Source organism: Watersipora subatra, chromosome 7 (assembly GCF_963576615.1).
Source record: "Watersipora subatra chromosome 7, tzWatSuba1.1, whole genome shotgun sequence".
Lineage (NCBI taxonomy): Eukaryota > Metazoa > Bryozoa > Gymnolaemata > Cheilostomatida > Watersiporidae > Watersipora > Watersipora subatra.
Window position 1 is genome coordinate 14,596,677 of NC_088714.1, and position 121,896 is coordinate 14,718,572.

At 36.2% G+C, this 121,896-nt stretch overlaps 5 protein-coding genes across 6 annotated transcripts; 1 reads left to right on the top strand and 4 right to left on the bottom strand.

Annotated features, from left to right (window-relative positions):
* The first annotated feature begins 468 nt into the window (after nucleotides 1-468).
* LOC137400450 (testis-specific serine/threonine-protein kinase 1-like) lies at nucleotides 469-9,980 on the top strand. Its single transcript, XM_068086776.1, has 5 exons — nucleotides 469-753; nucleotides 3,718-3,866; nucleotides 9,094-9,301; nucleotides 9,401-9,552; nucleotides 9,664-9,980. Exons 1-5 carry the CDS (start codon nucleotides 469-471, stop codon nucleotides 9,758-9,760), a joined length of 891 nt encoding a protein of 296 aa, XP_067942877.1. The 3' UTR covers nucleotides 9,761-9,980.
* Nucleotides 9,981-10,426: 446 nt separating this feature from the next.
* On the bottom strand, nucleotides 10,427-32,469 carry LOC137401139 (uncharacterized). Its single transcript, XM_068087513.1, has 9 exons — nucleotides 32,378-32,469; nucleotides 23,986-24,057; nucleotides 22,860-22,945; nucleotides 22,202-22,280; nucleotides 18,982-19,123; nucleotides 18,220-18,276; nucleotides 15,250-15,354; nucleotides 13,088-13,330; nucleotides 10,427-11,002 (listed from the first exon to the last, which is right to left on the bottom strand). The coding sequence occupies exons 1-9, from the start codon at nucleotides 32,408-32,410 to the stop codon at nucleotides 10,743-10,745; spliced, it is 1,077 nt and encodes a 358-aa protein (XP_067943614.1). The 5' UTR covers nucleotides 32,411-32,469; the 3' UTR covers nucleotides 10,427-10,742.
* A 23,202-nt stretch (nucleotides 32,470-55,671) lies between these two features.
* LOC137399869 (galactose-3-O-sulfotransferase 2-like) lies at nucleotides 55,672-76,818 on the bottom strand. Its single transcript, XM_068086121.1, has 9 exons — nucleotides 76,748-76,818; nucleotides 76,270-76,655; nucleotides 72,593-72,744; nucleotides 71,722-71,877; nucleotides 69,381-69,492; nucleotides 62,313-62,460; nucleotides 60,246-60,396; nucleotides 58,478-58,680; nucleotides 55,672-56,444 (listed from the first exon to the last, which is right to left on the bottom strand). The coding sequence occupies exons 2-9, from the start codon at nucleotides 76,497-76,499 to the stop codon at nucleotides 56,136-56,138; spliced, it is 1,461 nt and encodes a 486-aa protein (XP_067942222.1). The 5' UTR covers nucleotides 76,500-76,655; nucleotides 76,748-76,818; the 3' UTR covers nucleotides 55,672-56,135.
* Nucleotides 76,819-77,277: 459 nt separating this feature from the next.
* On the bottom strand, nucleotides 77,278-100,285 carry LOC137400250 (serine/threonine-protein phosphatase 4 regulatory subunit 3A-like). Of its 2 annotated transcripts, none has more exons than XM_068086579.1 (14): nucleotides 100,117-100,285; nucleotides 98,611-98,728; nucleotides 98,009-98,160; nucleotides 97,680-97,888; nucleotides 96,045-96,285; nucleotides 94,451-94,636; nucleotides 89,868-90,017; nucleotides 88,750-88,908; nucleotides 83,206-83,461; nucleotides 80,455-80,613; nucleotides 79,046-79,215; nucleotides 78,664-78,821; nucleotides 78,269-78,480; nucleotides 77,278-77,859 (listed from the first exon to the last, which is right to left on the bottom strand). In XM_068086579.1, exons 1-14 carry the CDS (start codon nucleotides 100,192-100,194, stop codon nucleotides 77,552-77,554), a joined length of 2,556 nt encoding a protein of 851 aa, XP_067942680.1. In that variant the 5' UTR covers nucleotides 100,195-100,285; the 3' UTR covers nucleotides 77,278-77,551. The 2 variants fall into 2 exon arrangements, with proteins under 2 accessions (XP_067942680.1, XP_067942679.1); XM_068086578.1 differs by having other exon boundaries at nucleotides 88,750-88,911.
* Nucleotides 100,286-103,893: 3,608 nt separating this feature from the next.
* On the bottom strand, nucleotides 103,894-121,658 carry LOC137399947 (platelet binding protein GspB-like). The gene is made up of 17 exons (XM_068086216.1): nucleotides 121,460-121,658; nucleotides 121,211-121,373; nucleotides 120,231-120,404; nucleotides 119,227-119,449; nucleotides 117,904-118,096; nucleotides 116,628-116,747; nucleotides 114,783-114,975; nucleotides 114,284-114,565; nucleotides 113,388-113,503; nucleotides 111,103-111,219; nucleotides 110,460-110,596; nucleotides 110,078-110,203; nucleotides 109,270-109,415; nucleotides 108,572-108,663; nucleotides 108,412-108,481; nucleotides 107,317-107,502; nucleotides 103,894-104,415 (listed from the first exon to the last, which is right to left on the bottom strand). The coding sequence occupies exons 1-17, from the start codon at nucleotides 121,589-121,591 to the stop codon at nucleotides 104,201-104,203; spliced, it is 2,685 nt and encodes an 894-aa protein (XP_067942317.1). The 5' UTR covers nucleotides 121,592-121,658; the 3' UTR covers nucleotides 103,894-104,200.
* Nucleotides 121,659-121,896: the final 238 nt, after the last annotated feature.

Below are 121,896 nucleotides of genomic sequence, written 5' to 3' on the forward strand. Positions count from 1 at the left end.
AAACTACGTATTTAGTTTTTTGAAGTTTTAAAAACCGCTATATGTTTGAACCTTTTTGCTTCTTAACATGTTTTGAAAATTAGTTTTAAAGTCAGCTAGAGCACATTGAAACTCCCTAAAAAACATCATATTTTTGTAATAAAATAAGTTAGGAATGACTATCAAATGGTGCTGGCTATCAAGCTAAAAATTTTTTTAGAATAATTGGAATACCTAAAAAACATCTGAAATTCTCTTGCTAAATGCACCTTTATTCAGTTAAGTAAGTACAGCACAGTCTCAGAAACAAAGAACACATTCTTGCTGGCAAGACATGAGCAACACATGGAAGCTGAGTTGAGGGTGAATAAATCTTTTAAAGAAAACCGTAAAACTATTCACTTCACAGTAACTTCAACAGTACTACATCTAAGGCAGCATTAAACTCTGGCTTCAATTTGACAGTTTAAAATTTCAATTTTTATGAAGATGGCGAGCGCTGCAGCGGAAAGACTGATTGTAACAACGGAAGAGGCTGAATTGCGTAAGAAAGGTTATACATTAGGTTCAACGCTAGGTGAAGGCTCTTACGCTAAGGTCAAATCCGCTCATTCAGATAAAGAAAAAAAGAATGTGGCCATAAAGATTATCAATCAACGTCGAGCTCCAAAAGATTTCCGAGAGCGCTTTCTTCCGAGGGAATTAGAGATTCTTCAGAGCATTCATCATGAGAACTTAGTGAACCTGTATGAAATATTTAAAATGAACGGAAAGGTAAATTCATGGATAACAATTTTCTGTCTAGGCATTATGTAGTTACTAAAACTTTTTATTTGACCTGATCAACTTTGCGATCAATATTTAGCTTAACGTTGAGCATGCATTCTCTCGCTTATGAGTCCTTCATGTAAAAAGCTTGGCCTAAGAGCAACTAGTTTGTTATCTTTTTCAAAAAGTTTGGGCTGCAGTGAGTAGATCTGACTCTTGCTCAGTGAACCACATGTAGATTAGCAGTGCTGCCTTAGGGCTACCTCTAATAATTCAAGACAATCCTCGTATTAACTAGATATGTAAAACCGGCACTGGTATACGTACCTCTATGTTACCTTAGCCAATGAAAAGACCGTATTGGGGATTCAATTGAAAAGGAATTTCAGGCATTAATAGATTTGTCATAAGCACATCAAGAGCTTGCAATGTATGTACCATTTTCTTTGCTTTAAATGTCGCATGTATCAACGAGTTACTGCCATACCCATTTTTAAGTGTTTGTATTACTTGGCAGAGATTCAACCATGTAGTGATGCAATGCTTTTTTCACTTTTCATTTGCAAGATAAGGCTGATTATAATTATGTGAAAAGTTTGCAATTTGTAGTGTGACAAATTTGGTAGCATTTTAATTCAATAGAAATTATGCCTGACATAAACCAAGTGAGGCTATATGAACCTGCTGCCAGTAACACATGTAATCCGGTACTATCTGTACATGGGTCCAGCCAGCGGCCACCAAATGGTCAACATCCATGTAAATGGGTAGTTTGAACTCGACACCCTTACAGAACCAAAAACACCATCTGTAAATGCACCACAATATACTAGTGATGCACCATGGCAGCATTTAGAGAGCAAGGATAAGCCTATTTATTGGCCAGCCTCCGCAACAGGATAAAAATGCTGGTATGCCCCAACCTGTTCTTGCCTGCTGAATACCATATTCTTTCTGTTGAAAGAGTAAATTTTGTCTAGCGAAAGCCAGAATTCACTTCAACATTTGCGTGCGGCTGAAGAATAAAATGACATATGAAGTAGCCACACCATAAGCAGTCTTAGTTGCCTTGACTGCAGGCAATGGCGAGAGAAAAACTCTATTATGCAGACATTTTGGAGAGAGAGTTTGTGGCACTAAAAATATTAAAAGCAGCACAAGTTCTGCAATACAGCTTCATCAAGCATTGAGTTAAATATAAACTAAAGCCCTCACTCTGTAAACATAGCCCTAGTTCATTGCCACAAATCTTTAATGGGTAGAGAGCCAAATAATACTATTTATATTTAAAATAATTAAAATAATAATACTATTAGTCTTTACTATAATAAGAGCAGCACCTGTCCAAAGCTGTCACACTGTCCAAGCACCTGTCACACTAACAGCATTAGGAAAAGGGGGTTGCACCTGTATCCAGTTGGTTGGTATCCAGTTAAACTCCTTGCGCAGGGATTTAACTAGATACTCCTGGTTACAGACCGGTGCACTAGCCACTATGCCACTCGGCTGCCATGCCACATCGGCAATTAATTATGCACCTACTGATTAATCATTGCGATATTTTGCGATGCGCAGGACGGCCAAGTGTAGTAGTGATAATATTCAGTATCTTTGGAATTATCCTTTCCTTGTTATGCTGGAAATAAATCTGTTATTTACAACGATCCAATAGGGAGTTTGGTAAGTGCATAGACACTAAGGAATGTCTTAGAGAAGGAGTAATTTGAAAGAGAAAAATGTTTTTGTGACCTTTGACCTAAAAATAGTTTTGGTCTGCCACAATTACTTGCTCTATGATCGCAATTTAATAATAATAATAGTAATAATAATAGCAATAATAAGACAGAGGAAAACTCTTGAGTAGAAGCCCAAAAGTGGAAATCGTTAGACAGTGTTTGGGTCTCACATACAGGCTTTGGTAAAAACATCTAAAGTAATAATGGTAGATAGCCAAACTAAAACTATATTCAAAGGATATATTTTCTACCAAAATTCATCATTGTAGTGTTTTTGTATTTTCATTATTCAAAGATCATTGACTTATGAAAAGGAATTGCATTGCTTTCCATGAATTAAAGTTTGTGAATTGTTAAAGATTGAATCAGAAAGATGGGGCGGGGCGTACACCCTTTTGTAAAACATTTTACTCCTTACCTTAGAACTTAGGGAATGGAGTGGAAGCTTCTGTTACTTTCATAACCATAGACAATCTCTGACACACCAATAGAGAACAATAATTGTGAGTAATGTTTAAATCATAGCAGGTAAATCAGCATTTTAGCAGTTATATGCTACACTCAAGGTCATTAAGTGTTAAGACAAATTAATTCCTAGCAAAGGCCTGTTTTGAAAAATTAACTAAATGACAATAAAGTTCCATTCAGAATCACTCTATGGCACAGAAAATTTCAAAAGCAGCTGATTTAGGAGAGCTGCTATTTTGAGATTTGTAGAACAGCTAGCAAACCTAACGCTACTTTCCAGTGTCTCCTCGAAGCACACAATTATCTGAAAGGTTATAAATTATACATCACTTTTAAGTATTTTTGGTTCTCTAAAACCCTCAGATCTTGAAGCACAGTGAGACCAGCAATGAGCTATTCTCACGTATTCTTCGTTCTTTAATCACGCCATTATATTAAGAGAAACTTGGTCATTTTGAAATATTTCCAGTTTTCGGCTCTGTTTAAAGTAATTAGCAAACATTAAGTCATTTCAGACTGCAAGTGAAATTTATTGCAACTTCAGTTTGCAACCCTTAAAAACAGATTCCCTCACAAATTATAAAACCATTATTTTATGTAGCGAAGTCAAGCAGTGATCATGACTGATAACTGCCATGTTCCTCATAGACATAAACATTGTCAGGCTGGATACTTGAACACCACAACAAACCTTCAAGAAAGTGTTTTCTCCTCTGTTATACCATATCCAACAATTTGTTATAATACCAAAGATTTCTCTTTTTAGGTCTACATATGCATGGAAATAGCGGGCCACGGAGACCTGCTAGAGTACATCAAGTTGCGAGGCTCCATTCCAGACCGTCGAAGCTGTACATTTTTTAGGAACCTGCTGGACGGAGTGGAATACTTACACAGCCATAACATAGTGCACAGGTAACTCATTGTCAAGTAGATGTCAATGTTTATGTTAGAGTAATTTATAAAGTGAGTAGCAGACAAATGAGAATGAATGGAACCAATACGGTGCCCTTATACTTCCAGTGACCTTACTTTCTCAGTACCTTGCTCGCAGAGACTGGAGTAAAGTATAACAATAACAAAATATCCATTTTTATTAAACTAAAAAGAAAAGTATATTGTTAAGACCGGTTTTTAAGCTGTCTCCAAATAATTTGTCTTTGAGCAGCCGACTAACTGTTCGTTTTGAGCTTTTAAAAGCTTGTAATCATATTCCCACATATTATGCACCTACAACACAACAGAGTAAGACATGGTGAATCTGTTGATACCAAATAAATGTAATGTGAATTTTGTTGCAAGTCAACCTTTAAGACCAGTTTATAAGCTAACTCAAAATAATTTGTCTTTGAGCAGCCACCTTAACAGAGTGTTTCTTGCTCACACAAGGTTTGTGTCAGAGGAAAGTATGGAAAGAGCGATGCCGCCTGAATTATAAGGGCACCACATTGGTTTCATTTGGGCTCTCTTAGTGACATTACTCTAGTTTACAGTTCTTATAACCTAATAGGAAATATAGTGTGTTAGATGCATGGGTTTAGCGAACTTCTCATGTGCTATATGCATATAAGTGCCTCTGAGCCTGCCCAAAGATGCCAGTTTACTCTATGATTTCCTGTGTCAAACTGTGTATACCAAGATAATTATGTGGTATATGTTGAGTTCACCCACAGTTGATCCGATGTATCATGAAGTACATTCTTGCAGCACTCATATTTTCATAGCGTGTAACTGACCAAATTTTATTTTATTGGCAACAATAACATAAAAGAAGTTTTCATGTAAGAACCTTGTTGAAAAAAAAATTATTTTAAGTTTAAGGATAGAATGAACTATTAAATTGATTCAAAGTGCAGTAAAAACTTAAATTAAATTTTGCTAAAATGTTGTAAATTTTCAAGACTGTTAGATCTCCTTTACGTTTGTTTGATAAGAAGCGTTGCAATGTTCAAGAATTAAACCTCATTTAGTTTTACTATAAGACTCAATTTAGTTTTCACGTTCTCAACACACTATGCCTGAACGCAAACATAATATACTGAGCATTTGCATAGCTACTGTAAGCGCCTTCTTACAGTAGCTATATGTGATAAACATTTATACATAAATGTTTGCTGTTTAAAATAATCTAATTGTGCATGTATCTCCAATCTACCTGACGATCCATTACATTCCAATTTCCCCAAAAAACTACTACACATACGTGTATGCCTAATAACAACATCTTGCCAATTTATATTATAGACCAGCGTTTTAAAAAAGAGCTTTTTATTTTTATCTCATGGTCTTATTTACTCAAAACAGCATCGATGTAAATAAATTTAATGTCTATCATGTTATGTATGTGAGTTTATAAATGTTCAGAGTATTATAATAATAGCACAACTTGATGTTTTTAATTGAATTTTATATTCTCATCATTTAAGGCAATTACTAAGAAATAAGCTATTAAAAACCATTAATGAAGACTCCGTGTGCTCGGTAGCTTAGCTAATCAAGGTGCAGAGCCCGACTGGTGATGAGCAGGGTGTAGCTCACATGATGAACAGTCAATGCAGTTTTAAGAAAAAAGAAAAAAGACAGCCCATCGACGACTCGCAAACTACTCTAACCGCGACAGCAGGTGCTGTTTAAGGACCATCATAGATTAGTGTCTCCAATGCTCTAGATGTCAGCAGGCAGCTGATTCCATGCTTCTAAGGCTTGCTATGAAGGATGACAATGTTCAGATGCTGAAGTACATGCTGGACGTAGTAGTAGATCAAAAGGGGACTTGCGAGTAGAGTAAGCGTGTTTGGTTTTAGGGAGAGAACACCTGGTATAGTACAGGTTGTGAGCAAGCATACAGATATGAGGGTAGTTTTAGGGAGAGAACACCTGGTATAGTACAGGTTGTGAGCAAGCATACAGATATGAGGGTAGTTTTAGGGAGAGAACACCTGGTATAGTACAGGTTGTGAGCAAGCATACAGATATGAGGGTAGTTTTAGGGAGAGAACACCTGGTATAGTACAGGTTGTGAGCAAGCATACAGATATGAGGGTAATATAGGTCAGAGATAAGAAGAATTTTAGCAGTTTTAAGCAATGAGGCTGAATGGATACGAGTAAATTTCTTAAAAGTTGTGCATCATCGTTATGGGATGATTATTGCTTCCTGGAAATGCAATTTGTACTAGCAGCGCCACAAGGAACTTAAATCTTTTATCTAATAATTAATAATAATTTCTTAAATCTTAAATCTGACCAATAGTTGGTGGCAATGATTTCAGTAACATAACAGTAGAATGTCACTGTAGATGGTAGATGTAGATGGTCACTGCTTGATTGATAACAAATACTGATAACAAGATAATTATTTTACTGTTTTAAATAAGAATATGGCGGAGAGGGAGTAACTCCCATCAATTTGAAGTACCTCTGAGTTGACGGTGTGGACCTCTCACTAGGCGAGGCTTTGCTTAGAAGGAGATGGCCAGGTCAGTTGGGAGGAGACATTCGATAGTAGCAGTCACTTGAGTAATAGTTGATCTCTTCCAATGCTTGGTCTGGCTGGGCAGTATAGACCAGCAGACTGATTCTTTCAAAGTTCTTAAATCAAGAGTTTGTTTGCTGCCACACTAATGGCTACAGTCTCAGCAATTGGTTTCTGTGTCTTTGGTGTCTAATCAAACTGTAAAAAACAGTTTTGGGTTACAATTAGTTAGTTTATGGTAAACAAACATGATAAACGTGATTGGGACTGGTGAAAAGAAGAAACACAAATCACGGCTTATGAAAAGCAGCTCGTGGTGAGATTCCATTGAAGATGCACAAGGAGCGATGTGTGCAATACCACAGTTGAAGCTAAGTCCTACCTTTTAAAAGCAGAAGAGGAGGTTTTATGCCACAAGAGTGGGTATAGCAAAATACTAAATAGTATTGAAAAATGATAGTTGAGTTGCAAGCAATCCAAAGTTATCAGCTATTAAAACTCACAGCTACCGACAAAAAAATTACATAAAAGGACTATAAACAGTATAGATATACCCAGAATGACATTAAAATTTATGTGTTAGTATGCAGCAATATGTATTATTGTTTGCATTATACGTTGTCTTTCATCAGAGAATAGGTTGCAGCAAGATGCATTTTACACATGGACCAACAAAAAACGTGTATATAGACCAATCAGAAAAGTTCATTTTGAGGATAAGTAACTTTCATTGTTTCAACCAGCAGAGAACTGTAGATTTGTGCCCTCAACCAACAGAGAACTGTAGACTTATACCCTCAACCAGCAGAAAACTGTAGACCTTTGCCCTCAACCAGCAGAGAACTGTGGACTTATGCCGTCAACCAGCAGAAAACTGTAGACCTATGCCCTCAACCAGCAAAGAACTGTAGACTTATGTCTTCAACCAGAATTATTTATCACTGTTTTCGTTGTGCGAATGATATGGATTGGGAGTTGTGCACTTTCAGTTACCCTGCGATAATTTTTTCAATAGGCATTCACATGTTGTGGATTAACATGGTCCCTTAGTTAAAAAAGATAAGGAAATCTATACCAGATCTGATAGTGCACCATTCTCATATCGCTTTTTAGCACGCTTTTGAAATAGGAATGACTGAAGCATCGAACATAATTAAAATAGAATAGCGACATTGTCTAGCGTATCATTCACAAGAGCAGTTTCCATCTTTTCTAAGCTTGGGACATTCGGTGAAAATTGGCGAGTGATAAAACTCGCTTGATTTGTGAGTTTCCGCTATTTCTATCTTGCAGATGTCGCAAGGTCGTCAAGTCGTCAAGTAACCAAGTCATGGAAACATAGTGTATGCTAACTATCATGCTAGCTATCAGACCTTGTCTGCTTTAGAGCTCAATCATCTCTACAAAAGTAATAAATTACTAAGTGATCTGACTATATCAGTTCTCCCAAATGCATTGCTTATATATTCTCACACTAGTGGAACGGCCGGCGCTGCACAGGTATTAAAACTTAGCTAATAAGCAATGAGAGGTGATGTAGTTGCTTGCCGCTTGCCAATAACCTGGCGCATTGCCAATGGCTAATTTTAGTAAGCTACTGTAACTAATAACAGCTAAATACTTGCTCTCACAAGAGAGCAAGCACAAAGTTATGTTGTGCCGTAATGGAGAGTAGTAGCGTATTTTCACCCACCTAGCAACATACATGGCCCAACGAATTCATCAACCTCGCATAGTTGAATTGGTAGGGTATTTGCCTGACAAACGGGAGGTTCCGAGATCAAGTCCTCTGCAAGATGGATTCTTTATTAGCTATAGCTGGACATACTGAATTACACAAAGGCTTTGAGAGTTATATATAAATTTACATATAACAGATAAATTGTTGTCCTCCATAAGTTCATCATAAAACAGAGACTACTTACTACCTCTGATGCAACAATCCTTAGTACAATAGGGCTGTGTCTATCCAAAAGTGCACTGACAGTGTTAGGGCAAAAATTTGCACCGTGTATGGTTCAAACCTGGATAGTCACACTCTCAGTCGGGCTCTCTACCATCTGCTCCACTCAACCACCTTTTCGCAGCTGGGAATAATTGTGCACACAGTTATTACACATGACAATCTCTCACGGCATGCATGACTGATAATGATTACACTCATTTGTAAGGATTCATTTATTATTTTATTCCATATATGTAACTATAATTAACTTTTTTCTAAATGACATAGCAATAAAAGGAACGTGGAATAAATATACTATTAATATCACTTTGCTATTCTCGCTACGCTGTAGTTTCAGGAAAGTTATCTGCTCTTAACCTAAACTTATGCAGACCCCAGTGTTTCTTAAAAGTGCAATTACCTCGAGGAACAATTTAGTGAGCAGATAACTTTGAAACAAAACTGAAACAACAAACTAACTATTACTGAAACAGCAAAACTAACGACTGAAACATTACTTTGTGAAATACTTTTTTCACCATTGTGTGACTTTCGCAGCTGTTGCTTTTCTGTTAATTGTGGTACATTTTTATGCATGCAAGGTGTGTGTGGTTTGTTTAAACTATGTGTATGAGAATAAACTGGCCAAAGCTCAATGGGACAGGACTGAAGTGAAGCGAAGACGGGTTCTATGCCACTCGTACCATTTGCAGATTGTTTTAGAGATCTTAAGTGTGAGAATCTCCTCCTAGATGTTCACAACAACATCAAGATCTCTGACTTTGGATTTGCTCGGCGGTTCGAAAACTCGGAAACATGTAGGACATTTTGTGGCAGCGCTGCCTATGCTGCTCCAGAAATACTGCAAGGTGTGCCATATGAACCCCGAGGCTACGATGTTTGGAGCATGGGTGTCATTCTCTACATAATGGTGAGAGCTAATAGGTCAAATACCTTTGCTCGCATAAGTAATGCGCTGACTTGTTATAATTTTAAATAGTTTTTGTCAAGTCGTGACACTATCTAACAGGTGTGTGGTTCAATGCCATTTGATGACTCCAATATTCGGCGCATGATCAGAGACCAAACGGAGAGAAGAGTAGGATTCCGACATTCAAAGCATGTAACAGAAAGCGCTAGAAATTTGATACACAGTATCTTGGAAGCAGATGTCAGCAGACGGTGAGAGGTGTTTTTACCATCTTGCTTATTGCTTTTTGTTGATTTATTCTTTTTTTACCAAAACACTGGCAAATAGCTTGCATCATTTTTGTAAACTGAATATTGTTGTAGATACAAAATAACTGAAATAAGAGCTCATGCCTGGATGCACCTGAAGGATGACAAAGATGCCAAAGAAGGGAAGGACAAAGATAGCAAAGAGAAATAACTTGTCACAATTTTTTTAGCTGGCTGAAGATCAATACCGACTATATTGCAACCAGACCTATTTCAAACTACCTTCACAAGCCCTGCACTTTCTTGTAGTACTGATGCGCGGTGAAGATTGAAGTGATAAGAGTTATTCTCTCTTAGAAAGATAACTCTTGCTTTCACAACCTAACTGCTATGATGCATTTAGCAATACACTAAAAGAATAACAAGCAAGTTCAAGCAATCATATAGCTGGGTGTTTATCTTTCTTTCTTCTCTTCAGCTCAATTTTTTTTCCAGTTCTACTGCCCACCAGCTCCTCTGCAATTCCATTTTGAAATCTTGTGAAACATCATTGAATTTAATTCATTTCATGTTACACAGGTGAGCTTTAGTTTTTATTGATATCTTCAAATCATGTGACACAATGCTCGTCTCACGGCTTATTGTGAAGCGGTTATAGACAATGGCAATGATCAGGTGCTGAAGCAATGATATAATAAATGGTGCATGTATTGAATCGCACTATAAAATTGCAGTCATAAACTTTTGTAAAGCAGCCAAAAAGATTTATGCTCTACATTTGCTTGCTGTAGTCTCTACATTTATGTGTAGCAGCCTCTACGTCTGTGCATGGTAGGTGCTATCTAGATTTATGTTTAGCACTTTCTATGTCTATGGGTAACACTCGTTAAATTTGTGCTACAACATATTTGAGTGACTTTGTATTCTACAAAAAAAACATTGGAAAGTTTTTCTGATTTCCAAAAGCTAAAAAATAAAAAAGGATTTAGCAGAAACCGCAGGTAAAAACTGATGGTAAGGACACACAACTCCTGTTTTTGCTTAACAATTTTCGGCCCAAAACTTCACATAATAAATATTAAAAACATTAAGTTGCTTTAAAGCCAAATAGCTCAAGTCGATCTGCACAAAATTGTACATAAGTAACAATTAATCTTCATAATAAAAATGGCAGTTTTTAGCTAGTAAATCTGCTACGTCATTCCACAGAACGCTTCGTAGCACTCTGTTTTATATGGATCTGTGTACTTGTATATATAGTCATGATCGGTGTCCCATGAACATCGAATTACTAACATAGAAATAGTACGCCCTCTGCAATTGTTATTAACTACTCCGTAGGCTTTAATGTACGAGACAACCATTATTTCACTGGGCATTGTTGCATCAGTCCAGTAAGGTTGTTGGGTTCCACAACTTCGTGGTAATGGACATCTGTCTAGCATGTGCGTTCCTACAACAGATAGGTTGGTAGTATGTGAGTTTCTATATGGGAAAAGATGATGGCACCTGAGTTGGTATGTCAGACAAGATGGTAGAATCAGAGTTAATATGTCAGACAAGTTGCTGGCTTGTGAGTTTTTATGCCGGACAAGGTGGCGGTATGTGGGTTACTATGTCAGACAAGATGGCGATATATGAGTTACTATGTCAGACAAGATGGCGGTATATGAGTTACTATGTCAGACAAGATGGCGATATATGAGTTACTATGTCAGACAAGATGGCGGTATGTGGGTTACTATGTCAGACAAGATGGCGGTATGTGGGTTACTATGTCAGACAAGATGGTGGTATGTGAGTTACTATGCCAGACAAGATGGTGGTATGTGAGTTACTATGCCAGACAAGATGGCGGTATGTGGGTTACTATGTCAGACAAGATGGCGGTATGTGGGTTACTATGTCAGACAAGATGGTGGTATGTGAGTTACTATGCCAGACAAGATGGTGGTATGTGAGTTACTATGCCAGACAAGATGGCGGTATGTGGGTTACTATGCCAGACAAGATGGTTGTATGTGGGTTACTATGCCAGACAAGATGGCGGTATGTGAGTTACTATGTCAGACAAGATGGTGGTATGTGGGTTACTATGCCAGACAAGATGGTGGTATGTGAGTTACTATGCCAGACAAGATGGCGGTATGTGGGTTACTATGCCAGACAAGATGGTTGTATGTGGGTTACTATGCCAGACAAGATGGCGGTATGTGAGTTACTATGCCAGACAAGATGGTTGTATGTGGGTTACTATGTCAGACAAGATGGCGGTATGTGGGTTACTATGCCAGACAAGATGGCGGTATGTGGGTTACTATGCCAGACAAGATGGTTGTATGTGGGTTACTATGCCAGACAAGATGGTTGTATGTGGGTTACTATGTCAGACAAGATGGCGGTATGTGAGTTACTATGCCAGACAAGATGGTTGTATGTGGGTTACTATGTCAGACAAGATGGCGGTATGTGAGTTACTATGTCAGACAAGATGGTGGTATGTGGGCTCGTATGTCAGGCAAGGTGTAGTAGGGTGCAAGTTTCTACATCAGAGAAACTGATATTGTGTGAGTTCTTATACTAAACAAGATGGTGGCCTGTGAGTGCCAATATCAGGGAAGATGGTATCATGGGAGTTGCTGTATCAGACAATATAGTAACACTATATGTTCCTACATCAGATAAGATGGTGGATTACTGAGATATTGTGAGCAATAAAAATAGATCTAGTCAAAAAAGAATTATTTAAAATTTAATGAGTATTATTATAATGCTCAATATTTAACAACTTAGCAAAGATTTCCCTAAATAAAATTTCTGTAAGGGCTGTTTAAAATTCAGTGGCTTATATAACGTTTCAGGAGATGATATAGTTAGCTTTTAATTATTTTATTTCTTTATTTTTTAAATAAAATATGTTACACATAAATAATCTTAAAGAAATTTTTATATTTTGTACAGATTGAAATTTCACAAGTTTCCACTTCTGCAGTTTGACTTTTATGAAAGGAAATTGAAAGCATTTTCCAAAAACATTGGAGTGAAAGCTAACGAAAGTTCTGTTAATTAATTTTGAAGTAAACAAAGTAAGCCTTTGGTGTCAAAAGCCATCATTAGCAAATGCTCATAGTGTAAGTCAACTGTTATAATAATAAACTGAAAGACAATTTGTTGCTGATTTTATCGCTGACTTAAGGTGACACCACGCCCTTAAATAGAGCAACAGCTTGCTGTTCAAGTTTTCAATTTTTTAGTTACCATGAATTGAAGACTGACCTACTAAACTAGATAGTTTGACTTGAAGGAAATAATCTAAAAACACAGACAATCTTTTCAGACTGATAGCAAGCTGGCAAGGTAGTCAGTCCTATCTAACAGAAAATTCTGCGTTAGTAAGGCAATATTTCCGCATTAGTAAGGCAGACTTTCTCTGTATTCTACAAAAAACTAGGTAGTGCATCAGAAAAATTTAAACACTGTTTTTACAATTTTTCTATGCCTAAGACTACTTGTTTTACTAAAACTCTCCAAGTCGCACCTGCATCTTCAGTGAATCTAAACCATTGTAATTCTTCATGAAGATCGCAGGCGTAACCGTCGATGGATTGTTTGCCAACGCCTGGCCGGATATCGCTGTCATTGTAGGCAAGCCTCCAGCTACTGCTCAGATTAAAGGCATTCATGCATTCTAATTTGGGGTTTATAGTAGTTGTTATATAGGTTGTTGCAGGTAAAGTAGAGGTAGTTGTAGAGTTGGAGTTATCTGCTTCTTGTTTCCTACCTACAATAGAAATAACAAACTGGTATAAAAAACAACTAAATAATAAATATACAATAATTTAATTATCACTAATGGGGAAACTGACACACAGTCAACAGTGACGCAACACTGCTACGTTATATACACATGTTTTCTTGGTCTTACAGCGATGGGCAGCCAACGATGTCGCATTGATACGTTACATGTATATACACATGTTTGCAGTGATGTCACAGAGATATGTCACAGGTATATATGCATGTTGCAGTGATGTCACATTGATATGTTACACGTATATACACATGTTTGTAGTAATGTAACATTGATATGTTACTTGTATATACACATGTTTGCAGTGATGTCACAGTGATATGTTACAGGTACATGTATATATGCATGTTTGCAGTGATGTGACAGTGATATGTTACATATACATTATATATGCATGTTTACCTTTAATTTATGAAATCTAAATTTCAGGATCAAAGTGTTTGCTCTCTAACTTTAAGCAAAACGGAAACAACATGAAATATGAGAGCATTCATCTGTCTGGCAATAAGCCCACTGTGATGAACATTTACCAGGTCTTCAAGAGATGAGTTTATGTCTTCATAATAAATAATCATGTGGGTGAAGGACATCTTAACATGAGGTACATTGTATACTTTATGGTACTGAGTTTATAATACAGGTGGGTGAAGGACATCTTAACATCAGGTACATCATATAGTCTATGGTACTTAGTTTATAATACATGTGGGTGAAGGAAATCTTAGCATGAGGTACATCATATACTCTATGATACTGAGTTAACAATATATGTGGGTGAAGGACATCTTAACATGAGGTACATCATATACTCTATGGTATTGAGTTTATAATACATGTAGGTGAAGGACATCTTAACATCAGGTACATCATATACTATATAATACTGAGTTTATAATACATGTGGGTGAAGGACATCTTTACATGAGGTGCATCGTATACTATATGATACTGAGTTTACAATATATGTGGGTGAAGGACATCTTAACATCAGGTACATCATATACTCTATGATACTGAGTTTATAATACATGTGGGTGAAGGCCATATTAACATGAAGTACATCATATACTCTATGATACTGAGTTTATAATACATGTGGGTGAAGGACATCTTAACATGAGGTACATCATATACTCTATGATACTGAGTTTATAATACATGTGGGTGAAGGACATCTTAACATGAGGTACATCATATACTCTATGGTACGGAGTTTATAATACATGTGGGTGAAGGACATATTAACATGAAGTACATCATATACTCTATGATACTGAGTTTATAATACATGTGGGTGAAGGACATCTTAACATCAGGTACATCATATACTCTATGATACTGAGTTTATAATACATGTGGGTGAAGGACATCTTAACATCAGGTACATCATATACTCTTTGGTACTGAGTTTATAATACATGTGGGTGAAGGACATCTTTACATGAGGTACATCATATACTCTATGATACTGAGTTTATAATACATGTGGGTGAAGGACATCTTAACATCAGGTACATCATATACTCTATGGTACTGAGTTTATAATACATGTGAGTGAAGGACATATTAACATGAAGTACATCATATACTCTATGATACTGAGTTTACAATATATGTGGGTGAAGGACATCTTAACATGAGGTACATCATATACTCTATGGTACTGAGTTTATAATACATGTGGAAAAAGGACATCTTAACATCAGGTACATCATATACTCTATGATACTGAGTTTATAATATAAGGAGTTATTAGACTAAGTTACAATCTGTAAGCATTATTTTAAGTTATTTCATTTAGTCATGTTTGATTTGAAGTAAAGAGGTAAAATGCAAAAAGCTAATCAGTGGCTGAGTAAAAATTGAGAGTTTCATGAAAGAAAACTTACCGATATCAGTAGTTGTCATGATATATAATAATACGAATATACCGAGCACGCTAAAACATATGAGGACCATTGTGACCAGCACCTTGTTCCTTCCACACTCTATCTCTAAAAGATATAAAATTATTTGTAAATGCTTGTATTTGTTTCACTTGACGATTGGTTTTAAGGCCAAAGGTAGCCCAGCCTCCAACCATAATACTGCCTATGATAGAGCTATTAAAATTTGGAATTTCAAATTTCAATAGTCTTTAAAGGTTGACTTACAACAAAATTTACATTACAGTTATTTGGTACCATAATATTCACCATGTTTGACGTCTCCGTGTTGTAGGTTCAAAAGATGTAGAAATGTTATTACAAGCTCTTAAAAGCTCAAAAAGGAACAGTTGACCGCAGCCATCCAGAAAACGCCGTAGATCGGTATCCCTTTCCAAAACGGCTCAAATGGGACGTAGCTGAAGACGATGGCTTCTGTTTACACTTTCATGCAACCTCATTAGTCAAAATATTTTCACAAATATACTTCATGCATTCAATAAAACTATGTCTATTGTCATTACGCGTCTATTTCATCATTATCGTAATGCTGTCACTTTGAACACTGACATCTCAAAACCTACCCTAAAAATTCGTTTAATTTTTTAACTTCAACTCGAAGGAGGGCATATCCTCATCTAATGAACATGACGAACCTGTTGATCACCTGTGATAGTCGAAAAATGCTGCAGAAATTATCCGCGCTGTTTGGCAGGAAGTATGGAGCACATGATCAGATCACGACTAGACGATTAGATAAAGCCGAAACGAATCTGTAAAGTAGCGAGCATCTATATTTGATTGGGACTTTTAGGTAAAACTCGAAGTGTTTGTCATAAACTAGTGCTATGAGACGTTTTATATTGAGCCTATTCATTTATTATATTTATTGGCTTTTGAATTCACGTAATAACATCACGTGTCAAAACAATAATCAAAATGTTTGAGAACGTCATCCAAATAAAGAGATACCAAACTACCGCATTTTCGTAATAGCTGTGATTAACTGTTCGTTTTTGAGCTTTTAAGAGCCTGTAATCACATTCCTACATATTTTGCACCTACAACACAGCAGAGTAGGACATGGTGAACCTTTTGATACCAAATAACTGTAATGTGAATTTTGTTGCAAGTAAACCTTTAAGAGAATCACTTTGTGAGTAAATTCTTAGTCCAAAATGGTGCTCTTCAAAAACTAAGTAAGCTGTTTTCAGTTTGTTGCCAGAGTGGCAAGTCGGCAGCAGTACTTTAAGGCTAACATGATTGGCAATGAGAATCATGCCAATACTTAAGTAGACTTATAGGCTGATCGTGCTGCTATTGTTTTATAGAAATAGAGTTGCAATGTGCTAAAAATTCTCAGGCTGATGATTTTGCCTAATAATAGGGATATATTAAAGTTCTCCACGCATAGCTGGTATACAATAGAATACACATTACTCGTAATGTGTACTCTATTGTATACTCCCTAGACATAGGGAGTACACAATAGAGTACATATTTGAAGTCTGGTTACAATCGCATACCTATCTCTCACAATCACAGAAGAACTATAGTGGTCATGGCCTTGACCTTGATTAGGGTACATAATAGTGAGAAGGCAGGTTTTGCAGACAGCGAATAAACACATGAGTGTCAACATGTCATTAACAGAGCCATGGTGCAAGCCCTTTACAAGTACATAGTTCATCTCTGTTGAGGAAGATAACCAAACGCTTGCAATGTAACAACCGCATTTGGTAAATAATAATTTTCAAGGGATTCATTTGGTGGGTGTCCTTTAACCAACAGAATAATTGTCATGCTCATCATATATTGCTGAAAACAGCATGTGGAAGATAACTCTGTGTTTATGGATTTGCGTAGGTCTAAACAAATGCCTATTCGATACTCCCATTCAACAGTAATTGTTTTAAACATTTTATCATGAGAACAAAATTGACCTGAAATTATGAGCAGAAAGTTGATTTCAATTATCTTTTCCCACTTATATTATTTGTAGCAAGAATTATTGAAATGATAAACTAATTAAAGAGATTTTTCAAAATAGAAAAAGTGTGTTCACTACTAGCAAATGTAATGTTAGCACTCGAAAGTCAAGCGAAACAATCTCTAGAGACTATGGCGAACGCATCTGGCAACAGCTTGGCAAACCACTTTTATTCATGCAGAAACTAGCAAAATTGCAAATTCCCGGTGTTGCTCAGGTATTAAAACCAGCTTATAAACAGTCATAGATAATGTAGTGCTTGCCATTAGCCTGGCATATTGCCAATGACTAATTTGAGTAAGCTAGTTAGTAAGCTTATTAGTAAACTTACTAATAAGAGCCGTGAGAGCAATCTTTAATGACTTGCGTAACGCAGAGCGGTCTGCGTATTTGCACTCACATAGCAACATATATCGCCCAATGAATTCATCAATCTCATGTAGTTTAGTTGGTAAGATATTTGCTTAGCGTATGGGAGGTTTCGAGATCAAATTCAGCATGAAATGAATATTTGATTCCTAAATTTTAATAGCTACGGCTGGACACACAGAATCGCGTACAAACTTTGAAACTTGTATATATAGATTATGGCTGTTCAATTAGATGACACTCTAAGCTCAAGCTTGTCATAAAATCCAGTTGACTTAGTCGATATAGCAGCTACATGTACTTTGTAGTTCTAGCTGCGAGCAGACTCATGGGTTTTCTCGTGATTAACTTGAGGAGCTGTTCTCATTAAGTATTCACTTAATAAGAAGATACAGTAAGGTAATGATGTTTAATAATTAAAACAGTAGTGGAAATTTTATTAGCTCTACTACCATATTGCAATGTTAGGTGTGTAAAGCAGTTCTCCTAGGATGTACAATTTTTCAAACGATCATTATTATCTAATAGAATGAAAGCACTCTATTCTCTTATAGTAGTTGGCCTGTTCTACTCACTTGCATTGCTATCTGAGGGAACCTTTTCATCTTCTGTTTCACTGTTATAGCTGGTTCCTGTAAGAAGATTAGTAACACACTAGCAAACTGGTCATCAGCTAAATACCATGACATTGTATTTATAACAAATAGGTTTGTTATGTATCGTAGAGGTAGAAAGGTCCTTCGCATATGTCGAAATTTGTCATTGAAATCTCCTTATTACTATTATTATTATATAATTATAGTATTCTTATTATTATGGTCATTATTGTTATTATCATTATTGTTATTATTATTGTTATTATTATTATATTATTATTGTTATTGGTGTAATACTACTGTTATTGATATTACTATTACTAGTCTTGCAACTGTTAGTTATTGCAAATAGTGATGAAAACCAGACCCCAATATCACACACTCATTAACTGAGTGAACAGGAGGAGAATTAAATAGTCCAAATAAAAACGTATATAAAAAATAAACTCAAAAATGTTTTATTCTTAGTCGCAAATTATTCACCCAATGACAGCTATAGTTTTGCCAAGTTCTTGTCAACAGAACGAGACAAGAAGATAAACATTTTGTGAGCATGAGTGGTGGATGCTTAAATATCGATGTACCAAATCAGCAACAAAAATCATAAGTATTGAAGTTTTCAACTGCTAATAGGCATTTCTACATATATCAATTCTAAATATAGCAAAACATTCTCATTGTTTTTTCTGAGTTCAAACACAGAAAGACACCAAACATGATGCATAAACACTGTTGACTTACCTGTCATTGCTCTGAACATGCTCTCTACTTCACTGACATCATTTGCGCATTGATTATTGTTGGATACAGTGAAGACGTTTGGACTAGAGTATTCAGAGCTCTGATAACCATTATTGTGTGTACCATTTTCTAAATCTGGAATCTGAAATTTTAAATAATACAATTATTTTATAATCACCATTTGGTAAAAATAGGAAAAAGTGATTTGAACATAGCCATATTTCTGTTTGACGTAAACAGAAATAGGGCAAAAGATAAAATATTAGGTTGTATTTTTAATCAATTATTTATCATAGCTTTAAGCTATAGCTTTCATCTCTAACTACAGCAAATTCCATCGTGTATAGACAACCATCAACACTTAAGACTTTTTCTGGTTAACTTTTGCAGCATTGCTGCGAGATACGAGTAATGAACCAAAGGTAAAAACAAAACGTGAGGGAATTTCTTCAAGGACAAATAGAGCATTGTCAGGTGGGGCTTAAATATTTTTATGTAAGTTTAGTTATATTGATAGTAAACTTTTTAATTATACAAGTTTTGCCCTATTTTAATTTGAAGATGAAGTTGGATTTTATTTTAACAAAGTTTAAGAGTTGTATTCTCCTAGACCTGTACATGAATACCACGCGCTTTATGCATGACTAACAGCAAGCCTGGCATTGCGTGAGATTTCTTTGATGTTTAATCAGATAGCCTGCAGCATGCGTGTATACTTTCCACACAACTTGCTACACTGTTTTTATAACAATCCATAGATGCATTCATTACGTGCATCTATGGATTGTGTCTATGAATATTGAGTGTATCTATGGATATGAGAGCATACATCCTTAATGCTTGCTAAGGAGCATGTATGAGTTTTTAATCTTATGGGTGTTTAAAAGGCTGGTATTCAGGAAATAAATTGAGTTCTGAAACCAAATATTTTTGCGGACCTCTAATATTACACTAGTTCTAACATCCACTAATATTACACTAGTTCTAACATCCACTAATATTCCACTAGTTCTAACATCCACTAATATTACACTAGTTCTAACATCCACTAATATTACACTAGTTCTAACATCCACTAATATTACACTGGTTCTAACATCCACTAATATTACACTAATTCTAACATCCACTAATATTCCACTAGTTCTAACATCCATTAATATTACACTAGTTCTAACATCCACTAATATTACACTAGTTCTAACATCCACTACTATTACACTAATTCTAGCATCTACTAATATTACACTAATTCTAACAGCCACTAATATTACACTAGTTCTAACATCCACTAATATTACACTAATTCTAGCATCTACTAATATTACACTAATTCTAACAGCCACTAATATTACACTAGTTCTAACATCCACCAATATTACACTAATTCTAACATCCACTAATATTATTAACATTCTTTATTATCAACAACTTTTCTAAACTTTTTTAACTTTCTAACAATCTAACTTTATGCGTAACTAACAGTAAGCTTGGCACTGCCTGAGAATTTTTTCATTTCTAATCAGATAGCTCCCAGCACAAGTGTAGGTTTTTTACACAAACTGTTCCTCGCTTTCACAACAATTCAAGGATGCATTCTTGAGGACAATTATCCTTAATGCATGCATAGGTGAATGCTTGATTGTCTAAGAGGCCGGTTTTTAGAAACCAAAGTTTTAAAATCAAATATTTTTGGGAACTTGGTCAAAGACACGGAGCAAATGCGTAAAAAATTTGAACATCATGTATCAAAATGTGGAAACGAATAACGTTAACACAGACTAACAGACAGACACAATGACAAAGTGGAATCTATAAATATAGATTCGCAAAAAGCTTGATTCACAGCTTGATTCATTGAAAGACACTTGATTCAAAGCTGTGTGTTTACATTTGATAACAATAGAAATAAACTTTTATTGTTGTAAGTTTATTAGTACAAACTACTTCATCTTGTTACTGCAATATATCTGACCATTGAAAAAACTGGTAATGATTATAATTAAAAATCTGTCCACTGTTTTTTAATAAAATTAGTTAAAATAATGCTCATTTATTTAATCAAGGGCATTACAGACATACATGTAGATACGGGCTTAAAAATGACACTCGCTCACAGCTGTCAATGCTAAAGATGAGAGTTTAAGCAAGCCAGCTGTTTTGATGAGCTGGCAAAATGCCTTTTTTTATGTCCTGTTTTGTGTGTGAGGCATTAGATAAGTGCAGAGTCTTTATGATATTACTACATAATCAACACTGTTTATTGCTTGTTCTTTCTAAAAACATAAGATTAGCCAAACCATAACCTTTTAAGTTTTTTGAAGGAGAAGCCGCAATCCGGAAGTAAATAGTGTTTCTTTTAATTTATTGGTATTTATTTCTTGGTTATTATTTTTAACTAACACCTTGAAATATATTTCAGCTTATAGCAATGTTTTAGACTAACAAGTGCCAATTAATATTATTATATACATTTTGATTTAAAACTTAAACAGTCTACATGTATGTTGCAGACGCTAGCGAGTTTGATTCAAAATAGATCTACAGCAAAGTCATTTTCTTGAAACAAAAGTATGTTTCAGAAGTAATTTAAGCAAAACAACTTACAGATATAGTTTCAACTATTTGTCTAAAAAATGATCTTTCACTTTCTTATCTTGCACTTTCACTTTCCTATCTTTCACTTTCACTTTTTTAGTTGAAAGCTACTGTTTGCCTTTCACTAAGTAAAAAAATTTTAACCAGAAAAAGATGTCACCATTATTAATTAAATAATAATTGAAGAATAAAGCTGGCCCTTGGAACTTTAAAACAATAAAGACATGTTATGCTGATATGCGATTTTATTCCTGCTTTTAAGATTTTAAAATGTATTATCTTTGTTTTTCAAGGTTTGACTAAAAAGAGTCAATGACTACAAGCGCTGGCAAGAACTGTTGTTATAAACACTACCCATCTTTACTATAATAAGCGATGTGTTTGTTTGTCTCTCTGTTTGAGACCATGGTTGGAAGTTTCGAAAAAAGATTACATTTTATAGCATTTGTAATCTCAACGCTCAGCCTGGTATACAGACACACCTGTGCCAATCGACCCCCGCCCTGCATTAGGAAATATTAAAGTGAACTTATTTTATGTGCTTTATCAGCACACCTGACAATCTCTCACAGCACACTAGTCTGGTAGGTTACCAATTAATATTATCAGGGTATAGTCCTACCTTTGATTCAAGGTCTGATGCGCTAACTAGAGTCCCCAGCTCTGTAGATTCTGTATTGATTGTATCGAGTTCTGGATCACTGAAAAAATATGAAAACAAAACACTCAGCAAAGCTGTTATCAGAACTGGATGAGACATTTGGTTGCTTTCGAAGAGACCAAACTAGCGAAGTTCTATTTATTTAGTATAAAACTCCTTTGCCATCAGACTCCAAAGCATTTGAATGTAAAGTGCAACGAAGCTCTCACCACATAAAATTTCTGTTTTAATACGCATTTGAAGTTGTTTTATTCTGTAAATTTAAAGATAGTAGAACACAAAAAGTCAATCAACATGAGATGTTAAGTTGAGGGTTCAACTCTGAGCTCGGAGCAATGTTTTTCTAAATTTCAACCAAGTATGGTACTCTGTGTATTAACAATTTTGAAATGCATAAATTGAGATTTTGGATTTTTTTTCAGTCTTTATACTATATGAATAAATTGGAAGTCTTTTGTAGTAAAATAATGACCGGGTTGTCTCATTCCAATTCAAAGCTTAAATAAAATTAACCAGATCTTTGTTCAGAGATGCGTATATATTCTATATATTCTTCTTCCCTTTCATTGCCATTTACAAAATGGTCACCACCTATTTATGGGTTATTAAATACACTTACTGTCTTTTATCACCGGCTGTAGATGAAGTGTCGAGTTCATTTATGGTAGTATAAACATCTATAGGTAAATATCGTGTTCTAGATACCTACAAATATATTTCTCATTATATATCATGCACAATATGTAAACGTCTACAAAGGGCCTTCATTTATTTAAATAGGTTCTAGTTCAACAGTGAAAGCGAATTAAAGCATTTGACAAATTCCTTGTAAAGAAGTGGTCTGAAGACTTTTAGATACACTTTATTTTTATGCAAGTGTAGCTGCCCAGCAGTACAAATATTCATGGAAAAAATATTGATGTTGGTCAAGATTTTGCGGAATACTCAAAAGCTGTTTATTGTCTGATCAAGAAAATGCTTCTTAAAAAGTAGGTTCTCACAATAATAAAATTGTCCCAAAAATCTCGTATATTTCAGGATTAACTTACACAACATTTTTGTAGATTTTATCAGAAAGTATCGGTATTTTTCTATCATTTGCGATTGTTTTTGATGTTTGAAGTGATCTGACCGCCAGGACATTCCAAGATTAAAATCGATAAAATGTGATCATAATTAAAAGGCTCAGAAAAAAACCGTGTGAAACAACATACATGTAATTAGTGGTTATTGTTGCTGTAAGTCATATCAGCTATTGTATTCAAGTCACAGCATTATATGTCTCCATTCTGTTGGTCTCTTTGCAACTATAAACATCGCAGTCACACTTTTGCTTGATCTGAGCGTTTTAATTACGTACAAGTTATACCAATTCTAATCTTTAAACATCTCGGCCATAAGATCACCTCAAACGTCAAAAACAATTGCTAATGATAAAAAACACCAATAATAATTTTTGATAAAATTTGCTAAAAATTGTGTGCAAGTTTATCTTTTATCTAAACTTAATTTGGAGATTTTAATTTTCTTGAAATGTTTTTTAACGGTTAGCTGCTACCTTTAAATACTTTTGCCAGCAAATAACTGCGCAATAGATTTTTTTTTAATGCGCAGAAAATAATTAAATATATTTATGTATCTAGTTTAATTTCTTATAGAGGTATTTTACAATGAGTAGTGATCTGTCTTGACTACTTTCAAGTTTCGTTTGCTGTTCTCGTATGATTCCCAAGCAGTCTCCTTACCTGTGTGATTTTGTCAAGACAGTTGTCAGCATCCATATCTTCATTACTCATAGTTACATTTCCATTCAGCGCCTAAATGAACAATCACGTCGAATTTACAATCAATATGGTGGGTGTCTTTCTTTAATCACTCACTTGTGTTTTATATTTTATCAAGTCTAAATATTACTCCAGCATGAAGAGATAGATATCATGAGTTTGGCTATCGCAAACCATGACAAACTTTTAGTACCAGCTTCTTCAAGTTGGTTGTACAATGCTCCAATAAATAATCACTCATTCATGATGCACATGGAAAGTCTACTAGTAAAAACCTATTTATATAGTTGCTAACCTAAAGAAGTTGTGGTATACCGTGCGTGATTCTAACAAACATCCGTTAAGAGGTGCTAATATTGCCTCACCCGTCATATCAAGATTCATTAGTGGTGATGAAATCTTTGTTTTGATTTTCACGCACTCCGTGACTGGTATTTGAGCAAATAAGACTTGTGAGTGCTTAGCTCTCAACTTAAGTTTTAGAACATGGAATGCATTACAATCAAGTATTCTTTTACTAATTTAACCTAAACCCATGCAACACACCTGATTGTTATAAAACTTAAATTCAAACCGAAATCAAGGTCACAACAGTTTCCAATTTTTAGTTTTCGTTATATACCTCCAGATGAGTTCCTAGTGTCATAGCTAATGACAAAAAATGACTTTCATAATATCAACTTTGACACATCCAAACCTCTAACCAGTTGTGAAAAACTAAAACAGAGGCATTTGTAACCAAACATTAATATAGAGCTTCTTCGAATAACAACTGGAAATAAGTTGGTGAACGCTAGAGCACATATCCTGACCTGTGATTTTGTAGCAAACCAGAAGTTACCGCTGCACCTGGTCGCTACTAATCTTGAAAAATGGCCTAGCCAAGAAAAATACTGTGAGATTCGGAGAATTTGATAACTTAAAAGCAAATGTTGACTTAACAGCCAATAAATGATAAAATTGGAACAAAATTTGAGTAAGTGGGTGAATGAATATGGCAGACTGCGACAATAAGCAAAAAGAGGAAGATTCGGCGAGCTGGGAAAAGTTGATAGCAAGCCCATACCTTACCAGCTTTTATAGTAAAGCACTGCAAAAACGCATGAATTAATTTAACGCGGTTTATATGACAGCTAACCTAGTTTATAATCAAACGCATATCTGAGGCGAATAAGTGCACCAGCTAGTAAATCGTCTACCATCTCTTCTTCATAAATCCCTTTTAAGCTCTCACTGTCATAACACTGCGTTCTCATCATCTACTACTTTGTCACAATTGCAGATGACATGACAAATCTCACTAGTAGAATGTAAAGTTGCTCAATATGATCTCTCGTTCTTCGAAGGAAACTTAAACTTTGGTTGAAATTAATGCAGTTTAGATTCCGAACAGCTAGGAAATTAAAAACAAAAGTTTAGATATATGCTTTAAGTGATAAACAACATAAATTTGTTACACGCAATACTTTAAATATAAATTTCAACAGGAATGTTCACACGATGTTGTTTTTTAATGGCTAGGCTAATTAAAGGTTGTGGCAAGAGCTATAACATGTGGAGACAAAAAACTTTGTGTGCTGATAGCTTTCTAAAACTTCAGTGCCATTTGAATATTTGCAATCAAACTACTTCAGTACAAATTCAGTACATAAATCTGGTGAATGCTCTTTTAGGCTGTCTGCCACTAGTTAACTTTGGATCAATGTTTTTGGTGACTGACGGGTAAAATCTATTTGTGTAACCTATATAGTGGCTATATAGAGGAGCCTACACTCAGAATAATCCTTACATAGAATTAGTTTTACAGAAAGGTTCCTATTTTAATCGGTCAACTTTCATTTTTAACTTTAGATTTTGATAGCATATATTCTTAAAATTAAGTAAAAGTTGGCAGCTTTTGCTTGAGCTGATTTTAAAGATGGATTTGTTTCAAGGTCAACTTTATAAATCCTGAATTCAATTTTGGAATAAGTTTTGTTTAGATCTTTTTAAGTTTTCCCCATCATTACTGCCAAAGTAAGACACCACTGGTAAAATAGAAAGTCTTCGGGTTCAGCATGAAACCTCTCACAAATAACTTACTCCAGCATCTTGGTTCATGTATTCTTTTTAATTTTATACCTCTGTCAACCATTGCATTAATATTAATGCAAATTATGTATATCGTAAAACCTTTATTTAAGCGCCACCTTTATTTGAACGCCACCTCAACTTGACTGTCACTTTGACATTTTTGTCCACAATATGGTACTAATAATGACTTGGTTACAGCAATAACAACTTATTTTTTCATTGCTGCTGTTTGTATAAAAGTCTATTTGCTAGCTTCTAAGCTTTACAGTTTTTTGTTAAAACTTTGAAAACAACACCAAAAAAATAATTAATAACTGTATCAGGCTGATACAGTAGTAATAGCAGTTACTTGTTTAACGCAGTCCTGATACTTCGACGTACTGTGTAAAACATTTTAGCACTTACAATGGCAATGGAATTTGTACTACTATTTTGAGGTTACAACTTCTATTTAGCATGCATGTCCAAGATTTCATGTGTTTTTTTTACTTTCGTGACGAGTTTATTCTAAATAGCAGCGCATAAAAGTTTCGCTGTGCTAAAAAAATGTGTGGACATTATGTATCGACAAGTTCATCAATGCAGAAAAAGAGTTGAGGTCAGAAAACTCTGTAAAAGATATTGAACAGCCAGAAGAAGTGGAGATGGTTCAAAATGAAAACAACAATCAGAAAGCCACTGGCTGAGCAAAGGAAGGGTACAATTGAAAAATGTAATCACTTTTGTGTTATTCTATTATCACACAAAAAAGTTTTATGAATGATTTACAAAAATTTAACCTTATACATATATTAAAGCAAACATTTCTTATCTATTAATTTCAACTCTTTAACTTTAGCCGAGCCATTTTTAGCAACTCAATATTTACCTGCATGGACTATTTACCTGCATGAAGTTTTTTATACAAATAATAAAGTTTTTAGAGTGGTTCTTGCCAAAAAAACTTTAATATACAGTAATATTAATTTAGTCCAATTTTACATGGTGTGCTTTTTGTTCACTTTCCAAGATATGCTAGACTTGTACCATTATGGAAGCTTTCAAAACATAGCCTTGTAACGCAAGGAAAGCAAGGGTAAGGTTAGCTCAAACTAACTGTTATCATGTCACTTACCTTCAATCAACACACCTCATCCACACTGAGCCATGTGGTGAGGCCAGTTAAAAAGTGCAGAGAAGATATTACATGTTTTGGCAATATATGAATATATGACTAGGTTATAAAGTTACTAACTTGGTTATTTAATTTGAGATAAGGAGTTGTTCTAAAACTAGACGCCATAGCCGTAAAATCATTCAGACTCTATTAAGGAAACACAAATGTGCTGGTAGAGCTAGAGTTAGCCTGACACAGGGAGAAGCTTATGACGGATTCTTTGTGTGAATTCTTACTCGCCTCACACGACACTCACCATTGCCCTATCCCCATTAATCATGATCACTCATCTTCAACTCATTAAATATATTTATTACTTTTACCCTATGCTCAAATATTCCTTGTCTTTGCTATCGCCACAAGCTTACAGTCATCCCTCCTAGTTGGACCTGCTGATCAAGTAGTTTTACATGTATTATGTCTGATCATATGCTTGCCAATTGCGATTCATTGTATGACCACCCATAATTACAAACAAGCTTATTTTGGCAGGTGTTTTGGTACTTCCTACCAATCTTCCATGGCCTCTTTGCTCCTTCCCTTATAAAATCAAGCAGACACATACTAGCATATTTTACTTGACAATCATAAAAACTTTTTTCTTTTGCGCTTTTTTAAAAAGTTTTTTATGAGCGTTAATTTTATCTTCTTTGTACTAGAATGCTTTTGGCTGATACTGTTAACATGCGTAATTGCAGATATCATTCCATCTTCACATCAATGTTTGTGCTTGTTTGGTTCTCTAAGTCAATGATGTATTATTATTAGGCACATAAAACATCTTAACAAATTAGAAACATACCTGTCATAGGTCTATAGAATATTTCATGTAGACCTATAACATATCATATATAGTTCTATAGCATATCATTTGTAGACCTATAACATATCATATATAGTTCTATAGCATACCTTTTGTAGACCTATAACATATCAGCTGACAGCCTATAACGAGTCTTATGTAACTTATAGTCATTCTACTCAATTTTCTTGCCTTGAATCATTTTACATATTCAGAAGTTCACCCCAAGAAACTGATAACTTACATGTGGTCAGAGTTGAGTTATATAATTAGCAGTATATCTAATTAGCTGTGGTCATTTAGTCATCGTTAACAACTAGAATTCAGCATTGCTTTATACCAAGGGTAGAGTGTACTTATATCCAACATCTTTCATATATCTAGAGCTGACAACAAATTACAATATTTTGTCATGATACTAGGCAGCGGTTTGCTTAATTGCTTTCGCTTTTATGGATATAAGCCTAAAGAAAAGTTTCATGAATGACTTCTTGTTGTACTTCTTTCTGTCAAACAAATGCAACAACAAGAACTTTGGTAAGTACTGCTTTTCTTACGAGACATACTATGTGAACTCAATATGTGCAGCTCAATGATGTTTATATCTATTATTATAGAATAAGGTCAGGAAATTTCTATTTAACCAAGTTAAAGCTAGAAGCAGTCATTGTATCGAGCTTCATATCTTGCTATTATATGACAGTTTGGTTACGTTACTTTGAGTATAAAGTAATGTATTGTTCAACATACTGTAGATCAGTGGTTCCCAACTACCTTGGAGCCATGGACCCCCTGAGCTCCTTATCTAAAAGTCACGGACCCCTTCATAAACATTATAATATATTGTGTTTATAATAATGCATTGTAAATTGAAATGTTTTATTTTTCATGGATATTAGTATATCGCTGAAATTGAAGAGGGAGAAAGAGAATTACTTGTTTGCTGGTTAGAGGTTTTGTTGTTTTGTACTACTAGCCGGAAATCAGGTACTCTCCAGCGATTGATGCACATAAGTGATAAAAGTCTGGACTCAAAAAATCTAAAAAAACCACGCGACCACCCCGCGGGAACTGCATTAGCCCCGAAACCCAGGCTAGCACAATCCCAACAGAGCTCGATCATTAAACCTCGCCCATATGATAGCCATCGCCTATCCTTTTAGGGTTTTATATCATTGATCCAACCACTATAAGACAGAAATAGCTGTAAATAGCTAGCTAGGAAAACCAAGGCTGGCACCAGCCTGTGGACCTCCTCAAAACCTCCTGTGGACCCCTAGGGGTCCATGAACCACCAGTTGGGAACCACTGCTGTAGATGGTGTAGAGTATTGCTCTAAGTGTAAACATAGCCGCTACGCAAAAGTAGTTCAAGTCCCAATTGAAAGTCTCACTTTTCAAGTTCTTATGATACTTGAAAAATTTATAAATAAAATTTATACAATTATAATATAATTTGTAAAACAAAATTTATACATTTTATCAAGTTATTGATATTTTAGAAAGCTATAAACAAAACCTCAAAAATATGCTTATATATAACCAACATAGAACAAACCTTTTAACACTTTACCTCTTTTATTTTCAGTAAATCTAATAACGCTTTTATGTCATTATGCTTGAGAAAAAAAAACAATAAATTAGCAAAAGAAAGTCTTAAATCAAATAAACTAGTATTGGAGCAGACATTGTTATCTGAAGTTAGGTTTTATATGAGTTATGTACACTGTCGTAGATTTTACAGCTAAATATTAGATGTCATTAATGAGTTAGCAAAAGACTAAAATGATAGTCTGACTACCAATAGAGGAAAATGCTTTCATTAAGTGATTCATTAAAAGTGGTGGGGGAGCATCGTTTGAAAATCTGTTTCAATGGATTTTTGATTAAGAATTTCAAGTTTTTGAAATATCATGTACATATAAGCCCAGATGGAGCTATCTGATAATTTTTTGCAATTTGCATATGTACACACCAAAGCGCATATATGTTGTAAAAATGAATTATACTCTCAAGCAGTAAGAGTAATAAGAGTGATAAGAGTAATAAGAGTAATTAGAGTAATAAAAGTGATAAGAGTGATAAAAGTGATAAAAGTGATAAAAGTGATAAAAGTGATAAGAGTGATAAGAGTGATAAGAGTGATAAGAGTGATAAGAGTAATAAGAGCGATAAGAGTAATTAGAGTAATAAGAGTGATAAGAGTGATAAGAATGATAAGATTAATAAAAGTAATACGAGTTATAAGAGTATTCCGAGCAATAACAGCAATAGGGAAGTTAAAAAATGTCGCCAAGAAATAAAAGTTGCCAGCTTTGATTGCGAAAGAATGAATTATCCTATAAATTTTCCTTAGGCTTTCTTGCATCACACAAAATATATAAAAACTTCATATATGATTAGCTAAGCACTGCTTCAATTGTCTGATGGCTTATAGCTAAAAATGTAACACTTTATAGACTCATGGAGACCACTCTTGGGTGGCTACTAGCCTTTCCTACTTTTTCGCCTTTTTATTTGTTTTTTGCCTCTTCCCATTTTGAAACAGAAATAGTTTTCATGGTCATTTCTTTAGCTGGCAAGTCTTCATAATTTTAGCGTATCTGTCTGTACCAATGAACTTATTTACTTGTTTTAGATGTTTCTAGTTGGCTGTTTAGCATTTGTCTATTTACTCATTTAGTTGTCTATTATACCTGTCTAATATAATAGTTGTCTATCATATACTATATTATTTTATTTACTAAAATACAGCCCAAGTTTTTTGGTAGTAGCTATTATATTCTTCACCCACCGTATTGTTTATTTCACTACTTTTTTTCTGATGACCTATCTACTGATTTATCTGCCGATTGAACTGCCTACATCAATTAGACTATCTATCTTTTTTTATGAATATACAAACTCACCTAGTCATACATCATTCACCTCATTATTCATTTGTGGTTCTCAAACTTTACTGCTCTGTTAGTTTGTCTGCCAACCATTCGGTCAGTCTAGGCACATGTGCGACTTTTTGCATGATTGTATTTTGCGGCTCTATGGAGCACCACTTTTATTTTCTAATCTCTAGTATACTGTTTCTATTACTTTGTCAACTTTCCTTATATCAATCTGTTGATCATTTACTCAATCATCTGTCTACTTACCTCCTTATCTATCTATCTGGTTCTTCATCTATCTCTTTATGTACAAATCTTAGTTTACCTACCTCTTCATTAATTTCTGCCTGTGTTAGTTCTAGAATACATTGTTGTTGAAGATCAGATTGATAGAATGAGCGCTACTCAACTAGTTAGTAACTGTTATAATGGCATTTTTCATACAAGCTACCGACAGGTTTAAACCTAATGCAAGATAAGTGACATTTAATAAAACCAACTCATGGATGTTTGAAACAAGCCATGAGTTGACTTTATTGTATATTAGGTGTAAATATTTTGCACAGATGTTAACTTATTTTAGAGTAATACGCAGCACCCGTCAATCAAAGTATTCTTGTAAGCCGCCAGAACCTGCTCTAACAAATAATTAGCAAAGAACGTTCTTGAGACCTTCTGACGCTTTATCTGTTCATCAAGCAGAATTTAGCGTATTTACAAATGTTGTTAGTCCAGTTTGGTCTATTTCTGTCTTCCTTGATTCGTATATGAGGTATATATTATCACGACTGTTCATGAAGGTGATCAGATGAGAATAATCATGTTCCATGTTTCATCATTGTTAATAAGCCGATGATTTCGGAACGTATGATAGGTACTCTAATATTTCCGCAAGTAGGAGCTGAGATCATTCAGAACCGTATCATATTAAAATAGTTTCCTTTAGTTTGTTCCACTATACGCTGTAAGAGCTCTCTGAACGCCTGCGTATGGATGTACGGTGCTGATCTGTAGGTAGTGATCATTTGCTGCCAAATAGTCCTCAGCTATTCCCATTAGAATGTCCCATTCATAATCGTATCATATTAAAATAGTTTCCTTTAGTTTGTTCCACTATACGCTGTAAGAGCTCCCTGAACGCATGCGTATGGATGTACGGCGTTGATCTGTAGGTAGTGATCATTTGCTGCCAAGTAGTCCTCAGCTATTCTCATTAGGATGTCATTTGTTTGTTGCATCACTGTTGCAGGTGTTAGTATAGCAAAGACTTAACAAGCTCAAATCATTTATGTTACTAGAGACATATATGTAACATTAATACAACAAACTTACAGACCAGCATCTAAATGTTAGCTAGTTTAATTTAAAAGGCATAAGTTAAAGTAGGTAAGTCATATTAGAGAATAGAAATATGCTGGCTGGCAGCTCACACTTTACTCACCCGATCGTGGTGGCTTTGTCTCTCATCATCCATACTGATGCGCAGTTATCGTTACACAGTCATAGTGCTTGCTTCTAAACCACGCAAGAAAGTTGTCAGATTAATCGAGATAATTAGCGTGTTGCTGAGAAGAGGGCGGGTTGCTCAAGAGTTATTCACTGATGCATGAAGACGCTTGGCACACGAGCGAGAGCGATCATGTCAGAAAAGAGAATCATGTGTGTTATGCTCCTTCATTGCGCCTGTTAGACTTTTGGAGTATTCCAATGTATAGATGATAAATACTCACCACCTTAGTTAAATTTATGTATATATAGAATATGTGGTAGTATATAGCATGTCCAAATGCCTGTTATATACTTACAAAACAATAGCATATCCAAACGTGTGTTATATACTTAAAAAACAGAATGAAATTAATAAAAAAAATGTGTGGAGTTGAGTAGCAAGCAGCCAAGCATACTGAAGTTTGACATAATTTTTTACAAACAATAAAGTTCTTGCTAATCCAGAGTCTACTAAAACCATTTACATATCATTTGCTAGAATCCGAGCTCAAATTGTGATAACATTGAAACAGGAAGTGCGCATGACTTGCACATTCGAACCATTTTTTACCTTGAACTGTATTTATCATTCTGTAAGAACTGTGTGAGTAGACAAAAATCTTTTTTAGTAGATGTAGAGGGTATAGATTGAAGAAAATTGTAGATGCTTTTGTCAGTTGCTTTGTAGGGTATAGCTCTATGAATGTAACTCTAGGAATATTGTTTTATGCTTATTACTCTAAATCTACAACTCTGTCTTTTTTTCTATCACTATTATTCTACAGGGATTACTATTCAGCTATTACTGTATAGGTCTTATTCCACTATTATAACTTTATATGCAGTGCTCTATAGCTGTGATTCTATGGGTCACACCAATGATATACAGCTCCCCAAGGATAGCCGACGGCTCTCATATAGGCGGGGTTTAATGATGGAGCTCTGTTGAGATGAACCCGAACATGGCACCCGAACAAACATATATGCTGAATAAAGCCCCTTGTAAATTTACAAATATCATGAATTATAGTAGTTGTTTTACTTATCTGTTGAATTCATTTTGTTGTCAAATAAATATAGTATCCCAATATTGTCACCATTATGATCAGTCAGTTGCCATTCGCAAGCATTCGTGATATTAAGAGTCACAATCGTAAATTAGCCCAAATTTGGTTTTGTATTTAGATTTTGAGTATGAAAACTACACTGCACAGTTTTGCCTGCTGTCCCATCTTATTAGCCAGGTCAAACAATGTGACAATAATGAAAGACTTTATCATTTTATATTAGGGGTGGCGGAATATTAATCAAAAACTAGGAAAAAAAGGCCATTGTTCGGGTAATTTCGGGTGAATTTCAACTTTAAGCATATACTACGACCTCTACCAATTTTAAAATTACTAAAAGTAGATAATTTGAAATGTTTTATTTTGCATGGATCCATTATTTTAGTTAGGTATCACCCCTACATTGTAGAAATTCAAGGTTTGCTATTGTGAACCGCGGGTCTACTGACTGAATGAGCTAATGAAACGATAACAGTGAGTCGTGTTTTCCAAAACCTAACAAGGCAACGCGACCATTCCGCGAGAGTTGTGTTTGCTCCGAAACCCAGGCTAACACAATCCTAACAGAGCTCCATCATTCAACCCCGCCCATATGATAGGCTATCCTTGGGGGGCTGTATATCATTGGTCACACCATGACTATAACTCTATGGGCACTCATTTATGGCTATTACCTAATGGGAATTTCTACATCATGGCATTTGTTCTATAGGTGTTGTCTTCTTTATGACTACCACTCAGTGTATTACTCTATGGCTTTTACTCTATGGTTATAACTCTATGTTTACTATCTATTGAGAATAAATCTATAACTACTTCGCATTTGTAACTCAAAGGTTATTTCTGCATGGCTTTTACTTTATGGTTATTACCCTACATTTGTTATGCTGTAGTAAGTGCTGAATCACGGCACTCCAAATAAATATGGCTGATCATGTCTGTAGATTTTAAATTTCAAGTCCTGTGTTGACTCTAGCTTTTACTGGTTCTTTGGCAACAGGCCAACATGTGCGCATCTAACAAGATAGCTTTAATATAAAGATTCACTGAGAGGCTTGATATGGCTGTTGCCAAGGCTACCAGATGTCACGCTTTCAAGTTTGCCCAAGTGCAAACCCATTTTCTAGAATCCGGTCAACTGTATATGTCGCTTTGGCTGTTTCATGAAAATGATCGTGTTAATTTAAATCACGCTACTAAGTTCATTCATGCCTAACAGGAAGTCATTCAGACTCGCTCTACAACAGGCCTTTTTAACAGCTTTTATACAGTATGTCACATCATCTTGTGCAGTCAAAGACTATAACTACTTCTGGCTTTCTTGTCCTAGCTAAGTGTTCATCTTATAGCTCGTATCACAAGATATACTGCACAATATATATCTCAGCATGTATCACAAGGCAAATATGTATCGTGACTGTACTATGTACCGTAGCTATTATAGCTCGTATCACAAGATATACTGCACAATATATATCTCAGCAGGTATCACAAGGCAAATATGTATCGTGACTGTACTATGTACCGTAGCTATTATAGCTCGTATTACAAGATATACTGCACAATATATATCTCAGCAGGTATCACAAGGCAAATATGTATCGTGACTGTACTATGTACCGTAGCTATTATAGCTCGTATCACAAGATATACTGCACAATATATATCTCAGCAGGTATCACAAGGCAAATATGTATCGTGACTGTACTATGTACCGTAGCTATTATAGCTCGTATTACAAGATATACTGCACAATATATATCTCAGCAGGTATCACAAGGCAAATATGTATCGTGACTGTACTATGTACCGTAGCTATTATAGCTCGTATCACAAGATATACTGCACAATATATATCTCAGCATGTATCACAAGGCAAATATGTATCGTGACTGTACTATGTACCGTAGCTATTATAGCTCGTATCACAAGATATACTGCACAATATATATCTCAGCATGTATCACAAGGCAAATATGTATCGTGACTGTTCTATGTACCGTAGCTATTATAGCTCGTATCACAAGATATACTGCACAATATATATCTCAGCATGTATCACAAGGCAAATATGTATCGTGACTGTTCTATGTACCGTAGCTATTATAGCTCGTATCACAAGATATACTGCACAATATATATCTCAGCATGTATCACAAGGCAAATATGTATCGTGACTGTACTATGTACCGTAGCTATTATAGCTCGTATCACAAGATATACTGCACAATATATATCTCAGCACGTATCACAAGGCAAATATGTATCGTGACTGTACTATGTACCGTAGCTATTATAGCTCGTATCACAAGATATACTGCACAATATATATCTCAGCACGTATCACAAGGCAAATATGTATCGTGACTGTACTATGTACCGTAGCTATTATAGCTCGTATCACAAGATATACTGCACAATATATATCTCAGCATGTATCACAAGGCAAATATGTATCGTGACTGTACTATGTACCGTAGCTATTATAGCTCGTATCACAAGATATACTGCACAATATATATCTCAGCATGTATCACAAGGCAAATATGTATCGTGACTGTACTATGTACCGTAGCTATTATAGCTCGTATCACAAGATATGCTGCACAATATATATCTCAGCAGGTATCACAAGGCAAATATGTATCGTGATTGTACTATGTACCGTAGCTATTATAGCTCGTATCACAAGATATACTGCACAATATATATCTCAGCAGGTATCACAAGGCAAATATGTATCGTGACTGTACTATGTACCGTAGCTATTATAGCTCGTATCACAAGATATACTGCACAATATATATCTCAGCAGGTATCACAAGGCAAATATGTATCGTGACTGTACTATGAACCGTAGCTATTATAGCTCGTATCACAAGATATACTGCACAATATATATCTCAGCATGTATCACACGGCAAATATGTATCGTGACTGTACTATGTACCGTAGCTATTATAGCTCGTATCACAAGATATACTGCACAATATATATCTCAGCAGGTATCACAAGGCAAATTGTACTATGTATCGTGACTGTACTATGTACCGTAGCTATTACAGCTCGTATCACAAGATATACTGCACAATATATATCTCAGCAGGTATCACAAGGCAAATTGTACTATGTATCGTGATTGTACTATGTACCGTAGCTATTACAGCTCGTATCACAAGATATACTGCACAATATATATCTCAGCATGTATCACAAGGCAAATTGTACTATGTATCGTGACTGTACTATGTACCGTAGCTATTATAGCTCGTATCACAAGATATACTGCACAATATATATCTCAGCATGTATCACAATGTGTGCTGTAAAATATATATTCTAGCATGTATCACTAGGCATACTGTACTATGTATATTCCACCTCGTATCACAAGATATACTTCACTAGGTGCTGCATATCAAGTAATGCATCACGAGGTATACTGTATTTTCTATGTTTCAATGTGTATCACTAGGCTGACTTCACTGTCTATATTCTAACACGTATTACAAAGTATACTATGTATAATCCAGCGTGTATCACAAGGTATACTATACTATGTGTATATTCTACTATATATTGCAGTGTGTGGTGTGCTATGTATATTCAAGCATGTTTAACAAGGTGCACTGTACAAGGTGTACTCCACCATGTATTCCAATGTGTAATGTGTTTTATATGTTCGAGTATGTATCGCAAGGAGATACATTATACTGGACTTTGTATATTTCACCATGTATCATAAGGTGAAGTGCTCTATATATATTCAAACATGTATCACAAAGCATACTGTAACATGTATATTGTAGCATATATTACAATGTATACTATACCACGTATTTTTCGCATGTATCGCAGGGTGTAATGTACTGTGTATATTTTTAAAAACTTTCAAGGTATATTATGCAAGATATATCAAAAGTTTTGGGCAGCTGACCATAGATATTGTTGAACATACTACATTACACTTGATGTAGAAGGTTTAGAGAATGAGCTATAAGTTATACAGTGATAGAGCCGCTGCTAGTCTCCTTAAATAACATAAAAAAGGGGCTGAGACTACTACTAGTAGCTGGTAGCTAGCTAGGGTGTCATGACTCATTGGATTTATCAGTTTCATTGCTTTTTTAATAGAATAGTCACATTAGTTTTTTGTTATTGCACAATTGTATTGTCCTCACTATCATCTGGTAGTCTTTCCTAAGACTACAGACTGTCTTAGGGTAATCCTACTGGTAGTCTTTCCTAAGACTACAGACTGTCTTAGGGTAAGTCTACTGGTAGTTTTTCCTGAGACTACAGACCGCCTTAGAGTAAGTCTACCTGATACTTACCTTAAGACTGGTAAAAAGAGTGTTGATACATGAAATAGTCGTATCATTTTAATGGCATGTACTTTCTGGAACTGTCACTCAGCAGACCTAAGCAAACTAGTATCACTGAGCTACTTCGAGACTGCTACATGTAGCTATGAATCATTACCATGTTAGGCGGATAGAAATATTTTCACAAGCACCACTTATAATCTACTGATACAGGTTCTCCGCCTCATGTTTCTAGTTTTAAAATTTTTGATATATACTTGTGGTTAGTGTGTCCAAGGCCAAAAGGTCATACTGTGCCAGTAGAGCATTAAATGTACATGTAAGCTATATGATTGTACACCCATTGCGAGTGGCTTCCAGTTAACCACTTTGTGGGTTTTGAAAAAAAGTTTTGTTAGGTGAAGTGCATTTGGTGGGTGTAGAAAGTGTTGTGCAATTGTAATATAAATGAATTTTGCCGGCTTACATGAAATTTCATAAATTTTAGGAAATTAATAAATATTTAGAATTTCTTTTAGTTTCAACTTAAAGTAACTTTGGTAACCAAATTTTTATTCATAAAAAAAGTTATCATAGTATATTAGTAATTAAATATAACTTATATAGAGTATAAACTACATGTATATTTTGTTGGTATTCTGTTATCTGTTTAGTAAAATCTCTTTTGCTAGTGAAATATGACTAATTGGGCAGTGGTCTAGTGTGATTCATTTACACATGTATATAGTACATGTAGCTAGTATATGAGGTTTCATTAGCCCACCTGGTGCGGTCACCCTCACCCCCTTCTCCCTAATATGGTCTTACGGCAAGGCTGAAACTCTTTGGTTGTATTTGACACTGCTAAGGAAAACAAGTGTCCTTATGTAACATATGATTCTTGGTTGCACAACAATGTTTTATTTAGTAAAAACTTAGCTGTAGAAATAATGTGATATTTATCATCATATTGTGAAACTATTACGCCGAGAGAAACAACAAAGGAACAATAAGGATAATGAGGAAATGCGTAAAAAGCTGTAAAATGGCAACTCGGACTGTATTAGGAACTCGGACTATATTAGGCTGATGTTTGTATATAAGAATTACTCAAGACTAGTAAATAGACAATAAGCTTGAAAGGGAGAGAACTTCTAGTTAGTAAAAAAGTAGCAGCCGTCAGCGATGTCTAGGCACTCCATCTTATGGAAAAGACAATAATGCAAAGCGGCTGTTAAAGCAATTAGTAAAAACTGTTAGGAAAGAAAGATTAAGTTCTTAAGGCGACGCATCTGCTTTTCTGACACTTTTTTCAAGGATGAAAAATATGACAAGCTTGAGTCTAATTCAGGCGCATTTGACAATTTCTAGAAAAAGCAGGAAGTGGTTTTTGAGAAAATGAGAGCTTAAATAACATCAAGTGTCTTCTAATGGTATGTATATATATATATATATATATATATATATATATATATATATATATATATATATATATATATATATATATATATATATATATATATATAAAATATATATATATATATATGTAACTATGGTGGTCAGTCAAAAGATGTACGTAACATGAGATCTAATAGTAAGATATCAGGTCATTTCTACTCTTATATTAACTTAATAAACCCAAATTGTTTCAGCTCACATGTTAGAAACATAAATCAGCTCCAAAAAGTACTTTATACGCCCGCTTTATGCTGTCATAATTCAATCAGATGTCTCGACTAGTGATGGAGAAAATGAAAGGGATGGAGGAATTTGGCTCCATTAAATCAACATGCTGGTGAAGTTAGAACAGAAGACTATTCAATCCTTTGGTGACTACAAGCTATATAGACTACAGGCTATAAGGCAAACTTTCCGCTCAGACAAAAACACAAACAGTTTCTAGTGACTCTTACATTATTTTTAAAAAACTGGCCTTGCATATTATTTTTAGTAGGTGAATTTTAATTATCGCTTTGTACGCTTGGGCAACTTCTGTTCTCAAGATTTCAAAATCACAGTTTTTGGGCTATATTAGTAGAGATCTGATTCGTAGAAAGTTAACCGCTGAAAAAACCAAACATTCATACAAACTCTTAAGATAATACAAAACAACAGGCTGGAGGAAATTGCATTGGGCAGTTTGACAAAACACTCAACAGCAAACCCGGGTTTTTGTTTTTGAGCTTAAGCCGTTCTACTAATCGAGCAAAACCAGCTATTCAGCTATTCGCTAATTCAGCTATTCGCTATTCAGCTAATTGAGCTATTCAGCTGCTTCTCAAGACTGACACTCTGTACTTCTCGTATTATGAGGTTGTGAACACTACAGAGGTTAGATGTGATCTGAAAATAGGTCATCTTTATTCCAGAGCAGGCTTTGCATTGTTGATAGATCTCCAACAAGATTCAAAAGCTTTCCATAACACTCTGACTCACTTATAAACTGTTCATATAACAAAAGTATCTGTCAATTAATCGGTAATACCAAAAATTCTTAGTTTAGTAAACAACAAAAACTGCATAGAGAACATATCAGAGACATTGGTTGAAGGAAGTAAGATGGGCTGAGAACCCATGGATTCAGTTTGTTGGGTTTTTAGATAGTGCCAGCCATGAACATGCAGCAAGCATTTTATAAGTCAACCTATGAAAAAATAAAAAAAGTTGACCCGTGGCTTCAAGGAACTAGGTTAATGTGCAAAAAGTCTTTCAGTCCTCTCTTCCTAAGAAATAAGTGACAGTTCAGGGAACATCAGTAGCACTCTGTCATCATGCTGTGAAGCAGTTAGCATTCTGGTGTCGGTGAATAGTTAGACACACGCAATAGAGCTGACTGTTATTCAGTTAAAACTTCTGAAATGAATGTTTGTGTGTTCGTTAGAAATAGTTCACTCGAGAAGTTGATTATACATCCAGTTTATATGCATTCATAAAGTCAAATACCTGTTTTGGGCTTAATTTCAGCTTTACAAATTTCACTAACCAATTTCTAGCAGAATTTATCGATGATTCAGTTTAATAATTTAGTTTTTAAAGTTTGGTAAAAGTTTTTTATTCACTTGTTAAAATAGTGTCCGAGTTAAACTAGTCAAGTTTAAGCTGTTGGCAATATATAAATTGTAGCTTATGGTACCGGTTCCCAAGTGCCTTGACAAATCTAAATATAAGTGAACTTGGCTTAATTGTAGTTTTGATAACGTGAAAATACTAGCATTCACATGTAAAAAGATTTTGGGAAGCGGCATAACTTGACTGTTATTAAAAGGGCTGATATTCAACTTTCTATGTATTTCAATGCAAAATATATTTGTATGTATATGGTAATCAGGTGTGTGATATATGCCAAGTGTTAATTTGGTCAACAAAGGATTAATTTGCTTAGATTATCAGTTGCATATTTAAATTTATATATCTTTAGATTTAAACAAAATTTTTTATTGATAATGTAACTCTAGTCACCATAGGATTTGACCAGGAAACTCATAAGTCATAACAGTGTAAAACAATGAAAATGGTAACCAACTAATTGCAAAATTCAGAAACTTCTTTGAGAGTAGCAAGTACAGAGAGCAAACGGAAGAAGAGTTATATGCTAAGGAAATAAGAACAATTTGTTAGGTTAAGTGTAATTAACAATAGTAAGTGCAGTCAAAGTAAGTGAAGCCAATTTTTGTTAACGCGTTAAAAATATTTTTAGTGTCGTTACGGAAGAATCTGAGAGCAATCTCAGTTTGAGAGAAGTAAATACTTTAAAATGAACACAGTTGATAACAGCAAATAAGTTCAAAGTAATTGAAGCAGTTAAAATTTAATAGCTTTAGAAGTTCAGTTAATAGTAATGAAAACAGACAAGAGATAACCATTTCTTAGAAAGCACCAGTATATAATAGCGCTGAGTAGTCTCAGAGAATGTAAAGGTGAATGAGTTCAGTAATTTATACATGTAGGTAAGTAGAACTTACATTAGTCAACACTCTCATGTTGATATCTTATTTGGTGACAAGTAGGTTTAATATGCTGATACTAAGAAGTAAGATAGAACAGACCCGTAAAGTAATAGCTCATGCAAAAACCTTAATAGCACTTATGAGCAGCCGTAATGGTCGGGATCTTACTGATTGGGTGCAAACTCATTACGGCCGCTCGGGTCTGCTTCTTTCATCGACTTTGCCTAGAACCGTAAACAGACATGTAGGACCATTATCTGGCTGTTTTAGACTGCTTCTAGTTGGTTTAAATAATCAACCGTTAAAAACAATTTTAGCAGCTTTACTTTTGGCTGACTTAGATGATATGAAATGTTGTTTTGACAATTTATTTTTAGTGTCAATTGGTAGGAAATCTCACAATAATTGTAGCGGTTTCTTGTGCCGAGAGTTGTAATTTACTGTAGATGTAACCAATAAACAGTAGTCTCCTCACTTTTTCCTTTTTAACATCCCAACCCAACTTTTGCAAACATATATGTAATAAGAGGCCTAGAAGGAAGGAGGGAGGACTGAATGCTAACACATACTTTTCCTCACCTCCATGAGTTTCTCTACTCAATGCGTTTAGTTTGTGGACAAACTTCAGTTTAGGTTATTAAATCGAATTAAATTAAATCAGTTTATAAACAAGATTGTTGCATTATGGTTATAATTTGTAGCAAGTGTAAGCAAGTGGTAGCTTGGGTCATACCTCAATCATGAGTTATCTTACCAGTTTTAAAAACATGGTACGTAAGTCACTTTTGTGACACCAACTATATACTTTATATTTGTAACTACACCATGACACAACTTTTATTAGTCAGAACATGCTACAGCATGACTGATGTTTAGAGCAGAGGATATGGCTCATGTTTGGAGCAGAGGATATGACTCATGTTTGGAGCAGAGGATAGGGATCATGTTTGGTGCAGAGGATATGATTCATGTTTGGAGCAGAGGATTTCACTCATGTTTAGAGCAGGGGATATGACTCATGTTTGGTCCAGAGGATATGACTCATGTTTAGAGCAGGGGATATGGCTCATGTTTGAGCCAGAGGATATGACTCATCTTTAGAGCAGGAGATATGACTCATGTTTAGAGCAGAGGATATGACTCATGTTTGGAGCAAAGGATAGGACTCATGTTTAGAGCAGAGGATATGACTCATGTTTGGAGCAGAGGATAGGACTCATGTTTGGCCCAGAAAATATGACTCATGTTTGGAGCAGAGGATTTGACTCATGTTTAGAGCAAAGGATATGACTCATGTTTAGAGCAGAGGATATGACTCATGTTTAGAGCAGGGGATATGGCTCATGTTTGGGCCAGAGGATATGACTCATCTTTAGAGCAGGAGATATGACTCATGGTTGGAGCAGAGGATACGACTCATTTTTGGAGCAGAGGATAGGACTCATGTTTGGGCCAGAGGATATGACTCATCTTTAGAGCAGAGGATATGACTAATGTTTGAAGCAGAGGATATGACTCATGTTTAGAGCAGAGGATATGACTCATGTTTGGAGCAGAGGATAGGACTCATGTTTAGAGCAGAGGATATGACTCATGTTTGGAGCAGAGGATAGGACTTATGTTTGGCCCAGAAAATATGACTCATGTTTGGAGCAGAGGATATGACTCATGTTTGGAGCAGAGGATATGACTCTTGTTTAGAGCAGAGGATATGACTCATGTTTGGGCCAGAGGATATGACTCATCTTTAGAGCAGAGGATATGACTAATGTTTGGAGCAGAGGATATGACTCATGTTTAGAGCAGAGGATATGACTCATGTTTAGAGCAGGGGATATGACTCATGTTTAGAGCAGAGGATATGACTCATGTTTGGAGCAGAGGATATGACTCATGTTTGGAGCAGAGGATAGGACTCATGTTTAGAGCAGAGGATATGACTCATGTTTAGAGCAGAGGATATGACTCATGTTTAGAGCAGAGGATATGACTCATGTTTGGCCCAGAGGATATGACTCATGTTTGGAGCAGAGGATATGACTCATGTTTAGAGCAGGGGATATGGCTCATGTTTGGGCCAGAGGATATGACTCATGTTTAGAGCAGAGGATATGACTCATGTTTGGAGCAGAGGATACGACTCATGTTTGGAGCAGAGGATATGACTCATGTTTAGAGCAGGGGATATGACTCATGTTTGGAGCAGAGGATATGACTCATGTTTAGAGCAGAGGATATGACTAATGTTTGGAACAGAAGATATGACTCATGTTTGGAGCAGAGGATATGACTCATCTTTAGAGCAGGAGATATGACTCATGGTTGGAGCAGAGGATACGACTCATTTTTGGAGCAGAGGATATGACTCATGTTTAGAGCAGAGAATATTACTCATGTTTAGAGCAGAGGATATGACTCATGTTTAGAGCAGGGGATATGACTCATGTTTGGAGCAGAGGATATGACTCATGTTTAGAGCAGAGGATATGACTAATGTTTGGAACAGAAGATATGACTCATGTTTGGAGCAGAGGATATGACTCATCTTTAGAGCAGGGGATATGACTCATGTTTAGAGCAGAGGATATGACTCATGTTTGGAGCAGAGGATATGACTCATGTTTGGAGCAGAGTATACGACTCATCTTTAGAGCAGAGGATATGACTAATGTTTAGAGCAGAGGATATGACTCATGTTCGGCCCAGAGGATATGACCTATGTTTGGAGCAGAGGATATGACTCATGTTCAGAGCAGAGGATATGACTAATGTTTGGAGCAGAGGATAGGACTCATGTTTGGGCCAGAGGATATGACTCATCTTTAGAGCAGAGGATATGACTAATGTTTAGAGCAGGGGATATGACTCATCTTTAGAGCAGGGGATATGACTCATCTTTAGAGCAGAGGATATGACTCATGTTTGGAGCAGAGAATAGGACTCATGTTTGGAGCAGAGGATAGGACTCATGTTTGGGCCAGAGGATATGACTCATCTTTAGAGCAGAGGATATGACTAATGTTTGGAGCAGAGGATATGACTCATGTTTGGAGCAGATGATACGACTCATGTTTGGGCCAGAGGATATGACTCATCTTTAGAGCAGAGGATATGACTCATGGTTGGAGCAGAGGGTATGACTCATGTTTAGAGCAGAGGATATGACTCATGTTTAGAGCAGAGGATATGACTCATGTTTAGAGCAGAGGATATGACTCATGGTTGGAGCAGAGGGTATGACTCATGTTTAGAGCAGAGGATATGACTCATGTTTGGAGCAGAAGATAGGACTCATGTTTGGGCCAGAGGATATGTCTCATGTTTAGAGCAGAGGATATGACTCATCTTTAGAGCAGAGGATATGACTAATGTTTGGAGCAGAGGGTATGACTCATCTTTAGAGCAGAGGATATGACTAATGTTTGGAGCAGAGGGTATGACTCATCTTTAGAGCAGAGGATATGACTAATGTTTGGAGCAGAGGTATGACCCATGTATAGACCAAAGGATATGACTCATGTTCAGAGCACAGGATATGACTTATGTTTGGAGCAGAGGATAGGGCTCATGTTTGGAGCAGAAGTGCCATAATATTCTGGTATTAATTGCATAGTAATGTCTCATTATGACTATCTTCTGGCGGTGTGATCTAGACCATTAGTGTTTGTGGTTGGTAAGCATACCTTTTACGTCAACTCGGTCTAATTTCTTTCCTCATATTAAAGGCAATAAATTACTTTCAAAGCTCAGTAACGGTTCCATTAGTAGCGTACGTGTGTAGGCCGCAGCAGGTGATATATAGCATCATATATCATGAATTAACCTCAATATATTGCAAATTGTTTTCCTCTACTTGCCAGTTCGTTTGTGCCTTTCTTGTGCCTCATTGCTGATGATTATAGTCTAACCTTATTACTAACCGTTTCTCATACTCAACACACTACAATATACACTTATAGTACCTTACATGTACCTACCTAAAACACTACAAAGATGAACTCTTTGCAAAAGGTATTTCTCTGAACTAACAATCGACGAGACTCGAACTCCAAATCAGATGTCTTATTTCTCCTAATTATTTTTGACAGTTAATGAATTTCTTATTTTCTCCCCTTTTCTAATGTCTCATTACAATTTTCAACCTATTTTTGTTTTATATACGAATATTTTTGTAATCTACTTCTAAGGAGAATAGATTATAGAAAAAACTCTCACAAAGGTAACACATTTTTTATTTACCACCACTGCATGACGCATTTTCCCTTCTCTCCTAACTCTTTCTATCTCATAGGCCTTAAATCATTGAAGTTAAATCAATCATCATATATTGTGCAGTTTTTTGTGTTTTGAAATGCATTGTTTAGCCAAATATTAGCTATGAAATGATTTAAAATGTCTCATATAATTTCCATTAGTGGCAAAATAGTTGATAGCCTTCCTGTGCACCGTTATAAATAAATTATTATCTAGCGTTAGTTGGTATCCGTAAAATAATACTGACCAATAACAATGCCAAGAAACTAGACAATATTCATTTCTGGAAGTAAGGAAGATCTCATCCAAGAAAATCAAACACATGACTATACAGCAAAAACTCAATAGTATTGCAAAATCATTTGCCACAAAAAATAGCCATTTGCTATGCAAAGGTTTTTTTTAGTATTTATTATAAAATTGCACTAGATATTATAAAAAAGAAGCCTGTCTGTTAGATGTATTCGCTGCTGAGAGTGTTCTGGCTCCAGCAGTCACTCTCAGTCTGATCAGACACTCACTGTTGTCACAAAGCAAGCCCAGTGGCTGAGCCAACAAGCAGATTACAGTCGAATCTCACTTCTTCAGACTTCTCTGGACTTTTAACAGTCCAGCAGACATCCAGTGTTTAGCAGATTGTTCGGTGTGACTCTGTTTGTCAAAAAAATGACAATTTTTGCTGATAGGTGAACTTGCAACAGAAGACACAAGCAGCATGTGCGCATAAGTTTTTTGTTGGTTTTCTATCCATCTTGCAAGTATCTACAAGTAATACTAAAAGAATTTGCGTCAATATTGTGCTGCACTGTGAAGTACTCAATTTTTAATGTACGTACATGTACCTTTTCAATGTCCGGACATGGCCATGGTTTGGTTATGCCAAGCAAACGAGGTTTGTCTGTACTTGCGAAGCTACTAGCTAGAACATTCCAACTAAGCATCGACTGCTGGTAAATTTGAAGCAATTCTTTTTTATGTAATAGAATTATTTTGGCTGTAAAAGTATGATATTGTGAATTAATTATAGATTCTAGCTTATTTTTTATAAAAATATTGTAGAATTACTACTGTTTTTTTCTTGATTACTAGAAATTAAGTTTTTTTATAATGATTACAAAATAATTCCAATTTGTCATCAAAAAATTGTTTTTTAAACTAAAGAACAATGGAGTATCCTACCTTTTGTCCCACATAAAGCAATCCATTACTGATAAACCTATTCTGACACATACTAGACCCTGGTGACCTGGTTTTGTTCACACACAGTACGCTTCGTGGAAAAATATCTCCTTGACTGGCTCAAAAAATTAATGTTTTTTTATTGCTAAAGTTTTTCAAGAAGAATCGGTTAATATTACGGAGACTACTAGCTTCATAGTTTTATACAGACTAGGTTTAACCCAAATCCTCAAATATTTGTTTGCAAAAAAATGAAATCTATTGCTTGCTGCTGTCTTTAGATATGTTTAACATTATATTATATTACAGTTTTGCAAATTTTGACATCAGCTGAATATTTATTCTGTTTTTCACAAACTTATTGAATAAGAACATCCAATGCAAAATCATTCATCTTTAGCTTCACTAAAAATTAAGGATTTTGGCTTTGGCATTATCCCTGGCTTCAGACAGATAGATGGACAGACAGACAGACACCGCTGTTATTATAGTTAAGACTAGCAGAATGTCAGGTGTTGCATGGGTATAAAAAATCAGCTTATAAATAGTGACAGGTAATGCAGTTGCCTGCCACTTGCCATTAGCCTGGCACATTGCCAATGACTCACTTGAGTGCGCTAGTAATTTGAGTAACTTAATAATAAGAACTGTGAGAGCAAGCATAAAATGACGTTGCACCGTAACGGAGAGCAGTATGCGGATTTTCACCCACATAGCGACATACATTGCTCATTGAATCCATATATCTCGCATAGCTCAATGGTTTAGCATATCATCTAGGAAATGGGAGGTTCCAAGATCAAACCTTCTGCGATAAGGATTCTTCAATCTAAGATTTTAATAGCTATAGCTGGACAAACCAAATCACGCAAACACGTGTTCATGCACGCACACCCGCAAGCACGCACATGCACTTTAATGTCTGTCTGTTGTATAGTTAAGCTTTGCATCAGCTCAACATGTATATGGCTATAGAGTGATTCGACATGCTAACTACACTAGTAGGAGTACTTGAAATACTTCCTTACAAGTATTTCAGTTGAATGATGATATTTTATTACTAGAGGGTTCCACTACTTAGTGAGCCAGCTTCTCGCTGGTAAACTGTTTAATGTCTGCTATTAGCTAGCAGATTAAAGTCTACTAACCACCAATAAACAGATCTTCTGAGTTTCCTGATAATTAATACGATGATGATGATTGGATAGCTTTATTTAATCTGGCTCGTTCGGAAGACCTTTAAAATTGCAGAAGGCCGTGGGTTAGGCATATCCGCATTAACTTATAAATTTTTTTTAGTCTCATTGATAAAAGAAGAGAAACAGCTGTCATCATTTGTGTTCCATGAAATAAATTTTTTGAAACTATTGTAAGAGGAATTTTAAGCTTTTCTGATTTTCGTTCTGCATTCCTGCAGTAAAGTGTTTTATCATGACACTGCTATAAATATTTCTTTCGTCTGAGGATCAATTTTACATTAGACTGATATTGCATAGCTTAAGTAAATTTAAAAAGATTTTTCATTTATAGCTGTCGCAATATGAAGTCATCGAGTGGCTCATGGAAGAATTTTAACCACTTGGTACAGTAATAACTTCTTCTGGATAGTATTTATGCCAATCTAATTATTTATTCACTTTTCTTACTCTGCCCTTTGCGCAATAGACTGCTGAAGTGTGGTAGCTAAGCAATTTAATGGCTGATTACACAATACTTCACATGAGCGTTTAAATGGAAAATCGAAAAATTTGGCTGTTTTTGTATTTTCAGTGAAGCTAAAACTTAAAGGTTGACTTGCAACAAATTTCACATTCCAGTTGTTTGATATCAAAAGATTCACAATGTCTTACTCTGTTATGTTGTAGGTGCAAAATATGTGGAAATGTGATTACAAGCTCTTAAAAGCTAAAAAACGAACAGTTAATCGCAGCCACACGAGACCGCCGTAGTTTGGATTCTCTTTCCAAAACGGCTCAAATGTGACGTAGTTGTGGCAGATGGTTTCTGTTTAGACTTTCATGCAACCTTATTCATCAAAATATTTTCACAAATATACTTCACGCATTCAATAAAACTATGTCTATTGTTCTTACGCGTCTGCTTTATCGTCATTGTAATGCTGTCTCTTTAAGCAGTGATATCTTATAACTTACTGTAAAAATTTATTTAAATTTTTAATCTTACATTGAAGGAGTACATATCATTGTCTGATAATCATGACGAGCCTGTTGGTCAACTGTGATAATGGAAAAGTGCTGCAAAAATTATTGGCGAAGAATTGGGTCACATGATCAGATTACAACTTGACGATTAGTTCAAGCCGAAACAAAACTGTAAAGTAGCGAGCATCTATATTTGATACGGGGTCTTCGGTAAAACCCGAAGTGTTTGTCATAAACTAGTGCTACGATAAGTTTTATATTGAGCTTTTTATTGGCCTTTTAACTCACGTGAGAACATCACGTGACAAGACAATAACCAAACTGTCATGGCTATGTCAGAGAAATAAACGGATTCCAATCTTCGGCGGCTTTTCGTTTTTGAGCTTTTAAGAGCTTTTAATCACATTCCCACATATTTGGCACCTACAACACAGCAGAGTAAGACATGGTGAATCTTTTGATACCAAATAACTGTAATGTGAATTTTGTTGCAAGTCAACCTTTAAGGATTTTGCATTTGGTGTTTTTAATAACCGAGTTTATTAAAAACAACACAAATATTCAACTAATCTCAAAATTTGCTGCTTTTTAAACAGTAATATAACATAATGTAGGGCATATCCATAAAAAACAGCAAGCAATAGATGTCAACCTTTTGCCAACTGATATTTGAGGAATTGGGCAGTTCGAAAGCTCACACATCAATTTTAAGAAGAAAAATTTGTTTTGTGGCAAATATTGAGCTATCTGTATTTTAAATAAGATTTCTCGAAGAACTCTAGCAATAAGAGAATTAATGTGTTTAACTAGTTTAGTAGATAGTTCACCACATAACTATAGCAACAAAACTATACATTGTCAATGCCCTGGTGTGTTGATTGTGCATAAGTGTGTTGAATTGTCATAAATTGGCCCTCTAGGAAATTATCATTGATGACAGTAGATTTGGCTGCTTTGTGAGACATTTGCCAACTGCAGACTTACTCGCTGTCGCTGTCTGCTTAAAGGTTAACTGACAGCTCAAAATATTATTGAATTTACAGTAACAGATAACCTCACAGATTGGGGTGTTCAATGAAATTTTTGTATAATTTTGTATATTTTCGATCAAACACCCGGCTGTACCAAGATTTTCAAATAGTGAAAATGGACAGAAAGATTTACGATCATTTCCAATTATTGACCGGAAATTTTGTGATAGTATATAAATGTATTAAAATCACTCAGTTTTTAACTAAGAATAGAGTTTGTTCATAGACATACACAAGTGTTTTATAACATCACTAACATCACTTATATAAAATGTGTCTATAAATGGAAAAAAGATTACGATGCATGTTTGATGGTGAGATGCAAACTCAAAAGTAGGCCTATGTCTCAGCTAAGGTCAAGGCTATAAAAAAACCTTTAGTACTCGTTTAACCGTGCTACCTGATATGCTATATTAGAACAACCTCAAAGTCAAGGTGACAAACTTATTCATGCTGTCTTTGTCTCAGACATTCAAGTTAAGAACAGCTCAACGATGTGATTATATTTTGGAACAAGAAATACATAAAACTTGAACAATTATATGCCTTTACCACTAGTCTTCTCACACAAATCATAGTTGATAGTTGACAAAGACTGGCAACCACCACATCAGCATCATTATGAGCTACCATTTTGTAATATTCCATAGAATAGCAGCATTTGGCAACAAGAGGGAGTCTGTCTGATTCATCTGTCACAAGCTGCGGGCCAGCTTTTTGTCAAAAGCCATTGGTGGTTCTAACACCTTGCTAAATTATCTTCCTTTCTCCTTCGCCTTCCATAGCTGACAATAGCGAATAAACACAAAAAAATGAAACTTTTCATTATTCCATTATGGCGTACATAATCCTAGATATAAGTCCCATGGATTTAATCCTCTAGCATAGTTGCGTTGAAATAATAGCAAAAAAGAAAAGTTTTGAAATCTAATATTCTTCCATCAGGAAGATAACGAATCAAGCGCTAAGACTGATCTCCCTCAATTTATTAATTATTACAAAATAATGACTTCTTACATACTTCTGCCACGTCTTTATTATTTGCATTTGACAGTTCTGACAGCTCATGGAACGGAGAGTGCGGAACATCGATAGTTGAATCGGTGCAAAGCTTTGTAAGAAAAAGTAATAAAGTCAATAGAGTTGTATAATGGACAATAGAATCATTTTGGCTAAAGTTTAATGAGTATGTTACACAGGTCTTGAAACTGTAAATTTAAAGGTTTTACTTTTCTCTAAATTCTGCTGCCAAGGACAAAAATACAGCGACACCAGATAAAAAACTGTAATAGGTAATTCTTTTTACTAAAACATTTATTTGTTAAGTTACTTTCTAGACTCTAGTTTTTTTGCTGATTATTGAACTTTTATTATTGAATTATTGAATTATGTAAAGTTTTTTAAAAATGTGAAAGATTTTATCTTTCTGCCATTTTAAGAGTAGGCTTTTGTCTCCACCAGAATAATGCTAACACGCTAGCAACTCCATAATGCTAATGAAGGTCAACTCATTGAACACTTATTGGCTTATGTTTTTGACCAAAGTGGATTAGAACAGCATCAGGGCTAATAGCCTGAGGTGAAGAGAAGAGCAATACCTGTAAAGGGAGAACATCAACAAACAAACTATATGATTAATGTTAGACTAAAGCAGGAATGAGGAAAACTGGAAGACTGTGGCTTCTATTTAAGCCCTATTAGTCAAAATTGTGGCAGACGGTTAGGCTGGTATGATACCAGAACCAGTGGTGAGTAATTTAAATTGTAGTACACTGATTGGCCAAGCAGTCAGACAAAACTTGCAAGGCTTTATAAGACACCGTTATGACAAGCCCTGATCTAAGTAGTGCCGACAAAATTATGCACAAACAAGAAGCTCAAAGTAGTTAGCTTGTGTTTGAATTGATCTTGAGATCTGGGAAGTTTCTGATCTTGCATGGTCAGTTCTCAACCCAGTTCATTGAGAAGAAGCTGGTGGTGTTTTGGAGTCTTGAAAGCTGTGGCGCCAGATGATTGACAACTGTTCCGTTATTAGGTTTATTAAGTTAAACTGCCACTTACTAGCAATCTTGGAAGGAAAAACTGTTGCACTAACGAATGCACCAAAAGCCCTAAAAAGGAATGGAAATAATTCAAATATTATTAATATTTTATATAGCTTTAAACTTGTTTTATTTGTATGTTAAACGAAAAGAGACGGGAAATAATTATCAACATTTTATGTTACTATTAAACTTAATTTTGATTTGATTCAATCTTAACTTTATTTCACTGGCCAATGCCAACAAACGCGAATCAAGCTACTGAGAAAATCTATAACGTGAGAATTCAATAGTATTCTTTTAAAAGTTTTATGATATAACGATGTTCTAGATATAGGACAGGCCAAACGTTCATATCTTTATATCTGGTGTGCTTGGTGATTTTCGTTTGTAGAATGGAGCTATGATATGATTGGTTGGAAGATTCATCAGATATACATGATGTTGAGATAGGAGGAGATAATTCAGGTGCTATTACATTTATTAGTACCTTATCAGTATCAGTGTTTGAAGCAGTCATTTTTATTGAGCATTCTATGTTTATATTTTTCTCTTCAAAAGTTCTAATTTTGAAGAATTCTACTTTTGAGTCTTGCATGGCGGTTAAATTCTACTTCACATAAAAATAATTTTATAGCCCGAGTGGTAATAAAAACTTTTAGATTATCTAATTATATCACTCTATTCCTCTGATATCCTGACAACAATGCAAACCTATATACTTCCAACAGTTCTTGTGGCTGAGGCAAAGCCTGTTTGAAAACTAGTCAGGTACTTTTTACTTATAGAACTGGTCATTAGTATTTAGGTTATATTTCTAAAAATGAGACTTGTATTTGGCTTAAGTACTTACATGTGTTGAAATACATCTGGATTCTGAGGTAACGCGTATTGTTCAAAAACTTTTCGGCTACAAGTCATGTCATGATGAGATGTTACGTGAGGTTCTTAAAGTTTATGAGTATGATTTTTGCTCATCTGTGGTGATTGAGAGCTCCCTTGGTTAATTACTCTATTGAATGATAGTTACTAATAACTGTACTCATTATTGCTTCCAATAATCATTAGTTTTTGTTAAAAAAAAACTACTATCAGAATAATCTATAGATCTTGTGAGTGGTTAAACCAAACGATTGATTGTGTTGGTACATAAATAGTAATGCAGGTGCTAGAGTTCAAAGTGTCACATTTTCTATATTAATGATAGCATAAGTTCTCTCTGTCCCATCAATTTTCTTATTAGCATTGTTTCCCACGCTAACCATTGTGAGGTAAAACCTCATTGGAATGTTTATTTATACATAAAAACAAACTGGTGCAACGCTAAAGGACTGGCTGAAGATAAGTAATTAGATTGTATTACACCGTGAATTGTTGTATTGCTCGTGAGGCCGCCAGCAAAACCTTTGATAAAATTCTGTCGGAGCTGATTTGTCAGTTTCTACATTTTGTCATAGGAGTCACACGGGTTCATCACCGTTGTAACATTTGCTGAAGGGGTGGGCCCTAAGTGATGCGGGACATTGAGCCGGCTGTGTGAAACAACATTTTTCTAGAATCATGTTTGAAGGTGCTGTCTGCTGCCTTGTGCTGAAATAAGCATACCATTTGTGAACCATCCTTATTGAGAAAATATAATTTATGCAGTGTTCTTTTGTGTTCCGTAGACCGCAAGCCAGTTTCTCTACAACTACTGTGTGAACAAATTAGAGCAAAGCTAATCAACAACTTTCGATGTCTAAATTTTGTAATAAGAATGTTTTTCTATCACTAACATGGCTAGCATAATATTACGTAGTGGGCAGCGCTAAGCAAAGCGTTCTTGACTAGTGAAATTGTCGAAGGCCTTCTAGCTACCATGTTCTTGAGAATTCTTGGTAACGTCGGAAACACCTTGAGCTGCAGATTTTTCGCAATAGTATTTAAACATAGATAGAATTCTAGCATCATTTTTGCTTGGTCTGTTGAGCAGACATTAATAACCTGTTCAAAGTTGTGTCTTTAAGCGCAAGAACTTTTTTCATTGTAGAAAGTATAACCTTTACAACCAATAGGCTGGTATCACACTGCTGTTTCATTGTAGAAAGTATAACCTTTCCAACCAATAGGCTGGTATCACACTATTGTTTCATTGTAGGCAGTATAACCTCTACATCCAATAAGCTGGTATCACATTGTTTCATTGTAGGCAGTATAACCTTTACAACCAGTAGGCTGGTATAACACTGTTGTTTCATTGTAGAAAGTATAACCTTTCCAACCAGTAGGCTGGTATCACACTGTTGTTTCATTGTAGGCAGTATAACCTTCACAACCAATAGGCTAGTATCACACTGTTGTTTCATTGTAAAAAGTACAACCTTTACCACCAATAGGCTGGTATCACACTGTTGTTTCATTGTAGAAAGTATAACCTTTCCAACCAATAGGCTGGTATCACACTATTGTTTCATTGTAGGCAGTATAACCTCTACATCCAATAAGCTGGTATCACATTGTTTCATTGTAGGCAGTATAACCTTTACAACCAGTAGGCTGGTATAACACTGTTGTTTCATTGTAGAAAGTATAACCTTTCCAACCAGTAGGCTGGTATCACACTGTTGTTTCATTGTAGGCAGTATAACCTTCACAACCAATAGGCTAGTATCACACTGTTGTTTCATTGTAAAAAGTACAACCTTTACCACCAATAGGCTGGTATCACACTGTTGTTTCATTGTAGAAAGTATAACCTTTCCAACCAGTAGGCTGGTATAACACTGTTGTTTCATTGTAGAAAGTATAACCTTTACAACCAATAGGCTGGTATCACACTGTTGTTTCATTGTAGGCAGTATAACCTTTACAACCAATAGGCTGGTATCACACTGTTGTTTCATTGTAGAAAGTATAACCTTTCCAACCAATAGGCTGGTATCACACTATTGTTTCATTGTAGAAAGTACAACCTTTACCACCAATAGGCTGGTATCACACTGTTGTTTCATTGTAGAAAGTATAACCTTTCCAACCAGTAGGCTGGTATAACACTGTTGTTTCATTGTAGAAAGTATAACCTTTACAACCAAAAGGCTGGTATCACACTGTTGTTTCATTGTAGAAAGTATAACCTTTACAACCAATAGGCTGGTATCACACTGTTGTTTCATTATAAACAACATAATCTTTACATCCAATAAGCTACATGTAGCTGTTCTATGTTATGAATCAACAACATACATGTATCCATGTTTACTTGGCACTCCTTTAATCTTGCACTCAATATCTTTATGTGCACTTCTACTATAAATAATATTATTATGTGATTCATCCATGAAAAACTAACCTCAAATATCTGTTACTAAACTGCAATCATGTTTCGTAAAGCTTTTGAAAATCAGGGAATATTGAGTGAGACAGCCATCACAAACTACTGCTCATGCCAGCTTCAATGCAAGTTCACAGAGAAACTCAATAATTTACAGATTTCGTCTACTACATACACTTATTACAATTAGACAAAATTATACATAATGTTGTTTTTTAGGTTAAAACAAACCTCAGATCTGTTTTAGATATTCGCGCAACCACAATTCCGGCTCGAAACTATTTCTTGCTTTGAGTTAAAACTATTTTTTACAAAAGGTGTTATAAATGTACCCAATTGTCACGCAGTTAAAATTAAATACAATACATAATAAATATGCAGTGAAGTGAACAACAATATTTAGCAAGTTGGGCTTTTAATTTTTTCTTGGTGGCACGTTGGCAGGTGGCATGTTTTTAAGTCCTTTCACTGCAGAAAACTTTGATCTAACCGGGGTAGCAGGCTTCATGGGTTCCTTAAACTTTAATATACCGTCAGCTCCCTTATAGTAGTAGTCTTCATTGAAAAGATCTGGACGCTGTGCTATCTGTAGCATTCGTGTAAAGGCCATCTCAAATCGCATCAGGTCTTTACAGTCCTCGAGCTCTACTGTGAGTGGCGCCATCCACTTGGAGGCAGCGATCTCTAGCGGAGGGATTTTAAACTTTCCATCAGGTCCTTGTTGCTATTGGATAATAAGAACATTGAGCCAGTGTACTTTTATCGGTATCAGTATTTCAACGTTTATAAAAACAAAAGTCAAACTGCTATACTTGATGCTGCTAATATTACAAGAGGGAAGTCGGCATCATAATGGCCGTTGAATAATGTTTTATGAAACGTCTGTAATGAAAAAATTTTTGTAAAATTTTAGATTGAACAGCCTTGTCTATTAAAGTATATAACATCTTGGTTAAAGCTGGGGTCGCGTTCATAGAGCTACACATGATGGTCATAAAGTAAGAGTTCATAGAGCTACATATGATGGTCATAAAGTAAGAATTCATAGAGCTACATATGATGGTCATAAAGTAAGAATTCATAGAGCTACATATGATGGTCATAAAGTAAGAATTCATAGAGCTACATATGATGGTCATAAAGTAAGAATTCATAGAGCTACACATGATGGTCATAAAGTAAGAGTTCATAGAGCTACATATGATGGTCATAAAGTAAGAATTCATAGAGCTACATATGATGGTCATAAAGTAAGAATTCATAGAGCTACATATGATGGTCATAAAGTAAGAATTCATAGAGCTACATATGATGGTCATAAAGTAAGAATTCATAGAGCTACATATGATGGTCATAAAGTAAGAATTCATAGAGCTACATATGATGGCCATAAAGTAAGAATTCATAGAGCTACACATGATGGTCATGAAGTAAGAGTTCATAGAGCTACATATGATGGTCATAAAGTAAGAGTTCATAGAGCTACACATGATGGTCATAAAGTAAGAATTCATAGAGCTACATATGATGGTCATAAAGTAAGAATTCATAGAGCTACATATGATGGTCATAAAGTAAGAATTCATAGAGCTACATATGATGGCCATAAAGTAAGAATTCATAGAGCTACACATGATGGTCATGAAGTAAGAGTTCATAGAGCTACATATGATGGTCATAAAGTAAGAGTTCATAGAGCTACACATGATGGTCATAAAGTAAGAATTCATAGAGCTACATATGATGGCCATAAAGTAAGAATTCATAGAGCTACATATGATGGTCATAAAGTTAGAATTCATAGAGCTACATATGATGGTCATAAAGTAAGAATTCATAGAGCTACATATGATGGTGATTAAGTAAGAGAGTTTGGTTATACACCAAGTTTAGCAAATCAACAATAACCAGGTATTCCACAGAGCCTAGGTTCCACAGAGCCTAGGTTCCACAGAACCAGGTATTCCACAGAGGCCACTCTGCCAACCCAAAAGTTTTTGTACTTCAATAAACTAAATATTCCCACTTCACTTGTTCTCTTAAGAATGTCTCAACTCATACAGTCATACAGTAAACAAAAGCACATCTATTAGGAGACAATGGATCTGTAAAAACACAAACTATTTGAGATATTTTACTTTCATAGTTCTAGAGAGTATTATGGCTTTTACTGTTGATTTCATTGGAAAGGACTTTGAACTGCATTTAGCCCAAGTGCACCAGCTTATGAAGGAGGGACCGAGACGGATGGCGCCTTCGCAGTTGTACAAAAGGATTTATTGAGCAAAAACTGGCTATAGATTAGCATGAGAGTGGTGCAGCGCAGCTCAACCACAAACCATAATATTTTGAGTTATTTTTAGCCTGTGCCCCACATAGACTAATCACCAATTACTAAATTTATTAATCAGCTGTAAATGATGATAGAAGGTCAGAGGCAATTAGAAAAGAGATAATCATGCCCTTTAACCAGGTAATTGAAGGTGAATCATTTTAAAAAATAACAAGATTAAATCCAATGGCACTACAAAAACATGGCGACTTTCACTAGATCTGAAGATGGCTGATTGAAAACTAACTACATTTTAGCTACTAATTCTACGGTTTCACATGTCAATGACTCAAATATTTCTGTAGCAGTTTTCTGTTTGAGTAAGAAGGCATGAACAAGAATTCTATGAGTGGCAACTATGAGCAGGTATTTATGTGTAAATACAAACAAGCATCGGGGTTCTATAAATACATGTATCTACTTACTCTCAGTAAAAACACATCAGCTTTACAGAAGGCTCCGACCAAGTTATTAATAGATTTATAATAGGAGAGTTCTTCTTCGAAGTTCTCTTCTTTGGCAATTTCCTTCCAGAGAGTAGCATTCGACCAATGGTAGAGCTGAACATCAATACTCATCCAATCAAGAAGCTTATTAGCAGTCTGTGTCGGAATCGGATCGGCCTTGTCTAGAATTGCAGTGAGCAGGCATGCAGCTATTTTAAGTGGACCACTGCTTGGTCTAGCCATTTAAACATACCAAATTACCTTCATGATTTAGCAATTGGAGTACAAGAAGTTACAGGTGCAGACAGATTAGGCTCAGATTAGACATATACAGGTTAAAATATATTTTAAAAAGTGCAGCTGCATCTCATAAATCGAACCGGTTTTGCTGACACTAGCCAGAACAGCCAACACAGCCAGAAGAGAAGCGAAAGGCAATAGTTGAGAAAAGGAAGGTGTCAATCAAACAAAACACAAAAGAGTAGTGAAGACTTTTGGTATATTCGTGTGTGAGCCATTCCTCAAAGATCGAGTAGGATGCCTGCAGAGGCTGTGCAGGTTTTAGAGCATTGTTTCACAAACATTGGCTCTGTGATCTTAGCTGGACATGTCGGAGTCCAGTGGTAAGGAAACTTCGATGACTGGAGACATGCTCAGTTGCGGAAAGCGATTTAAAGGTTGACTTGCAACAAAATTTACATAACAGTTATTTGGTATCAAAAGATTCAGCATGTCTTACTCTGCTGTGTTGTAGGTGCAAAATACATGTATGTAGAAATGTGATTACAAGCTCTTAAAAGCTCAAAAACAAACAGTTAAAAAAACAGCCGTTGGTTGGAATCTCCTTATTTTGATGATGTACTCAACTTGACATGGTTATTGTTTTAACACGTGATGTTATCACATGAAATGAAAGGCCAATAAAAGACTCAATATAACACTTTTCGTAGCACTAGTTTATGACAAAAACTTCGGGTTTTACCGGAAAGCCCGCATCAAATATAGATGCACGCTACTTTACAGTTTCGTTTCAGTTTGGTCTAATCATCTAGTCATAATCTAATCATGTGATCCATATTTTCTGCCAAATGGTGCGAACAACTTCTGCAGCATTTTTCGACTATCACAGGTGACCAACAAGCTCGTCATGTTTATCAGAAGATGATATGCACAGCCTCGAGCTAAGGCTAAAAAATTCAACTAGTTTTTTGGCTAGGTCTTGAAATATCAGTGCTCAAAGTGGCAGCACTACAATAATAATGAAATAGGCGCGTAAAAACAATAGAAATGGTTTTATTGAATCCGTGAAGTTTATTTGTAAAAATATTTCAACGAATAAGGTTGCATGAAAGTATAAACAAAGAGCACATCGTAATCAACTACGTCGCATTTGAGCCGTTTTGAGAAAGATTCCAATCTACGGCGGTTTCATGATGGCGGCGGTTAACTGTTCGTTTTTGAGCCTTTAAGAATTTGTAATCACATTTTCACATATTTTACACTTACAACACAGCAGAGTAAGACATGGTGAATCATTTGATACCAAATAACTGTAATGTAAATTTTGTTGCAAGTCAATCTTTAAGAAGGAGCAAAGTAACAATATGGTCATGCTTAGAAATATTTACAACAAATTTAAAATGGAAGAAAGAGCCTTCGAGCACAACTCTGTTGGCAGAAGTTACTTACAACTTAAGATAAGCTGCTTCAACTGTAAGACAAAAATCACCGAATCAGTCATACTTACTTTGGTATTTGAAAACATTTTTCTGTAGGAACATGATGTCTGCAAGCTCCCAGCACCACCTTCTCTTGAGCAGAAGAAGGCTTTCATGCATGTACTCCATGACAAGAAGGAAAGGAAACGTCTCATGTAGATCGTCCATGAACAATTTTACCTAAATTTTAAATGATTTTATGAATCAAGTTGCTACACTATAATATGTCACACATATTTCTAGCTTTTCTTACAAATCTAAGTATTTGTGTTTTTGTAAATACATGTACAGGATCCGCATGTTTAATTTCATATCCTAGTACCTTACTTTTACTTCAAGCACAAATATGCCGCAATGATGCAGCATATTTGTGCTTGAGCCAGTGGTTATTGCATGAACTCATATAAGATCATTTATATAGGTTATGAGCTATATTAATTTTTGTATTTATGCTAGCCTAATAAATTACTATTTCTGTATACTTATATCTATGTGGTAGACTACTTGATGTTTACACAGGAAGTATCAATTTGTATATTGGTTTGGTTTGTACTAAGCATCAAGGCTTAATATGCTATACATAATTAGACCAACATAACATCAGTTTGTAACTGAACCATTGAACAGTTACGAATATATTAATAAAATTAAAAGTGTAGCGATCATGTTTACAGATTAAAAATAATAGACACAAATATCTGGTAAAATGAGAATGTATCTGAAACCAAATCTGTCAGAGAACTTGCTGAAAAACGTCTCGGAAGCTTTGGAATGATGAGCGAATATAAAAGTAATTGATTTATGCAGTATATAGGCCTACAATTTATAAGTAATGCTATACTATATATTAGCTATTTATAAGCAATAAGTTATATATAGCTAATATAAATAAGCTATACTATTATTAAGCAATCGGGAATACTATACTATATATTAGCTATATATAAGCAATGAGTTATATATAGCTAATATAAATAAGCTATACTATATATAAGCAATCAGGAATACTATACTATATATTAGCTATATATTTAACCAATAAGAAGCAGTATTTAGTAGTCGTGTTAACAAATGCAAAAAATTTGATCAAATAAGAAAGTTTATCAGATGCATTGTGGTAACTAAAATTGGCATCGCTGGTTAGACTAAATTATATGTACATGTAGCACTATTATTAGATTCGTCAACTTTAAACTCATCAAAAACTTCAACATACAGTAAACTTTCTACCTTAAGATTTGTGGATTTGTTATCCGCAACTTCGTGCTGTTTGCAAAACTGTTGAGCTCTTACAAGATCATCAGTTAACACACAGAATAAACACAGACAGACAGACATAGTTGACAGACGTAAGTTGCAGGAAGCAATGCTACTCACTAGTCCAAAATAATTCGTAAACGGATCTTACGACAATTATCTTTGCCACTTGCCTGGTTGCAAAAAATTATAAATTAATGTTCTTTAGAATTTTTTGCGATAGCTGAAACTCTGTAACCAACTCGCCACTTTTAAGCAAACACAGTTATAAATATACATTTATCTCAGACATTTATATATTTATCTTATAACTGTGTTGACTAAAAAATAGCAAGTTAGTTATGAAGCTTCAGTTATCCCAACAAAAATATTAATGAATGAGTTAATTTATATGAATTTACATATATTTTCATTATGCATATATATGCATAAAAAATGGTTTACTCACCCCAGTTAACCCAAGGTGGCGGTAATGACTATATTTTCTCCTGTAGTAAATAATTATCTAAACGATAATTACATAAGTAAAGCCAATAATGAGTTCTCAACAGGAAGTATGGAGCTAAATATGTGAATAGCTTAAAGAAGTGTTTTTACTTGGCTTTCAATTACTGTCAGTTCCAAGGATATGGCAATCGTCTCTTTTTATCAAGCTGTTTTGAGTACATTTGTGGATTCAAAACGAATACTTTTTATATATTTGGAGCTAACTGCCAAATTGTATAGAGTTCTCAAGAACATACTCATCCACAACTTCTATGAGTCACACTGAATTTAGTATATATATCACTCAAACATCTCTTGTTAAGCGTTTTGAAAGAATCAACTTTCTAACTAACCTTCTCTGGGTCCGCCATATCGGCACTTTTTAAGCCAAAGTCGGCAGACTGGAAATTTCTGGTCACTGATCTAACATGGAACAATGGATCTGTGCTGTTCTTCATTTTATCATTGTAGCCATCGTAGTAATTGGGGTTGTCAGCAAATCTACAGGAAAAGCCGGTTATTGTGTACTTAGGGCAAGCTAAGAGTCACAAAGCATTGTGCAGTCACAAACTCTCAGGACATGAACAAGTGTTCCTCTCACTTACAGCCATTGCATGTTTAATAAAGAGTGCACTCTGCTGTCTAAAACTCTCAGGATGTGAACAGGTGCGCCTCTCATATACAACCGTTGCATGTTATATATAGGCATAGCTTTGTTTTATCTTGTAACACTGCTTGACCATCATTACATTTTGTTTTTTAAATGTTTCTCAAGCAACAATATATCACTCTAATATAGTTTTAATGTGTATTGAAGTTTACTTTGATGCACTTTAGAAGTACGTATATCAACTAACCATCTTTCATCAATCTCAGTATAAAACCCAACAAAAGATAATTTTGTTATAATGAAAATGTAAGTTATAATGAAGCTAGGAGGTTTGGTAGTGGAGTATCTTGCCAGTGTCAACCAACGCAACAAAATTATTTCTACAAGTTTTATCATATGTTGAAGATTTGTCAAGTTTGGTTTTTCATTTATCTGTTGGTTATGTCAGGGCACAATGCTCCAAAGAGAACACACTCAATGAACCAATGAGAACATACTCAATGTTCCAATGAGAACATACTCAATGAACGTGTTTTCATTCAGACACCGATATTATCCAGGTTTGTTTTAGAAGATATTAGTATTATAGAAGTATTGAATTTGAAGGCAGTCAAATTAAACAGCCAAAACAGTCTCTGGTGCCACACAACTGGTTTGAATAGTAAAAAATCGGTGTGTAAAAAGCATTATAAAGATTGGAGAGTTATTCATCCATGTTTGTATATAGCTATTATGGCGGTCATTTTCCCTTTGATTAGTCAGTTTGAATTTGCTTTCTATTAGATGCTAGCTTGAAAATTTGAACTGCAAAACCATCCTTGAAGGGGTTTCAGCGCTATGAACTAAACTTAGCATCAACTATCTCTACAAGTAAATTTATTGCTAGCCAGTATTTGAAACAAACAAACTCTTACGGCAATAAATCTTCGCGTCACTCTGTCACACGCATCTCTGGGTTATTACTAGTTGAGTGAAATACTGTACAAGCAGGTTACTCTACTTTATAAAAAACTTCAATATGTGACTTTACCTTCTGATCAAGGCTTTGGGTAGGTGTATATAACTCTTTATACCGCAAATGATGACTATTACCTTTCAATTAAATACATATCATTTATATTATAGTGCTCTTAGATAGAATTGAGCATCATTGTATCACAAGGTTCAAGACTGTATATAACATCCTTCAAGCCTAGGAGCTTGCTTCCTTTGATCGGAGTAGTTGTCTGCTATGCATTTAATGGTACATTTTTGCATGTCAACACATACCATGGCGTGTCATCACCTGCCAATGCGTGTCTTTGCATGCAATCAAATCTCTCTGATCACCCTACATGTCACAGCTTCATGATTTAAGAGTGCAAGACTGCTACAAGTCAGGGCATCTCATGGAACTTGAGCCCGTGGAATAATACTATTGTCTACATTACAGTTATATGATAGCTGTTGTTACTTTGTGTTGGTGTGACACGAGGGAATTTTTTTGTTTGTCGCATGTTGTTTTTTTGAGATATAGGAGTTTGCGAACAGAGATTAAAGCTACTTAGTATCTGATAGCAATAAAGTGCAGGTAGAGCACAGTCTGATAGCAATAAAGTGCAGGTAGAGCACAGTCTGATAGCAATAAAGTGCAGGTAGAGCACAGTCTGATAGCAATAAAGTGCAGGTAGAGCACAGTCTGATAGCAATAAAGTGCAGGTAGAGCCCAGTCTGATAGCAATAAAGTGCAGGTAGAGCACAGTCTGATAGCAATAAAGTGCAGGTAGAGCCCAGTCTGATAGCAATAAAGTGCAGGTAGAGCACAGTCTGATAGCAATAAAGTGCAGGTAGAGCACAGTCTGATAGCAATAAAGTGCAGGTAGAGCACAGTCTGATAGCAATAAAGTGCAGGTAGAGCCCAGTCTGATAGCAATAAAGTGCAGGTAGAGCACAGTCTGATAGCAATAAAGTGCAGGTAGAGCCCAGTCTGATAGCAATAAAGTGCAGGTAGAGCACAGTCTGATAGCAATAAAGTGCAGGTAGAGCACAGTCTGATAGCAATAAAGTGCAGGTAGAGCACAGTCTGATAGCAATAAAGTGCAGGTAGAGCACAGTCTGATAGCAATAAAGTGCAGGTAGAGCCCAGTCTGATAGCAATAAAGTGCAGGTAGAGCACAGTCTGATAGCAATAAAGTGCAGGTAGAGCACAGTCTGATAGCAATAAAGTGCAGGTAGAGCACAGTCTGATAGCAATAAAGTGCAGGTAGAGCACAGTCTGATAGCAATAAAGTGCAGGTAGAGCACAGTCTGATAGCAATAAAGTGCAGGTAGAGCACAGTCTGATAGCAATAAAGTGCAGGTAGAGCACAGTCTGATAGCAATAAAGTGCAGGTAGAGCACAGTCTGATAGCAATAAAGTGCAGGTAGAGCACAGTTTAACAAAAAGCTGGGCTGCGAGCAAAATTCTTTAGAAATATAAATTAGAAATAGAAAGTTATTGAGCAAGTGAACTCTCAGAGCTTTTGGACTAGATTTCTTTTTTAATTGCTGATTGGCTATCTTGATTGGTATTAAAATTGCTCGAGTGAACATTCTAACGACATAGGGCTATACAAATACAAACAGGGAGCTCATAAAGACAATCTGTAACTGATGACTGAGTTAATATTTGCAGGTTCTAAAAGGCTTCGTCTTCCATTTCCTATTTATTTGATACTCGTTACATTTTGGAATGAAACGGACTGAACCTTGTCATTGAAAAATCCAATCGATAGCATAAAAAGTAAAGCTATAGGTAGGTCAAAATTCATCATTATGTAATTTAAAGTTATTGCTAAAACTTTTCAATAAATAAGCTAATCTCTGATCTGTCATATAAACTAACTTTCTTTATCGCTGGTTGCCATGGCAACTTAAAATCTATAAACCCTTCAGAGAGGCTGTACAGCTGTACAGCATCAACTGAGCCATAATCTGCTCATGTTCAAATCTATACCAACATCTTACCAGCTGACAGCCAATTAACAGACACCAATTAGCTGACAGACTATTAGCTGACAGACTAATATCTGACAGTCTATCAGCCGACAGACTGCTAGCTGACAGACTATTAGCTGACAGACTATTAGCTGACAGACTACTAGCTGACAGACTATTAACTGACAGACTATTAACTGACAGACTATTAACTGACAGACTATTAGCTGACAGACTATTAGCTGACAGACTATTAGCTGACAGACTGCTAGCTGATAGACTATTAGCTGACAGACTATTAGCTGACAGACTATTAGCTGACAGACTATCAGCTGACAGACTATCAGCTGACAGACTATCAGCTGACAGACTATTAGCTGACAGACTATCAGCTGACAGACTATGAGCTGACAGACTATTAGCTGACAGACTATTAGCTGACAGACTATTAAATGACAGACTATTAGCTGACAGACTATTAGCTGACAGACTATTAGCTGACAGACTATTAGCTGACAGACTACTAGCTGATAGACTATTAGCTGACAGACTATTAGCTGACAGACTATTAGCTGACAGACTATCAGCTGACAGACTATCAGCTGACAGACTATTAGCTGACAGACTATTAGCTGACAGACTATTAGCTGACAGACTATTAGCTGACAGACTATTAGCTGACAGACTATTAGCTGACAGACTACTAGCTGATAGACTATTAGCTGACAGACTATTAGCTGACAGACTATTAACTGACAGACTATTAACTGACAGACTATTAACTGACAGACTATCAGCTGACTGACTATTACCTGACAGACTATTAGCTGACTGACTATTAGCTGACAGACTATTAGCTGAAAGACTATTAGCTGACAGTCTGTTAGCTGACAGACTATTAGCTGATAGACTATTAGCTGACAGACTATCAACTGACAGACTATCAACTGACAGACTACTAGCTGACAGTCTATTAGCTGATAGACTATTAGCTGACAGACTATTAGCTGACAGACTATTAGCTGACAGACTATTAGCTGATAGACTATTAGCTGACAGACTATTAGCCGACAGTCTATTAGCTGATAGAATATTAGCTGACAGATATTAGCTGACAGACTATTAGCTGACAGACTATTAGCTGACAGACTATTAGCTGATAGACTATTAGCTGACAGACTATCAACTGACAGACTATCAACTGACAGACTACTAGCTGACAGTCTATTAGCTGACAGACTACTAGCTGGCAGACTATTAGCTGACAGACTATCAACTGACAGACTATTAGTTGACGGACTATCAGCCGACAGACTATTAGCCGACAGACTATTAGCCGACAGACTATTAGCCGACAGACTATTAGCCGACAGACTATTAGCTGACAGACTATTAGCTGACAGACTACTAGCTGACAGACTATTAACTGACAGACTATTAACTGACAGACTATTAACTGACAGACTATTAGCTGACAGACTATTAGCTGACAGACTATTAGCTGACAGACTACTAGCTGATAGACTATTAGCTGACAGACTATTAGCTGACAGACTATTAGCTGACAGACTATCAGCTGACAGACTATCAGCTGACAGACTATCAGCTGACAGACTATTAGCTGACAGACTATCAGCTGACAGACTATGAGCTGACAGACTATTAGCTGACAGACTATTAGCTGACAGACTATTAAATGACAGACTATTAGCTGACAGACTATTAGCTGACAGACTATTAGCTGACAGACTATTAGCTGACAGACTACTAGCTGATAGACTATTAGCTGACAGACTATTAGCTGACAGACTATTAGCTGACAGACTATCAGCTGACAGACTATCAGCTGACAGACTATTAGCTGACAGACTATTAGCTGACAGACTATTAGCTGACAGACTATTAGCTGACAGACTATTAGCTGACAGACTATTAGCTGACAGACTACTAGCTGATAGACTATTAGCTGACAGACTATTAGCTGACAGACTATTAACTGACAGACTATTAACTGACAGACTATTAACTGACAGACTATCAGCTGACTGACTATTACCTGACAGACTATTAGCTGACTGACTATTAGCTGACAGACTATTAGCTGAAAGACTATTAGCTGACAGTCTGTTAGCTGACAGACTATTAGCTGATAGACTATTAGCTGACAGACTATCAACTGACAGACTATCAACTGACAGACTACTAGCTGACAGTCTATTAGCTGATAGACTATTAGCTGACAGACTATTAGCTGACAGACTATTAGCTGACAGACTATTAGCTGATAGACTATTAGCTGACAGACTATTAGCCGACAGTCTATTAGCTGATAGACTATTAGCTGACAGATATTAGCTGACAGACTATTAGCTGACAGACTATTAGCTGACAGACTATTAGCTGATAGACTATTAGCTGACAGACTATCAACTGACAGACTATCAACTGACAGACTACTAGCTGACAGTCTATTAGCTGACAGACTACTAGCTGGCAGACTATTAGCTGACAGACTATCAACTGACAGACTATTAGTTGACGGACTATCAGCCGACAGACTATTAGCCGACAGACTATTAGCCGACAGACTATTAGCCGACAGACTATTAGCTGACAGACTATTAGCTGACAGATTATTACCTGACAGACTATTAAATGACAGTGTTAATTTATCGGAGTTGAAAACTCGTGAGCGATTGTCACATTGTTAATTGCTCATCTGCACATGTGAACTAGTAGAACAACATAATGGAGGTAAAAATAAGAACACCGACACCTTTGCATCTATAGTATATCACAATACAGTACAGTGCGACACAATACAAAATATGACAATACATGACAGTGTGGTAGAGTATGGTACAGTACAATACTGTAAAATGTGATACAGTACGGTATGGTACAGTATGGTACAGTACAATACAGTGCAGTATGGTACTGTACCGTGCTATACAGCATGGTACAATGCAGTAGGGCCTAGTAAAGTATGGTACAGTACAGTGTGATACATTATGACATCGTATGGTACAGTACAGGGCAATAGCATATTGTATAGTACAGTGAGGCAGAGTATAGTATCGGCGCAGTTATGTAAGCCTAATTGCCGCTAAGCTAGGTTACCGCCAGCGTACTTAACAAAAGACTAAGTATTTACATTGCTTGTTTTAAAAGTACATACCAGTATGTCGTACTTCTAGAAACAAATATGAAATGCACAAAACCTGTGAGTTGCAGAATTACAGTAATTCTATTTTTTAAGCAATAGTCTGGCATTACAATTTAAACCTTTTATCCAATATGGTATGTCTAACAATATATATGAAAAGTATAAAAGTCAGAGAGAAGATAATTCCTACATGCTTGTGACCTAATCTCACCGCGGAGAGTTACGGTGATTTTAATATTAGTTATTAGTTTAATATTATTAACAACATAGTAGACTTGTTATTCAAAAAATAAACTTTGTAGAAATACTGCTCAAAGGAATTATTCTAGCAAACAAAATATGACAATGACAATTTTCTCTAGGAATGGGTCTACATTTAAAAAAACTAGCCCTCATTTTTATTTGCTTTAGTAGTTAGTTCTAAGACTACACAGCTGACATTTGTCTTGTTAAAGAAACGCCCCTAGCCATGTAGTTGACTACAAATGTCATTTGTTCATAGATTACAATTAGACGCATGACTTGTATCAGCCACAGCTACCCATATACATACACACACACGCACGCACACACACACACACACATCTCAACACAATGCAAGATAATATTAGCAACCAATATTCTAAAGTAATCAACTAATTCGCTACTAAGTGAAAATCATCAAATTAAATGGGAGTTTGCTGCACTTACCTGACGATCCGTTCCATCATGCTGTACATGTCTTTCTCATCAGGAGGAATCAGCATTTTTTGGAAATAGTTCATCACGGATTTGAAATGCGTCAGTGGATACCGCACAACTCCTATGGTATAAATTTATAAGTAGGCCTGTGATATTACTTAATAATAAGGGATATAAAATCTCTAATTATTAATATAATCAGAGATTTTATAATAATAAAATCATCTAATACGCTAAATAATTCAATATAATTAAGAATGAAGCGAAATGCTAATGTATTGTAATAGTCTTTACTATAATAATAGCAGTATCCGTCCATTTGTCTGAAGCCACACTGGGAACATTAAAAAAAAAATTGCCTCGCATAAGAATCGAACTCGTACGTCACAATCACATGTGAACAAGCTATCACTTACACCACTGGTGCGGTTTACCACTACACGGGATAATTCTCTATATACCGCTTACTCATGATGATCTCTCACAGTGCAAAGGACAGGCAAGTGTACCAGTATAGGATAGATTATACAAATGTAAAATTGCATGCGAAGTGTAGTGAAATTATCCAATTATGTGTAATTACTTTTCGTTAAAATCCTTATAAATCGGTATGGTAGGTACAAACAAACAAAATTATGTGAAAAAGATTACTTTCGACACTTTCTAACTTGTAAAAGCCAACAATGGAAAATGGTTCTATTGGTAATCTATACAAATAAAAAAATTTCAAAGTCCAACATTCGGTCTGTTCAGCTAGAGCTAGAGCTATAGCTGAACAGAAACTAGGAATGAAAGATCCGCTCCGCGCTGGATTAAATCTCAAAGCCTCCTGTTCACCAGGCAATAGCCTAACCAATTAAGCTACGCTAGATACAATGATATCATGAGGTAATATGAGCCGTTATCTTGGTTAAAATACGCATAGTACTCCGCGTTACGCAACGTCACTAAAGCTTGCTCTCACATCTCTCAGCAGTAAGTTTAGCAATACAGATACGAGCTTCCTCAAATTAGTCATTGGCAATGTGCCAGGCTAATGGCAAGTGGCAGGCAGCTACATTACCTGCCACTGTTTATAAGCTGTTCTTTAATACTTGTGCAATGCAGGGCATTTGCTTGGTTATCACAAAAAATAGATCAATTATATTTTAGTAATACTTAGGAACTTCTAGCGCAATACATGTACCGTAACATAAAATCGTAATAAAATTTTTACAATAATATTGTAAAAATATTACGAATATTATAGACTGTAGTAATATAACAAGCATAACATTGTGCATCAGAAAATATTTTACAGTGTCAAACAACACGCTACAGTTAAAATAAAACAAAGTAATATAGCCTAATACAACATAATGCAATACATTACAATAAACAGTGCCATATAATGTGGTACTAAAACATTGTGATAAATTTTAAAGCACTACATATAAAATCACACACAGTAAAACGGTATAGAAAAGTTCGGGATTTAAATAATATGCAAAACAGTTACCCGCCATACCGTGTAATGCGCAACTACATCTACAAGCTTATGGTAAAACTCAATTGACAAATCTTGTCGACTTATATTAGTACGTAATTTGACATCTTTGACACTTTGAAGGCTGGGCCAAGATAATTTGGAGAAGTATTTCCCCATCTGATCCTATGTCTGAGTAAACTTGCTGTAACTGCCTAGTTTTGCTTTGTTGTTGCGCTTTTGGCCAGTTTTTGTATAATATATTTATAAAATATTTGTATATATATAATATATTTCTAGTTTTATTCCAATGTTGCAAGTTGATTAGACTATTGGATCTTAAAATATCGTCAAAATACTGAGCGAACTTCTAACCAATCAAATGAAAAATGGCAGCTGACAGAAAATAAGTTTTTAAATTTAACACGCTTATTGAAATTCTTGGTAATGAAAGATCAAAATGAAAAAAGCTAGAAAGTTTCTTGTCTTCAGCACCAAAAGCTTTGCACTAAAACTAGATGTTTTTCTATTCATAATAAATATACGCATTATTTCCAATCGGAGTACTACGATCATTATGTTATATCAGTTATTTCTAAAACATAACATCACATCTTTAAAAGTGTGTCAAAAGAAACTATTTATGATATTTGATTTTTGTTTTTCTATTTAGTTTACATGTTTAAAGTTTTAATATGATATTTAGTTGACAAGGAACTCAGCCGCTTTAATTGTTTTCACAGTCGATGGAAAGTTATGAATATGGTCTAGGATGAGGGAACCCGCTACTCTATACAAAGTGTTACACACAGTCTTGCAGCTACTAGTAATTCAGCAATTCATCCCTCAGGTTTAGGCTACATAAATCACACACACTGTACGTACCTATAAACTTGGGGTTATCAGGGATAATGCTTGAGACAACATTTTTATTGAAGACAGCGTGATTGACGAGTACATTGAACTTCATCGTACCGTCTTGAAGAGGGAGGACATGCTTTCCTGGCTGAAGAGCGTATGGCCAGCCAAGAAACACATCTCCTGAGTAACAAAAGGAAAATGGTAAGAAGTAGATTCAATAAGGCATTGAATGCCTCAGCAGGAACAAAAGTGTATGCCTCTAAAACCCGCCATAACAAATTTATTTATCTAGCCTGCATATGAAATCAAGCCATGACATGGCCCAGCACAAACAAGGTAGAAGTTTGTAACTCGACAAATAAAAACAAGAGATATATGAAATCTGCACATAAAATAAAAAGAACTATCCTGAAGTCACATTCTTCTATCAGATGTTTAGTTTGCGAAGATAGCGGTAGAGTATCCCAGGTTAAACCTATTCTAAAACTAAACAAAAACAAACTATGAAATAATAGTAAGAAAATGTTTAGGAAGATATCATTGTGGTTGTATAAAGGTGCAGGTTTAACCCTTCTATATATGTTAGAGCTGGTAGAGGTTAAAGATTTGCGCATGACTTCTAGGGAGCCAAACCGTTTGCTAAAACCAAAGCTTTTTTATGGCACTGTGAATCATAGGATACTTAACAGCCGTCTAGGCGAGACTTGTTTGGTTGAAGCATAAAATAAAAGGTACATATACTTTACGATTATAGGAAAAAGTAGTTCCAGACTTCAAGGGGCTCATAATCAAAAACCTGCAGCATGTAAAGAGAAGACAATAACAAATTCATCTCTTATGAGAACAAATTGAACTAGATAAGCTATGGTTGAAATGAAAACAATAGCAGTCATACCTCGTTTAGGGAGAGCAAAAAGGAGGTTGTGGGTGTATCCAAACCGTTGCAGAATTGAGATCAAAGTAGTTGAACCTGCCTTGTGCGTTTTGACGAAAGCGAAATTTAAGATTGGCTGACAGGTTCGTACTGGCGCTGCTCCATGGTTCTGACTGAAACGGAAGAGATGGGATCACACACATCAACACTTAACCAGGCCACCTAACAGTCAGCCACACCTGCTCAGCGTGCTCAATGTAATTGATTGGAAAAACATCTAACCAGTTTTTTGGGCTGAAAAAAAGTATTTGAGATACAAAAAGTTTCATAAATTGTCGAGTTGGCAAGAGCACACATTCAGTAAAGTGCTAATAAAACTGTGACATGAAAAAAAGACTATGAGACCATCATTTACTTAGGTTTAATAATTCGGTTTAGTGGTTAGCAGAGCTGTCTACAAAACACCGCAATTACCTTACCATAACTAATGGTACTAACGAGGGGAGATTATCGGAAGATTATTCTCACCGTAGAAGTGAATATAGCTAGAATAGAGCGGGAATGAATATATGCGCAGGTAAATATAAATAGAGTAGAGGAGAGTATAGATAGAGTTGAATATAAGTACATTAAAAGTAAATATTTGAAAATTAAAAGCAAAATTAGGTAGAGTAGAGGTGAATTTAGGTAGAGCAGGAATGCCACGGTACGTTATTTTTCAATCCTTCCCCTATAGTAGCGTTCTATTAAAGATGACGTTCAAATAAAGGGTTGCGCTCTATTTTTCAACCCCTCGCCCATAGTGACGTTCTATTAGAGGTGGCATTCAAATAAGGGTAGTTTTCAAATAGAGGTTTTACGATAGGTAGAGTATAGGTGAATTGAGGTAGAGGAGAAATGAATGTCACCATAATAGAGAAGAGGTAAGTATAAAGCTGGAAGGCAGAACTGTAAGTTGACCTTCAGTCAATGAATTAACCACCAATTCATTTTGTTAATAAAATTGAATAAAGTTTTGCCTTTTTAATCTTCCTTAACCTTTCTAATCATTATTAATAGCATTTGAGCAACTAAATATGCTGAAAAACTTAGGACAAGTCCCCATTCTGTGAGGTGTAGCTCAGTTTGTTTGTGCTTGACAAAAATGCTAGTCGAAGAAATAAGACCAGGAAACCTTCAAAGGAAACACTAAGGGAGAAATTAGGCTATCAGATGGTCTAAAAGCATGCATGCTTTCTCAATTATTGTTTGCTAACATATTCCAGTTTCTCAACGACTCTAACATCGTAAGAAAACATAGGATTTCAATGAAGAGCATTATACAAAATAGGAACTTTCCAGAATAGTTGAGCAGCTCCTTTAGCTGACTGAAGCTAGCTGAACACGCATTATAGCAAATTTCTAAGGTGACAACTATTTTAGGTTGCAATGAAGTATGAACCAGCAAAAGCACAGGTTTTTATGACTTTTGCTGCAGTTTTGCAAAAAAGCTCAAACGCCACCCGTTGTTATAAAAATAGAAAAATAAATAGTAAATATTTCAGCAAGTATATAGAACAAAACAATGACTATAATCACATTGTTGCTACTTATATACAAAACTCTGATGAACATTTCTATACTTGATTACTTGCGCATCGCTATAACTTCAAGCAACTTGAAAAAAGATCTATTCTATAATGCCACTGTACAGTTTCAAAGTTTGAGTAAATTTTGTTAACCATAAAAGTATATAAATGCTAGTACCCTAGCAGTCTAGGGTGCTGTGAGAGACCATTAGATGTGGTAACTATGTGTACACGTACAGTTTTTTTTGGACTTTGAGGAAGCGGTCGGCTTGCGCAGCTGTTAGGTTGTTCAGCTGACCCAAGCTGTAAGTTGCAAGTTCGAATCTCGTAAGATACAACCTTTTTCTTTGCCTCAAATTTTGGCTTCAGACAGGTGGACGCGATTCTTTCATAGCAAAGATTGGCTACTTTCCCGCTTATTTTAATTTAGATGTAATAAAATTGCATTTAAACTTGAAATCATTTTGTACAAAAAAATTTTTTATCAGAAGTCGTTTCTCTAAAATGAAAACACAACACCGCATAGAAAACTTTAACTCCACTCTTCGATAATGGTTACAAACTTTGCCAATCGCACTTGTCCAAACAGTACACTTGCACATATGCCACACTTGCACATGCAGTACACGAGCACATGCAGTACACGAGCACATGCAGTACACGAGCACATGCAGTACACGAGCACATGCAGTACACGAGCATATGCAGTACACGAGCACATGCAGTACACGAGCACATGCAGTACACGAGCACATGCAGTACACGAGCACATGCAGTATGATGAAGAAGCTCAAATCAGCACTGCTCAGAATTAGATTTTTGAAAATTCTCAACATGAAATTAACACATAAAAAAACCGTAAATGCTCATATCTCGTAGAGAAATTATGTAATGACATTGGTCAGACAACTTTTGATTGACTCACTGAGTATTCATAAGACTAAAAGTGTTAATAGACCTTTTGAACCCTTAGCATACCAGTATGATAACCACTTTTAATAACAGCCTCTTTCAAGACTCTAACAAATGAGAACTGAGAAGAACTAAAGCTCATCTGTATCATGAGTGCCCAGTTTTAGTTTTGGGAAAATTCGTTACAATCGTTAGACTATGATATCACACTCAGAACTGTTAGCCATAAAAACTGCCTGCAGATTACGCAATGCCGGTCTGGATATCCTTAATACCCAAACTGAAAATCACTGTTTTAGTACAATTAAAAAAAGTAATGCGATAATAATTCCGCTGTGACACTAAAGCATTCTAAAACAATTTTAGACTAGTGATGAACCAGTCATTTATCACATAGAGGCATTACTACATATTCGAAGAGATGCTCATTTACATGAGACAGAGAACGCGACTACCTACTCAATTCAGTAAGGCTCATTACAAAGGTTGGTAAGATTTATCTCAGCGGTTTAATATTCAGCAGATATGCAAGTCAAGTGAAGTTATTTATGAGCAGGAGAGATCTGAATGCTAAGTTATGACTACAGATGTAGACTGAGTTCTCACAATAAAACAGTTGAGCTCATCATGGTTTGCTAGCGACCCTTTCGACAATTGCATCGAGTTAGGTCATTGCGGAGCTGATGAGCAGACTATGGGGTGGACATGAAAAAGATTGTGTGAGACATCGCATAGTACTATCCACAGATACACAGCACTATGCTCTGAGACAGCCAGGAAAATACAGTCATATATAGTAGAACACACAATCGTAGGGAGTAAAAGTATCAGATGAGGTCATTAGAACAATTGATGAAAAACTAATATAGCACTTGATACCAATAAGATCAACCAATGATAGCTTGACTATACCAACTTTTTGTAGCTTTTGTAGACCTTGTACACAAAACAGCGTTCAATAAACAACCATATAGAGGTTAGCCGGGACACATGGGTGTCTGGGTATATGTTCAGCGCTATACTGAACATTGGCTGCAATAGCTAACATGGCATTTTATTACATACCCAGTTAGAGCTGATTTACAGTATGTTATGCTATAGATGAACAGGAACTAGTTGTAGTCGACTAAACATTTCGGTAAAAGCTGTGCAACTCTGTAGAGAGAACAGAACGTCTAGTAAAAGCTAAATTTTATGCCATATACCATTCATACTTACTCAGCTTTGAATATATTATTTTCACTCATACTTGTGTCAGACGATAGACCCAATCCGAATGGATCCCATTTCTTCCGTTCATCTGTACCAATAAACGATTTGATATTTTTCATGACCTTCCCACCCTGAGGGATTACAATGTCATCATCGCTGCTGAAGAGTGCGAGAAATCCCAGCAGAACTATCAGTGCCACAAACACTTGTAGGATTCGGCTTGGCCGCCACCTCATTATGGCTTGAAATCCAAGATGATGACTAGAGCAGAGCTAAGTGATTGCAAACCGCATGCAAAAAATCTTGTTTAAATTTCAGCGAGGCATCTAATTTCTGATTCTTCTGTTTCTCACTAGCTGATGCAGTTTGGTGCGCAGTTGGTAACTTTGAATCTAAAGTAAAACAGTTGGGTAGAGTTTAGCAATCAAGTGTGATACAACTGACAAATTAAATGATTAAAATGTTAAGATAAAAAACAACTTACCCGCTAGTTAGAACCGTCTACTAACCATGACAACTCATCTACGTGGTAGCCGCAAGCGTATTACCTTTTTCTGGCCACAGGAATCATCTGTGATTAATCATACGTTACAAAGCTTCATCCGAAATCGTCATAAATGATTTGCCAAGTTGTCATGGCAACAATGGTTAAAATTTTACTAAGATGAATCTGGTGCCCGGCTATTAGATGGTGTATAAGCCTAAGGCCTAGAGCCTTAAGCTGGTCTCTTACCAGATAATAAGCGTAAACAAGTGAAGGGTGTGTACCATGCACCAACAGACTGCTAAAAATAAGATACTTTGTACAAAGACACGCAGATTTGAATTTTTGCTCGCTATGTCACACTATTCATTGTAAAAGATATGAACATAAAATAGCATAGCTCTAAGCCAGCAATCATACTTGCAAAAATATCTTGCTCTGGTTTGTGAAAGGAGAGCCAATGGCAGGATATCACTAAATCACAAAAACAGGTATGACTTGTACAAATGACAAGAGCCCGAGTATGGAGAGAGGGTGCTCATATGAATGCTTGTATTTATGACTTGCACTAGAAATATTGCAATTGTCACTTTACAAAACGAATGAAATTGGTAAAAGTGCTGGGCTATGCTCACTTCTCACTTCATAAGAATTGCATAAGCAAGTAGTAAAAATAGTACAACAGATCCATAACAAATCCAAGCTATAATTGCAGGAGTTTGTGTTTGATTATATTCATTGCTAAGTTGTTTATAGGACACAGTCAGTCTAGAACCTAGGCTACGGCGCATAGAGCCAATTTCTCTAACTATTGCTCGCCTCTATGCGAGATCGTTTGCTCGCAGTCAGTCCATCTCCATCACCTTCTTCGTCAGAATCCTCATCGGGATAATCAACTAAAGCCACCTTACTAGCTGGAAGGGCTGTAGATGGAGCTGAGTCTATGATCTGCGCAACTGCAGCTGGAGTAGTATGAGAACTGTCGGGCAATGAGTAGGTAGCTGAGGGTGGACTTCTGGGAGGACTATCCGTGGCGCTGATAAGTGATTTGAGGTTGATGCTGATAGCTCTTGCTAGTTTGGGACCGGCTGTGAAGGCCCCCTCATCCTCATCTACAAAACAGACAGGAATATTTGCTATGACATGAGCTCAATGACATCCGTGACACTGACACATCACAAGTCATTCCTCACTGCCAACAGAGCTTTGTCGCTGATAGAAATGATTGATTATTATTCCATCGCATAAGCCTGAAATGTATGGCTAAGGGAAGACAACAACTTGTAGGAGATGGTATAACGCAGCATATTCCACGGATGCATCTCTATAAGCTGCTATAATAGCTAGTCATGCTAGAGTGGATACCATATAATATTCAATTTAGTATTGTAAACTTAGCATTTAAATTGAGAGATGTACTTATTTTTATGGGCAGTAGATGACCGGACATTTGGAGGCAGCAGAATGAGTCCATGTAACATAAGTTCACCACAGGCCAATATTAAGAGATAGATGGTAAACCTTTAGCAGGATGTTTAGGCAAGGACAAGGTGAATGTAGGATCTGTATCTACATGGCCGACCCTGTCATCGGGGTCAGGAGATGATCGGTAGGGAGGGGTTACATCGCCTCCTCCTCCCTCTTCTTCCTCATCATCTTTATCAAACCACATCTCTTCCTCCTCTTCTAAGGCATTATTATCCCTCCGACACCGCCTTGTCTTCGCTAGCATGCTGCAAATACAAACAAATCAAATCCCCTGCTTACAAACGAGTAAAATCCCCTGTTTACAAACAATACTTGCTGGTTGCGAACACGACTTGCTGATAGCGCACATAAAAAACAAACACCAGTAAACGCTTGCTACATAACATAAAGCCCCTTTCAGATGAGAACTGCAAGAAACAAGGACTTACTTGTCAAAGCTGTCTGGATCTTCCAGGCCAGAGCTAGAAGCTGGCCTCGGACTGAATGTTTCCTTCAGCTGCTGAAATGTTTTTACATAAGTAATATCCTGGAACCCAGAGTTGTAGTGAACTTCAACAAAATGCGTAGCTATCATCCCTATAGATTCCTGTAAAAAAAAACAACCAAAGCTTGAAGTACGCTGACATAAAAAAGCTATTGCTAGCGAGGAAAGTAAAAACAAAAAGGCATAAGACGAACAGGGGCTAGACATTACAATTTGACTAACATTGCGTGTACGGCCCTCACACATGAAAGTAATGTTCTCGTCAAGGATGTCGCAAAGGTAATTTGCAGTTGGTAGTCAGAGATGAGAGAGGGTGCTATACTAACCGTCTTGAGGTATTCAAAGAGTTCAATACAGGCTGAATTGAAGAGGTTATATTTTTCTCCATTAGCCAAGAAGGCATCACAAACTGCCTTCAAATGGTTTCCCTGTACAATATGTCTATTGTATGTGTCATCTTTAAGGTTGATGAGCTTGCGAAGAAACCTGATGGCACCTGTAAGAGAGCCCACAAAACTGCTGCAAGTCCTCATACAAATATTTCAACTGAAATTTGCAAAAAATCTAGTGAATGTATGTATACTGATATGCGCATGGGTTGCAGGAGGGTGACAACTACACATGAAGTGATTGGGAACATAAATGATAGGATTGTGGATTACTTAAGTTTAAGAGATAGTGACAGGATAAAAGCGATAAAAGGTAGGTGAGATGAAGTAGGTGAGAAGGATAGAGGATGAACTGGGAGTTATGTGGTATAGTCAAGGTGTTAAATGACAAATACTATTGAGTGAGTGTGAGTGAAGGTAAAAGATGAGAACGTAAGACAGAATTAATAGAATGGTATAAGGTGCAGAGGGTGGATAAAGAAGACAGCATATATTAATAGAATGGTATAAGGTGCAGAGAATGAATAAAGAAGACAGCATATATTAATAGAATGGTATAAGGTGCAGAGAGTGGATAAAGAAGACAGCATATATTAATAGAATGGTATAAGGTGCAGAGAGTGGATAAAGAAGACAGCATATATTAATAGAATGGTATAAGGTGCAGAGGGTGGATAAAGAAGAGGATAAGAGATGAAGAGAGTAAAGAGAGTAGATAAAGGAAAAAGAAAATGTCAGAAGAAGATAGGAGTAAATGAAAGAATATGAACGGATGAGAGACTGAGAGGACAGGAAGCAAAGAAAAATAAGTGAGGAGTGTGAGAGGGTATAGGGCAAAAGATAGAATGAGGGGCGAGCGGAAATGGTGAGGGTACAGGGTGTATGGGAAAATATGCGATAGATGAGAGAGGGAGGGTGTGGACAGAGAACAGGGGCTATAGAGAGAATATGTGATGAAGGAGAGGGTGTGGACATGGAACAGGGGCTAAGTGTAGACAGAGAACAGGGGCTAAGTGTGGACACAGGATAGGAGCTAGTGAGAGAATATGTGATGAAGGAGAGGGTGTGGACAGAGAACAGGGGCTAAGTGTGAACAGAGAACATGGGCTAAGCGTGAACAGAGAACATGGGCTAAGTGTGAACAACGAACAGGGGCTAAGTGTGAACAAAGAAAAGGGGCCAAGTGTGAACAGAGAAGAGGGGCTAAGTGTGAACAGAGAACAGGGGCTAAGTGTGAACAGAGAACAGGGGATAAGTGTGAGCAGAATACAGGGGCTAAGTGTGAACAGAGAACAGGAGCTAAGTGTAAACGGCGAACAGAGGCTAGTGAGAGATAATATACTCACAGAGAGCAAGAAACATATGCTTTGACTTGAGCAAGCATAAGACTTTCTTTAGGATCTCATGTTTAATCATGTGCACACGAAACTGGTAAGAGTGGTGCTCTGAACAGAAAGAGAGCAACTCCACAGTCAGGTTGAGCAGCTGTGCGGTGTAGTAGTCACCTATGAGCAGTAAGGAAGGAAACTTCTTATCTATTCGTACAGGTGTGACAGATTTAAGAGACTACTTTATTAGGACACAAATGTAATCAACATCAACTTGGAAAACAATTACATCACAGAATTTACACTGGCGATTCCAACCTTCTCATCATGCGTGGTTAGTAATATACGAGATACCTACATGTAATACACAATTCATAAAAGCATCGACTCTCTGTGCGTCGAGTGTTAAAGATGAATATACACAAAACTTTAGTAAATTTTATCAGAAAGTATCAGTATTTTTCTATCATTTGCTAATGTTTCTGATGTTCGAGATGGTATGCCAGGATGTTTCAAGATGAAAATCACTGCCAGGATGTTTCAAGATGAAAATTGACAAAACTTTATAGCGGTTAAAAAGCGCAGACCAAGCGAAAGTGTGATTATGACATCTATAGTTGCAAAGAGACTGACAGAGTAGAGACTGTAGCACTGCAACTTAAAAGCAATAGCTGATACCAACTATCGCCATAATAACAACTAGTAACTTCATTTTGCATGTATTTTTCTTCTGAGCATTTTAATTGAGATAAAGTTTTGTCAGCTTTATTCTAGACACATCCTGGCAGTCAGATCCCCTCAAACATCTAATATACTGATACCTGGCAGTCAGGTCACCTCAAACATCTAATATACTGATACCTGGCAGTCAGATCACCTCAAACATCTAATATACTGATACCTGGCAGTCAGATCCCCTCAAACATCTAATATACTGATACCTGGCAGTCAGATCCCCTCAAACATCTAATATACTGATACCTGGCAGTCAGATCCCCTCAAACATCTAATAAACTGATACCTGGCAGTCAGATCCCCTCAAACATCTAATATACTGATACCTGGCAGTCAGATCACCTCAAACATCTAATATACTGATACCTGGCAGTCAGATCCCCTCAAACATCTAATATACTGATACCTGGCAGTCAGATCCCCTCAAACATCTAATATACTGATACCTGGCAGTCAGATCCCCTCAAACATCTAATATACTGATACCTGGCAGTCAGATCACCTCAAACATCTAATATACTGATACCTGGCAGTCAGATCCCCTCAAACATCTAATATACTGATACCTGGCAGTCAGATCCCCTCAAACATCTAATATACTGATACCTGGCAGTCAGATCACCTCAAACATCTAATATACTGATACCTGGCAGTCAGATCCCCTCAAACATCTAATATACTGATACCTGGCAGTCAGATCCCCTCAAACATCTAATATACTGATACCTGGCAGTCAGATCACCTCAAACATCTAATATACTGATACCTGGCAGTCAGATCCCCTCAAACATCTAATATACTGATACCTGGCAGTCAGATCCCCTCAAACATCTAATATACTGATACCTGGCAGTCAGATCCCCTCAAACATCTAATATACTGATACCTGGCAGTCAGATCCCCTCAAACATCTAATATACTGATACCTGGCAGTCAGATCACCTCAAACATCTAATATACTGATACCTGGCAGTCAGGTCCCCTCAAACATCTAATATACTGATACCTGGCAGTCAGATCACCTCAAACATCTAATATACTGATACCTGGCAGTCAGGTCCCCTCAAACATCTAATATACTGATACCTGGCAGTCAGATCACCTCAAACATCTAATATACTGATACCTGGCAGTCAGATCCCCTCAAACATCTAATATACTGATACCTGGCAGTCAGGTCCCCTCACACATCTAATATACTGATACCTGGCAGTCAGATCACCTCAAACATCTAATATACTGATACCTGGCAGTCAGATCACCTCACACATCTAATATACTGATACCTGGCAGTCAGATCACCTCAAACATCTAATATACTGATACCTGGCAGTCAGATCACCTCAAACATCTAATATACTGATACCTGGCAGTCAGATCACCTCAAACATCTAATATACTGATACCTGGCAGTCAGATCCCCTCAAACATCTAATATACTGATACCTGGCAGTCAGATCCCCTCAAACATCTAATATACTGATACCTGGCAGTCAGGTCCCCTCACACATCTAATATACTGATACCTGGCAGTCAGATCACCTCAAACATCTAATATACTGATACCTGGCAGTCAGATCACCTCACACATCTAATATACTGATACCTGGCAGTCAGATCACCTCAAACATCTAATATACTGATACCTGGCAGTCAGATCACCTCAAACATCTAATATACTGATACCTGGCAGTCAGATCACCTCAAACATCTAATATACTGATACCTGGCAGTCAGATCCCCTCAAACATCTAATATACTGATACCTGGCAGTCAGATCACCTCAAACATCTAATATACTGATACCTGGCAGTCAGATCACCTCACACATCTAATATACTGATACCTGGCAGTCAGATCACCTCAAACATCTAATATACTGATACCTGGCAGTCAGATCACCTCAAACATCTAATATACTGATACCTGGCAGTCAGATCCCCTCAAACATCTAATATACTGATACTTTCTGATAAAATCTACTAAAGTTTGGGGAAGTTCATCTCCAAGTAATATTATGCATACACGCCTTACCTGTTAGAGAGTCTGGATTCTTGGTGATGGCGCGGAATGGCGTTATTAGTACTGGCATGCAGTGTAAGTAAAAATAGTTAAGAAACTCAGTCTTTTCTGTTCTCATGGATGGTGCTCCATTCGCTGTCGTGTTGGCTAGCATATTTTCTGGGTCTATGAGGAGACGTATGGTGACAGAAAGTAAGACAGCACCTCCTAGCTCCGGATCAGGGTCATGTTGCATCTGCTCTATAGCTTTTGTCAGCAGAAGATCATCCTAATTTATAAATAGAGACAAATAAACAACTTCTAGAGATTTAACACACAGAAAATATGGAATGGAGATGAAAGCGGAAGGCCAGAAAGTAGAGTGACTTGTTGGAGTGATGCAAGAGGCACATGGGTGACCACTGACAAAAATAACTTTGAGTACCTAACTTTGCCATCAGCTGGAGTGCACCATCAGCGCCCACTGAGTCATATTATGTAACCATAAGTTTGGAGTTACCCTCTACATGTCATTTTCAACAACAGGTGATCAGCACATTAACTACTCCAGTGACCATAAAAAAGATTTGATCGGATATGTTTGCTATACATCAGGCAGTCAGCTATGACAACCTACAGATATTAAAGATTGATCAAGATGCCTATCAGGTTATATACCCTATAATACATCGTAAAGAGTGATGAATACTGTCTACAAGGCTTCCACGACTCAACGCTCATCGCCCGCCAACCTTCACAAAATCTACTGCGAATCTTTAATACAGTAAGAGCCATGTCCGACTGAAACCACGCCAAGAGCTTTAGGGAAAAAAAACATTGCACCGCATGGATTTCAAACCCGGATATTTCGGTTTGAAGCCAAGCGCTCTGCCACTACGCCACTTGACCCCCTTCCCATATTTAAGAATAATTGTGTACATAGTTATTACACACGATGATCTCCCACGGCGCACAGAACTGCAGGCGGACGAGATTCTAATAATTGTGAGGGCTATTAAAACCAGAAAACCCACATTTCCGTTACACCTAAGGAATTGAAAATCACCGGTGACCATTACAAAGCCTTACATATTTTATGAAAATGGTTACAGAACAGACAGCTTACTTCATCCAGGATAACTACACTTCTAAAGCAATTTATATATAATCATTCAGCACGTTGGCAGATAACCAACGAAGCAGGTCAATGACTAATGAAAAGCCTTGTTCTTATAGTTATGTAGAAAGTTGTCTGCTCGGCTAACTAAACAATTTAATGTGTTGGGCAATCCCTTTTTATGATTACTATGCCATTTGAGCAGCACTAAGGATTTTGAAGACTTAATTAATGATATCCCTGATTACAAAAAATGTTTTATTACCGGTTAATTATGGGTACCTTGTCATTTCATCTGATGGAAATGCTCCGAGAAAGGATTAAATTCTATTGTGTACCACAACAGAATTGTACACAATTTTATTGGTTGTTAATATGAGCAATATTATACTGCCACCAAAAACAGGTTGAAACGGCCTTGGTTCGGTGGTTAGAGCGCTGACTTATGGTCAATATTTCAGTGGTTCGAGCGTTGACTTCTGGTCAATAGTTCAGTGGTTCGAGCCCCACAAGGACTATTGGTGGTGTTAGGAAAGTTAACCAACCCCAATTGCTGGCATCTCCAAAGTCTGTGCACCCGCTCAAAAAGCCACAGGTAGCTTTTTGACTGGGGTATCAGACTAGAATTAACTTGTGAGTTTTTATAGTAATAGGTCAAAGGTCAGCAAAGTTGAATATTAGTTAAAGCATTTGTTTCTATAGAACCTATTTAAATATTATAAAAGCAGCAGAAGCAAAATCTCCTACCTTCAGCCAAATATGATATCATGTCAGGTTTTAAATTCCAAAGCTTATGAAGTACCTACTGCATGATTATTGGCACTTCAACAGCTATCACATAAGGGTCAGACCAAGGGAGGCAAATCTATAATCAGTTTTGGCATAAATCCAGACATGAAAGTTATTAACATATGAAGACATTGAAATTCTTGTGTTATGCCTTCTGAAACGCGTGAAACAAAGGCTATGTATACATTCGCTGGGATAGTGTACTATAATCACTTTAAAATCGCACCCATTGAAATTCCACAACATTGACCAAATTTTAAAGTAAATTTTACGACAGTCGCATAGAGTTGGCGTAGCGCAGTAACGTTTAGAACAGTTTTTATCATAATCAACCCACAGCCACCTAAGACACCATACAAATGTGTGGTGTCTTAGGTGACACCATAGAAACAGCTATCAAGGTGGTGAAATTGCTTATTCTGGACATCCACAAGATTAAATAGAAATATTCTCTACGAATGGGCTAAACTACATTGAAGTTGTCTGCCCACAAGTTTTTCGATTTTAATCTTCAAATATCTTGACGATGAGATCGCCTAACACAACAAACAACATATCAACTGATAGACAAAGAAAAATACTTTCTTTTAAAATCAACTCAAGTTTGACGCAACCACATCTTTAACCCACCGCAGCTGCTTATCCCTCAACAAGCCTAAAGACTGATTCACTCTATATCACAGTATGTCGGCCTCAATACCGCAATACATCCATAATTGTCTGTGATGACATTGTTCACACTATCACCAACCTATCCGTGTTTACATCAGTGACTAGTTCGTGACATAGCTGCGTTCTGATTATACAATGCGACCACGGAAATGATCAAATACTAGTCTCGCAGGAATTATTATGAAAATATAAATCAAGTAATCGGCAACAGCCAATCAGCATGGCCGAAGTGGTGAACACTGCACAGACTGTCGTGGATGCTCAGTGAAATATCGGGAAAGTTTGACAGCTACATATGTTTCTTGACATCCTTGTTGTCCGGCAATGCCATTGGTCTACGGTGCACATAGTCGACGAATAATCTCCAACAAGACAACCTCGACATATGGTGGTACAGTGTGCAACTATCCTTTATCAAACTAACCTCGACATCTGGTGGTACAGTGTGCAACTATCCTTTATTAAACTAACCTCGACATATGGTGGTACAGTGTGCGACTATCCTTTAGTAAACTAAGATTATGATAAAATTTTAAAATAGTCATAAAAGACCCTGTATTTTAAATCAGCAGGCATCCAATTAGGTGAGGATAACCATCTAACTAACATCCAGTCCTTTTTTTAAAGAAAATGCAAGCCGTTGGCAAAAGCCTGCCTATTATATTTTGAAACATAAAATGTCGACTGAGATTTAGGGTCTATAATAAAGAGCCAACATCCACATCAAATCTTTTCATCTCAGCAGTATTTTTAAAATGCTTGCTATAACGCCAATATTTGCCAACACGCATTGACGTATATAAAATTTTGGCAATCGGCGGGTGATTTCCTGTTCAAATTTCATTAAATAAACAACTGTACTCAAAAGTTACTTTTACTTTTATCAGCATACCAGCCGAATGCCCGCCATTGCAAGAGTAATAAAATAATAATTACCCATTGACTTTGAGTAACTTACCTAGAAAGCCAGTAAAGGTACGCATACCTTTACTAAAACAATTGCCGTGTTTGCAGACAACTTAATAATTGCTCCATACATCTAGCTATCAACCAACCTAGTTAATGACCCCAAGCTAAGCGTGAGTATTTAAAGTGATGTAACAAATATCATAACAGTCATTCACAGCTTCGGGATTGTAGTTTAGTGTACAGTGGTGGATTAATTTGCTGACTGGAGGTTCTGAGATCAAATCCTCTGCGATGCGGGTTTTTTCATTCCTAGAACTTAATCGCTATGGCTGGAAATGCACAGAACAGACTGAGATTTACATAAATGTAGATTTGTGTATATATATATACTAGATGAATGTCCAGCGTTGCGTGAGTAATAAAAAAGCTTTTGTACAGAAAATTTACTTTTAATCAAAATATTTAACATCAAAATTTACCATTCTAACTTTTAAACGAAGGCGTCTGTTTATTTCTGTGTGCTGTGCTATTTATATTTACTGTGTTTATTTCTGTGTCATTCATACTGTATTGGCTGCAGTGCCTGCTATAGATTTACAGTATGCTGACTGCAATAGTTTTGTTGGCTATATGAGTTTATGCATTTTTCTTCGCTTATGGGCTTGTATTTTTCTTTTGGTAATGCTGCACGCATAAAGCTAGCTGCGGTGTTTAATGTGAAGCCATGAAAGATTGGCATGTATTCCAAGTATGTCCCCAGGTTATTCCATGGTATAGCCAGTTGGACAATGTAGTGCATTGGATAAACGAATGTCTGCAGCAATGGAGGTTGTAAGTGCAAATCCAGTTCGCAGCGGATATCTTGTTCTTAAAACTTTATCGCTATAGCTGGACAGATAGAAGTATGGAAGTACAAACTGACAAACATTAGGATTTATATATAGATGTAAATATTTATGTTTGTCTCTGTGTTTGTCTGTTGTTTACCATTCGTCTATCCTGTGATAAAGTTTTAGCAACGAAAAATCACCTTTGTAATGGATTGGAACTCACGAAATTCAAATTGCCAATCAACTAACGACCGCACTTAACCACGAGGCCAAGCCATTCTTATCACACCCATCGCTCTTATTTACTAAATCATTTTTCATTGTTATCGTAGCAAAACTGACTTTGTTTAGCCATTATTTGCTAATTATTTCACATTTACATTTAGACACCTTCACAGCTGTGTAATTTTTTCTCTCAATATATTTCAACAAAACATTTTTTATATGAAATTTAAAAGTTACAGTTGTGTGAGAAAGCTTGAAAACCTTTATAGTTGTTTTATTTTTTATCCTAATTCATTTAAACTGTACAAAACGCTTTGCTCATGATATGAAATTTGAAAGTTAGAATGGTAACTGCTGTTATATGTTAAATAAAAATAAGTTTTCTGTGCAAAGACTGATTAACTGTGCATTCATGTAGTATATATAAATGTGAGTGTTCATCTGTCCAGCTATAGCGATAAAGTTTTGGTAATGAAAAATTCACTTTGCAGAGGATTTGATCTTGGAACTTCTAGTTCAGGAGTGTCTAGTTCTGGAGTAACATGCCTATCCATTGGACTACGACATTAAACATAGTATAACTATCAATACTGGTGAAGATATTCATCACAACGGTCAAAATATACACACCGACGGTGCATCACGTGAAACAATTACCAACTGGCCTCACTAGCTGAATGCTCAGCGTTGCACTGGTAATAAAAGCAACTGACAAACAGTTGCAGGTAATGCAGTAGGAAAGGTAATGCAGTAGGAAAGGTAATGCAGTAGGAAAGGTAATGTTTATAAGCTGTTTGTTTATTACCCGCGCAACGCAGGGCATTCATCTAGTCTATACATATAAATCTCAAAGACCGTCTGTCCAGTTATAACTATTAAAATCTAGCAATGAAAAATCCACTTCACAGAGGATTTGATCCAGGAAACTCTGGGAATATTGAAGACTTTTATGCAGCTAGTCAATAACAGAGCTAGCCCTGAAAGTACTAAACACGCTAGTATAATAATGTCTCGAAGTAAGATTATCGTACAGACCTGTCCGAGTTTAGCCTCAGATAGACAAAACTCGCGCACCATAGAGGGATTGGCTTCTACTATGTAGGCAAAGATATCATTAGTGGTAGACAGAATGTCGGCATCTTCGAGGTTCCACAGAGTTTCTATGGCATCCAAAAGCCTCATCTCTGCCAACATCTGCTGGTAGATAAAATGGCAGAACGACTTGAGGATTAGTCATGTGTTGGGACTAGAAGACCTACTTATGAAAGACAGTAAGCCACACAGAATTAAATAAAGTGGTGAGTCCCTTGTCTCCATCGTAGAAAACAAAAAAGGATGCGATAATTAGTACGAAATCGATTTTCGATAATATATCGTTTTACAAGACAAGCGGATTGTTCAAATTCCAAAAGAAAATTTTTCCACTATAAGTAATGCAAATAGTATTAATTATTCCAAGAGCATAAAACAATTTTTGTAACTATTTCAAAAATAACATTATTTTACACTATAAACTGTACCTTAATAGAATGGGTAACATGTAAAATGCACTAATTTTCTCATAAATACTGTGTTAATAGAAAAAGGATAGACCGGTAATGTATAATTGCTACATCTCTACAATGAGTGTACATTGCTACAATGAGTGTACTCCAGCCCTGTTTTCTTAGATTTTTGTGTCAAAGAAAAACGTGTAGGAATATCTTGTGCTTCAGTTCAATAAAAAATTAAACAGTACACTAAAGGCCTATGCAGAACACCAACTAAAGGCCTATGCAGAACACCAATTAAAGTCAATATCTCATAAGCCACAATAAATGTGTCTACATACGATTGAATACTAACATTAATAGTGAGAGTGCATCAGTTGACAACTGAGGCACATTGTCAGATTTTTTTAGTTATCTCAGAGGTGTCGAAGTAGCAAATTTTTGTTTGATATTCAAAGCAAACAAGTCTCAAGAGTTTTTGATTACCAAATTGTTGTCCAGCAACAAAAATAAGTCTCAAAGTTTGTCCTTAAACTTAGATTTGTTTGAGATCTGCGAGTGAAAACTGAGGCTTCCCTGCACATGGCTGCCCCAGCAGGTTTTACACAGTGCAATGAATTACCCGCACATATGACCTGGCAGCAAAAGTATTACAGGACTGACCTGAAAGAAGGCCTCCCGATCAGGGGCCTGCAACGTAGCTGAAAAGGTACACATCTCCTTGAGGAATTTTACCAAGTCTCGCCTGGCAGCGTCATCTGTCTCATCGTCTGTCAGCTGCTGGAACATGACCTTTATCATCTTCTCATCATCCTGAATAATGAACGAGAGGATTTTAGCGACAGTTATAGTATTTACATGAGTGATGATAACAACAATTTTGTTTCATCAAACACTGCTAAACAGCAATGCTCTACCTTCTTTAGTTTGATAGTAGCTGGCTATAATACCAAAAGCATTATTAGACGAAGGTGAAGAGAGATACAAACCGGACCAATGAATTCTAGTTCAGAGAATGAAACAAATGGCGCTGCTAGAAATAAGATGTAGTACTTAAGCAACCAGATTACACACTCTGTTAGATGATGAGCTGCACGTTTATTCTAGATGTCAGGGCAAAGATTTAGCTATGGAAATGAAGAGAATTAAATAGAAATTCCCCTGTCATACAGCCCATGACCAAAGTGATAATGGAAAAAAGAAAGGGTACTGATGGTTGTTGAAAAAGTAGTTACAAAAGGTCAGAATTCTACAAAAGTACAATTCTTTAGTAGATGTTGTAGGCGAAGCCTACAACATCTACTAAAGTATTCTTTGAATCAGATGAGTTGTTGTTATTATTTTGAGTAGCGTGTCGTTGATCATTAGCATTTGATGTTAAAGGTTGCTGTGAGGACCTTCTATTTCTTCTCCTCCATAATAATTGAAAAACACGTGGACGGCCACTGCGACGACGTGGTGTTCTGGGAGGTTGTATGTCCATGGTAGTTGTCAAGTTGGTTTGAAATGAAATTCAAAAGGTCAATTATGCAAAACAAAAAGTTGTATAAAAATCAAACCTAATCTACTACTATCTCAAACCTATGCTTTACAACAATAAAATAAATATTAATTCAAGTTGTAGGCTTAACCTACTGTAGGTAATTTAACTAACAACAACAATAATGAAATATGTTTATTATATCTCTGAAATGCAATATTAAAAGTAAAATAGCAAGCTGCCATGTAATATACACAGTTTGAAAGTTGTGTTGGAAAGTTGAAAGTTGGTTGTGTTGAATGTAGAATGGTTTTGACAGCGATATGTAACAGAAAGCAGGCATTAGCATTAACGTGTCTGGAAGTTTTCTGCAAACTGGAGTGAAATAAAGAAATATTCTTGTCACAAAGGGGCATTGTAGTTCGGCCCTAGCTTGTAGATAAGATGTAAAGAAATCTGGCTAATGTTCTAGATAATTCAATGAAACCTTCGGTAATTGGACAAAATACATAGGCTGATAAACTGTGTACCACATTTTCGTACCTGTAAATCGGTCTACGCCTCAAACGGTCTACGTCAATTAAAGGAACCTTCGGCAATCGAACAATGCCATAGACTGGTAAAATGTGCACGTTGTTCTCATGAAATTTGGACGACTTAATAATTATACTATCTGTCTCACGGCCTTATTGGCATTTAGTTGGCCGGTCTTAATTTTGATTAACAAAGGCTTCTAAAGTTTCTATTTCGATTTTAGGCTGAATTAATCTGTCTATTTATGTATCATCCAATCAGATGGGTTAATTTTAGAATATTGCGGTAACCTTTCAAATACTTGGTAACATATTTATTTAGGTTTATATGTGTTTTGTATCATTATTATACTTGAACGACTTTACACAAAAATGGTTAAATTTGTTGAAGAGATTTCGGTACAAGGGTTTGGTCACGGCCGTAAACGGATAGTTTTTCAGGAGTTTTGTGCACATGTGCATTTATCATACATGTAAATCTCCCAAACAATCGATTTGCTCGTGGGACAAGAATACTGAAAGTTTTCATTCCACTTGAATGCAACAAACACAGCCAAAAATCATTAATCGAATATAATTTAACCTCAACTTATGATCGTCTCAACACAGGAACTTTAGCAAATATTTGACTCAATTTCCAACAAACCAGCTGAATTTTATAAATTAGTGCATATGTATGAACATACAGTAGATCGGCTCTCCTGTGGTAGTCCCTATGCGACCCTCTTACCGAATCGGCCCTAGAGAAGGCACAGGCCGACCGACGACTTGGCCCAGCTGGACCGAGAAAACAAACGGTGGCTAAACCAAGGCAGCCAAAGATTAGAAGTAAGACCAGCCGATGCCTGAGCTGAAGGGATGGACCCCTCATGTATAAAAAGGGAAGCCAGAGCTCAACCCTATGCACTTCAACAGGAGCCCTCACATGCTATTGTACTACAGATAGTCGTCAACTTATGACCGCGTTTGGTTCTGGCCGGCGGGTCGTAAATCGATTTGGATGTAAGTCAATTCCGTATGTTCTGATCGAATTTAAATGAATTAAGCTTACTAAACAGTCTTGAAGTTTCAGCATGTATTTTAGAACATAAAAACAAGAAATATACATATAGCTTATAATTATTTAAAGTTCACGTAGTGTAAGTTAGAAAACTCTGTATTTCTAGGACTATCCCGACCTACGCAATGCAATCCCTATTTCTTCTATAGCTAAAGTACACCTCAACTCATGTGTTTTCAATGTAAAGGTGACAAGAAAAATTGATCTTCATTGACGATTACTTTATTAGTTTAGTTTCTTGCTTATAATTTAGTTTTTTACGTGGTTATACATAATACATTTGCTTTAATACTAAATTTAATCACCTGAAGAATTCAAAGTTAGGTTTTGGATTTGTAGAGTGGACAAAACCTCACTCTGTATTCCCATAAGCATATTTGCTCCCACAAAAACGTTGTAGTCATGAGAAGCACATCTCATAAAGGAGTATTTGCACAAGTTACGATTTGACTGCATAAGGTGAGCATATGATTATGCATTTTCTTGTGTAATCAACAATCTTTTATTACTTTGCATAAGAGTGCAGCACAAACTAACTTTTTGAGTGTAATATTGCCAGACAGCATCAACCCACTGCCACCAAGTTTATGATGCACCAAAATGTTTAGTCTTTGGAAATTTGGCAGCTAAACAATTTTGCAAAAATGACTGGCTTAAAGGTTGACTTGCAACAAAATTCACATTACTGTTATTTGATATCAAAAGATTTACCATGTCTTATTCTGTTGTGTTGTAGGTGCAAAATATGTGGAAATGTGATTACAAGCTCTTAAAAGCTCAAAAACAATCAGTTAATCGCAGCCACACGAGACCGCCGTAGTTTGGATTCTCTTTCCAAAACAGTTCAGATGTGACGTAGTTGTGGGAGATGGTTTCTGTTTACACTTTCATGCAACCTTAATCATCGAAATATTTTCACAAATATACTTCACGCATTCAATAAAACCATGTCTATTGTTCTTACGCGTCTGTTTTATTGTCATTGCAATGCGGTCACCTTTAGCACTGATAACTTATAACTTACTGTAAATATTCATTTTTTAATTTTTAACAAATTTTTTTAGCCTTACCTCGAAGGAGTAAATATTATTGTCTATCAAGACGAGTCTGTTGGTCACCTGTGATAATTGAAAAGTGCTGCAAAAATTATTTGCGAAGAATTGGGTCACATGATCAGATTACGACTTGACGATTAGATCAAGCCGAAACAAACTGTGAAGTAGCGAGCTTCTATATTTGATACGGGGTCTTCGATAAAACCCGAAGTGTTTGTCATAAACTAGTGTTACGATAGGTTTTATATTGAGCTTTTTATTGGCCTTTCAATTCACGTGAGAACATCACGTGACAAGACAATAACCAAACTGTCATGACTACGTAAGAGAAATAAACAGATTCCAATCTACGGCGGCTTTTCGTTTTTGAGCTTTTAAGAGCTTGTAAACACATTTCCACATATTTTGCACCTACAACACAACAGAGTAAGACATGGTGAATCTTTTGATACCAAATAACTGTAATGTGAATTTTGTTGCAAGTCAACCTTTAATATACTTAAAAATTCATATATCAACTCCACTAACAAATGATATCTGATAGACTGGCAAACATCGCACGTGCATTCATCCTTTATGGCAATCACACTTGGTGTGCTAGGAAAGTATTTTAGTGTAGTTCACTTTAAGTGAAAGTGATCCACAACAAATCAAAGAAAATAACTAAATAAAATTGACTGTCACTACAACCAGGCAGCACTATGCTCTTAGTGATTTTAACCAGTCAGCGGCCCTCGAAGGTTTTAATGTTTGCAAGCGGAATGAGCAAAGATTGCAAGAGTGTAAATGCCTCTTTATAGTTTGGTATTGCTGCCGCACTACAGGCAGCAGATGAACCCTGACATGTTAAGATATTGCAGTGCTAATCTTTTAAACATTCAATCATTAAACCATACAGACTAGTGTCATAAAATGAAACACCGGTTACAAAATGAAACGGATGATACTGACCACACTGGCCTAAAATCAAAACATAATAGAAATGACAGAGCCATGATTCTTTTGACTATTCTTAAACACTGAATAATGTTCAAATATGTTTTTGACTATTATTGCTAATGAAGAATCCCTTTTAGTTTAAGCCAACTTTCAATACCGGAACAGCCACATGAACATACCTGCAACATCTTGACGATTTCACATTTGTTGAAAAAAACAAAAGAATTAAGCGCTGAGAGTAGATTCTCATCGAAGACACTGGGAGTAGGAAGGATTACATCTTGAATGTACTGAACTCTGTATGTCTGATGAATCTTGTCAAGGAGAAGTTCATTTGTGAGGGCAAGTACTGGATGGAATATGGCCTGAAGTATATATGATACAGAGTCTATAGTGTGCATGAAGCATAATATATAGCATTGTCAGTAGTGTATATATAATATAGTCTGTAGTGTAGATACAATATAGTATGTAGTGTACATACAATATAGTCTGTAGTGTATATATAATATAGTCTGCAGTGTATATATAATATATTCTGCAGTGTATATATAACATAGTGTGCAGTGTATATATAATATAGTCTCTAGTGTATGCATAATACAGCCTGTAGTGTATGTATAAGATAGTATGTAGTGTATATCTATTAAAGTCTGTGGTGTCGATACAATATAGTATGTAGTGTACATACAATATTATCTGTAGTGTATATATAATATAGTCTGTAGTGTATATATAATATAGTCTGTAGTATATGTATAATATAGTATGTAGTGTATATACAATACAGTATGTAGTGTGTGTATAATATAAGCTTTAATGTATTTAGACTATTGACACTAAGCACGTAGCAGTAAATATAAATATTTACCAAACAAAACGAACAAATATGAAAAAACCCTAAGAGGGGTTCAACAAAACTTAAGAAAATAAATGATACAACTATGGTTATTCGCGCATATGGAGCCATGTTTTGCTGCATAATTCAAATGTCAATGTCATGTCATCTTGTCCAGCTATTGCTGTGTGCATCAAAGCCTCAACATTTATACATGTGTTGATAAACTTTTAGCCGCAACCGCATTCAGCACAGCATTTAGCCTATAACTAGACACTCATATACCCTCGTAAATGTAACACATGGACATATTTAAAATTTCGCATTTTATCTTGATTTTAAAATAATGGATTAAAGATGTTTATGGGAGTATTCACTAATTAACATTTTTTCCACTTTTTATCACAAAACACAAAAATATGGTTGAAACATTTGTTTCACATGGTTTATAGCATAGCAATTTATCTAACAATAAATAAGTAGACATACATAAAAACAAGGAAACGAAACCGCCCTCAATTGAGGACGGTTTCGGTTGTCAAAAACTATGGATTGAAAATTGAAAATGGTAATCACCTAGAGATATTGTCACCATATACTGGTCCATCCAGGTACTATTGACAATAGACAGAGTGACTGAGTGACAACACTGAGTGACAACGCAAAGTGATCGTTGTGCTAATCACGCTGATTATTAACGGCTTTATTTGACAAAAAGCATCACAATGTTTTCATAAGGGAGATGCTATTTGGTGCATGCTGCAATATACTGTTCCCAACATAAAAGCGGACCATGTTCAGCCTTTAGCCCTAGTTTAAAGATTAATGCCACACATAGACACAGTAACAATAATTAGATATACGATGCAGGCAGGCGAAGCACACAAGCAAACGCTGAACTTTAAAATAATGTAAAGGAAACTGCAACAACGAACTTTTTTTTCGAGGAATTCTCTGTGAGGTACGACTGACTTTTTGCATGGGTCATTCTCCAGTACTCCGACTACCTTCATCAGGTTGTCTGTCGAGAAAAGAATTTCAAATAAAGAGTTTCTATTTAACATGAAAATGGTCTTAAATATAGAATAGAGTTGATGCAGTGCCTCGGTGTTCTCTAGGTCATCACACATTGAGTAGAGATCGAGTAACTTGCTGATGTATCCCTCTGACTCGATGCTGCAACAGATGTAGAAATGTAATTGTAATGCAGCAGAGATGTCAAGACATACCAAATGCGTATTGAACAGGTTTTCTGGTCGCCATTTTAATTGTCATAAAATATGACCACCAACCAGCGTATTACACTAAATGATTGGCCTTGAATATTTGTCGAAAATATTGAAAAAGTAACTCTGACTGGATTGAACAGGTAGATAGAGACACTGTAGCTGTATAGCAGCGTTTATAAAACATGCCGAGAAATTTTTATTACTTTTGAAAAAAATAAAACGTTTGAGAGACCATGCCACTTTCAATTTGTTTTAGTGTTGCCATTCTGCTCATCAAACTCAAGTTCAGCAGTGGTGCAGGCTGGTGGAAGTGTGTGAAAGTAGACATTCTTTTTGTCACCGCCAGATGCTTTCATGGAATTGAACATCAACCAGGCCACAGCTGTTTCCTTCTTGTTTAAATATTATTTCAGACGTTATTTGTATAACTTTAAGGTATCTATTAAGCAAAAGGTTGTCCTTGACTGATCCTCCTTGAAGTACTTCCCTTTAACAAGCTTTTATTGATATCTAGCTTATTTATTTGGCAAAAGAGCACCTGTTGAACATGTCTAGACAAGTCCTCGAGGTAACTAATAATTTTTTTTGTTTATTTTGGCTCCAGTTAATCTATACCGACTGATTAGGAGTGTGATGAAATCTTATAATGAAACGACTATTTGACAAGTGGATAACTCTTGCTATTATCAGACGCTCTGTGAATACTCCGTGATACATGTAGCATTGATAGTGGACACCAGTCATGTAGCTAATACTCTGTGATAGATGTAGCATTGATAGTGGACACCAGTCATGTAGCTAATACTCTGTGATAGATGTAGCATTGATAGTGGACACCAGTCGTGTAGCTAATACTAGATGTGATAGATGTAGCATTAATAGTGGAAACCAGTCATGTAGCTAATACTCTGTGATAGATGTAGCATTGATAGAGAACACCAGTCAGGTAGCTAATACTCTGTGATAGATGTAGCACTGATAGTGGACACCAGTCATGTAGCTAATACTATGTGATAGATGTAGCATTAATAGTGGACACCAGTCGTGTAGTTATCTAGTGAGAAGCATACCGACAAGTGCCCTTAGCTGATCGTAAGCATAAAACCAAGGAGAGAACTTTGTAGTACAAAATGTAAGTACTCAAAGAAATACCATGACAGTTTTACGAATATGTGTAAAAGTGTTAGTAATAATAATGCAATAAGTACTAATGTTATCATATGTAGTGATTCTAAAAGTGGTTATATGACAATCAGCACGGCAATTGATATACAATGAAGGCGGGTTTAGCACAAAGACAACCTATACTACTACAAGCAGGGTTAGTGTAGAGCAACCTACCTGGCGCTTAGCTTATCTACCCTCCATTGTACAGCTCCACCTTGAATATATTCATTGAAGAGAGCTTGTATGTCAGGCAGATGCCGGAGGTCAGGGGTCGGCAGCTCCACCATACTGTTGGCAGCATACGGGTCTTCAGGATGATCATCATCGCGAGAGTCTTGCAAAGAGTCATCGGGTCCGCTGTCACCAGGGTCACGACCTTGCACCTGTGTCCCAGGTAATACAATTTGCCTACTCATGTTACTTTTACCTCTTGGGCTTATACAAATCTTATTTAGTAAAAATATGTTACATTATAGCCTCAAAAAGGTCTATCCATCACTTACATCACAAATTTTCTCCCAAATTTCGGAGCAGCTGTCCACTAGCTGGAAGCTGAGCGCTAATTCTTGTTCTTTTTCTGACCAACAGATGAGTGTTTCCTGTTGCTTTTGGTAGGTTGTATCAGGACAGACTTTGGACTCTAATATCACAGAATCTGCACAGAATACATGTAAAAGTCAAGGAAGTGTTCAAGTAGAATAATCTACTGTGGGGTAGGTATAATCCACAATTCGGTAAGGGTAATCTACAGGTGGGGTAAAGGCAATCTACAGGTGAAACAGGGGTAGCCTACACACGATATAAGGACTGCGACTGATGGAAAAAGCCAATCTATAAATCAGATATGGGCACTCTACAGAAGGTTATGGGTTATCTGCAGACATTTTAGGGATAACTTATAGGCAGTGTAAAAGGTAATCTCAGAAACTACAAGGATAATCGACAAGTGAGTTGGGGATTATATACACACCAACAAAAACCTTTGAGTGATTTGTCTTCTCCTGTTCATGATTTGAGAAACATCCTCCAAACTTTACCTATTAATAACAAACTGCTGGGTCTAAAACGTTTAATGCATTAGCTAGAACGCTTCAGTACAACTTACTCTCATCGTCTTCAGAGCGTACGATGAGTGCCATCCCAGAGAGACGGTCGATATAGGCGCAGCTGACATGTCCAGTGCCTTTGTCATCCCACGCCCTTTCAATGTTCAGCATGTACACCTAAAGAACAGGCCATGTTAGTAATACTTTTGGAATCGCATAAAACAACTCATAGCAAGCGATGGCAGCGTACTTCTGAGACACTGTAGTACTAATAAACACCACCTGCCTATAATAGATTATAGACTATGGAACCGGCTATCTTTGATGATTCACTAATATACCAGGTGTTCAAAAAACACTGAGTAGTCGACAAACATGAATATATATATGAGCGGTTTGTACACGAGGTTACAGTTTCATCGAGTCATTCACCATGCCGCCTGAAATTCCTGACACTCTTCATATTACCATAACAATCTAGATGAGAGTAGAATGGATGAACAGATTCTCAAATAAGGTAGTAGTGATAATACTTTATATGTTAGGTGAGGTTACTGGCAAATCAAGGATTAGTGTAGAGTTTTAGGAACATCCATAGCCTAATGCGCTACACCAGCCGAACACCTTCGTCGAAGATGTGCCAGAAAATGTGAGCAACCTTGAAGCAAAAAACAATTTGTATTATGATTTGCGCTAAACTAACCATAAATCGGTAGACTTTTTGAAACCATAGACTTGTAGAACGGAAAACTAATGCCTAGGCATATTTATAGTAGTCTATGTCAAAGTTCATACAAACTAATACAAAAGAAAATAGTTTCGCCATTTCATATAGTTATGTAATATCTCCAAAAGGTTGTAAATAATAATCAAAGATCACACTTTATAAGGCCTAAGCGTTGCAGACTGTTAAAATGTAGCAATAACATAGTTTGCACAAATGGCAACATGTGCAATTTACCAAAATTATCAGCAAGTCACAGAGTAGCGATGTGTATAGATTTAAGGGAAGCAAATTTGCAGATCCAAGACGCAGTTCCATAGAAACATTTACTTATAGAAGTGGTAGAACTGGATTAATTAAAAAATTCTATAGAGTTAACTAAACTACCTTAGCGTTGTCTTTCCACGATAGTTGTTGTAATTGCGCAGCGCTTGATACAGTCACCAATCTTTCAGCAAGAATTAGCAAACTAAGACTATAATCATCTATTAATGTTCACACAGCCCACAACCAAAAATTCTTGTCTTGCAGACACCTAATCTGAATAAAGCGAGGATAACTATCTGATTAGCATCCAATTAAGTTAAAACAACAAACTGCCGGAGGATATCTGTGACGAGTCAACTATTCATGCAATTTGTCACAAACTTGTCTGATATTGTTATGAGCGATGTACAATTCCCCATAAATCGCCTAGCAACTCATTACACAATATTTCTAAACACACCAAATCAAATTTAGAAAGTGACAAGGCTTCAAAGTCTGGACTAGACATCTAGCAACTTCCTCAATGTGGAGTTGCGTATATATTAAATATTTCTGTATTAATATTATTACTAACCTTGACCCGTCGATGTGGATTCTTTGTTGGAGGCGAGGTGTCATTGCCTGTCGAGGAGTCGACCGCGTTTGAGTCCATCTATTATGGACGAGTGTCGCGAGTCAAGAAGAATACATTTTTTGTTTCAGTAAATGATTGAAGACATCATTCATTTGTTGTATACTTGAATAGAGCTGAAATATAAATAACTACTTCATACTATAAGAAATAACGTCAAATGAACGCTATAACAATTAAAGTGATAAGCTAAACATCTGTAGTGAAAAAATTTCAATTGTCAACATGATCTTAAGGAATTAATAGCAATTAACTAAATCATATTTGACATAATAGCCTAGCTGTAAAAATTGATTTATAAAGTTGGGCGCAAGCTTAGAGCACATATTGGCCACATATTTGAAACTTGAATAGCATTATCATTGTATTATGGAAGCATTCAAAGCATGGCTAATCAAAGTTTTCATTTTTAGGAAGCCGACCAGCCTTTGTTTAGCAAGGCTTGGAAGCCAGGAAAAGTATTACTTATGAGGGACATGACAGGTTACAGATATTCTCAAGTACTGTATTACTGTCACAACACTATTAAGCTTTTATGATTAGGCAATTCTTTGAAACTGATATGATGTGTATCAAACAGAACAACATAACCACTTGCCTGCAATGCCCACTTAACTAAAATATCGCCAACTATTGACCATGCCTTCTATGGGGAATACTTAAACATTCAGTAGTTTTTAATCTGAAAGACACTTCCCATAAAAAGAACGTGATAAAAAAATCAGTAATCATAAGCTGCTATACTACATCGTTGCACTCACTAAAACCAATCGCTAGCTTTGCATTTTAATCCACGACGAGGTTAAAAGCTGGGCTATTTGATCGCGCCATGGCGGTGTAAAGGTTTATAGGCGACATAAGTCAGACATAGTACAAAACCGTAAATAAGCTTTACAAAAACGCGTCAATTGACTGACATGGCGTATATATTTAACGGATAACAAAGAAAATCTTTTAAGCTCATGTGGGCGGCAAATATTTGAGAAGGAACTTTCTGAACGGGCATTACTCACCTATGACCTTGGCGCCATATTGAAATAAAGCTAGCTAGACGCTAGAGCAGAAGCGGTATACGTGAAAGACAACTCCTTATTTGATCGCAGAATTACAATGCAGAAAGAGGACAACTCGGTAACACCAATTTCAACCTGTTAGTTTTTGTGCTTAGAAGTCACGTTACAAGACGTTACGTAAACGTCACGTTACGTCTTACAAGTCACGTTCGCTGAATACCGTACGTACTCATGAATCCGCATAGAGTGGATAGTATAGACTCGAGACCGGTATACATCGTAGACCTATTAACTATACAATAGGTAAGTATAGTTAATAGGTCTATGGTATACATATACTAGAAATTCCACTGTCATACAGCCCACGACCAAAGAGATGGCCAGAGATATTGGCAAAAAAATAAAGGGTACTGATGGTTGAGAAATGCATTATTAGCAATCAAATGGCTCTGCAGTGCAATAGGATAACTGCAATGGTAGCTGTAATGTACTGGGTGTGGGTGTTATTATATACAACAATAAGCAATAATGAATGGAAAAGATGTTTATATTTTCCCCCTGCAATAGGAGAAATGCAATATTGGCCAATATTAGAAGTAAAATGCACTGATATTCTTAGAATAATCAATTTTATTAATATAGTAATAATAGAAAACCAATACACAAGTTTGTTTACATTTCAAAACTTTATAGGTAACAATATCGAAAAGTTGGGGTATTTATATAGGTTTTTAGAAAACTTATTTAAAAAGTGTTTGGTCATGACAAACAACAACAATGAAAGGAAAATATTACACGTTTATGTCTCTCCCTTGCAATAGGAGAAATGCAATGTTGGCCAATATTATAAGTAAAATGCACTGATATTATTAAAATAACCAATATTGTTAATATAGTAATACAGCAATAATAGAAAACCTATAAGCGTTCATGCGTCTCGAAGATTTCTGCTAACTGCAGCAAAATAAAAGCTGTTATAAAAGTGTTATAAAGCTGTAGGCCTAATTTACTGTAATGTATGTAATTCAACAACAATAAAGAAATATGTTTATTATAACTCTGAAATGCAAAATTAGAAGTAAAATGGCAAGCTACTGTGTACTGTACACAGTTTGAAAGTTGGTTGCGTTGAATGTAGAATGGTTTTGATAAGCGATCTTTAACAGAAAGCGGGTAGGAGCATTCACGCGTATAAAAATGTAGCAAAATAAAAAATGTTCTCGTCATGAAGGGGCGTTGTAGTTCGGCCCTAGCTTGTACATAAGTTGTAAAGAATTTCGGCTAACGTTTCAAATAATGAAACCTTCGGTGATTGGACAAAAAACACAGGCTGATAAACTGTGTACCACAATTTCGTACCTGTAAATCGGTCTACGCCTCAAACGGTCTATGTTTATTACAGAAACCTTCGAATAAATTCGAATACAAGTAAAAAAGGCCATAGACTGATGAAATGAGCACGGTTTTCTCGTGAAATGCGCACTGCTAAATAGTTCTACAATCGGTCACACGGCTTTATTGGCGTTTCAATTTTCGGTCTTAACTTTTATTAAACCGAGCTTTTCAAGCTTTTTGTGGCAGTTTTCGTTCAAATTAATCTGTCTATTTGTGTATAATCCGATCAGATGGGTAAGTTTTAAAATAATACCGATGGTTTACAAAGACTTGGTAACATATTTAAACCTATTTAAATGTGTTTTGTATCGTTATTATACTTTAACGACTTTACATTCCGATGCTTAAATTTTTTGATGAAATTTCTTGACGAGGGTTCGTCTCATTGTTGATGAATAATTTTCGTAAGTTGTGTGCACATGCATTTATCATAAAAACTCCCACACTTCCGCTCCGCTCGTGTGGTCGCGGGATTACACGAGCTGCGCTACCCGGCGTTGTCCGGGTAATAGAAAATTGATTGATCTGGACAGAAAATGGATTTGTATTTAACATATAACAACATTTACCATTCTAACTTTCAAACTACATATCATGAGAGAAGTTTTGTGTGTAGTTAAAATAAATTAAGAGAAAAAAACAAAAAACAACTGTAAAGGTTTTAAAACTTTGTCAAACAACCGTAACTTGCAAGCTATTAGACTGCCACATTGCCAATGGAAAATTGCAGTAAGCTGCTAGGCTTCTAATGACGGTACTCCATGACAATGCGTCAGCATTGTTGTCAATCTGTAGTTATTCTAATAATAGCTATAGCTGGAATGCAGGCAGACATACGACACACGGACGACATACTTTGAGAAATATATATATATATATAGATTAAATATTATTACACAATATCGAAAATAATTATGATTAGAGCATCACTAAATTTTATGGAAAGCCTAAAATAAAATGTGTACAAATAATTGGTTAGTTAAAAGTAAGTTTTGATTATATGTGTATGTAATGCGTTATTTGATCTCAAGCGGTGGCACTAACCATGCTTTATCTGTATCGACTGAAGCATATATGATTTACCTGAAAAAAATGTGGGTTGTTTATTAATATTATCATTGGACTTGAGTGAATTTTGTTAGCATATTAATAAGCAACATTGGTTACAACTACAAATCGCGCATATATATAAACAGACAATGAAAAGATTTCGTAAACTGTTCTTTCCGTGATGAAACAAGTTATATAAGTCTTTGCCTGCAAAAGCATTCACTTTGATAGTCGATGATAAAACTCTTAAAGCATCTTTACTGCATAAGAACAATTTTATTATATATTAGAAAAAATAATGAGCTATGCAATGGGCAGCTGACATAGCAATATATTTATAAATTGAATTGGTATTATCACACATTCTAATAAAAATACACATTTGTTGTCAAAAATAGCTATGAGTGATTAAGGGTTAGCAATTAACTCCAAAGTACCAATAAAAATGTAAAAGACCACCAAATGGGCATCTAATAACATACAACCTTCTCAACTGGTTAAACAAAAATATCAAATAACACCATGTGTGAGTCTCATCCACATCATGAAAATGCAAATAAGCAATGTTACTAATTAAGTGTGCTGTTGGTGAGTTCCTCGAGGAGCCTCTCCGTGGTGGGCATGTTGTCATCATCCGTCACAAGCATGATGTCTGAATTAGTAGTCGACGTTTCATCTACAAGCACTGTATAGGAGTTGTGCGCTGCCAGTCTTGAGGTGAGCTCACTGCTAGTGCTTGCCGAGTCGGAAGGGGCCAGAGTCACCCTAATCATATCTGAGTCACCTGAAAAAAAACATGGGCTGTTTATTGATATTTTTCATTGGCCTCGGGAATTGATTCTAAAGACTAGGACAAAGATTTTAAAAACTACTTCTGTTTTTACTTTATTGCGAGTTGAATTTTTAAAACATTTCGAATTTGTTAAATTTGAAACTAAAATCACCTCAATACAAAAAATGGAGTAATCACATTACTATAATGAGTATTGGTGCAGTTGTGTTCTAGCCAACACATTGCAAAATGGAATGTCCTCTATATATATGCAGATAGATGAATTGGGAACCACTGAATTTAATCTAGTGTATGATGAAGCTACATGAATCCCTATGTCTAGTTGTATACTGTTAAAAATATTAACAATACCGCTGCACATAATCAAGTACAAAAATGTTTGTTTTCACATGTAAATAGATCTCAAATAAGTTTTCCCATGACGAGAATTGGTTAAAAAGCTACAAAACTATCAACCAATGCTACACATTAGTGAAACTATTGAAAAGCGTAGCCATAGCTCAGTTTGGGAAACCTTCAAACATCCCATAGGAAGTGCATTTATCTTCAGATTACAAATCATAGAAATAATGACAATAGAGATTCTGTATGAAATGATCAACCTCTCGAAATACATAGAATATCTAAACCTATGTGATATCAATACTTTAATATTAAAGCACTAAGAGGAAACAGTAAGGGAGCAGTGAGCTGACCTGGAGCTATTGCACATGAAAGAAAGCATACTAGTAACAATTGGCACAGCCAACTGGCTATTCTTTGCCAATGATTGTTGTAAAAAATTTAGCGTTTCAGTCAGAAAGATAATGATACAACATTTTCTCACTAGAGTTTCTCCAAAAAGATTGCCAGTACATAAATTGTACAGCGACCTGCGCTACCAATGAAGGTTACCCAAAAGGCATTAGTGACAAATTTTAAATAAAAAATTCAGTACATCAAATGAACTGGTTACAACTACTTTTTCGCTTGTCAATGCAAGCCATCATCGTAGCAGTCATTTTGTGTATTATCGACTATTTTTATTACAAGATTATCTAACATTCCCAGCTGGCTCTATCTCTTGCCAACCTTAGCCATATGTTATAATTTATGACAATTTTTATATCCTTTTCAACTGTATCACAAAATCGTTTAGTTTTGTTAAGTGCAGCTATTTGTACTGCCACATGCGCAGTCAGCTTCTCTGGATGATTTAGAACTGAATTATCTATCATTGTGTACACCTAACATTCTGCAAGCATAGCGCTAGGTCTCTGTCTGTCTTTCTTCCTACCCTTAGCACATCTTTTGCAGACAGTCAAAGAGTGAAAAAAAATCATGTTTTTAATTTTTGTTCCATTGTTTATCAGCAGATTTGTTAATCCATGCTCGTTCGATAGCAACTGTCGTGTAACACTCAGTGGTATAGCAACTGTCATGTAACACTCAGTGGTATAGCAACTGTCATGTAACACTCAGTGGTATAGCAACTGTCATGTAACACTCAGTGGTATAGCAACTGTCATGTAACACTCAATGGTATAGCAACTGTCATGTAACAATCAGTGGTATAGCAACTGTCATGTAACAATCAGTGGTATAGCAACTGTCATGTAACACTCAGTGGTATAGCAAATGTCATGTAACATTCAGTGGTATAGCAACTGTCATGTAACCAGTGGTATAGTCCCCTACTGACCTTTGAGATACAAATCACTCCTCCAAAACCCAGGAAGCTAAGTGACCTCATAGGTCTGGATTGTTTTACCCATAACACAGGTTGTACAGATTTTCATAGTCATCCGGTAGCCGGTAGGCCATGCGAACTGACCAGTTGTGAAAAATGCATGACTATCTAATTACAGTTTCCCAATTCTTAGCTGAGCATGAAATATTAAAATAACTACATCTTTAAAGCTTTTCTTGCAGTGGCTTGGTTATTGCGCGGCTGCAGCTATTGCTTTGGCAGCTATATAATTCAAACTCAACAGTCTTGAGTTTTTCAATTTAACATGTGACAAAAGGCACTAGCTTTACTATAAATTAACTATTACTAAAATCAATTCTTATACCAATCCTGATCATCAGCAGTCGATAATTTCATTAAATGTACGTAGTGATTTTTTGTAATATTCAAAATGATTTGAGAGACTAGAATTTTGAACACTTAATTAGTAAGTAAATACAGTCACAGAAAGTTTGAAATAAGCCAGATGTAAGGGAATAATTCTATTATTTGATAAAATAAGTTTTGCACTTAAAATTGCCGTGTCAATTATCCTGTATAGCCAGCACTCTGCAATATAAAAGAGCTAAAATATGTAGGTTAAAAACATCATTTGATTATCTAATAGGAATATTTGGAATTGATATCATGGAGCTGGTCTGACCAGCACTGATTAAAATAGAGTTGGTATTGATTAAACAAATGCTACATTATTTTTAAAACTCTGTTATAATAGAAATCATAATTTAGAAGTACATGTATAATCTGAACCATGTTCTTATCTAATAGCTGATATCTAAAATAGAGATAAAACTAAAATGAATAAACTATGTTGATGTTTCAGCATAGCCTCAGCTTGACTTAAAACTGTTGTGGTATAATACACTAGAGGGAGCAAAATTAAAACCAATACACATTAGGCAGTTACATGTTCAAAGAGGCATATTTTCACAATACAAACCAGTAAGTGATCTAACGATTTCGTTAAAACAAACTAATACATATCAGATGCCACCATTTATGTCAACTAAAACTTCAACAGATTTGTCACACTAACACCTCACTTATTCATCATAAACAATACAGGCAGTCACTAATATTACCGGTGGACACAAATCAAAACGACTTACCTCAGAATTCATACAGCATCTGATGGCTAAACTAGGGAAAGACGCTAAGCTTACCTTCAGAGCAAGTGACGTCATCCGGTAGAGCAGTAACATAGGCAGGGGCATCCCCGTCTCCTACCTCCACTGTGTGCATATCCTCACATTCCATAACAGCGCTGTCTACGCCAGCCTCGACATGAACAGTTGGCAATGACGTGACTGAATCATCCACACTCTCTACTTCTCCTATCAGATTTGCAGCTAGATAATATAAGCCATGGTATGTAAAGCTTAACTCAGTCAGCAGTAGCAAGCTTAAGCAACAGTAAAATAGCAACCAAACTGGAGCTTCCGCTGCCAGCAGCTTTGATATGTAAAAACAGCTAATGAATTCAAAACATAAAAACTCGCATCCAAACTGCTCAATTTGATTTGGTTAGGCGCAACCAAAGACTACATTGGATTGAAAAACATATGGCAGCAAACAAAGTATTCACTTTATTTTTTCACCAAAATTGAGTTTAATCATGATTCAGGACACGATAACAAATGGCTGAAACCGTATGGTTCTAATTCGTGTGACCTTTCTAGGAAACTGCAGTTGCTTTGGTAAAATATGATCACTTTGAAAGCTTCAATTCAGATGCGTTGTTGCTGCAGCTCTAATTTTTTCAATTGAAAGTTTATTAGTACGACGGTGTAAGGGGTTGCGCAATGATGGCGACTAAAATTTTAACATGGGCTTGAGTCACACCTTCTCAGTCTCATTTTTAAGTTCAATACGAGCATTCAACTGAGGTAAGATTGTCAGTCATGCTGGTCCCATGAAGAATTCAGCATGACACAGTTAACCAACTAAATAGCTAAACTGCAAAAAAATGTAAAATAATATTAATTTAAAAAATATGAGCACATGCCAATTTTAACAGAAACTTGTCTAAAGACCATTGATGCTGTCAAAGCATGGAGCCTACAACAACAAATCCATCACACCACCTTTGCAGCTTTGCCAATATAACCCATATATGTCACTGTACCTTTATATTGGTATTCTGAATTCCTTATAAACCGCGCAAAAACTATATGATTAATCATGATATCCTTAGAATCTAGAGTAATCCAAAAGCTTTACTTATTACTCCCTCCCGAGTCCATCATTGCAAAACTTACCTCCTGGTATGACTTGTTGGAACCGTTTAATTTGTGTCTCAAGTAGATCAACTCTGTTTGCCAGCACTTCCTGTAACATGATGTGACAGCCATAAAGTAATCTGTACAGAGAAAAATTGGTGTATTTATTATCCAAGAAGTTGAAACGAACAAACGATACCTTGCTCGTATATTCCTTCAACAATTTCAACCTCTTTCTTCTGGCAGTGTGAGTGTCCGGTACCTTTGAGCCATCCAGTAAGGAAAACAAGCCTATCAAATTGTAACATGTTACAGTGTATTAAAAGGTCGCTGTCGGCAGAGGTAATAGGTAATGGCTTGTCATATATGTTTAAATGATAACTTTGACTGTCATTGCAGCTTTAAAGGTGCTTTAAAATGCTTGAATGAGGGTTGGAGTAAACCAATGCCAATGACATTGCTGATAGCTTATGCGAGGCATAATTGTTCATAAAACAGTTTAATAAAATAGTATTTTTATTAAATTTGTGTAAATAAATTATTTTTATAATTACTCTAAAACATATAGTGACCTATAACCTTTTATTGACATAAATAAGAAACGATATTTTTCTTCACATACCAAAAGAAAAATGAGAAAACGGAAATTGGGAATTATTGAAGAGTTCAAAAAAGTATTTTAAAAGTTGGTAATCTAACAGTATTGAGAAGTAGTTGATATACTGAATTAAATACATAATTTTATCAAATAAACTGTCAAGCACCTGTCAGTTTTGATTGGTGATTTTTTCTGACATCAAAACATTCTGTGACTACTAACAACAGTTGACACTGCAGCAGGCGTAAAACAAGATTAAATGAGTTGTTACTGTCTGGCGCACTTCTATACCAACTCACCTCGCATGGAAAGCACGTGAATACGCATCCTGGAGCATTCGTCACACCTAAAGCATTCCTTAGCATCTTCGAGTGACATTGAAGATATATCACCGGGTGTTTTGATTAGTAGTTGGCAGCCATTACTTCTGATGGTGGAGTGGTACCTGAAAGTGAAGCAATACCCGAAAATCATAGATGTGGCTCACTTTCACCATCCATGATTTGTAATGTCATTATGCCCCTAGTGCAAAATAATACTAACAACCTTGTATTGACTAATAGTAATACCCTGTAATGAACAGACGCTCACACAATAGAGCTGTCAGTACTTAAACCCCTGTTACTATATGCTGTGTCCACTCTAGTAATGGGCAGTATTGCATAATGGAAAAATAGAAAATGCAGCAGATGAAGTATTCTTTTCTTCCTTTCATATGAAGCTGTCCAAATTTACTAAAAAGAACTGAATGGTTTTAAACAGCAAAAATACAGCAAAACTGCAATTATTATATTATAATATACTATTTTTAAATTGGAACACTGTCTATTCATATAATACTACACTCTAATCTGTTTGCACTACATAATAGTTCACAAAATCACGGGATCTCACTCTAAAGGTTGGCAACTTCAACATCAAGCTCAGTGACAGATTGAGTTACTTCCAAGTATAAATATGGAAAAAATTACTTATTAAATATTTGTGCAACACATTGCCATCCACTGTTAGTTTACAAAATGAGACATCTTGACAGAGCATAGTTCAGGACAAAGAGGATGAGCATGAAGCATCAAATAAATCTTTCTCACAAGACAGCCAACTAACCTGAGGGCAGCATTCTTTGCTCCCATATCAGGCTCTTGGTAAGCGGAAATAAACGCGCTGTAGTCAGTATATTGTTTGTGCGCCATCTCTTCTGGGCTCCCTATGCATGTTACATATTCATTCAGTCTGAAATTACAGAGCGTGCACTTGTGGGCTAAAAATGTATGGTTACAAAGGATAAAAACAGTCTTTAGGTGACCACGATTTCTGAAGAAGCAAGATTTTGGTCAGAGAGTTTAAGATAGAAGGGATAGACAACTTCAACTTTACTGCTCAAAATAACTAGTGGCAAGTAAATAAACCTTGAGTAGTGGTATCAATAGGGAGTGTATGATTAGCAGTGATGAAAAAGACATGAGACAGGGCTATAGCGTCAACTCACCGCTCCATCATGTGCTTAAATGACAGGGCAGATTTGATCGTCTTACCCTGCTTCTTAAGCAGCTCATGGCTTGACATGAGACTTCGGTTATGCACAAAGATTGAGTATGAGTAGTCTGGGGCAATGGTCAGTGCAACCTGCAGGTAGCAAAATTATTATAGTCGGAGCTAATAGTCAGCATAACTTGTAGAGTTTTACTACAATATTTTCAAGTCTCATTGTAGTTACTATTGAGATATAAAAATCCCTGACGTTGCATAGACCAAATAGCTTGACACAATCCAGTGTCCTAACACATGTTTTGCTAAGTTATACTATCAATAGAGTGATTAACTATTGAGGATGGGGTTGACTGTAGCTTAAACTGAATCTCTTTTTACTATCCACCCAAGCTAACTGCAAATAAGAGTTTGTTTCAAGGGTCTGACTCGGTGAATAGAAGAATTAAGGCTATTTTGTTATATGTAGTCAGATTTATACAAACACTATGGAACTTCATCCACAGATATCACACGGACTGCTAAAAGACAGAAGGCTATTACATTCTCGATAGAATTAGTCATTATAACTCTAAATGAATACTCATCATATTTTGTGTGATTTGCTCAGTCTATCAATGTATTGATACAATATAAAGTATCACCTCAACACTTGGCTTGCCCGAGTCATAGATGCGCACAACCTTAATGAGTTCTGTGTGTCTCACCAGCTGGAACTGAAGGGCACTTCCCTCCATGTCTAGCAGCCGACTAATGTTGGCCTGAGAAGAAAAAGCAGATCGTTTATCTATTAATAAAGGAACTAACCCATTCATCCTACCAGCAACACCCGGGCTACATTCATGCGACTCCACTATATAAACAACATTGGAAAGAACCATGTTGCAGTTATCTCAGTCGACAAACCTCATGACCGGCAAGTAAATAACAGTATCAGAATGAGGATAAAATCACATAGCATGCAGACGCTAACCACCATGTGACTCCTTAAAGTCACTCGAAAGACCACTAAGTAGCAACATGTAGTAGAGTATTTAAAGATAAATTCACTAGTAAAAACTTCAGATTTCTAATACGGTAGTTTAACCATAAGTTATGCTGGTGGAATCATACGGCTGTTGGTCAGACAACTTCGATACCAACATCCGTTTGTTAGGATTTTTCCTTCTACCATAGCCTAGCCTGTCTTAACCAACTGTTGCTTTGCGGAGTTGTCCCTCGTCGAGTGAAGGGAGCAAAACAACAGCATGTCACAATACGCAATGCACATGATGCATCAGCTTCACTGAAAGGGGGTTGTTCTCTTCAGTCTATGCGGCTTGGCTGCAATGTTATGCCGGTCACTCCATTAGTAATCATAACTGATTTAGCCCAAAAAGTAGAAAAAATAAGGTAAAAACGTTTAACCAGAGACCAGTCTCTGCGGTGAACTTTAGTAGAACTTAAGAATAAAATAAATTAAAAATAAAATCAATAAAAACAAATAAAACTGACTGATACAAAAATACAAATAAAACTGACTGAGTGCACAAATAACAACATGCTTAGTTGCTGTTTTTGCCCAAGTTTTTAAGTTCTACTAAAGTTTACCGCAGAGACTGGTCTCTGGTTAAACGTTCTATCTTATTTTTTCTACATAAATTTTTGGGCTAAATCCGTTATGATTACCAATGGAGTGACCGAAATAACAGCGCAGCGAAGACACATAGACGGAAGAGAACAACTCCCTTTCAGTGCAGCTGATGCATCATGTGCAGTGCCTATTGTGACATGCTGTTGTTTTGCTCGCTCCACTTGACGGGGACAACTCCGCAAAAGCAACAGTTTGTCAAAACAGGCTAACCATAGCCTCTTAATAGCCTGCTGCCTGCTTTAAAGACTTACAAACTTTTATAACCTTTACTATAATAATGTCTGTCCTCCTCAAAAAGCCCAAGTAAGAAGTTTAAGTAAAATATTACTTGACACAAGATTCAAACTCGAAACATTCAGATTCCTAAACCGGCACTCTAACACCCGCGCCAATCGGCCACCTTCCTAAACCGGCACTCTAACACCCGCGCCAATCGGCCACCTTCCTAAACCGGCACTCTAACACCCGCGCCAATCGGCCACCTTCCTAAACCGGCACTCTAACACTCGCGCCAATCGGCCACCTTCCTGAACCGGCACTCTAACACCCGCGCCAAGCGGCCACCTTCTTCATAATTGTGCAAATACTTATTCCCTGCGCTTTATCAGCACACATGGCGGTCTCTCATGTCACGACACAACGAACTGTCAGCGTACTAGTTACAATAATAATCACATACCTCACAGAAATTCGCAAGCCGAATGCCAAGCAATTCCTTTTTATAAGCACGTATGTGAGTTGGTATTAAATCGTTTGGGTTATTAAATATAAATAATTATATTTTTCATCATTTTACTAGACACACTACTAGTTATTTTACAAGCTAAACCAACTATGCATTATGCAACCTCCTTGCATTACCTTATATGGAAAAAAAGAATTTGATTAAGAGCAATTTGAAGCAATATTAACTGTGGAGTACTGTTACTCCGGTCCATAGTGGATCTATGCAGCAGTAAATGAACAGCGTGTCGATTTGAATTATTTGGGCTGAAAGGCTTCAAGTTGTTTCATTGGACCATGATGCATACAATCTCAAAATAGGCTTTTCCACTGACTCTCTGCTCTAAATAAGGCGCAAAGGGTGCCCTAAAAATTGAGTTATGTTCAAGGTCAAAATGAGAGTACAACAACGCTATTTGGTGCAACTGGTATGACATTGCAGAAGAGGTAGCGGCGGGTGCTAGTTTCGAATGATTGGACTGAGCAACCGGGTTGTCACACAGAAAGGTAGCGTAAAGAAGCTGAACCAAGTCAAGGTAAATTGAAGTCTAACAATGTGAGAACTAGAATTACCTTAAGATGCGCGTAGTCAATATTGGAGAGCATCTGAGGTGTTGGAGTAACAGAAGTGACAGATGTGCTTGATGATGACCCTCGGCTATTATTTTTGCTTGCTGTCAAATTTGTATCTAAAGAGACAGCAAATCATAAGCTGAATCAGATATATTTATTATTAATACTGTCTTTAAGCCACAATAACCCCATTCTAGGTCAAGGTAATTCCTTTCAGTGTCATGACGGTCTTTTTTTATGTCACACTAACCCATCTTTGGATAACAATAATCTATCTCAAGGTACCAATAACCAATCTTAGGGTCCCAGTAATCCATGGACGGGTATAACTGGAGTATCTCAGAACCTGCATGCAACCTCAGAACCTTTATGTATGCATGCATACATGCATGTATGCATGCATACATGCATGTATGCATGCATACATGCATGTATGCATGCATACATAGAGGTTCTGAGGTTGCATGCAGGTTCTGAGATACTCCAGTTATACCCGTCCGTAATCCATCTCAGGGTCACAGCAATACATCTCAAGATCACAGCAATACATTCCTAGGTCACAGCAATACATTTCTAGGTCACAACAATACATCTTTAGATCACACTAATCCATCTCCAAGTACCAATAACTAATCTTAGGGTCACAATAATCTATCTCTAGGTCACAATAATACATCTTTAGATCACACTAATCCATCTCAAGATCCCAGTCATCAATCTCAAAGTCTCAGTAATCCATTTCCGCTAACAACTGATTAGGCCTTGACAAATTATTAAAAGAAATAGCATAAGTTCCAACTGCTTGCAAGACAGTCTTGTGAATTATCCTTGCCAAATGAAGAACATACCCGTAAGCTATGCATAAACAGAAGTTGTTTTATGTATTATAGCCTCACCTGTATTGGAGGTTTTGGGCAGGTGAGTAACTATAACCTTATTCTCGGGTGCTGCTGCCATCTGTTCTGGAATAAGCATCTTCCCAGAGGGAGCGATGTTAGTTGGTTTTATCGTGAAAACTCTGGCTGGCTGGTTGCCCGCACTGGCAGCAATCTGCTGCTGTAGAAGGTTCTTGGGTATGAGGTAGGTGGGGTGCTGGCTATTCGATGCTGATGCATTTGATGGAAACGATTGAAGACAAACACCAGGTGGCAGCCCTTGAATCTGTGATATGGGAATTCCTGTCCAAAACAATAGAACGATAACTGACATTGATAGATAAATAACCAAGACAGAAGCTCATGGAAAGGATAAAAACATTACATTGTATTAACTCAAAAGCTTGTCAACTAAAGCAATATCAGCTAATATTAAGTCTTTTGGGCTCAATTGATAACGAATGTTGAAGCCCTAAACCACGGATGTAAGGGGTAGCACATGTGCTACACATTCTCTCACCTGTTTGGACAAATTTGGGTGTACTAGCAGCTGTCGTAGCAGCGTGCGTTAGTTTCACACTAAGCAGAACGTTTCCTGCTGATGTAGTGATAGTGGTAGGAGTTGCCTTTCCCTGGGCCACCGACCTGATGATAGGAAGTCCAGGTAAAATGGGTATAGGTGTGGCACTGATGGTTGGAGACTTTGTTACAGTCTGAAAATGTCAAGAGGGTGCTGTATGACTAAGAGAAACCTGTGCATTTGTTTGATAGCACTATAACCTTGAACCAAGAATAAGGTATCATCTTTCGGGTTTCAGCTAACTAAGAATGAAACTACAGTCATACCTCAACATACAAGTGTCCTTAAATATGAAAAATTGGAGATATCAGCAAAATTTTGAACAAGGCTTTGCCTTGAGATACACGATAAATATGAGATATGAGCATATGAGACCGTTAGGTGACTGAGTACACATGTGGGTGCTTATGAGAACAGCATCGGCCGATTATTTTTGCATGGCAGGTTTGAAAGAGTTTTAGAAAGGCCGGTTAAAAGTGAAAGTGAGACAAAAAAGCCCAGACAGAAGAAAGTGATAGGAAAAATAAAAACCAAAACAAAATTAGAATTAATTTTAATGTATGATTAAAAAATATTTTTCAAGTGTGTGCTTAGCAAGCTAAGTATATTCATTAGGTTAAATTTAAAGTTTATGTTATGTTAAGGAACGTCACAAATGTGTAACGTGCCAAACATGTTGCTGTACTGACAAATTGAACTGAACTGGACTATACAAACAAATTAAACATTAAAATACAATCAAAATACAGAATACTTTGAATGGCAGTGGACATAGCCTGAGATTGTACAAGTTCGTTGCTCCTCATATATAGCTACTAGCCAAATGCCCGGCGTTGCGATTTGAGTAACTTACCTGGTAAGCTAGTAAAGGTAAGCTTATCTTTACTAAAACAACTGTCATGTTCAAGTAAAGAACTTAATCGTTCCATTACCCGAAACTGTCAACCGTGCTAGTTAATGACTCCAAGTGCTTTAAGCATGAGAATTTTAACCCATGTAAAGAAGGTCATTTAGATTTTGGGTTGGAGTTATTGTTAGTTCTAATGGTTAAGCTCGCCGTCTCTAAACCTGCAAGTTTCGAGATCGAATCCGGAGCCGTGTGGATTTTTCATTGCTCAACTTTAATCGCTATAGCTGGACATACACACAGACTTCGAGATTTATATATATCGCTATAGCTGGACATACACACAACACACAGACTTTAAGATTTATATATATCGCTATACTGGACATACACACAACACACAGACTTTAAGATTTATATATATCGCTATAGCTGGACATGCACACAGACTTTAAGATTTATATATATCGCTATAGCTGAACATACACACAACACACAGACTTTAAGATTTATATATATCGCTATAGCTGGACATACACAAAACATACAGACTTTGAGATTTATATATATCGCTATAGCTGGACATACACACAACACACAGACTTTGAGATTTATATATATCGCTATAGCTGGACATACACACAACACACAGACTGAGATTTATATATAGATAGAGCGCTACTGGATGCTTGGACTAACTCAGACTAGGTCGAAGAAGTATTTCGCAGTATGCAAATGGATATGGTATTCATGATCCTGTGGAGTTGTTATTTCAATCATATCTACGTGGTCATGACAGTGCAAACACTACGTGACATTTGAAAGGTTTATATATAACTGCCTCTTACCTTTGTTCATGGCCAACTATAAGTGAAAACTTTAACCAGAACAAAGAATTCAAGCTAGCACAAGTGCTAACTACACAGAGGATTACTGACCATCGTCCCAGCCTCTCTGTTGGCCATCTGTACATTGCCCACAGGTCTGTAATAGGTGACAACATCTCCAGCTGCTGTTGGTGTAGATGAAGTGCTGACCACAGTGACGCCATCTACGCTCTACAAGAGAATCTGTAGAACGTTAATCTTTGAGGAACTGATAAGACTCTCTTAGCTCCACCACTTCAATGCAGTCAAGAGCTGTAGAAAATAATTGAATAAAAGCAAGCTAAGGTAGCAGCCAATCAGAAATCACAAAAACTCACGAGTGTAAAACAAAGCATCAGACATGGTGGCTAACTAGTAAGTACTAATGGTGTTAAGCTAAAATGAAATAGCAGTGAATAATTATCATTTATAGCTGGTTTTTCATTTTGTCTAATTTAGGCTGAGGTTAATGCCTCCAGCTTAATGCCAGGGTGAACATCTTTATAGTGTTTGCATGTTTATCCACTTGATGAGGTGGTCACATCAGATTCTAGTAGATTTTATTAGAATTGATATTTTTCTACCATTTGGGATTTAGTTTGTTGTTTTACGTGATCTGACAGCCAGGATATTTCCAGATTAAAGTATTTAATATTCAAAGTGTAAGTATTAAAGTATTTCAAGATTTCAACCTGATCACAGTTAAAATGCTCACAAGAAAGAGACGGAAACGATATCAATAGTCGCACGGCTGCCTGTCCCTCTCGTTCCTGACATCTGCTATTGCTTTCATGTTGCAGTGTTATGCGTCTCTATTGACATATATTTTATTTTTGCTCATGATTGTTTGATAGATCAAATTGTCTTCAGACAAAACTTCAAATATAGCCTCAGGTACATTGCTATACATGTCTTAAATGATTTAAAGTTATGTTGGTTAAAATTTGTACTATTGTTTTTCTCTAAACAATGTGTAAACATATGAGTCCCCAATGCTGATGAGACACTTATAAACAGAAAGCGCGATTACTGACATCTTTTATGGGTACATTTTTTTCTTCTGAGTATTTTCACTACGATAAAGTTTTGTCGATTTTAATCTTGAAACATCCTGGTAGGCAAATAACCTAAAATAACATACAAAATCTCAAATGTTAGAAAAATAGCAATTTTTTCTAATTCTTACTAGCAATTCTTGCTAAAAAATATCTCTGCCTGATAAAATTTACAAAAGTTTGATATGATCACATCTTTAATCCTTAAAAACCTAAATGTAAAGATGTGTGATGTATGCTAGACAGAATCATAGGTCAAAGTTCATGTAACTTTTTCAAAGTAAATATTTCACCTCCTCTTTAACATCTTCCTCTGGCACTTCATCATCCGCCATCATAGCCGCTGCTGTACACAATGCATCCATTCCATTGAGGGCTGTCTTGGGTCCACCCCCGGAGCCACTCCTCTTAGTCTTACTGCTGGTCACTGGGGCTACAGTGCTAAGCGTGCTGCTGGCCATCATTGGCTGGACGGCCGGTAGAATTCTGTCAAAACCCATGTGTACAGTTAATCATACTAGCAAAGTTATATTAACTCATTCCTAGTTTGTCCATGAATACTATGTACTATTCCTGTCTGTCCATGAATACTATGTACTATTCCTGTCTGTCCATGAATACTATGTACTATTCCTGTCTGTTCATGAATACTATGTACTATTCTTGTCTGTCCATGAATACCATGTACTATTCCTGTCTGTCCATGAATACTATGTACTATTCCTGTCTGTCCATGAATACTATGTACTATTCTTGTCTGTCCATGAATACTATGTACTATTCCTGTCTGTCCATGAATACTATGTACTATTCCTGTCTGTCCATGAATACTATGTACTATTCCTGTCTGTCCATGAATACTATGTACTATTCCTGTCTGTCCATGAATACTATGTACTATTCCTGTCTGTCCATGAATACTATGTACTATTCTTGTCTGTCCATGAATACTATGTACTATTCCTGTCTGTCCATGAATACTATGTACTATTCCTGTCTGTCCATGAATACTATGTACTATTCCTGTCTGTCCATGAATACTATGTACTATTCCTGTCTGTCCATGAATACTATGTACTATTCCTGTCTGTCCATGAATACTATGTATTATTCTTGTCTGTCCATGAATACTATGTGTGGTTTTATTGTTATTCACCTTTGCTGTGTTTTCTGATAATTCTATTGCATGTGGCTGGCACTTTGTTGTGTATGGACATATAACCATGGTTTGATGCGACTAATGCATAATTTACTTCATTATGCTCTGTGCTGACCACTGCATGACTCATCATGCATTTCTCTTGATTGCGCTATTGGTGTAAATACGCATGTCCATTAAAGAACTTTCTAGAAGTATTGTTTTTGTTTATAAGCAGGCAGTGCTCTGCAATATAAATCAATGCTATACCATAAGTTACTCAATCAGGTTACGTAATATTTTGCTGAGACACTATATAAACAAATTTAGTTATATTCCAATGACAGATCGACCTTGTTTCCTCTTATCGACCAGGTGACACCATCTGATATTCAAACCATAGAATCTATGCATGTGCAGACAAATCCCACAATGAATAATTGTTAGTAAATTTAAACAACAATGTAGATATACACACCTCTGTATTTTAGCTAGTCGAGGAACACCTGATGTGTTGATTATTTTTACAGGAGTTCCGCTTGATCTCTTCAAATGAATTTTTATGTTGTTCATGTTGAGAGCCATCTGCTTAGTAATAGCCTCAGCTCTCTCGATGTTGCCAGCCTCCGCTTGGCTTTTAGCATATGCCTTAAGCAGTGTCTCTCGTTTTTCTCTCCTTCGCTTTCTCGATGACTCTTGTTCTACAACATAAGAGGGTAGTGGAGGCATAAGATCCTCGTAGTCTACCAATTCCCTACATAGTTCAAAATGTGACTCGCTAGTCCGGATACGTACCGGCGATTTTTTAGAAAGTTGTTTAGATGCAAGCCTCGTGGCTTTGGCTATAGTGCCATAAATGTAACCATTTACAAAGTTCTTTTTAGATATGACCAAAATGATGTCAATCTGTGGTTCCTTCATTCTCCCAATTGTTGTAGATACATAGCAGTAGCTATCTCAACACACTGAACCAACCAAGCGCTTGCTCATAAAACTATCCAATTAGGTTATGCCAGAGGTGACGAATTCACAAATAAGGATTCTAATCATCCCAATATGGAACTCTAAGGCAAGAGGTACACCACTCGGTCTCACATTAAACTCATACCTAAAGCAGTGAGAACTGTGAAACACCAACAAAACTCGAACAAGTGTGAGTTGTAAGCATCCTTCAATGAATGCTACACACGATGTATAAATACGATAATAAATACATACAACTACCAAAAACATGAGAAAGAATATTGCATGTACTCGTATATCATGTGAAATACTAAAATATGTGAATCGATACCAGATGTACCATATCAACTGAATGAATTCCATAAGCTTTAAAACATAAATAAATACCACGAATACCAGTACATGTGAATATATACCACAAAAGAGCCAGATCATTGCAATGAATACCACTCGGGCAAAGCTATGTGGATGTATATCAAAACAACACTATGAATCATTAATTATTGTACAGGTTCTTACTTTCTCGAACTTTTTCTGGAATCTTCTCTGGTAAAATTTTGAAAACTTTGTAAGCATCCTTTCCCTTACGCACACACAGTGCTGGCACAATGATCACGTCGGGCAAACTATTCAGTGCGCAGCGGAAATTCGCTTTCCACTTTCTTGGATTCTCATTGTTGGCATCATATTTTCCTAAAAACAAGACAAGCACTGCGATTGGTTCTATATTTAACATGGCACTGCGATTGGTTCTATATTTAACATGGCACTGCGATTGGTTCTATATTTAACATGGCACTGCGATTGGTTCTATATTTAACATGGCACTGCGATTGGTTCTATATTTAACATGGCACTGCGATTGCTTCTATATTTAACATGGCACTGCGATTGGCTCTATGTTTAATATGGAACTGTGCAATTTATTGAATCAATAAATTAAAATAGGTCAAATCGGAAAAAAACATCATTAGGCCTACCTCTATCTTGTCCGCAAGAGGTTTTCGATTTATGCGAATAGTACACAGCCGTTAGCAGAACATGTGCCAAAAATAAAAACATTCCTAGTACCACAATTGGCACAAGGCTACCGATACGCAGCTTTGAAACCATTTGCAGGTTTATGAGAAGTAATGAAGATCTATAAAACAAAGAGGCAGGGCAACTAGATGAATATAGAGGCGTGTGCAAGAAAAACACGTCAAAATATTAAAATGATTACCATTTTCTTATTTTTTTAATGCTTCAAAGAACTTTTGCTGCAAAAAATAGATGAATATTGATTTGATTTAATACTAGACTTGTTTTCATGGGGCCTTTCATTCAAATTGGAAAGTTGAGAGTTGTGATTTTCATAGTTCGGAACTCAACAGACGCTGGTTAAACCTCACAATGGAAAGGAAACCATACCACACACTAAGGTCTTTTTTTCCCATTGTCAATTCGCCTGTTTCTTATAATGCCGTAAAAAGGGACTAAAACAAGATGAACCTACGAACCGGTATGGATGCACCATTCCTTGAATAAAGCACTATCTGCTGTTACTTCCCAGCTATCTGTAGCTTTGTGTAGCCACTTTATTCTGAACAGTCCTTCAGCTTTATTGTACCAGCTCAATGTTTCTGGTATCTCTTCGCTGTTCAACTTCTTTAACAGCCAGTGCTAAAAATAATACAACACATTGCTAATAAACAAATAACAGCATAGGACTACTGTACTGAAGCTAGCAAATGCAACTGCGAGCAAACCTTCAGTAACAGTCTCTGTGAACTTTCTTGTTGTGAAAGTTCACGAGAAATTTTTGCATCTTCTATTTCCTCTTCCTTAATTTCATCTTTGAGAAGCTGCTGATCATCGCTTGTAAAGTCAATAGTTTTCATAGGCAGCTCTGAATTATTGTCGATTTCTACTTCACATGAAGCTTCAATGTCTATAATCTCTACTGGCATGCTATCCAGATCCGAGCAGTCGATTGACTCGCCTTCCATCTAGGGCACCTAAAAAGAACAGTTTCAAATCAAACTATAGCAATATAAGACAAAGTTTACTCAAAACAACTAGCTAATCACACAGTTACTTAATCTATGTATGCACAACAGCTAATAAAAAGTATACTTGATAAAAAAATTTTGGTCTCAATAAAAAAAGAAAAACTATTGCTAACATTTTGTTTGTATATAACACA

Coding starts and splice junctions, on each gene's coding strand:
- LOC137400450 (XM_068086776.1), top strand. CDS start 469: ATGGCGAGCGCTGCAGCGGAAAGACTGATTGTAACAACGGAAGAGGCT. Junction 3,867..9,093: donor AGCCATAACATAGTGCACAG/GTAACTCATTGT, acceptor AGATTGTTTTAG/AGATCTTAAGTGTGAGAATC. Junction 9,302..9,400: donor GTGTCATTCTCTACATAATG/GTGAGAGCTAAT, acceptor ACTATCTAACAG/GTGTGTGGTTCAATGCCATT.
- LOC137399869 (XM_068086121.1), bottom strand. CDS start 76,499: ATGAGGTGGCGGCCAAGCCGAATCCTACAAGTGTTTGTGGCACTGATA. Junction 72,745..76,269: donor AATAATATATTCAAAGCTGA/GTAAGTATGAAT, acceptor CTTCCGTTTCAG/TCAGAACCATGGAGCAGCGC. Junction 69,493..71,721: donor TGATAACCCCAAGTTTATAG/GTACGTACAGTG, acceptor TTTATACCATAG/GAGTTGTGCGGTATCCACTG.
- LOC137399947 (XM_068086216.1), bottom strand. CDS start 121,591: ATGAAAACTATTGACTTTACAAGCGATGATCAGCAGCTTCTCAAAGAT. Junction 107,503..108,411: donor CCAACAAGTCATACCAGGAG/GTAAGTTTTGCA, acceptor TATATTATCTAG/CTGCAAATCTGATAGGAGAA. Junction 104,416..107,316: donor TGACGTCACTTGCTCTGAAG/GTAAGCTTAGCG, acceptor GTTTTTTTTCAG/GTGACTCAGATATGATTAGG.
- LOC137400250 (XM_068086578.1), bottom strand. CDS start 100,194: ATGGACTCAAACGCGGTCGACTCCTCGACAGGCAATGACACCTCGCCT. Junction 94,637..96,044: donor GAGAATTCCTCGAAAAAAAA/GTTCGTTGTTGC, acceptor TATATACTTCAG/GCCATATTCCATCCAGTACT. Junction 78,822..79,045: donor TCTTTGAATACCTCAAGACG/GTTAGTATAGCA, acceptor TTTTTTTTACAG/GAATCTATAGGGATGATAGC.
- LOC137401139 (XM_068087513.1), bottom strand. CDS start 32,410: ATGGATGATGAGAGACAAAGCCACCACGATCGG. Junction 22,946..23,985: donor GTCTTGACAAAATCACACAG/GTAAGGAGACTG, acceptor ATATATTTGTAG/GTATCTAGAACACGATATTT. Junction 22,281..22,859: donor ACAGCCGGTGATAAAAGACA/GTAAGTGTATTT, acceptor ATATTTTTTCAG/TGATCCAGAACTCGATACAA.